General features: G+C 36.9%; 1 protein-coding gene across 1 annotated transcript; it reads left to right on the forward strand.

Annotated features, from left to right (window-relative positions):
• The first annotated feature begins 19605 nt into the window (after positions 1 to 19605).
• Positions 19606 to 96639, forward strand: LOC127680343 (selection and upkeep of intraepithelial T-cells protein 2-like). Its single transcript, XM_052175827.1, has 8 exons — positions 19606 to 19715; positions 20052 to 20233; positions 74222 to 74569; positions 75948 to 76229; positions 79274 to 79378; positions 79889 to 79942; positions 93594 to 93698; positions 96428 to 96639. Exons 1-8 carry the CDS (start codon positions 19606 to 19608, stop codon positions 96637 to 96639), a joined length of 1398 nt encoding a protein of 465 aa, XP_052031787.1.
• The last annotated feature ends 47540 nt before the right edge of the window (positions 96640 to 144179 follow it).

The following is a 144179-nucleotide window of genomic DNA, read 5'->3' on the forward strand; positions in this document are numbered from 1 at the left end:
TGAGAGTCCACTAACCTTCCAGTTTACAGCTGAACCACCCTCTCTTCACATAAGGCTGATAGTTATCTTGGCTGAACACCTGGAGTTGTCTAGGCAGAACCACCATTCCAGAAAAACAGCTAGATGCTTCGAGTCGCAGTCAGCATCTGCCCTAGATGAACTTTCCTCTTTCTGTGCCTTTAGCATTCCCCTTCAGCCCCTCCCTACTTCCTCTCATGGTGTGTTCAAAACCAGATATTGAGCTTTTCATTAAAGAGGCCTTGACAAGACCCCCTTTTGCTTGGCCTCACTCTACTTTCCTGCCCGTTTCTCTTTCAGGCCAGTCCTCCTCGACTACCCGAATAACTAGGTCCTGTGCGGTGGGATAAGTGGCACCCCAACGTGGTGCTCAAGGTACAGACCTTCGCCGGACAGAAACCACCCCAGGAGAAGGCTGCCGCGGCAAAGAAAGCCATTTGGAAGAAGTGCTTCCACTACTCATGAAAGAAAGTTTTCCTCGGTAAGTTTACATTCTCCATTCCAAAAAAAGTGGTCCATAATTTATCTAAGGAAATGGTCTTCATTAGAAACCTGAAAGCTTCTCTCAGGGAAAGGGGAATTCGAGTTAAAAAGATTTGATAAAAAAAAAATATTTTTATAGACCAGACATGCCCCTGGTTTATCATAGATGGACCAGAGATTCACTATAAAAAATGGCAAAAAAAAAAAAAAGTGAGTCGAGAACTAAATGAAAAATTGACCAGACAGTACCCCAATGCTGTCCCATCTCTCTCCACATGGTCATGGCCAGTTTCTACTTATCTACACTCTCTCTCTGCCTTTCTATGTCTCTACTACCCCATTAACTTTCATCCTCTGTTCTGAATAAAATTTATCCTTTACTATGTCTGTGTGTGTGTTTGCCTAGGCATCCCTCTTCCCCCTTGTTAAATATTAAATAAGAGCAAAAGCAGGTTTCAGAAAATCAGTTTTTCCATGTGTAGGATGTGGTATCAAAAAAGAAAAAAAGTGGTTAAAATCTATTTCAAAATTCTCCAGGGGAGGAGAGGAAAATGGGAGACATCCTGTTTCCTCTCTGAAACCTACTGGAGATCTCCTTAGTTCTGGTTAAGATATTTTGATCTCTTTGGGACATCAAGTTCCCTCTCTGTCTGTTGATTGTCTTTGGTACACCAAAACCTGTCCATAAGTGTGTCAATATATGTTGTCTATTGTTTTGATTGGCTGAATGATCATTGTTTTTATGTTTTATGTTAAGAAGAAAAAATGGTAAAAAAAAAAAAAAGCATTATCTGCTGGCAGTTCTGCCAGTCACAGTTTACACAGAAGGGGCTAATTTAAGGTGCCTCACATTCTTAAGTAGGAGTCAAACACAGCTGGAGAAAAAAGCCACTTTTAAAAGGCTACCAGCCTCAACGTTTGGAAAACTTTCGTTTAACTTATGAAATTCGTGTAATCGCTTTATTCTTGTTTTTAATTGGTCTTAATGGTATAAGGTTTTACATATCTTGACTATAGAGTTATAAATTTATTGGTTATGATTTAAAAGGTATAGTGTTATTAAGAAAAGGTTAGTTTAAACTGGTGATTTAGTGTCAGAGCCGTCTTAACTAGCTACATGTGGCCTAAAACAACTCATGCTTTGTTCTTGTTTATAACTGGTCTTAAAGGTATGAGTATATTTTGCATGTCTTGATTATATAGAGTATCAGTTTATAAGTCATTGGACATGATTTAAAAGCTATAATGTTATTAACAAAAAGTTAGGTTAAAACTGGTAGTTTAGGGTAGTAGCCATTTTAAACAACACATGGACTGATGCAACCCAGGAAATACAGACCTCTAAGATGCTTCTAAATTGGCACGGTGTTTTGTGTGAATCTTGGCCTGGCAATTGGACATATAAGAAATACGATTTAAAATATTGTCTCTTTAATAAGTTACACTGTCATACACTTGAACATAAGAAATGGCAGACAAACCTTGTGCTGTAAAAATTATGCGTTTGCCATTGATTTTAAAGAAAATAGATTGTTTAAAATTGGGATTTGCTTCCAAAGTTGTAGTTGTGCTCTAATATTGCAAGAAAAAATTGAGTTACAATAAAAACTGCCAGTGTGTCATTGGCTGCAATTTTCAGTTTGCAGTCTGGTTAAAGGCTCACAATTTTTAACATATTTTGTAATTAAGGTAATTTTAAGCTGTGGCCATTATAGGCCTATTGCTACGTTTCCACAAGTTTATTAGCTACAATGGTAGGAGCAAAATTTAACCCTCAAAGATTAAAAAGGAGATCTAAGTGGAAATTTAATTGATATCAAACAGGCTCCTTTGACTACTATGAAATGACGAGTAGAATTTTTCTGGAAACCCTGAAATTATAGGTTCCTTTTGTTATTCAATCCTCAAAATGTCCTTGCAGGACAGGTAGGTTTAGGTCTGGTCTTAGATAAAAGTCTCAGATTAGAAGGTGGTTACATTTGAGGAACCTCATACAATGTCCTTGCTAAGGACTCAAGGTGGGTCCTAGGGCTGATTAAAAACAAATTAACATTTGAGTTAATGCAAAGCTTAGAACTGCCTCAGGGGAAGCTAGTGAGGAAGCTTGTGAGAAACTGTTTTTGCCCTGCAGGCTCTTCCTAGAAAGTGTTTGGCTAAAAGAACATTCTTGACAGACTTATACAGGTGTAATTTAAAATGCAGTTCAAATCTATGAAAGGTCAATAAGGCTATGTAGAACTTATAAAGGTATTAAAATTTGGCCTGTCTACTCCATACAAAATTATTATAGATTTAAAGGGTTGTTTTTGCTTTACATTCTGATAATTATAAAAGCATTTGCTTCTAACTTTAAAGAAGCAATAAAGCAATTTCATTAGAAGTTTTTTTTTTTTTTTTCCTCAAGGAATGGCCAATAGCCTTACCTTACATGAGAAAAAATGTTTTGTCTCTGTTTCAATACAAGAAGCTAGGATCTTAAATTTTTCAGTGTATGGTGTTCATGGAATGTTCTTACAGGCCTTTGCTCCTAACAATAGACTTTTAGAATTTTTACATAAATGACTTTTAAAGGTTGTTAGGATATATTAATTGGCTTTATCTTATTTTTTTTCATGTTGGACACTCTCTTTTTATTTGCTTGCATTTAAATTAACCAAAAGGAGTTGCACCCTAATCTATTCACAGGGCCTGAAAAAACATCTGGGAAAATATTTCTCTGAGACACTTGGGTTTCCAGTGTCACAAATCAAAATATTATTAAGTATTACTGAATCTTTTTGTTTTATTCGAAATATTTTTTTATTTACATTTCAAATGATTTCCCCTTTTCTGCCCCCCCACTCCCCGAAAGTCACATAAGCCCCCTTCCCTCCCCCTGTTCTCCCATCCACCCCTTCGAAATTCCCTGTTCTGGTTTTGCCTTATACTGCTACACTGAGGCTTTCCAGAACCAGGGGCCACTCCTCCGTTCTTCTTGTACCTCATTGGATGTGTGGATTATGTTTTGGGTATTCTAGTTTTCCAGGCTAATATCCACTTATTAGTGAGTGCATACCATGATTGACCTTTTGAGACTGGGTTACTTCACTTAGTATGATGTTCTCCAGCTCCATCCATTTGCCTAAGAATTTCATGAATTCATTGTTTCTAATGGCTGAATAGTACTCCATTGTGTATATATACCATGGGTTTGCATCCATTCTTCTGTTAAATGATACCTGGGTTCTTTCCAGCTTCTGGATAATATAAATAGGGCTGCTATGAACACAGTGGAGCATATATCCTTATTACATGCTGGGGAATCCTCTGGCTATATGCCCAGGAGAGGTATAGCAGGATCTTTTGAAAGTGACATGCCCAGTTTTCTGAGGAACCACCAGACTGATTTCCAGAGTGGTTGTAGCAGTTTGCAACCCCACCAGCAGTGGAGGAGTGTTCCTCTTTCTCCACATCCTTGCCAACACCTGCTGTCTCCTGAGTTTTTAATCTTAGCCATTCTGACTGGTGTAAGGTGCATTTCCCCGATGACTAATGAAGTTGAGTATTTTTGAAGATGTTTCTCCACCATCTGAAGTTCTTCAGGTGAGAATTCTTTGTTTAACTCTGTAACCCATTTTTAATAGGGTTATTTGGTTTTCTGGTTTCTTTGAGTTCTTTGTATATATTAAATATTAGCCCTTTATCTGATGTAGGGTTGTTGAAGATCTTTTCCCAATTTGTTGGTTGTCAATGTGTCCTTTTGATGGTGTCCTTTGATTTACAGAACCTTTTTAATTATATGAGGTCCCATTTGTCAATTCTTGATCTTAGAGCATATGCTTTTGGTGTTCTGTTCAGGAACTTTCCCCCTGTATCGATGTCCTCAAGGGTCTTCCATAGTTTCTTTTCTATTAGCTTCAGAGTGTCTGGCTTTATGTGGAGGTCCTTGATCCATTTGGAGTTGAGCTTAGTACAAGGAGACAAGGATGGATCAACTTGCATTCTTCTGCATGCTGACCTCCAGTTGAACCAGCACTATTTATTGAAAAGGCTATCTTTTTTCCATTGGATGTTTTCAACCCCTTTGTCGAGGATCAAGTGGCCATAGGTGTATGGATTCATTTCTGGATCTTCAATCCTGTTCCATTGATCTGCCTGCCTGTCACTGTACGAATACCATGCAGTTTTTAACACTATTGCTCGGTAGTATTGCTTGAGGTCAGGGATACTGATTCCCCCAGAATTTCTTTTGTTGTTGAGATTAGTTTTAGCTATCCTGGGTATTTTGTTATTCCAGATGAATTTGAGAATTGCTCTTTCTAACTCTATGAAGAAAATTAAGAAGCCAATTCACCCAGGAGGAATAGAAGACAGGAAATCATCAAACTCAGAGCTGAAATCAGTCAAGTGGAAACAAAGAGAACCATACAAAGAATCAAAGAATCCAGGAGCTGGTTCTTTGAGACAATCAACCAGATAGATAAACCCTTAGCCAGACTGACCCAAGGGCACAGAGAAAGTATCCAAATTAACAAAATTAGAAATGAAAAGGGGGATATAACAACAGAAACTGAGGAAATCCAAAAAATCATCAGATCCTACTACAAAAGCCTATACTCAACACAACTGGAGAATCTGGAGGAAATGGACAATTTCCTAGACAGATACAAAATACCAAAATTAAATGAGGACCAAATAGATCATCTAAACAGTCCCATAACCCCTAAAGAAATAGAAGGTGTCATAGAAAGCCTTCCAGTGAAAAAAAAGCACAGGACCAGATGGCTTCAGTGCAGAATTCTACCAGACTTTCAAAGAAGACCTAACACCAATACTCTTCAAACTATTCCACAAAACAGAAACAGAAGGAACACTACCCAATTCCTTCTATGAACCCAAAATTGCGCTGATACCAAAACCACACAAAGATCCAACAAAGAAAGAGAACCTCTGACCAATTTCCCTTATGAACATCGATGCAAAAATACTCAATAAAATTCATACCAACTGAATCCAAGAACACATAAAAACGATCATCCACCATGATCAAGTAGGCTTTATTCCAGGGATGCAAGGTTGGTTCAATATACGGAAATTCATCAACACAATCCACTACATAAACAAACTCAAAGAAAAGAACCACATGGTCATTTCATTGGATGCTGAAAAAGCATTTGACAAAATTCAGCATCCTTTCATGCTTAAAGTCTTGGAAAGAACAGGAATTCAAGGCCCATACCTAAACATAGTAAAAGCAATATACAGCAAACCAGTATCCACCATCAGACTAAATGGAGAGAAACTTGAAGCAATCCCACTCAAATCAGGGACTAGACAGGGATGCCCCCTTTCTCCTTATTTTTTTCAATATTGTACTGGAGGTACTAGCTCGGGCAATTAGACAACATAAGGAGGTCAAAGCCATACAAATTGGAAAGGAAGAAGTCAAACTATCATTATTTGCAGATTATATGATAGTCTACCTACGTGATCCAAAAAACTCCACTAGAGAACTCCTATACCTGATAAACAACTTCAGCAAAGTGGCAGGTTATAAAATCACCTCAAACAAATCAGTAGCCTTCCTATACTCAAAGGATAAGCAGGCTGAGAAAGAAATTAGGGAAATGACACCCTTCACAATAGCCACAAACAGTATAAAGTACCTTGGAGTGACTCTTACCAAACATGTGAAAGATCTGTATAACAAGAACTTCAAAACTCTGAAGAAGGAAATGGAAGAAGACCTCAAAAATGGAAAAACCTCCCATGCTCATGGATCAGCAGGCTTAATATAGTTAAAATGGCCATTTTGCCAAAAGCAATATACAGACTCAATGCAATACCCATCAAAATCTTGGCTTTATCTTATATTAACCTCATGTTAAGCTTGCCCTGGGAGGACCTAAACCTCTGTTTTCAAGGTAGAAAACTTTTGTTCCTTATTTCAAACAGCAATCAAATTGGTTATTACAAAACATTGATGGTCGATTTATTACAAGGCAAGCCTTTTTAGGCAAAATTAATAATTTCTGTCTAAAACATAAATTGTTAAAAATTTGCCTCTATACATGTTTTTATATTGCTATAGATTTATACATGCATCCTATAAAATGCACCTACTATGGGATTAAATCTCATATAATTAGATCACATATTTATTCTTTTGAGTGTCCCCTTGATTCAACACAGATAATTGAATTGGGTGCTCATAGCTTCTCTTTTTAAAATGTTAAAAATCAAACTTTTGATTTATATATTAATTTTATATATATATATATATATATATATATATCATGGCTTACAATTGCTTGAATTGTTTCTTTTTTAATGCTACTAATTCTTAACTTTTACAATTATTTATACAAATAAAATTCAAAAACATTAATTAATATGTATATATGACTATTGACAGCTTTTCAAGCTTTCTAGTTATAACTATTTTTACATATATTATTTTTTTATACTGAATGTTCCAAATCAGATTAAGACAAATATTATAACTGATTATTATAGTCAGTCATTCGAGATGTTTTATTAACAATTTGATATTAATCATATTACTGAGATTCCACATAATTCGCAGAGACAAGATATTATGGAACAGGTTCATAGAACTTTACAACAATATTTTTATAATAAAAGAGGGGAGAATCGCATCTCTATATACCACAAAAAATTTTAAATTTTAATGCCAGGGAACTCTCTGAGTATAGAGAAGAGTGCATGTTTGTATTTTTTCTGCAGGATGCCGAAGAAACATGCTAGCTGCCAAGAGTATGCTAATGCTGAGACTTCTCCCTGGCTCTCCTCTTTGCTCCCCAGCCTTTTGGGGCCCCTCGTGGGTGTTTTGTTGCTTTTGTCATTTGGTCCCTGTGATTTTAACAGATTAACCAGTTTTATTAAAGCACAGATTGATTCTGACTTAAACAAACCAGTTGCAGTCCACTACCATCAGCTAGACATCCGAGGCTCAGCCGAAGACCTCTTTTCTGCTGATGCCAGTTCTCCACCCTTGCTGTAGGCACAGAGCCTTTCTGGTTCCTTAAGCTGTGGAGGCATCAATGACAGGAGGGTGACCTCCAGCTCCTAATAGTGGCTGAGGGCCATAAGCTGTGGAGTCGCAAATGATGGGAATATTGTGGTTCCACCAGCCAGATGCACTCTGCCTATTGGCTGAAGGGTGACTCCATGACAGGATTATTGTGAGTCCACTACCTGGGCATCCATCACGACCACCAAGAGCCTGATTAAGTCATTAGAGTGGGATGTGATGCTGCGAGTGGGTGTCACTCACATAGCCTAAGACTGAGGCCCTGCCCTACTAGGACCTTAAAAGGCCTAGCTACCGCAGTGCTGGACATGGGTGCAAGCCACATAGCCTAAAAAAGGCTCTCCGCTGGCCTTCTTTCCATAGCCACCTCCCTATTTTAATAAAGAAAAGGGGGGGAGGGATATGTGGAAGACCAAACTTGGAAACCAGACTTTCAACAGCTCTCACCTTGAGAGTCCACTGACCTCCGGTTTACAGCTGAACCACCCTCTCCTTCACACAAGGCTCATAGTTATCTTGACTGAACACCTGGAGTTGTCTAGGCAGAACCAGCATTCCAGAAAAACAGCTAGATGCTTCGAGTCACAGTCAGCATCTGCCCTAGATGACCTTTCCTCTTTCTGTGCCTTTAGCATTCCCCCTCAGCCCCTCCCTACTTCCTCTCACGGTGTGCTCAAAACCAGACCCTGAGCTTTTCATTAAAGAGGCCTTGACAAGACACCCCTTTTTTGCTTGGCCTCACTCTACTTTCCTGCCCGTTTCTCTTTCAATCCAGTCCTACTCTACTCCCGAATAACTAGATCCCGCGGAATGGGATAAGATCAAACATCCACATTTAAAATATGCTCTATTCCCTTGTCTCTGTGAAATTATCACTTGTACAGTGGTTCCTTGCAAAGCTGCAACCATGGCTTGACCTTGATTGTATGAAGGCCCAGTCCCTGCACAAATGAATATACCCAGCTAAGTCTGTCTGTCCTTTTGGAAGGTCTAATGGTGGCTTGACAAGCTGCATTAACATTCTCACAAGCCAATTATGTGGCAAACAGATTTCCTGCTTGAGAATCTCCAAATTTTCTTTTAGCTGATTACAGTAGCTTATCCACAAAATCCTGAAAAACTTCATCAGGAGCCTGTCTAATGCTAGTTAAATTTCCACTGAGATCCCCTTTAGTCTGTAATTGATTGCATGAGTGGAGGGTAGCCATTGCAAACTGCACATACATTCCAATAGGAAACCCAATCTGATTAGTACTGCCTTCATATTGAACTTCTCCTAGTAGCATGGTAGTATCCCAATCTGGATTACCTGCCTGAACATTCATCATGGCAGTTCTCTTACTAGCTTCATACCATTCAGAATTCCAAAATAAGAAATCTCCTCCTGACAAAGTAGCCTTACATAGAGTCTTCCAATCTAGTGAGGTTAATTTGACTCCATCACAGTATCCAACAAAGCTTTAATAAAAGGAACCATAAGGCCATACTGTGCCACAGTGGTTTTTAATTCTTTTATCATGTTATAACTCCAAGGTCTGATATTGTCTAACTCTATTGTTCTGCTGGTACATGATCTCAATGGCAAGGAAGGCCAGCACCTCAGCTAAACTGAATCTCAGAATCACTGCTCCTTCCTACACTTGATACCCTTTTTAGCTCCTGTAGTTCATTAGTCAAATTATGCAACTTAATTTCAAACTCCTATTTATTTAGTTGCATATCCATCTGGGTATCATCTCGTACAGTAGAGGCCATAGGCAGAACCAAAGATGTGCTTGGAGACCAACACTCGCCATAATATGTGGCAGTTCCTTCATCTGAATGAGCTTCCTCCTATGTTAACTCATCAGTAGTATCTCTATATCTTTCTGATTAAAGGTTGAGAGGACCCTTTTCTGAGAAAGTTCTCTCTGGCAGGCATCCTTCTTGAGATTCCTCAAGTTCTCCCTGGTTACTATATAATGCCTGTGAGGTCTCTTCATCAATAGCATCTTTTATAATCATCCAGAGGCATAGGGTAGTATTATGTGCCTCAGTGGTTTCTTAGCACTTTTCCAATTCTTTCCCATGTTCTCTTATCTAAAGTTCTTTTTTCTCAGAACCATGGGCAACAAGAATTTATCTGATCTTAAAGGTCTTCTAACCATTGTTCTTCAAACCCTACTGCTCTCGCCTGAAGTAGCTCTTGGAGGCTGTGGACAAATGTCTGTTTAGAAGTTTCCTGTCACATTTTCCACTGTCAATCCCTAATTGAGCTCAGAGTTGTTGCAAAGCTGTCCTACCTAGCCTGTATCCTTCTGCACCTATAACAACAGCTTCAAAAAGATGAAATTTAAAACTAGCACTACTATTTAGTTCTGTAGTTGCTCACCATGCAGGATACCATCTTTTTTCATTTTCTGTGAAGCTCCACCATGACAGGGTCCCTCAGTAGACCTTCTCATATCTAGCCCCATGTTGGGCATCAATCTGTAACTGCCAGTAGCTACATCAAATGGGTTACCCAGAAGAGAAGCTGGGGATGTATGGGAAGGCAGCAAGAGAAGAAAGAGACGAAGACAGCAGTTGCTTATCAAGGTCCCAAGGTTTAATAGAGAACTCAGAATTTAAAATTTCTGGTGAGACCCCTCCCCCAAATTCCAAAGTCTGTTCAGGATATCTGGTCTGACTATTCAGCAGGTATTGGCTCCACTGCTCTGGTGGTTGAGCAGGTCACCTGTTTAATTCAGGAATTTGTAGATCTGGAGGAACAATGAACTTCACCTTGGTCAAAGCACTCCACCCTAGGTGGGGAGAATATGACTGACACAGGTCCAGAATTCCCACTTAAGTGCTGGGAGGGGAAGGCAAAATATAAAATAGTTAGCAAATGAAATTAGTTTATCCAAAATTTGATCTCAATATGTTTTTCTCAATCACATGGATTGAAAATAAATTTTTCATATATACCCATTCAAATTTAGGTACTTGTGTCTCTGCGCTGTTTTTGTTCTTATACCCATTAACTTACTTAAAATATTTTGTTTCACTGTTTGTTAAATACACATGGTGATGGAATTTCTAAGTAAGGAAGTGTAGTAAAATAGTTAAAGGTACTAAGTAATATAAACTAGGAAGATTTCCTCATATCAGAATCATGCCGAGGGACAGTCTTTTTTCCCCAATACTGAGAAGATTTATTCTTAAAAGAACTTTAATGTTATCTTTAAATTATGAATTACCTTGTGTATCTAGTCAATTTACATATTATATCTTATTTTCTGTTATCTTGTTACATTGTCCTTTACATGTATGATGAAGCCTACAGACTCTTATTATTCTGGTTATCATATTGCTTCATTTCCCTTCAAATTATAACATTTTCTTAAGCAAAGAATACCTTTTCCTTACCTATTTCAATTATGAAAAGTATGTAAGATAGACTTTTAGTACTAGATTATTTTATTGAAGAATGTTAGCAGCATTGCTTCATTTGAATATTTACTAAAATAATCAAAGATGTATATTGCAGCAAAACTTCTTAGATTCAAAAATGTAGACAGATTACAGGGTGAACTGCTCTCCCCCAAGATAGAGATCCAGCTAGGAGCAGAAATCAACCAGATCAGGAATCTCCAACAAGAGAAGAAACATCTGAGAAGATAAGTGGTGAAGTAGGAAACTGTTATCTGGAAACTGCTGTGTTACTCAATCCTGAACATGGAATATTTTGAACCAGAAAAATTAAATATCAAAGACCACCAAGTGTAGGTACTGAGTGGTGTCTTTTGCTTTAAGCATTTCTACCATGTTCTCATAGTAATAAAAGAGTAATGGAGAAAGAAACTCTTCTAAAATATGTTCACCTTAACTACTTCTACCTTTGATATGAACTCTTTCCCCTAACTTAACCTGTTATGGCTCATGTTGAGACAACTGAACTAGGAGAAGAGTATCACTAAATTGAAGCCATCTCTTTCACTCCTATTCTCTTAGTAAGCAGAGACATTGGGAAACCCTCAAAAAGGTCATAACCCAAAGGCACAGGTTCACTAAAAGCCTGAATCCAAATCACAAAAGGGCAGAAAGCTTTTTCTTTTTCCACTAAACTTTTCCATGTCATTAAAACATACAAGTAGTGTATATTAACTTTATTATATTCGACTCCTAACAAAACTTCTTGACACACTAAAAAATCAGTACCAGAGTCCACAGTCCACAAGGATATAACAAGTAAAATCTCACAGGTACTCTTCATTTGTCAGACTAAAAATTTAGTACAACTGTAAATAATATTATAAATAATTTAATGGTAAAAATAAATGACATGTTAGAACAAATGGGGAATATAAGCACAGTTAGAAATTCTAAGAAAGTAACAAAAATAAATATTATAGAAAAAATACTATAGCAGAAGTAAAGAATGACTGTTTTTTGAGTAGACTGAATGGGCTAAGTTTGGGGAAGAACTCTGGATGATTATTAATCTTAAAAATACATAAACAGAAGAAATACAAAAACTTTTGTAGAAAAATATAAGAACTCTGAAACAATCTATGGAAGGTATGGCATTCAGACAATGGTAATTGAAGGAGAAAAAAGGCAAAAAGAAAGAGAAGTACATGCAAAAAAAACTATAGCTAAAACCCTCTATAGATTCAGGAATCTCAGTGAACACCAAATATGGCAAGACACAAAGCAAACATTAAAAATGCACCTCTACATATAGTATTTAAAGTATAATGGAAATTAAAGAAACATTTTAAAATATTAACAGTCATGGATGGAAAGAGGGGAATCTAAACATATCATTCAAAAAGAGATTAAATTGACTCTAATATAAACAGGAAACAGATGTATTAAAATACTTAAAGCATTTAGGGGAACCCACTAATTTTGGAACATGTATCATAATACATTATTTATCTTTCAATTGTAAAGGCTATATAGACCTCAAACAGAAGAAATTTTGCAATGTCTTTCCTGTTTTAAAAGATATATTCAGGTTATTTGGAGATATGGGAAATGTCAAAGATTTGTAATCAAAATTCCATATGCTTTAGGGGGGAAAGTGATTATAAATAAACCTAATTTTATTAACTGATTTAATAGAAGCCAGAATAATTAAAAACGGTAAAAGCAATGTATTCCTCAATTTTACATATATATATATATATATATATATATATATATATATATATATATATATATATATATATATATATTTCTGAAATTTTCATCTGTTAGTGGATCCTGAGTTTGCTTCCAAATTTCATGAAGTTTCTACATTAGCACCTTAAAACAACAATGGATTAATCCCCTTTTCTTTTTCTTATTCAACATATTCTTTATTTACATTTCAAATGATTTCCCCTTTCCAGAATTCCCCCTCCTCGAAAGTCCCATAAGCCCTCTTCCCTCTCCCTATTCCCCAATCAACCCCTTCCTGCTTCCCTATCCTGGTATTCCCCTACACTGTTGCACTGGTATTTATAATGTATTCTATAAAGAAAATTCATTCTGACTTTCAAACAAGCAAAGCTCTAGAAAGTAGCATATTTGCAAACTGGTGGACAGAGTTACCTACAGATTTGTAATTTGTAAAATCAGTTTCTGAACTTTCAGAATGTTGAAACTTTAGTACATTTCTTAATTATAAATAAATAATCATATTACATGAGTCAATTTGGAATATTAATATTTCAACTTTGAAAATACTAAAATAGAAAAAAATTAACAGAAACTACTAGACTATGTTTCATTGTTTCTCTAAAAACGGCAATGAAAGAGTGGTATGATGCTGAGGTAGCATTCAGTTCCTAAATTTCTTTTAAGTTTGTTTTCTAGGTTTTGAGTCTCTTTACTTATATTACTAGTCTCTTTACACATGCATTCTTGACCTTTTCTAGTGGTCCTTTAAACATTTGAGTATACTCAGATTGTTATTTGAAGACTCTTTCTAGTAGAGCAGACATGTAACTTTTTTCAGGCAGACTGATTCTTTTTTTCTTTTCATTAGCTTTGCTCAGTGCCTCTTGATATGTGTTGGAATAGTTGTTGCTGAAAACTATACATTTAAATCCAACATTATGATGAATCTATAAATTATGATTATTTTTCTTCTTGGGGATTTTCCTGTAAATTATTTTCATTCAGCACCTTTGAAGTTTGCTTCTTGTAGTCTATCTTTGTGACCAGTAATAAGATTAATGTCTCCTTCTTGACTGCAATCAGACACTAGTTCTTTCCCTATGCCTTTGTATTTATCTTTTTGTTCTCCCCACATACACAGATACATTTGAATATCCCAGTTTTGAACGTCCTCTTCAAAAATAAAATAAATTATAAACTTTAGAGCAACCTGTATAGCATTTGAGTTAAGAAAAGGTAAGTTTTTATCATTAGGAGTTGCTACACAAATAACTAACCATGTCTGTCTATATCCCATGGAATCAGATACAATTATAAATCATCAGAGAATATCTCTAATTGAAACATAGAGATGATTTTTCTGATCCTGATTCTTACAAGCTTGTCTGGAGAACATGAACAACTGCTCATCAATAAACTAAGGGTGGGGTGGTTAGGTGGAACTGTAACAAAAGTTGAAAATAACTGCAAATAACAATTACCCAAACCTTCAACTATCCAGGTAATTACAATGTGGTTTTGAATTTTCTCCTCAAATGATACACATGTGATAAAGTTTCATTAAAGTGATATTAAACCACTGAGAGATGACGAGGATTTGGTATCTCTGCCTTATCAATGCATCACTACCTTGATGAATTCATGATATAATGGCATTATTAGAGGGGGGTTGAAAGAGGAGGTAGTGTGCAGTTGGAGGATTAGACAAGAGGGAAAAGGTATTGGGAAGACCTTTTTCCTTTGTTTTCTGTCACTGTGCTTCCTGGGAATGATCAACTGTGCATCAGAGGTCAACTTTCACTCTCAGAGGGTCTGAAAACAGTATTCCTCCATGAATAAAATGGTGATCCTAAGTACGTGAGTCATATACAATTTGTAAAAGAAGCCATTGGGAAGGGGGAAATGACCCTTAGAATATGTAATGTCAGCATTACAAATTGTCCTCTGCCACCATGAATAAAAAAGTATATTTTTGTCTAGGAAATTGTCCATTTCCTCCAGATTCTCCAGTTGTGTTGAGTATAAGATTTTGTAGTAGGATCTGATGATTTTTTGGATTTCCTCAGTTTCTGTTGTAATATCTCCCTTTTCATTTCTAATTTTGTTAATTTGGATACTTTCTCTGTGCCCTTTGGTCAGTCTGGCTAAGAAGGGTTTATCTATCTTGTTGATTTTCTCAAAGAACCAGCTCCTGGACTCATTGATTCTTTGTATGGTTCTCTTTGTTTCCACTTGATTGATTTCAGCCCTGTTTGATGATTTCCTGTCTTCTACTCCTCCTGGGTGAAATAGCTTCTTTTTGTTCCAGGGCTTTCAGGTGTGTCATTAGGCTGCTAGTATATGCTCTCTCCATTTTCTTTTTGGAGGCACTCGGGGCTATGAGTTTTCCTCTTAGCACTGCTTTCATTGTGTCCCAAAGATTTGGGTATGTTGTGCCTTCATTTTCATTAAATTCTAAAAAGTCTCTGATTTCTTTCTTTATTTCTTCTTTGGCCAAGGTGTCATTGAGTAGAGTATTGTTCAGCCTCCATGTGTATGTGGGCTTTCGGTTGTTTTTGTTGCTATTGAAAACCACTCTTACACCATAGTGATCTGATAGGAGGCATGGGATTAGTTCAATTTTCTTGTATTTGTTGAGGTCTGTCTTATGACCAATTATATGGTCGATTTTGGAGAAGGTACCATGAGGTGCTGAGAAAAAGGTATATTCTATTGCTTTAGGGTGAAATGTTCTATAAATATCAGTCAGATCCAATTCGTCCAAAGCTTCAATGAGATTTACTGTGTCCCTGTTTAGTTTCTGTTTTCCTTATCAGTCCATTGAGGAGAGTGGAGTGTTGAAGTCCCCCACAATTATTGTGTTAGTTGCAATGTGTGCTTTGAGCTTTAGTAAAGTTTCTTTTATGAATGAGGGTGCCCTTGTATTTGGAGCATAGATGTTCAGAATTGAAAGTTCTTCTTGGTGGATTTTTCCTTTGACCAGCAAGAAGTGTCCCTCAGTGTCTCTTTTGATGACTTTAGGTTGAAAGTCAATTTTATCTGATATTAGAATGGCTACTCCGGCTCATTTCCCGAGACCATTGGCTTGTAAAATTGTCTTCCAGCCTTTTACGCTAAAGTAGTTTTTTGTCTTTGACATTTAGGTGTGTTTCCTGTATGCAGCAAAATGTAGGGTCCTGTTTCCTTATCCAGTCTGTTAGTCTATGTCTTTTTATTGGGGAATTGAGTCCATTAATGTTAAGAGATATTAAGGATTAAAAGGATTAGAGATTATTACTTCCTGTCATTTTTAATGTTATTTTTATATTTGAGTAATTATCTTCTTTTGGGTTTGATGAAGGAAGGTTACTATCTTACTTTTTCCAGGGTGTAGTTTCCCTCCTTGTATTGGAGTTTTCCTCCTATTATTCTTTGTAGAGCTGGGTTTGTGGAAAGATATTGTGTAAATTTGGTTTTGTCATGGAATTTCTTGGTTTCTTCATCTATTGTTATTGAGAGTTTTGCTGGGTATAGTAGTCTTGGCTGACATTTGTGTTCTCTTAGAGTCTGCATGAGATCTGCCCAGGATCTTCTAGCTTTCATGGTCTCTGGTGGGAAGTCTGGTGTGATTCTGATAGGTCTTCCTTTATATGTTACTTGGCCTTTTTCTCTTACTGCCTTTAATATTCTTTCTTTGTTTAGTGCATTTGGGGTTTTAATTATTATGTGGTAAGAGGTATTTCTGCTCAGATCCAGTCTGTTTGGAGTTCTGTAGGCTTCTTGTATATTCATAGGTAACTCCTCTCTTTAAGTTGGGAAAGTTTTCTTCCATAATTTTGTTAAAGATATTTGCTGGCCCTTTCAGTTGTAAATCTTCACTCTCATCTATACCTATAATCCTTAGGTTTGGTCTTCTCATTTGGTCTTTCTCATCCTGGATTTCCTGGATGTTCTGGGATACAAGCTTTTTGCATTTTGCATTTTCTTTGACTGTTGAGTCAATGGTTTCTATGGTATCTTCAGCATCTGAAATTCTTTCTTCCATCTCTTGTATTCTGTTGTTTATATTTACATCTATGGCCCCTGATTTCTTCTCAAGGTTTTCTATCTCCAAAGTTGTCTCCCTTTGTGATTTCTTAGTTGTTTCTACTTCTGTTTTTAGATCCAGGATGGTTTTGCTCAGTTCCATCATTTGTTTGTTTGTGTTTTCCTGTAATTCTTTAAGAGATTTTTGTGTTTCCTCTTTCATGACTTCTGCCTCTTGACTCAAGTTCTCCTACATTTCTTTAAGTTGTTTTTTTTTGTTTTTTTTTTTTTTTTTTTTGCATTTCTTCTTTATTGGCTTCTATCTCTTGGGCCTTATTCTCCTGCATTTCTTTAAGAGATTTTTGTGTTTCCATTATATGGGTTTCTAGTCTACCTAAGTGACCCAAAAAACTCCACTAGAGAACTCCTACAGCTGATAAACAACTTCAGCAAAGTGGCAGGTTATAAAATCAACTCAAGTAAATCAGTGGCCTTCCTATACTCAAAGGATAAGCTGGCTGAGAAAGAAATTAAGGAAATGACCCCCTTCCCAATAGCCACAAACAGTATAAAGTATCTTGGGGTGACCCTTACCAAACATGTGAACGATCTGTATGACAAGAGCTTCAAGACCGTGAAGAAGGAAATGGAAGAAGACCTCAAAAAATGGGAAAACCTCCCATGCTCATGGATCGGCAGGATCAATATAGTTAAATTGGCCATTTTGCCAAAAGCAATATACAGATTCAATGCAATACCCATCAAAACCCAACTCAATTCTTCACAGAGTTAGAAAGAGCAATTATCAAATTCATCTGGAATAACAAAAAACCCAGGATAGTTAAAACTATTCTTAGCAACAAAAGAAAATTTGGGGAATCAGTATCCCTGACCTCAAGCAATACTATAGAGCAATAGTGTTAAAAACTTCACGGTATTGGTACAGTGACAGGTAGGCAAATCAATGGAACAGGATTGAAGATCCAGAAATGAACCCACACACCTATGGCCACTTGATCCTCAACAAAGGGGCTGAAAGCATCCAATGGAAAAAAGATAGCCTTTTCAACAAATGGTGCTGGTTCAACTGGAGGTCAGCATGCAGAAGAATGCGAATTGATCCATCCTTGCCTCCTTGTACTAAGCTCAAATCCAAATGAATCAAGGACCTCCACATAAAGCCAGATACTTTGAAGCTAATAGAAAAGAAACTGGGGAAGACCCTTGAGGACATCGGTACAGGGAGAAAGTTTCTGAACAGAACACCAATAGCATATGCTCTAAGATCAAGAATTGTCAAATGGGACCTCATAAAATTACAAAGTTTCTGTAAGGCAAAGGACACCATCAAAAGGACAAATCGGCAACCAACAAATTGGGAAAGGATCTTCACCAATCCTACATCAGATAGAGGGCTAATATCCAATATATATAAAGAACTCAAGAAGTTAGACTCCAGAAAACCAAACAACCCTATTAAAAAATGGGGTACAGAGTTAAAGAATTCTCACCTGAAGAATTTTGGATGGCGGAGAAACATCTTAAAAAATGCTCAACTTCATTAGTCATTAGGGAAATGCAAATCAAAACAACCCTGAGATTTCACCTTACACTAGTCAGAATGGCTAAGATTAAAAATTCAGGAGACAGCAGGTGTTGGTGAGGATGTGAAGAAAGAGGAACACTCCTCCACTGCTGGTGGGGTTGCAAATTGTTACAACCACTCTGGAAATCAGTCTGGCATTTCCTCCAAAACCTGGGCACCTCACTTCCAGAAGATCCTGCTATACCACTCCTGGGCATATACCCAAAAGATTCCCCTGCATGTAATAAGGATACATGTTCCACTATGTTTATAGCAGCCCTATTTATAATTGCCAGAAGTTGGAAAGAACCCAGGTATCCCTCAACAGAAGAGTGGATGCAAAAAATGTGGTATATATACACAATGGAGTACTATTCAGCCATTAGAAACAATGAATTCATGAAATTCTTAGGCAAATGGATGGAGCTGGAGAACATCATACTAAGTGAGGTAACCCAGACTCAAAAGATGAATCATGGTATGTACTCACTAATAAGTGGATATTAACCTAGAAAACTGGAATACCCAAAACATAATCCACACATCAAATGAGGTACAAGAAGAAAGGAGGAGTGGCCCCTTGTTCTGGAAAGACTCAGTGAAGCAGTATAGAACAAAATCAGAACAGGGAAGTGGGAAGGGTTGGGTGGGAAAACAGGGTGAGGAGAGGGGACTGATGGGACTTTTGTGGAGTGGGTGTCCAGAAAAGGGGAAATCATTTGAAATATAAATAAATATATCAATAAATTTTAAAAAAAAGTATATTTTTCATTATAATTACTTATCTTATGTATTTTATCACAGAAACTGACAGCCTTTAATATATCCCAGAGTTCCAAAATAGTTATAGCAGACAGAATGTTCCATATAGTTCTTAAGTAGCAAGAGAGATTGTTGAGCTTTCTACTTCACTAGAAACTATTTTAAAGATAAAAATGAGCTAGCACTGGTTTTGCAAAAATTGGAAGATGAAAAGAAATAATCAGAGTTGAATGTTTATATTAGCTAGGCCTTGATGGTAGCATTTGTTATGGTCTTCTAAGCAGTATAATGCAGCAAAGTCTTGATAGTTTGAGATTTATTTTGATTATTAATTTTTTCTCCAGATAGAATGTGATGTTGACTACCCCGCTGGATACTTAGTGTCTAGAGTAGGAGGCCTTGCTGGCCTCAACTCTCAGGTGTCTCTATGAAAATCTGTGGAATATATCGAGGCATACTGGTTCAAGGGTGACAAATTCAAACTTATTTATTAATACAGAAGTGGCAATGGAGTGAATGGAAAAGGTGATCCTGAGTATGTAAGTCATATAAAGTTTGTAAAAAAAAAAAAGCCATTGGGAAGGGCAAAATGGCTCTTAGACTTTGTAATATCAGCACTTTGGATGATGGGCCATACCAATTTTCATTTCATCATAGTGGCTCCAGTGAATGTGGCCTTTATACAACTCAGTGTAGCTGGTAAGTTGCTTATGGAATATAATGTACCAGTATCCTTGTGCCCAATGAATGGAAATACATGAAATTGTCTTGGTTGTACATTATGAATTTTTTATATTTTATGTTTTATGATATATAAATAATGAGTAAAAGTCAATATCTACTTCAAAAACACACCACACATAAAATAAACATCACATAGCAATTAGTCTAATTTTGAGATAAAATATGGAAGTAGACTCATGCATGTTATTAGAATCAATATTGTCTACCTGACCTCAAACCAGTCACTGTGTTTTTATCTCCTTGTCATTTCCATTAGTATTTTGGAATGAAGATGCAAATCCATGTTCAAAGTCCTGATTATGGTGGATTCTATTGTGGGATGTTCTTCAGTAGAGTGGTTTCTGCAACCCCAAATGCAGTGGAGAGACAACCAAGGGAATGTAGTTCCATATTCTTCAATATCGCACTCCAGGATGAAGATAGTTATAACTACATGGAGATGTCTCTTCTCCTCAGAAATCAGTCACAGAAAGGTATCACATGCTGTGTTTAACCCTCTAACAGCTAAAAAGAAGCAAAACAATCACCTCATAGTAAGTGAATACTCAATACTGAAGGATTAATTATCAACTTGGAAGCACAAAGAATAAACCAATGAATGAGTTAGTGTTTAAGGACATTAAACTGCAGAAATCTTTTCACTGTCTCTTTTTCATTAATACTAGTTTTGTTAGACAAATGCTAGATGCAGGGTTTACAAGAGATTCTGAACAGTATAAATTTGTAATTAAGCATGTTTTGAAGAACATATATGGGCTAGCCCATGCCCCCTAGAACATATGTAGCATAGGACTGCATTGTTTGGCATCAGTGGGAGAGGAAGTGTCTATTGAAATTTGATGCCATAGAGAAGAGGAATGCAGTGGGAAATGGTGGGAGTTGGGCATAAGTAGGTGAGAGGTTGAGTGCATGGAGGAGCACCCTCTAAGAGGTAAAGGTGAAGGGCAATGTGTTTTTCTGTGTTCTGAACTGCTGCTGGGCAAGGCCACTGTGGAGGCAAAGTTCTGGGAGCTTTGACTGGATCTCTCTGCACTTCCATCACTGGTTGTTGGGCTTTAGAGAAGTGCCAAGACACTGCTCAGGGAATACAAAGATGCAATCTAAAATGTGGAAGCCGAAATTGGAGATCTCTGACCCACAGTATCCCAGTCACCACTGAGAAACTGCATAGAGAAGTTGGGAAGAAATGATTAAGGCTCCATGAACCCACAAATAGCCTGGGAATATTGAGGTCCCTCAGGCTGAAGATGGTGTCTAGCCCAGGGCCAGAAGGAAATTGGAGTTCTGACATAGCTGATTGGTGATTGTCCTTAGCTTGGCAGCAGTTGTCTGTAGGAGCAGATGGGCCTTCTATGGGAGACCTAAGTTATAGCTCTGTGGGTAAAGGCCTTTTTCATGCTCCCCACAATGGTTATCAATGAGACAGTACATTTTATCCATACCATTTATTCACTATTCATCATGGAAAATAGATGCATACAAAATTCAGTGTAGACCAGAAATTTAAAAAAAAAAAAAAAAAAAAAAAAAAAAAAAAAAAAAAAAACTTTTTCAGAGAGTAATATACAGGAAGGGATGCTTATTGCCTAAACACTCTAGGTACTTCATTAACATGAAGAAATTTGTTTGGGGCTAAGTGACCTATATGGAGATTGTGAAATGTGTTTCTGTCCAAGAATCTAGTAAGGAGAAGGAAGGTTCCTATGGTTTCTCGTGTTGGTACTTGGGTAGTGCGGTCTCAGACACAATCTACCTTAGGAAGTTTCCTGGCACAGTTCATCATTTCACAGTGATCAAGTGAAGACTTCTCTGAGTTTGGACAAGGAAGGGAGACAACATTTGGAATGTAAATAAATAAAACATTTTTTAAAAGAAATAAAGCTAGTAGGTACCTTGAGTAAAAATACTGTTGTTTGAATTTCAGTTGCCATATGTACTCGTGGCAGGTATGACAACATGTCTAAGACATGGCGAATCTCAAGGCACACAAACCCTAACAAAGAGAGTAGGAGACTCCCCTACCCAAGGAACTATTGGCAGTGTCTAGCTACTTGAAATAGACAGCTTTTTACAGGGTGTTGTTCTTGATAGGCCAAACTACTAGTTTAAGGCCACATGCCCTAGAACATATGCAGAACAAAATGAAATGGAAGGGTTTATTTTAAGTGTATGTGCTGGGTGGGGGAAGAAAGACAAAATTGCATTGGGTAGAAAGGGTTATTAATCTGGAAGAATCTGGAGGAGGGAGTTCTATCTCTAAGATGAACCTAATACTCAAACTTTCTCTGTGGAAGAGATTGAGATAGGAATAAAAGAAATAAGAGAGAAAAGAAAGAAAGAAAATAATGCAAAAGGAAGAGGGAGAGAGAGCATAATGAAGAATGGAATGGAAAAAGATAGAAAGATGAGGTGGAAGGAAGACATGGAGGGAGGGAGAGAGGCATAAGGATATGGAGTGCTGGAGAACCTAAAGAGCAACCTGCTCTCCTGGCAGCTCCTTTCTGGTCTGATGGAACTATTTGTCACATGCATTTTAAAGGCATTCTCTCATCTTTTAAGATGTTCTGCTTAATGAGAATTAAATGAAACATAAAGTTTTCTTTTTTCTTAGAGCATCAATTTTTTATATTTATTTTACATTTTAATTTTGTATTTCATGAAACCAGGTAAATAATCCAAGAGTGATAGATGTATTTAGGAACTGGTTTTTAACCTTATGCTGCATCATATGTAGAGCTAAGGTAAAACTAAAAGATATATATCAGTTCTATTCACTGCTTTCTTCTTATTTTATAGTTGTTGATTTTTATACCCTTCAAAGCTGAGATTCCCAAGGCAATTTTGGTTTTAGAGATGAAGTACACTGTGAGTATTTCCTGGACTTTTCAAATTCATGGTTAAATTCTATATCCCTTATTGAATTTAACCTGGAACACTGAAACACAGGAACACACTGGAACACTGAAAGAATCACAAATTGAAACACTTAAAATTACCAGGTATATTTCTTAAGAAATAATCATTTTTATTATAGTAGAGTCACTGTCACCTTAAACCACTGAATGATTGATCCATAACAGTGTTACTGTAGGACAGATAAAATGTGATCACTAATTTCAGAATACAATAGTGTGAGTGGAACATGTGTGTGTGTGTGTGTGTGTGTGTGTGTGTGTGTGTGTGTGTGTGTGTGGTATATGCACATCTCCATGCACAGCTGCCTGGACATATTTAGACTTGTCCTTTCATTCTCACAGAACAGAGATTTACTTTTGGTTTCATACTCTATCACTATGAAATTTATTCTTTTAAGATAACATGTCTCACTAAACCTAAGCTATGTTAGAAGAAAGAAAGCAGAAATGACACACTTTTTTCTACCACCGATAGTGTTGAAGTTATTGGTGCATATCTAGACACACTCAGCTTTAGTTGCTTTAATGTGTATGGAGGGATTTGAACTCAGTTCCTTCTGCCTGCACAGCAAATGCTTATGCAGTAAGCCATCTCTCTAGCCCCTCAACTATTTTATTATTGTAGTTTCTTAAGTCATAGTATTGAACACATTAATATAATAGAGAGGAATCTATATAAATCAATAATTTCTTTATGACCAAATTCTTTCTAATTTTATGCCTAAGCTAAATCTGTACATCATACTCTGTCATGATACAGGGAACAAGTGGCTAAAAAATAAAAAACAACAACAAAAATAATAGTTATTTGTAAGAACAACTATTGGGGCTATAGAAATTGCTAAATGGTTATGATCACTGATTAATTTTTCCAATGAACCTGAGTTCAATTCCCAGCACCTGTATGGTAGCTCATAACTGTCTGTAACTCCAGTTTCAGGAGATCCAATACTTTTTTCTAGCTACTATATGTATAGTGTATATAAGTGATTCAAAGACATGAATGTAGGCAAAAGACCTATACATATAAAATTAGAGAAAAAGAACAAGGCTTTTTTGTTTAATCTTAATGACCAAAAACAATTTACTTACTGTAAAACTGAGTGAAACAGCTATGTTGGAACACAAAAATTCAGTCTGGGTAAATAATAAAGCAGGTAATAGTGATTAGATTCTATACTAAGAAACCTGAGTTCAAAGTGATGGAAGAAGGGTAAATTTACCATGGACTCAATGATCATCAACCATCTTTCTCAAAGGAGAAGTTAAAATCAATTTATTCTATTAGCTTATATAATCCACAAACTCCTAGTGTATAAAATGTAATTAGAGAGTACTTTTCATATGCCAAATATTGTGATAATCATTTTATTGAATTTATATAAATTATTCCCAAAAGATAGTTTTATTTCTATTATCTTATTCAAGGTAAGCTGATGTGGAATTTGTCTAAAGTTGCTTTTATTATGTTAATTGGTTCCCAACATTGTATGAGAATTCACATATAAAAAGCTGAGGGTCCCTGAACTCAGTTAGTTTTGATTGGGAAATATAGTTGCTAGTGGCCAATGGATGGTCAGGGACACAGAGGTTGGACTTCTAGGATTTCTAGACAAGGCACCTAGGAGGAAAGATGGAGATATCCACCATGCTGGGAGGAAAGTGGAGGCCATTTTAGAGAGGTGGCAGAGAGAGAGCATAGCAGTCATGTACTTACTTGGGAACTTAGCCCAAGAGGTCTTCATGTCTGGTTCCAGGACAACAAAGATGAGATATAGGTTTGAGTAAGTGACAATTTAAGATAATCGGAAGGTACATCAGCCACATGTGAGGTTAAAAAGTAGCCCAGGCATTAAACTGTTTAATGCATATTAAAATGTAAAGGCTGTGTGTGTATCCTTCATTTGAGAACCAAGAACATTAGGACAGGCAGCAAGGAATGCCTGCAACTACTGGGGTTGGTCACAAAAGAACTATCAACTGATACAAGAAGATTGAAATAATTCCTTGCATCTCATCATATCACCATGGCTTAAGGCTCATCTTCAGTAACATCAAAACAACAGGTTGTCTGTCATTTTAAGAGATAATTTGGTTGGAAGTTGAGATAATTTTGAACAAGGAGGAAACTAAATATAGAGCTCAGTTTTGAGGATTTCTCTCGTTCCTTTCTCCTTATCTAACCCTTCTCCCTTAGGTAAGAGGAAGAATCTTGGAAAGAAAAAGAGGGATAGAATAATATTATAAGAAATTATATATATGGCATGGATACTATAGTTATCCAAAAACAAAATATTTTATAGCCATAATCTTACATCGGTAGAAATCTCTACATTTTAATGCAAAATTTAAGGTATATTTTCTTTCATTTGTATGAAATTTTTTATTGATACAGTTTTAAGGTTTTCATTGCTATACAACTTTTATATGGATACAAAATTTGAAATTAATATTAATACTCTTAGATAGGCATTGAACCTATGCAATTCATTTAATAATACAAGGCTTAGACCCAGTCATTTCTAATAGCTGTTATTACTAACTTTTTAGGATGATTAAGTAATGCTAGTAAGGTCCAGATAGTAAACTCATGGTCATATTGGATGCTTATTTAATTATAATACATTGTTTTTTCTATTATTCAAATAGAAATAGTTAGGAATACTCTACATTTGACAGTTCAGATATACTATATATAATTGGACTTCAAAAGCATCAGAAATCCACAGAATGGCATTTAAATTTCATTCAATATTAATAGATCTTTTGACTAGGAGACATGTCTGCTCCTGACAGTAGAGTTTTACAGTTGAGAGATGATATTGAACATCATAACCTCAATATAGAGTTGCTCCAATTGTGGCAAGGTAGCCACTCTACAAAAAATTAATATAATTCATCTGCAGACAAAAATACTGTCTAGGAAAGGACCATGATACAGGTTAGTCGATACCTTTGTTCTGCAATGCAGTGTAAGACAGTCCTTCATAGTTCCTGCTTCAAGGTCTACCAGATGGTCTGAGCAAGAAGGTTGAAGACAGATGTTCTAAAATTATGAGAAATTAGGGGACTGTTCAGGCAGCATGCTGACTCTACAAATTGTTTAAATTTTAGAAGTTGTATTTTCATGCTTTCTACATTTTCAGGTAATTTTTAATTCATTCTCAGATATCTGGTAGTGTTGAAGACTAATTATAATGTCATAATAAAACAAGTTTTTTAGCATTAAGGAAGATGATTTAAAAGGATGCTTTTTCAGATGGTAATATAAGTTAAAATCAAAACATAATTCAGTTATAGAATTGTAAACTCTTTAAGTTAGGATAGGTGCTGGAGTAATGTACTTAAATTGACAAGACTGATACACTGGGTGTTATTAGTGTTTTCATACCCTATAGTTTACACAACTATGTTCACTGTATATCTGAGAGCAAAGGTCTTTTCAATGGTCAACAAGTCTGTGCAGTGGAACTATTTTAATACTGCTTTTATTATGTTAACTTGGCCTCCAAAATTGCATGAGGATCTGCCCATAAGATACTGAGGGTCCCTGTAACCAGTAGTTTTTGATTGGTAAATAATGTTGCTACTAGTCAATGACTGGGCAGAGAAATGGTGACAGAACTTGTAGTATTCCATAGAAAGGTAGCTGTATCGCTTCTTGGTGTTTTGGCTGAGATCAAGTGAGAGGTAGCACACAGAGCAGTCAGGTAGATACTGGAGAACTCAGTCTGAGAGGTAGATGGGTCTGAGACCAGGACAGCAAAGATGGGATACAGGTTTTAGAAAGTGGTGAGTTGGAATTATGGGAAGGTATATCAGCTACATATAAAGTTAATAAGTGGCCTAGCCATTGAGATGTTTTAGGCATATTAAAATATAAAGGCTGTGTGTGTGTCCTTCATTTCTGAACCTAAAACATTGAGACAGGTAGGAAAGAGCATGCACCAAAACTGCCAGGTCAATTTGAGTAACAATAATTGGTTATTACTACAGTGAGGACTCACTGGATTATACATTATATAAATTACAAAGCCCAGATTTACCTACAGAAGTGTTTGGTTCTGAGTGCATGCCATTTCATCACGCTATAATGTTCCTTACTTGGCTTAAAGTTTCCTCTTGTAGTCTCCCAGCCAGTGAAGACCACTGGGTGATTTATTAACTATGTTAATATTTATTATGTTAATCCTACTCATCCATTAACATGGAAGATCTTTTCATCTTCTGATAGCTTTATCAATTTTTTTCTTCTAAGTCTAGAAATTTTTATTATATTGGTATTTCATTTACTTGGGTAGATTTACACCAAGATACCAAGATATTTTATATTATTTGTGGCTAATATGAAATTTGTTGTTTCCCTAATTTCTTTCTCAGGCAATTTATGATTTATACATGGGAAAGATATTCTGATCTTTTTTTAGTGAATTTTATATCTAGCCACTTTGCTGAAGGTGTTTATCAGCTGTTAGAGTTTTATTGTAAAATAATTCTGGTCACTTATTGTACAGAGCCATAATGGGGTGTTATGAATGGCACCTGAACATGGGGCTGGACATGAGAGGATCACCTGAGGTGACTCTGTCTTCGTGAAGTTTCTCAGAAAAATGCAAAAAGATGGTATCCTGCACGGTGAGCAAAACAGGTGCTAAAGGATATGGACTAAGTGAGGCCATGTTGACCCAATGCTGAACTTGCTTAGGGACAGACAGTGTAAAATGGGGCAGGAACTTGTCAGGCATTTTCCACAGCTTTTAAGAGATGATTCAGGCCTCTCCTCTTCCGGATCCAGATCAGCTTGGGTGGCAACACCACATCTCCAGGTCCTGCAAGAGGCAAGAGGGGCTTCCAGCTGGACAGCGAGAAGAAGTCAGTGTGCTCTGGTGAATCCAGCAGGCCCCTGCAGGAGCCTTCAGGTGTCTGCTTTGGGATCTGAACAGCCTGGGCCACAGCACTCAGTCTCCAGGAAGGGCAGGAGACCTGGTGTACACCCAGAGGCAGTCTGGGAGCGTACAACTTGCTCCGGTGGCACAGATCTTAGGTTCCAGTCCTGAGGACTCGGGAAGGAGCCCTCAGATCTCTCCACTTCCGGATCCAGACCAGCCTGAGTGGCAACACCACATATCCAGGTCCTGCAAGAGGCAAGAGGGGCTTCCGGAGGGTGGCTGGGAGGAGTCAGTGTGCTCTGGTGAATCCAGCAGGCCACAGCGGGAGCCTTCAGGTGTCTGCTTTGGGATCTGAACAGCCTGGGCAACAGCACCCTGTCTCCAGGCAGTGCAGGAGGTAAGCTGTGCACCAGAGGACACCTGGGAAGAAGCAGCTTGCACTGGTGAGTCCAGCATTGACAAGACCAACTAACACCAGTGAGAACTAGATAGCAAAAGGCAAAAGCAGGAACGTCACTAACAGAAATCAAGGCAATATGGCAACATTTGAACCCAATTCTCCTTTACCAGCATGTCCTGGATACCCCATCACACCAGTAAATCAAGATTTGGATTTAAAATCACTGGTCATGATGCTGGTACAGGAACACATGAAGGACATACTTAAAGAAATTCAGGAGAAAATGGATCAAAAGTTAGAAGCCCTTGCAAGGGAAACACAAAAATCATTGAAAGAAATCCAGGAGAATACAAAAGCCAATAATGAGGAAACGCAAAAAACACTTAAAGAAATACAGGAGAACTTTGGTCAACAGGCTGAGGTCATGAAAGAGGAAACACAAAAATCTCTTAAAGAATTACAGGAAAGCACAAACAAGCAAGTGAAGGAGCTAAGCAAAACCATCCAGGATCTAAAATCAGAAGTAGAAACAACTAAGAAAACTCAAAGGGAGACAACTTTGGAGATATAAATCCTTGGGAAGAAATCAGGGGACATAGATGCAAATATCAACAACAGAACACAAGAGAGAGAAGAACCTCAGACGCTGAAGATACCATGATACCATGAAGAAAACATGGACTCAACAGTTAAGAAAATGCAAAAAATCTTGTAACCCAATATATCCAGGAAATCCAGGACACAATGAGAATACCAAACCTAAGGATTATAGGCATAGATGAGAGTGAAAATTTACAACTTAAAGGCCAGCAAATATCTTCAATAAAATTATGGAAGAAAACTTCCCTAACCTAAAGAGAGAGATGCCCTGGAATATACAAGAAGCCTACAGAACTCCAAACAGACTGGACCAGAACAGAAATACTTCCTGTCACATAATAATCAAAACACCAAATGCACTAAACAAAGAAAGAATATTACAGGCAGTAAGAGAAAAAGGCCAAGTAACATATAAAGGAAGACTTATCAGAATTACAGCAGACTTTTCACCTGAGACTATGAAGGCTAGAAGATCCTGGGCAGATCTCATGCAGACTCTAAGAGAACACAAATGCCAGCCAAAACTACTATATACAGCAAAACTCTCAATCACCATAAATGAAGAAACTAAGATATTCTATGACAAAACCAAGTTCACCCAATATCTATCCACAAAACCAGCCCTACAAAGGAGGAAAACACCAATACAAGGAGGGAAACTTCACCCTGGAAAAAGCAAGATAGTAACCTTTCATCAAACCCAAAAGAAGTTAACCAATCAAATTTAAAAAATAACGTCAAAAATGACAGGAAGTAATAATCACTATTCCTTAATATCTCTTAACATCAATGGACTTAATGCCCCAATAAAAAGACACAGACTAACTGAGTGAATACGTAAACAGGACCCTACATTTTGCTGCTTACAGGAAACACACCTCAGGCTCAAAGACAAACACTACCTTAGAGTAAAAGGCTGGAAGACAATTTTACAAGCAAATGGTCTCAGGAAACAAGCTGGAGTAGCCATGTTAATATCAGATAAAATTGACTTTCAACCAAAAGTCATCAAAAGAGACTCTGAGGGACACTTCTTGCTGGTCAAAGGAAAAATACAACAAGAAGAACTCTCAATCCTGAACATCTATGCTCCAAATGCAAGGGCACCCTCTTTCATAAAAGAAACTTTATTAAAGCTCAAAGCACACATTGCACCTAACACAATAATTGTGGGTGACTTCAACACTGCACTTTCCTCAATGGACCGATCAGGAAAACAAAAACTGAACAGGGACACAATGAAACTAATTGAAGCTTTGGACAAATTAGGTTTAACAGATATATATATATATATATATATATAAAACATTCTATCCTAAAGCAAATATACCTTTTTCTCAGCACCTCATGGTACCTTCTCCAAAACGACCATATAATTGGTCACAATTGACAGACCTCAACAAATATAAGAAAACTGAACTAATCGCATGCCTCCTATTAGATCACTATGGAGTAAAAGTGGTCTTCAATAGCAACAAAAACAACAGAAAACCCACATACACGTGGAAACTGAACAATATTCTACTCAATGATACCTTGGTCAAGGAAGAAATAAAGAAAGAAATTAAAGACTTTTTAGAACTTAATGAAAATGAAGACACAACATACCCAAATCTATGGGACACAATGAAAGCAGTGCTAAGAGGAAAACTCATAGCCCTGAGTGCCTCCAAAAAGAAAGTGGAGAGAGCATACACTAACAGCTTAATGACACACCTGAAAGCCCTGGAACAAAAAGAAGCTATTTCACCCAGGAGGAGTAGAAGGCAGGAAATCATCAAACTCAGGGCCGAAATCAATCAAGAAGAAACAAAGAGAACCATACAAAAATCAACAAAACCAGGAGCTGGTTCTTTGTGAAAATCAACAAAATAGATAAACCCTTAGCCAGACTAACCAAAGGGCACAGAGACAGTATCCAGATTAACAAACTTAGAAATGAAAAGGGAGATATAACACTAGAAACTGAGGAAATTCAAAAAATCATTAGATCCTACTACAAAAGCCTATACTCAACACAATTGGAGAATCTGGAGGAAATGGACAGTTTCCTAGACAGAAATCCGACACCAAAACTAAATCAGGATCAAATAGATCAACTAAACAGTCCCATAACACCTGAAGAAATAAAAAGGGTCATAGAAAGTCTCCCAACCAAAATAAAGCATGGGACCAGATGGCTTCAGTGCAGAATTCTATCAGACCTTCATAGAAGACCTAACACCAATACTCTTCAAACAATTCCACAAAATATAAACAGAGGGAACTCTACCCAACTCATTCTATGAAGCCACAATTACGCTGATACCAAAATGACACAAGATCCAACAAAGAAAGAGAACTTCAGACCAATTTCTCTTATGAATATTGATGCAAAAATACTTCATAAAATTCTTGCCAATCCAATCCAAGAACACATCAAAACGATCATCCACCATGATCAAGTATGCTTCATCCCAGGGATGCAGGGATGGTTCAATATAAGAAAATCCATCAATGCTATACACTACATAAACAATCTCAAAGAAAAAACCATATGATCATCTCATTAGATGCAGAAAAATCATTTGACAAAATTCAGCATCCTTTCATGCTAAAAGTCTTGGAAACAACAGGAATTCAAGGCCCATACCTAAACATCATTAAAGCAATATACAGCAAACCTGTAGCTAACATCAATCTAAACGGAGAGAAACTTGAAGCAATCCCACTAAAATCAGGGACTAGATAAGGCTGTCCTCTCTCTCCATATCTTTTCAATATAGTACTTGAAGTTTTAGCTGGAGCAATTAGACAACATAAGGAGGTCAAGGGGATACAAATTGGAAAGGAAGAAGTCAAATTATCACTATTTGCAGATGACATGATAGTCTACTTAAGTGACCCGAAAACCTCCACCACAGAACTCCTACAGCTGATAAACAACTTCAGCAAAGTGGCTGGTTATAAAATCAACTCAAGCAAATCAGTTGCCTTCCTATACTCAAAGGATAAGCAGGTTGAGAAAGAAGTTAGGGAAATGACACCCTTCACAATAGCCACAAACAATATAAAGTATCATAGTGTGACTCTAACCAAACAAGTGAAAGATCTATACGACAAGAACTTCAGGTCACTGAAGAAGGAAATCGAAAAAGACCTCAGAAAATGGAAAAATCTTCCATGCTCGTGGATTGGCAGGATTAATATAGTTAAAATGGCCATCTTGCCAAAAGCGATCTACAGATTCAATGCAATCCCCATCAAAATCCCAACTCAGTTCTTCACAGAGTTAGAAAAAGCAATTCTCAAATTAATCTGGAATAAAAAAAAAACCCAGGATAGCTAAAACTATTCTCAACAACAAAAGAAATTCTGGGGGAATCAGTATCTCTGACTTCAAGCAATACTACAGAGCAAGCAGCACTACTACCAGCACTGCATGGTATTGGCACAGTGACAGACAAGTGGACCAATGGAATAGAATTGAAGATCCTGAAATGAATCCACATATCTATGGTTACTTTATCTTTGACAAAGGAGCCAAAAACATCCAGTCGAAAAAAGATAGCCTTTTCAACAAATGATGCTGGTTCAATTGGAAGTCAACATGCAGAAGAATATGAATTAATCCATTTTTATCTCCATGTACTAAACTTCACTCCAAATGGATCAAGGACCTCCATGTAAAACCAGACACACTGAAACTAATAGAAAAGAAACTGGGGAAGACCCCAGAGGACATGGGCACAGGGGAAAAGTTCCTGAACAGATCACCAATAGCTTTTGTTCTAAGATCAAGAATTGACAAATGGAACCTCATAAAATTACAAAGTTTCTGTAAGGAAAAGGACACTGTTAAAAGGACAAAATGGCAACCATCAAATTGGGAAAGGATATTCACCAACCCTACATCTGATAGAGGGCTAATATCCAATATATACAAAGAACTCAAGAAGTTAGACCCCAAGGAAACAAAAACCCTATTAAAAATGGGGTACAGATCTAAGCAAAGAATTTTCACCTGAAGAAATTCGGATGGCCGAGAGGCACCTTAAGAAGTGCTCAACATCATTAGTCATTAGGGAAATGCAAATCAAAACAACCCTGAGATTTCACCTTACACCAGTCAGAATGGCTAAGGTCAAAAACTCAGGAGACAGCAGGTGTTGGCGAGGATGTGGAGAAAGAGGAACACTCCTCCACTGCTGGTGGGGCTGTAAGATGGTACAACCACTTTGGAAATCAGTCTGGTGGTTCCTCAGAAAACTGGACATGACACTTCCAGAGGACCCTGCTATACCTCTCCTGGGCATATACCCAAAGGATTCCCCGGCATGCAACAAAGACACATGTTCCACTATGTTCATAGCAGCCTTATTTATAATAGCCAGAAGCTGGAAAGAATCCAGATGCCCCTCAAAGGAGGAATGGATACAGAAAATGTGGTATATTTACACAATGGAATACTACTCAGCAATTAGAAACAATGAATTCTCAAAATTTTTAGGCAAATGGTTTGATCTGGAAAATATCATCCTAAGTGAGGTAACCCAGTCACAAAAGAATACACATGGAATGCAATCTCTGATAAGTGGATATTAATTAGCCCAGAAGCCCCGAATACCCAAAGCAGAAATCGCATAACAAATAACTCCCATAAAGAAGTATGGAGAAGGTCCTGATCCTGGAAAGGATTGATCTAGCATTGGAGGGGAATATAAGGACAGAGAAAAAAAGGAGGGAGGTGATTGGAGAATGGATGGAGAGAAGAAAGTTTATGGGACATATGGGGAGGGGGGATCTGGGAAAGGGGAAATCATTTGGAATGTAAACAAAGAATATAGAAAATAAAAATATTTAAAAAAAAAACAAAGCTAAACAAAAAGCAGGAAAAGTCATCACCAGACCTTTGTATGTGCTAACTAGAGATTCTTTGGCCAAGTCAGAATAAAAACATAATTCTGAAGATATTTTATGGTAAAAAACAAAAAAAATATATAATTCTGCAAAAAAACATGTATGCTTATGCATGTTCAAACACTTGAAAATCTTACATGTAGTATCTCTTTGGGTGTACACAAAGGATGTACTTCTTCATAAATAAAAAGCACAATCATTAATAAGCAAAAAAATAAAAACCCTATATTTCCTTCAACTGAAGAATGGATACAGAAAATGTGGTTCATTACCATAATGTAATATTACTCAGCTATTAAAGCAAGGGCAACATGAATTTTGCAGCAAATGGATGGAACTAAAAAATGTCCTGAGTAAGGTAACCAATATCCAAATGGACATGCATTGTATGTGCTCACTAATACGTACATATTTTCTACAATCCATAGACCAAAAGAACTCAAATAACAGGAAAGGTCCAAGGGAGGATTGTTGAATCTTTCTCAGAAAAGAAAAGAAAATATTTATTGGAGGTTGATGGAAGGAGGGAACTGGGTTGGAAAGGAGATTGGGAGTGTAGAAGGGTGGCGATGGGATCAGATTTAAGAAAAGCAGGAGAGAGAAATGAAGGTTGGCAGTCGACTGGGTGAGGGCATTTCTACGATATGCCAGTGATCAGGGACATTGGGAGGCCCCAGGATTCCTATGGGGGCAACTCTAGCTAAGATTCCTAGCAGTAGGAGATATGGATCCAGATGTGGCCACGTCATATAGCCAGAAAAAATTTCTACTAAAGGTAAAAATGACAGTAATACACCTTTAAAACCTTCTACCCAGAATGTATCCTGCGTATAAGATGTACAGGGACAAGATAGAGCAGAGATGGAAGGTATGGCCAACTAATGACTAGCTCAAATTGACACACATACACACACACACACTCACACACACACACACACACACACACACACACACACACACACACATATATATATATATATATATATATATATATATATATATATTTCACATGTATATCCTAAAATTTTTAAACCTCCGTTAATTTTTCCTGGTGCTCACTTCTGGTTTTTCCTCCCCGTCTGTTCTCCCAGTCATGCTACTGGGGGGTTTATTGACTACTCTTATTTGTGTCTTCAAGATGTGCCAAGTATAGAGACTGGACCAAATGCCAGGCCCTTTGCAGACTTCTTATCCAGGTTTAGGTTGCTCTTTCAAACTGGGTAACCACTGTACTCCTTTGCCTAACTGGACTAACTGGTTCTTTTGATTTTGAAATTATTGTCATTTATATTTAACTGTATGAAACATCCTTGAATGGATCATATGAACTTACTTGTACTTCTACAACTCTCTCCCCTTTATATGCATAGGTCTAGCATTCAAAATGCATACCGCACTGCTTGTTATTCTGTACTCAATATAGGGTAAGTATTGATTAGGTTTTTGTTTTACTTCTTCTCTAGGTGAGACATGTCTTACTCATATCTGAGCAATACCAAATGCAAGTACTGAAATATTTTAGTTGTGGGTTGATATATGACCAACCCTGTCCTAAATTGCAGGCTTGCAGAATCATGTGCCCAGATTTTCAGGGTAGGAGTAGGGCGTTGGTATTTAGTTACCCTTATCTTCATCTGACTTTGGTATGCTTTGTGGCTTCAGAAAAGTGTTGAAGCAGAGGTGACACAGTTGATACTATAATAGTGACTGCAGACAGCTGCTTTAGGATCAATAGACTCAGGTAAGTAAGGGGATTTAGTAAGCTTTTAGGATATGGTTCTATCCTAGACAAATAATTTTTATTTTTTCTCCTTTTTCTTCTTCCTTGTGTCTCCTGGGAGAAGTACTTTCACTCTAGAAACAAATTTCCAAGTACTTATAAGTATATGATAATTAGTGGATTTGGGGATCAAAAAAAGAGACTTAGTACCTTTTTGTGTGAGGGTTCCAAGTTTAATGGGTCAGCTGAAATTTGACAATGACTGTAAAATTGAATACTAATGAATACTAAACTCAGATTCTCTACTGTGATTTGATCAGGGTAAAGAAAATATATACTTATGATTATTATTTCTCTGGTACATAAAACGAAATTCATGCCCATCCCATAAAATCCACAAGAATAACTTCTCTATTGTATTTAGTTGTAATGAACAAAATCAGAGACAGAGTATGTGAGATGATACTGTGGAGCTTTTCAAATGTGTCTTTAAAAATGTGTTTTCTAGAATAGGCCAACAAAAATAGAAATATATTTCATCTTTTTGGTCATGTGTGAAAGTTTTAAAAACTGATTTTGTAGAAATGGCTACACAAACAGGATGGGAACAATGGAATTAAAAGACATGTTAATGTGGAAAGGAAAATATTTCCAGGCGTTCCAACCCTAGACAAGGAACTACAGACAACTAATTATTCCTTGAAGAAGGGGAATTAGTCTCTCCAAGGGATAAACCTGCTATTGCTTGTCCAATGTAGAGTAGCCAGCTTTCAAACCATATTCACACAAACAAGAAACCAATAATTCAGCAGGGTGTATTTATATATACATGCAAACATGCATACATGAACACATATACACACACAATTATATTCAATTATAGAAATTTCTGCTTTACTATTGTTGCAACAATAATGTTATTTATGTTACAATATAATAATGTTGTTAAACATATATAGATCTATAAATTCATATTTATAAGTATATAGACTTATATGTATATAGAAAAGTATCTGTATATATGTAAATATATATATGTATGTGTGTGTGTATGTATGTGTGTGTGTTTACCAATAATAAAGAAAGAACAATGATGCTGTTATCTTGAGAGTGGGTGGTGTGCAAACTGATGGAGGAAGGAAGGGGAGTGAAAATATAATTCTATTTTAATTAAAATATTTTTAAAGCACTGATTTCATAGTAGAGAGCAAAATGTATCCTCACTAAGATATAGAAAATGGAAAGATATGGAGAACTGAGAGATATTTTTAAGAATACATGAAAATATAATTATCTAGGAGAAATAAATGCAGTTGGAAAACTTTAGTTTAAAAAAATTTACTGTACCTAGATTAATTAGTACATGCTTTTAATCCAAGAACTTCAGAAGGAAAAGCAGGAATGTCTCAGTGGGATGAAGACTAGTCAAGTTTCTGAAATACAGAGAATACTCTCTCTTGAAAAGAAGAAGAGACCAATCTTCTCTGTTTTTAAAAGAACTAGAAGTGATCATCAAAATTATTTAACTTGAAAACTTTACATATTGACATATCAAACTGTAGCACATAAAATGCACACGTATCACATTAGTAGAATGCCTAAAGAAATGAAAAGTAGACTTTTGAATAGAACATTAAATTTTCCTTGGAAATATTTTAACTCACAACTGTGATGACCTACTCAAGATCTGCACAGGATCAGTTTCCACAGTTTAACATTATGGAACTGTAAGAACCTCAGAAGATCTCATCCAACTCTGAGGCTTTATATAAATCTAATCATTGCCTGTAGGGGAAGAGACTATTTTCAGTGTTGTAGCCACTAATGAGCTATTTTCACATAAGCAAATCTTTACAATAGTCCAGCAATATATCATAAACAAATACCTTGAATTTATTAGGATTATTAAAAACAATAAAATAAAAGTACATGAAAGTATGAGGGAAACTTGTGGGAAAGAGAAAGTAGTAGGAATGGAAAGGCATAAGAGAGGGCAATGGAAGTAAATACAAAGTAAATACACAAATCAAAATGTCATGTAATCCATTATATATAACTGATATTTACTAATAAAATATAAAAGACAGAGGGATGGAGAAGCATAAAAGCACTTAAGAATACTTTTGTCCTTGTGCTAGATCCAGAACAAGTTCTGGCACCCATATGGAGGTTTACAAACATGTTTAACTCTAGTTCCATGTTAAGTATATTTTTATTTGACAGAAGACACAGGATTTGTTTTGGAACCCATATGGTAGTACACAACCATCTTTAACTTAGTTTTAAGGTAGTTCAAAGACCTTTTCTAATCTTTGTGTATACTATGAATACAAGTAGGTTACATATGTTTATGTGGGTAAAACACACTCACACATACATGGGCATATACACACAAACATATACATGCATAAATGAAATAACAAGAAGATTGTAAATCATAGTTGACATATAATTGAAAACACTTTATTTTGTTTATTCAAAATTCAAGAATATATCAAATATTTTGATATTTTTCAAAAATAAAGGACATATTAGATAAAGGTATACATTAGATTCATTTTAAAGTTCCATTCAATTTCTCATTTCTCTATAACCCTAGTATGTACCCTGGTATGTGTGTGATAGAAATAGAAAACTATCACATTTGTGTGGTTTATCAAAGGCAAAAATACTAAGTAACTGACATAGCCTTCACATTTGTGTATGATAATTTATTTTTCACCTTAACTTCTTACTAACAATTAAATACCAAAACCAGGATCTAATTGTGAGTTCTCCATAAGAAGAAAATTCAATAATGAGTACAAGAAAGTCATGACCTTCTAAAAGACCAATATAATTACCCTAAAAATTGTATGGGTTAATCTATATCACAATTTTTCTATAATTAAATATAGCTCAATGAGACAGTCACTTAGCCCACAAGACCTATGAGACTTGGATCTGTTTGGCAGTTCCATAAACTTGTCTGGAAAGACAGGCAACCTAATAAATTTTCCAAATCTAGAAGCCAACATCAAACATGGGAGAATGTGATTCTCTACTGAGGAGTAAGCATTTGGATTCATCTAGTGATTATATGAAACATTCCTAAAGCAAGCATCACTAGATTTAGCAAATAAAAATGTCAGGGTGATTTAGAAAATATGAGGTAAACGACTGTAGTGAAATTATTCATTGTCAGAAATTGAGCCCTAGTGATGGGTTTCATGGAAAACAGTTCTAGAAAAATGGACGTATTTGAATTTTATAAATTTGTGTTCTCACTGGTTATTAACTTGTGTCTCATTACAGGTATAATGGGAGCTACAGGACTACTTCTTACTACAAACTCTGTTGTCTTGTGCCTCCTCCAGATGGTAGCAATGAGTTCAGGTATGAATCTCTCACTTGCCTTTCTGAGTCTTATCAATGTCAAGTCCCCCAGGAAAATCAAAATCTGGTACAAAGGACAGGGTATTGAAATAATTGTTCCTAAAGAGTTAATGTAGCAATGAAATGAAAAGAGTCACAAGAATATCCAGCTTATAGAAACAAGTAATTGTATTTAATCAGCAAATATTATTTCCTTGTGTCCTTTTCACTTTCCAGGAAGAAAGTACATTGAAATAGATAAAATGCATGCTTTGAAGACTCAACATTTGTAACATATGCATACAACCTGAATATCTCCTTTACACCATTTGTTTCAGGCTCAGATACATATTAGAATCATTCTGAGATAAAAGTACAGTAGTGGCAGACCTCCGGGCGTGGGGCCTGTGTACTGCCTGGAGACCAGCAAAGGGAGAGAATCCCCGCAGCCATATTCGCTGCTGGCCGGGGCAGAAGAGCTTCACTAGGTACTGTATCACCCAGAGCTTTAGATCTCTGGGGGTGCAAACCGCCAGGGGTCTGCCTGCACTCAGGAACTGAGCACATGGGTGGTTCATCTGCCAGTCCTCTGGGCGTGGGGCCTGTGTCCTGCCTGGAGACCAGCAGAGGGAGAGAATCCCTGCGGCCATAATCGCTGCGTGCTGGAGCAGAAGAGTGTCACTAGGTACTGTATCACCCCGAGCTTTAGATCTCCAGGGGTGCAAACGGCCAGAGGTCTGCCTGCACCCAGGACCTGAGCACACAGGTGGTTCATCTCCCAGCTGGTAGGTCTGGGGGCCTGTATCCTTTGCAGAGAACAGCAGAGGGAGCTACTCCCGTGGCCATCTTTGTGGCCTGCCAGGGCAGAAAAACATCACTAGGTACTGTGTTATCCTGAGCTTAAGATCTCTGGGGGTGCAAATCTCCAGGGGTCTGCCTGAGCTCAGGACCTGAGAACATAGGCAGTTTATCTGCAAGCTGGTCTGTTGTGGGGCCTGTATCCTACCTGAGAATCAACAGAGGGAGTGACCCCCCACTCACCATCTTTGCTCCATAACTGAGCAGTCTGAGAATACCTGGTTCACCTTGACAACCCAAGTATAATATTTCTTGAGGCAAGACTGAGCAGGGCTCGAAAGGCACAAAAGAGGAAGGCAGCATATCAGTAATCTGTGACAGAGGAAACCCAGTCATCCAGTGTCTTGGAAATAGCCCTAAAGGTCCACAATAGTTTGTGGCACCAGCCAGTGACAATAAGACCAGTGAGAACCATCTAACACCAGTGAGAACTAGATGGCTAAAGGCAAGCATAGGAACATTACTAACAGAAACCAAGGCATTATGGCAACATCTGAACCCAATTCTCCAACAATAGCAAGTCCTGGATACCCCAACACACCAGAAAAACAAGAGTTGGATTTAAAAGCACTGGTAAGGAGGTTGTTAGAGGAACACATGAAGGACATAAATAAATCTCTTAAAGAAATTCAGGAGAAAAATGATAAAAAGCTAGAAGCCCTTACAAGGGAAACACAAAAATCACTTAAAGAAATTCAGGGCAATATGGGTCAGAAGTTTATAGCCAATAAGGAGGAAATGCAAAAATAACTTAAAAAAATACAGGAGAACTTTGATCAACAGGCAGAAGTCATGAAAGAGGAAACACAAAAATCTCTCAAAGTATTAGAGGAAAACACAAACAAGCAAATGACAGAACTGAGCAAAAACTTCCAGGATCTGAAAACGGAAGTAGAAACAACTAAGAAAGCACAAAGTGAGACAACTTTGGAGATAGAAAACCTTGGGAAGGAATCAGGGACCATAAATGCAAATATCAACAACAAAATACAAGAGATAGAAGAAAGAATCTCAGATGCCGAAGATACCATAGAAACCATGGAGTCAACAGTCAAAGAAAATGCAAAATGCAAAACGCTTGTAACCCAAAACATCCAGGAAATCCAGGACACAATGAGAAAGCCAAATCTAAGGATTATAGGCATTGATGAGAGTGAAGATTTACAACTTAAAGGGCCAGCAAATATCTTCAACAAAAATATGGAAGAAAACTTCCCTAAACTAAAAAGAGAGATGCCCATGAATATACAAGAAGCCTACAGAACTCCAAACAGAGTGGACCAGAACAGAAATACCTCCCGTCACATAATAATCAAAACCCCAAATGTACTAAACAAAGAAAGAATACTTAGGGCAGTAAGAAAAAAAGGGCAAGTAACATATAAATGAAGACCTATCAGAATTGCACCAGACTTCTCACCAGAGACCATGAAAGCTAGAAGATCCTGGGCAGAGCTCATGCAGACTCTAAGAGAACACAAATGCCAGTCAAGACTACAATACCCAGCAAAATTCTCAATCACTATAGATGGAGAAACCAAGATATTCCATGACAAAACCAAATTTACACAATATCTTTCCACAAACCCAGCCCTACAAAAGATAATAGGGGGAAAACACCATTACAATGAGGGAAACTGTACCCTGGAAAAAGCAGGATATTAAGCTTCTTTCATCAAACCCCAAAGAAGATAACCACACAAGTATAAAATTAACATCAAAAATGATGGGAAGCAATAACCACTACTCCTTAATATCTCTTAACATCAATGGACTTAATTCCCCCAATAAAAAGACATAGACTAAAAGACTGGTTATGTAAACAGGACCCTACATTTTGCTGCATACAGGAAACACACATCAGTGTCAAAGACAAAAACTACCTTAGAGTAAAAGGCTGGAAAACAATTCTACAAGTAAATGGTCTCAGGAAACAAGCTGGAGTTGCCATTCTAATATCAGATAAAACTGATATTCAACCTAATGTCATCAAAAGAGACATGGAAGGTCACTTCTTGCTGGTCAAAAGAAAAATCCAACAAGAAGAACTCTCAATACTGAACATCTATGCTCCAAATATAAGGGCTCCCTCATTCATAAAAGAAACTTTACTAAAGCTCAAAGCACACATTGCACCTAACACAATAATTGTGGGTGACTTCAACACTCCACTCTCATCAATAGACTGACAGGGAAAACAGAAACTAAACAGGGAGACAGTGAAACTAATTGAAGCTTTGGACAAATTGGATTTAACAAATATATATATGGAACTTTTCATCCCAAAACAAAAGAAAAACCTTTTTCTCAGCACCTCACGGTACCTTCTCCAAAATCAATCATATAGTTGGTCACAAGACAGAGCTCAACAAATATAAGAAGGTTGAAATAATCCCATGCCTCCTATCAGATCACTATGGAGTAAAAGTGGTATTTAATAACAATAAAAACAACAGAAAGCCCACATATACATGGAAACTGAACAATACTCTACTCAATGATACCTTGGTCAAGGAAAAAATATAGAAAGAAATCAAAGATTTTTTAGAATTTAACGAAATTGAAGGCACAATATACACAAATCTATAGGACACAATGAGAGCAGTGCTAAGAGGAAAATTCATAGCTTTGAGTGCCTCTGAAAAGAAATTCGCTAGAGCATACACTAGAAGATTAACAGAACAACTGAAAGCCCTGGAACGAAAAGAAGCTAATTCACCCAGGAGGAGGAGAAGACAGGAAATCATCAAGCTGAAATCAATCAAGTAGAAACCAAGAGAACCACACAAAGAATCAACAAAACCAGGAGCTGGTTCTTTGAAAAAAGAAACAAGATAGATAAACCCTTAGCCAGACTAACCAAGGGCACAGAGAAAGTTTCCAAATTAACAAAATTAGAAATGAAAAGGGAGATATTACAACAGAAACTGAGGAAATTCAAAAAAATCATCAGATCTTACTACAAAAGCCTGTACTCAACACAACTGGAGAATCTGGAGGAAATGGACAATTTCTTAGACAGATACCAAATACCAAAATTAATCCAGGATCAAATAGATCATCTAAACAGACCCATAACCACCAAAGAAATAGAAGGGGTCAGAGATAGCCTTCCAACCAATAAAAGCACAGGACCAGATGGTTTCAGTGCAGAATTCAATCAGACCTTTAAAGAAGACTTAACACCAATACTCTTCAAACTATTCCACCAAATAGAAACAGAAGGAACACTACCTAACTCCTTCTACAACACCACAATTACGCTGATACCAAAACCACACAAAGATCCAACTAAGAAAGAGAACTTCAGGCCAATTTCCCTTATGAATATCGATGCAAAATTACTCAATAAAATTCTTGCCCACCAAATCCAAGAACATATCAAAATGATCATCCACCAGGATCAGGTAGGGTTCATCCCAGGGATGCAGGGATGGTTCAATATAAGGAAATCCATCAATGCAATCCACTACATAAACAAACTCAAAGAAAAAAACCACATGACCATTTCATTAGATGCTGAAAAGGCATTTGACATAATTCAGCATCCTTTCATGCTAAAAGTCTTGGAAAGGACAGGAATTCAAGGCCCATATCTAAACATAGTAAAAGCAATATACAGCAAACCGGTAGCCAACATGAAACTAAATGGAGAGAAACTTGAAGCAATCCCACTAAAATCAGGGACTAGACAAGGCTGCCCCCTGTCTCCATGTCTTTTCTATATAGTTCTTGAATTCCTAGCTTGAGCAATTAGAAAGCATAAGGAGGTCAAAGGGATACTAATTGTAAAAGAAGAAGTCAAACTATCACTATTTGCAGAAGATATGATAGTATAGTTAAGTGACCCAAAAAACTCTACAAGAGAACTCCTACAGTTGATAAACAACTGCAGCAAAGTGGCTGGCTGCAAAATCAATTCAAGCAAAGCAGTAACCTTTATATACTCAAAGGATAAGCAGACTGCGAAAGAAATTAGGGAAATGACACACTTCACAATAGCCACAAACAGTATAAAGTATCTTGGGGTGACTGTAACCAAACAAGTGAAAGACCTATATGACAAGAACTTCAAATCTCTGAAGAAGGACATCGGAGAAGATCTCAGAAAATAGAAAAATCTTCCATGCTCATGGATTGGCAGGATTAATATAGTTAAAATGGCCATATTGCCAAAGGCAATCTAGAGATTCAATGCAATCCCCATCAAAATCCCGACCCAGTTCTTCATAGAGCTAGAAAAAGCAATACTCAAATTCATCTGGAATAACAAAAAATCCAGGATAGCTAAAACTATTCTCAACAGTAAAAGAACTTCAGGGGGATTCAGTATCCCAGACCTCAAACTTTACTACAGAAAAATAGTGATAAAAACTGCATGGTATTGGTACAATGTCAGGCAAGTGGATCAATGGAATAGGATTGAAGACCCAGAAATAAACCCACACACCTATGGTCACTTGATCTTCGACAAAGGAGCTGAAAGCATCCATTGGAAAAAAGAAAGTCTTTTCAACAAATGGTGCTGGTTCAATTGGAGGTCAACATGCAGAAGAATGCGAATCGATCCATTCTTATCTCCTTGTATTAAGCTCAACTCCAAATGGATCAAGGACCTCCACAGAAAACCTGACACACTGAAACTAATAGAAAAGAAACTGGGGAAGAACCTTGAGGACATGGGCACAGGGGAAAAGTTCCTGAATAGAACACCAATACCTTATGCTCTAAGATCTAGAATTGACAAATGGGACCTTATAAAACTACAAAGTTTCTGTAAGGCAAAGGACACTGTCAAAAGGACAAAACGTCAACTAAGAGATTGGGAAAGGATCTTCACCAACCCTAAATCTGACAGAGGGCAAACATCTAATATATACAAAGAACTCAAGAAAGTAGAACCCAGAGAACCAAATAACCCCATTAAACACTGGGGTACCGAGCTAAACAAAGATTTTTCACATGAAGAACTTTGGAGGGCTGAGAAACACATTAAGAAATGTTCAACATCATTAATCATTAGGGAAATTCAAATCAAAACAACCCTGAGATTTCACCTCACACCAGTCAGAATGTCTAAGGTCAAAAACTCAGGAGACAGCAGGTGCTGGCAAGGATGTGGAGAAAGAAGAACACTCCTCCACTGCTGTTGGGATTGTAAGATGGTGCAAGCACTTTGGAAATCAGTCTGGCGGGTCCTCAGAAAACTGGGCATGGCACTTTCAGAGGACCCTGCTATACCACTCCTGGGCATATACTCAGAGGATTCCCCAGCATCTAATAAGGACACATGCTCCACTATGTTCATAGCAGCCCTATTTGTAGTAGCCAGAAGCTGGAAACAACTCAGGTGTCCCTCAACAGAAGAATGGATACAAAAATGTGGTGTATTTACACAATGGAGTACTATTCAGCCATTAGAAACAATGAATTCATGAAATTCGTAGACAAATGGATGGAGCTGGAGAACATCATACTAAGTGAGGTAACCCAGTCTCTAAAGATCAGTCTTGGTATGCACTCACTGATAAGTGGATAATAACCTAGAAACTTGGAATACCCAAGAAATAATCCACATATTAAATGATGTCCAAAAAGAACAGAAGAGTGGCTCCTGGTTCTGGAAAGACTCAATGCAACAGTATAGGGGAATACCAGAACAGGGAAGTGGGAAGGAGTTGATGGAGGAACAGGGGGAGGGAAGAGGGCTTATGGGACTTGCAGGGAGTGGGGACCCAGAAAAGGGGAAATCATTTGATATGTAAATAAAGAATACATTGAATAAAAATTTAAAAAAGAGTTCAGTAGTGGAAAAATATGATGGAAGATGAATAAGACTAGGAGTATGAGTATTTGATGCCTCATACTTGTAGGAAAATCTTTTAAAGCACAAATAAATAGAGATTACTTGGAGACTTAAAAATTTAGACGCTAAATAATATAAAAGATATAAAATGTTGTATATAGCAAAACCTGATTGTCCAGTGATAAAATCTCACTGATTCACATTTACCTATGTTCTAGCCTGATACTGATACTCAGTCCTGATACTGGAAAGTTCATTTGGAGAGGAGAGTTGTTCAATTGCTTTTTGTCTCCCTAATAATTTTGAAATAATTGGTGACTTTATTTGGAGCGTGTGTGTGTGTGTGTGTGTGTGTGTGTGTGTGTGTGTGTGTGTAGATGTGTGCACACATGAGCACACGTGTGTGCATATTTTATCCTATCCTACTTTTAATAGGATTTTAGCAATATCCTACTTTATTAGGTTTCCATATGAATCCTGAATTGGGTCTTAGTTTTTTTTCTGTCACTCTATTTTCTCCCTTTGCCCCCTCCTCACTACCCTTCTCCTTTTGATCTCTCGAGTTTCTTTATATTTTATTTTTCCATCCTGGGAAGTTCCATCTCTATCCCTTAACCCTTACTCTACACATAACCTCTGTGGTTACATAGATTACACTTTTCTATTGAAGAGTTAAATGCTAACATCTATATATAAGTCAATACATACTATATTTTTTCTTTCTGAAAGTGGGTTACCTCACTCAGAATTACTTTTTGCTAATTCCATACATTTACCTGTGAGCTTCATGTCTTCATATTTTAGGTGGCTTCATAATAATACTTCAGTGTAAACATGTGCATTTTCTTTATCCATTCATCAACTTTAAAACATCTAGAGTGTCTAAAATTTTGAATGTTTTTACTACATACTTTAACATTATTGAACAAGTGTCTCTGCATTAGAATCCTTTGGGTCTATGCTCCAGAGTAGAATAGCTAGATCTTGAGTTAGAGATATTCTCAGCTTCCTGAGAAACCACAACACTGAATTATTTAGTGGCTGCACAAGTTTTCATTACCATGAGCAATGGGCATACATGTCTCTTACTTCACATACTTACCAGCATGATCTGTCATTTCCTTTTATTCAAAAGTGTAACTGATGAATGCAAGATGAAATTTCAATGAAATTTGTTTTGTTTCATTCATGGCTAAATATATTGAACATTTCTTGAAGTGTTTTATAGCTATTTGAGTTTTCTCTTTGAGAATTCTGTTTAGATCTGTAACCCCCTTTTAAATTACTTATTTTCCTGATTTCTAGCTTTTTAAACTTCTATACATCTTAGATATTAACTCTATTAAATGTGTAGTTGGTAAAAGTCTTTCAACAAATGATAGTGCTCTTCTGAACTTTTAGTTTGAGTTCCCATTTATTATTCATTATTCTTAGTGCTTGTGCTAATGGTGTCCATTTCAGAAAATCCTTTTCTGTGTGAGTGATTACAAGAGTATTTCTCATTTTATCTCCTATCAGACTCTGTGTATCTGGACTTTTGTTAAGGACCTTGATTCACGTTTAAGTTTTGTGCTAGCTGATGAGTTTTGATCTATTTGCTTTTTTCTCAGTGCAACCATGCACTTTGAATGGTTTCATTTGTTAAAGGAGCTGTCTTTTTTCCAGTGTGTACTTATGCATTTACTGAGAAACAGGTGTCAATAAGTGTTTTGATTAGCTTTGTTGGGTTCTTCAATTCAGTTCCAATGAAAACTATGTCTGGTTTTGTTTCAATACCATGATGGTTTTGTTATTATTGCTTTGTATTATAGTTTAAGGAGAGAAATGATGAATCTAACAGTTCTTTCTGTTTTCAAGAGAGTTAGAGAATACTGGATTTTTGTGTTTCCATTTGTAGCTGAAAATTACTTTCAACATTCATGCAGAAATGTTTGAAAATATTGTTGGGGATTCCATAAAATATGTAGATTCCACTTGGTAGAATGGACATTTTTGCTATTTCAACCCTACTAATTCATGAGCATGAGGTATTTTTCTACTTCCTGATATTTTCTTCAGTGTCCTTTTTCAATGTCTTAAAGATTTTATCATACAAGTTTTTCATTTACTTTGTTAAAGTTACTGCAGAATGTTTATATTATTTGAGGCTATTATGAAGTGTGTTGTTTACCTGACGTCTTTCCCAGTCAACTTATTTTACTGAAAGTATTTGCCACTGGTAGGGTTTTCCTTGTATTTTCAGAGTTACTTACATATACACCATCATATTATCTATAAAAAAGAACTTTGTTTCTTATTTGTATATTTATCTGTAAATTTTGTTCTTTTATAATTAAGGGCAGTGAGGAATTTTGTTTCTAGTTCAGTCTATTTTGTGTTCTGTATACTTCTTTTGCTTTGATAAACCTGTCATACTTTAAGTTAAAAAAATCTCTGATTTTATTCAAAATATTTTCTATGCTTTTAACCTGAATTTCTACTCCCCCTATTACTATGGTTTGTAGATTTGAGGTTGTTTTTATATAATGTAAAAACTTTCTTGGATTTTTTTCTGCCTGAATGCTATAACATTCAATTTTCTTTGACTACTTATCCATTTCTTCTATCTTGTCTTTAATACCTGAGATCCATTCTTTTATCTCTTCTGTTCTGCAGCTGAATCTTACCTCTGTACTTCTCATTTAATTTTCTAAATTTTTTACTTCTGGTGTTCCCTCAGTTTAGATGTTTATTGATTCTGTTTCACTTTGTATCTTCAACACTTTTCTTCAATGCATTCTACTGTTTGTGTTTTCACAAATTTCATTATTCGATTTTCATTTCTTCTTTAAAGTTCTTCAATATGCAAAATAGCTATTTTGAAGTGATTGTACAATGCTTAGCTAAACTGCATTTCTCAAGGCCTATGTAGTAGGATTGTTGGGGTTTAGTAGAGACAATAGTCTTCACAATTATTGATTACATGTTTATGTATACATTTAAGGATGAATGATATTCTAGATGCTGATGTATGGTTTAGTCAAAGTTGACCATGAACCTGGGGGAGTACAGCTATAGGTAAAGAAAGAGAGTAAAGATCTCCTACCTGATTTGCCTGAAAATAAGTTTCCAAGGAATGCCTAAGGGAAGTTGGTGCATGAAACAAAGTAAATTTTTCTTACCTTGCAGGATTCACATTTAACATTTATTTCATTTTACATTTATATTGATGTGTGAAGTTTGTAAAAGATTTTTTATTTCTTTTTTGCATCTTTATTAAACTTGTGCTCTGGCAATTTTTACATTTTTATAACTTATTCTGATTATCCAACCCCACATTCTCTTATCTCCTTTCTACCATTGTCAATTTTTCCTCTTTCCCACACTTTCCATTACTATGTTTATGATTCTGGTTTTTTTTGCTTATTTTTTGTTGGTTTGTTTTTCTTGGTTTTGGAAGTACTGGGTTTAAACAAATCTATCTATGCGGCCAGAAGTATGTAACTATCTACTGGAGCCTGGTGAGCTCAACAATGGGTACAAATCTAAAGATAATAATTCCTTTATCCCAAGAATTGTTCAATAGCCAACAGGTTTGCAGGGGTAAGGGTGAAGGGCTACTTGAACCTCTTGTATACCCATTATAAATTGTTGACAGGTCTAGTCCTGTATGGACCCAAATTATGTAAAGTCACCTACTGTTTATCCATGATTTACCCAAATAATAGCATGTATCCACTCTTATCTTCATATTCTAGTTCTTATAGTCTTACTATCCCTTCTTCTATAACATTCACCAATCTTAGACAATTATTTTATAAAGATGGATTAATGTATTTTGATAAGATGTAAACACAGATGTTTAGGTATCAGTTTGACACATCATCAATTTACATAAAAAGCAGTAGACAGTTATTGCACAGGACATGTGACCTCCCCAAATCATAAGTGTTTGACCAGATATACATATCGGGCTTGAAATTCTTCCTGCACAATAAGCCATGAATCTAATAGGAGAGTAGTCAGTTGCCCAATAACAATCATGCCATTATTACACCAATAGGTACATTTTTCCTAGTGTGTTCAGATTATAATTCACAGCTGTGTTAGACCACATGCATTTTCTCCTAACTTCAGGCATCTTTAAACCTTCTGGCATTGTGAGAGTTACCTAACAGGAAAGAAATTTCCAGTTCAGTTCTATTTGCTTTTCTTTACATGTTGCAACCAATATTTGTGATATCATTAGTGATAAGGTCTTATAAGTATGTCTGATGGGATTTTTAAATACTCATTGATATTAAAAATTATGTTTTTACCTTATAATATATTTTCTATAATTTTTACAATATTTGAAAATATTCACTAAATATATTTTGAAGGCATAGAATTATTTTATATTTACTTTCATTTTATTTTATAAATTAAAAGTTCTATTCTTATATTTATAATATAGCTTTCCTATTTTTCTACTAGAATTTTCAGTTACATTAGAATTTTAAAATTTATTCATGTATATATATATATATGTATATATATATATATATATAATGTATCTTAACCCTACCCTGCCTTACACAATTCAGCTTATACCATTATATCCCCCTTCATCATTAAATTATCTTCTTTTTTTCTGAGTCCGGTTAGTATCATCTTTATTCACATGGTTGTGAGGCATGCACATCCTCTGAAGCATAGACAGCTGCTTGCTGCCACAAGTTCAAAAAAATTTGCTACTCCTCCTCCAACATCCATCACATCATAATAAGTTTCACAGCCTATGTGGGGCCTTTTAAGTTGGATTATTGACCAACTTCTTTTTCTGCAATTCTTCTGCTGGTAGTAACAGCTGCTGAAATGTATAAGATTAGCAGCCATATAATGTCCAGAATATAGCATGTTATAGCACTCCTGCCTCATCTTGCAATTCTTATATCCATTATATGTGCTTCTCCCATTCCACTATATTCCCTAAGACCCAAGTACCTTATTTACATATATATGCCTTATTTGGTGTTGATCACTAAATATTCATTTATTCTCAGTACTTTGACCTGTTAAAACCTCTTTTTAATTTTATTTTCATTCTTTCCTCATACATTATATCCTAAATGCAATTTTCCCTTACTCTCCTCCTACCAGTATCTTCTTCCTATCTCCCCTTTATCCCAGATCCATCCATCGTCTGACTCCCCTCAGAAAAGCCCTCCTTTAAAAATCAACTAAACAGGGAATAATGATTTACAATAAGACCAGGCATGTGCCAACACATCAAGGGTTGATGAGTAGGGGGAAAGGCTACAAAGAATAGATAAGGAACAGAGAACCCTCTGCTACCACAGTTAGGAATCTCATAAGTAAATCATCCATGCAGATGACCTAGTTTTGGCTCCTACAAGCTCCCTGTTCTCTTTCAGCCCAATGAGTCTCACACAGTTGATTCTGTGGGTCATGTTTTTGGGGTGTCCCTCATCCCTCCAATTTCTACCTCACAGGACTACCCAAGCTCTGCTTAATTTTTGTCTGTGCGTCTCTACATCTGCTCCCATAAGTTGCTGGATGAAGTCTCCCTAATCTTGGAGATAACAATTAGGCGGGCTCCATTTCCAGAATATTCTGCAGGCATGACACACTGTACTTCAAGAGTCTTCTCGTTGTATTACTGTCCCAATCTGTACATTTGAGGCCTTGTCTAGTTACAAAATATGGCCAGTTCAGGGTCCATGTCCCCTATTTTTAGAAAATTTTTAAAAATTAATCATGTTAAGACTTTACATTTCAAATCATATCTCCCTTCCAGGTTACTTCTGCAGAACACTCCCCCCATTCCATCTTCCCTCTCTCCCCTTCTCTTTACCTTTAAGAGGGGACTCCTCCACTCACCTACTCCAGTCTCACCACACGAGCATCTCCCTATGCTGAGGCATCAATGTCTACAGGACCAAGGTTTCCTATCCCATTTTCCTATCCCATCATAAAAGGGCATTCTCTACTACATATGTTTCTGGAGCCATGAATACCTCCATATATACTCTTTGGTTGGCAATTTAGTCTCTGGAGCCCTAGGTGGTCCAGTTAGTTGGTATTGTTCTTTCTATGGTATTGTAGCCTTCTTCTCCTTTACTCCTTCCCCTAGTTTTTCCATTGGGTCACCAGGCTCAGTCCTATGGTTGGCTATTAGTATCTGCATCTGTATTGAACAGGTTCTGGTAGAACTTTTCAGGAAACTTCCTAACAGGCTCCTGTCTTCAAACTTCTTGGCATCAGCAATCAGTTTGAAAACTACAAATGGGATGGATTCCCAGTGAGTCAGTTTCTGAATGTCTTCTCTCTCTGTTCTGTTTTTTGTGCTTAACTTTCATTTGGACAGGAACATTTCTAGGTTAATTATTTGAGATGGGTGGTCCCTCAACTGGAGATATTTCCTACCTACTGGAGATTGTCTCTAGAGGTTCTATCCATCCTTTGTTGAGTGTTTTAACTAAAGTCATCCCAGTTGGGTCCTGGAAGCTGCTTGCTTTCCTGACATCTGGGACATTCTAGTGGCTACCTCCAGTTCCCATCCCCCAACTGCTACATATTTCTATTTGATTTCCTGACACTGTATTTTCTCTTGTCCTTCCAATAACTGATGCTGACCCCTTTTCCCTCTCCTTCCTCTCTCTCTCTCTCTCTCTCTCTCTCTCTCTCTCTCTCTCTCTCTCTCTCTCTCATGTCCCTCCCTCCATCTACCTCCTGTGATTATTCTGTTTCCCTGATGTGTAGAATTGAAACATCCACAAATATTTAGTACAGTTACTATTAAAAATTCCATGGAGAAAAAATAATTGCATTATTTTTCTATCTCATACCCAAAGTAAACCGAAATTCCAGTCTTTTCTCCCAGTATTTTATTTCTTTCCCTTCCACCTGTTAGTTCCTCTTCCCAAACCCCACAAAAAACTTTCCATCAGAAAAACATATTGTTTTCCCTTCCCAGAGATATCCTTACATTCTTCTTAAGTTGTTCCTGTTACTCAGCTCTCTATCCTTTACTCTAGAGTTAATATTCACTTATTAGTGTGTATATACCATGTTTGTCTTTCTGTGTTACTTCACCAATGTTTATTCTTTTCTAGTTTCATTCATTCCTGTAAATTTTTCAGTATTAGAGGGACTCCAAAGAGTGGAATGGAGCTAAATATTATGTTCAAGGGTATGAAATGAAATTAAGGGAATATGAACATTGAGCAAGATCACACCCATCTAAGATTTTGTTTACGCATTTCCAGTTGAACAAAGGATAGTTATATCATATTAGACACTATTATAACATGGTTATTGTTTTCATTTGAACATAAGGATATCTGATTGTGTGTCAAATTTACAAGGTATGGATGGTGATGACTACTATTCTTAGTTTTCAACTTGACTATATCTGACATGAACTGGTAACTAGAAATGGTGGGCACACCCGTGATCCATATCTTGAGTCATAGTGGCCACACTTATAAAGATGATATAAAAGAGAATTATTTTTAAAAGCATAAGTCCAGATGTTGTGTTGCATACCTTTAATCCTGGGAGTCAGAGAAAAGCAAATCACTAAGTTCAAGACCAGCCTTGTACAGAACAAGTTTCATATTAAAAGAAAAAGTTTAGGTACAAGAATGGAGGCACACCTTAATTCTAGCTCTCAGATGACAGGCATGCTGATCTTTGAGATCAAGTTCATTCTACAGAGAAAGTTCCAGGACAAGCAAGCTTAGATCATGGTGTAAACTATTAAAAACAGAATGCTGGTTATGTAATAAAAAGAGAGGCCTGCTGCCATTAAGAAATACCAGTTCTACTTGCAGTCTCAGAGTCCTGATACCACCAGGGACTACCAGGGCATCCAATACCAGAGACAACCAAATGGTATAAAGAATGCAAAGGAGCACAGTCAATGAAAGCCATGGCAATATGGCACCATTAGAACCCAGCCCTCCTACTACAACAAGCACTGGATATTGTAACACACCTGAAGAGCAAGACAATGACCTTGAATCTCATCTTACAAAGATGATAGAGGCCTTTATGGAGGAAATAAGTCAATTTCTTAAAGAAATACAGGAAAATACAATCTAAAAGAAATAGGTCTTTAAAGAGGAAATAAATGAATAAATATAAGGAAAGACAGAAAAATACAATCAAACAGATTAAAGAAATCATGAAACCATTCAAGTTTTGAAAATGGAAGTAGAATCAATAAAACAAATACAGAGGCAAACTTTGAAATAAAAAGCCTAGGAAAGAGAACCCTAGTTTTTCTTGATAATGTTCCTTCGAAGGGTTTTAGCCATGTGGATGGCTTTATTCCCTGGGTTTTTCTGTTGTAGTAGGTATTGGGATGGAGTCTAACTTCCATTTGTTGATCCTGGTATGGCAGGTCTCTGATAGATATCCTGGGACTGTATGGTTCTAGATCGACAGGTTTGCTGAAGGCGGGTGGAGAGCTGGCAAGATCAACCTTTGATTGTTAATTTTTGTTATTTTGTTGGTGGTGGTTACGGCAGTGGTGGCGGTGGTAGTGGTAGTGGTGGTAGTGTGTGTGTGTGTGTGTGTGTGTGTGTGTGTGTGTGTGTTTCCCTTATTTTGATATTGCTAGCATGAGACTATTTGTTGTCATTGTTTTCATGGGTGTAATTAACCTAATTGGGTTGGAGTTTTCCACTACTACCTTCTGTAGGTATATATTGGTGAATAGATATTGTTTAATATGACTTTTTCTTGTTTTCTCCACCTACGATAATTAACAGTTTTCCTGGGTATAGTATTCTGGCACCCATATTTTTTTCGTTTCTGCAAGATGTCTGTCCAGGCCATTCTGGCATTTAGACTCTCCATTTAGAAGTCCTGTGAAATTCTAATAGATTTGCCTTTATATGTTGGATGGCCTTTTTTCCCTTGAAGCTTTTAATTTTCTTTGTTCTGCATGTTTAGTGTCTTGATTTTTATGTTGTGTGGGGGCTTTCTTTTCTGGCCTACTCTATTAGGTGCTTCTTGTCATCTAGAAATGTTCCTTAAATTAGGAGATTTTCTTCTATGATTTTAAAAATATATTTTCTGACTTTTGAACCAAAATTCTTCATCTTCTATTTGTATTATCTTTAGATTATTTTTGATCTTTTCATAGTATCCTAGATTTCCTGAAGTTTTTAGATATAATATTTTCTTTGACTGATGAATCTATTTCTCTGATTGTTTCTTCAAACTCTGAGAACCTTTCTCACATCTTTTTATTCTTTTAGACACATTTATTTCTTTAGTTACTATTTGATTACCTAGATTTTCCATTTTCAGAGTTTTGTCAGTTTGTGTTTTCTTTATTGCTTCAATTTCCATTTTTGTATCTTAAACAATTTAGTTCACTTGTTATATTTTTTAGCATCATTGGCATTCTGTAAGTTTAAGATATTTATTAATTTCCTCCAATACTATTGTTTGTCTCTTTGGAAATACTATCTTTTGGTACATATTCAAATATAATGTGGAAGTGAGGGGTTAACTTGTAAACTTGTCATGTCACTTGTAAAACCTATCGGTATATATCTGTTGAAACATGCAGAGTCTATTGTTAGGTTAGTCCATGGATGATTTTTCTCACAGTGGCTTACATAGAAATTTCCATATCTCTGGAGGCTATCCACCCATGAGAAAATGTCCAGGACATTTTCTGGAAAGAGAAAGGTTACCTGTCTAATGTCCCTGTTCAGGCACCAGCTTTTACTGACCAAAGTCTGCCACGGGATAACCAGGATTCTTTGGTCCAGGAAGATACAGGTCCAGCAGGAATGACAAACTGACATGACCACAGAGGTGCTTTGAAATCTGAATGCATTTTTCGGGTATCTCCCAAAGTCCAGTCAAGTTAACATCTCAAATTATGCATCACATACATCTGTAAAAAGGCTAGCTAGGCTTTCTTGGGCAATATAGGGTGTTTACCCAAAGTCCAGGGTGCATGTGGCTAAACTGCTTCTTCATCTTGGTCTAGCTGTCATGCAGGTCAGGGAGCTGAAGAAGGATGGTTCCTGTGTCTAGCCTTCTGGTGAAAATGGCGGCATTGTAGAGCTTGGGAATCTGCCTAGCTCGTGCTGTCTTTCAAGAGAACTTCCACCTAGTCTGCCCATTGCATTCTTCTCTGTGTCATGCCTGGGGCCTCCATAGGCCCCCTGAGGCCCCTGGCGATCAGTTTCAGTAGCAGCCCCCTAGCCCCCAGCCTAATGAACTAACTCATTCCTCCTCCGAGTGTCTGAGTAAAAAGTATCTACTGCCTCTCTGAGTAAAACCTATCTACTGCCTCTCTGAGTAAAAAGTATCCACTGCCTCTCTGAGTAAAAAGTATCTACTGCCTCTCTGAGTAAAAAGTATCTACTGCCTCTTGAATCATACCTGGATGAGCTAAAAAGGTTATTTTGCTCAAGACCTCCCTGGGTTGGGCCTGTAACACAAAGTAGTTCCTAACAAACTTCCCTTGCTATTCAGGCGGGCTTGAGTCATACATACTGTCTGCATAGCAAGAAAAATCAAGAGTTAAAGGCAGAACTGGATTAACTGTGGGGGAAGGTAGCTATGAACTAGGTACCAACTCAAATGTAAACCAAGGTGTTTTATTTCTCTAAGTATTTAAATTTTAATAACCTTAGGGATGGAGAGTTGGTTCATCTGTTAAAGTAGTTGATGTTCTTCCAGAGGACATGGTTTTGATTCCCAGCTGACACAACTCATTTGTGACTCAAGTTCCTTCCAGGAGATCTGATGCCTTTATTTGGCCTCTAAAGGCACCAGGCACACACATGCTATATAGAAACATACTTAGATGTAAAATGCTCTGCATATAAAATAAAAAATACATATTTTCTAATATACTTTGCTTTCTGAGAACTTTCTAGTTGTGATAATTTATGTGCAAAATTCAAAGAATGAACAAGTAACTAAGCTTTTTTTCTTTTCTGTATGAAAGACTTTCCCATGTAGTTAACATCTTGACTTCATATGATAGATACATTTATCAGATGTGAACAACTACAGATATAACATTACTAATTAAAATTCAAATTTAGTTTAGGGTTTGCTCATGTTATACTACTAGGCCTTAACACTTTGTATTGACAAGAGAAAGATAGTTTTGTTTATTGACATTTTATTACTTGCCTCAAAATTGAGACTCATTAATGAAAAAGCTGATCAGGCTAAATTCATACTTTTGCATACCTAATTGCTTTCAGTGTTTATCATTCAGTTCCATCCTGCTTTGTATATTTTCTAGACTGCTCCTTACCTATGCTAGAAAAAGACAAGTTGAACTGTCATCATAAAAACAAACAAAACAAAAATACTAAAACTCCTGATGCTGCTCAGATTTCTCTGACTTCCTTCTTGTGGTATGGAAATGTGTCAAACACACACACACATGCACACACACACACAAACATACACAACCACATACACACACACAGATGAGAACACATCCCTTCTTTCTAACTTTAGCCTTGGTCCTTCTGAATGACAGTCTTCATTTCTCTGCTTCGAGAACTGTCTCCTAAGAAACTGCTGAAGTGCTTCACAGGTAGAAGAGTTTCATGGCCTACATTTACCATGTAGTTTTATCTTTTTTCCATGATCATTCCTTAAAATCCTGGTATTTATTGTACCATATCATATATCTACCATTACCAGACCATACAGAAAAAAACTCATCATCCTAAAACTTTCATAAATTATACCTGTTCATTCCCTTTCCCCTCTTCTAAGAGAAGAGAATAGAGCTATTTGTATAGAATCTATTAATCTGATTTGTCTAGAATGCAACATAGTACCATACAAAATGTGTCCATTTTAAACTGATTTCTTTCACTTACAAATGGATTTCTTTAGGCTTAATCCATGTTATTTTTTTATAAAAACTACTTTGAACATTACAGTTTTATAATCCTCTCTCTGACTCTCTGTCTCTCTCTCAACTTTCTCTCTCCTCCTCTTCCTCCTCACCTCATCCTCATCTTCCTCCTCTTCTCCTCCTCTTTCCCTCCACCTCTTTCTGGAACACTTGTTCTGGTTCTATTTTGTTATGTTTTTACCTGTTCCTTTCAGTCTCCAACCAAAAAAAACAAACAAAACAAAACAAAACAAAACAAAAAAACAAAAAAAAAACAAAAAAAAAACAAGAAAAAAAACAAAAACAAAAACAAAAAACAAAATAAAAGGAAATCAACAAGAAAAATACTAAATTGAAAATCAAAACAAACAAGGAAAGAAAAATAAGGCAAAAAATGCAATAACAAAGGAAACCAAAACAAAAACATACTCCAAACTATGATTTAGTAATACTCCTGAACTTGAAGCCTACCCTGGAGATTGGTTCAAATACTAAGTGAGATTCCATTAGGGAAACAGGATTTTCCCATTACCAGTTGGTATTAATTGCAGATAGTTTTTGTTAGGGGTGTAACCTAATTTCTACTTCCCCTCATAGTGTTGGGACCATATTTGGCTTAACCCTGAAATGGGTTTCTGTGTGTTTCATAGCTTCTGTCAGAACTTTTTTGAATCAGTCATGTTGCATCTGAAAAGCATTCTTTTTTTGTAGTAATCTATCACATCTGGCACTTACAATCTTTCTGACTCCACTTCTGTATAAATCCCTGAACATTAAGGGAGAGAAGTTTGGTGAACACATCTCATTTAACACTGATTGTTCCAAAGAGAAAAAGCTGTCATTTTTTTCTCCCAATCTCCAAGAAATAATGAGTCTGAAACTCAAAGTATATTTAAAAACCCCTTGGCCATAAGCTTTGACTTATTCTCCAACTTTCTCATAACTAAATATTCCAGTTCCTCTAATCTAAGTTCTGCCATGGTTACCTTAGCTCTTTTCCCACAGTTCTATCTTCCTTCCTGTTCCTAGGCAAATAGGTCCATGCCTTGCTCTATCTCAGAATCCTGTCTTCCTATTAGAACTCCTTTCTCCTATTTCCTGCCTTAGCTACTGGCCAAAACCCATACACTTGATCCAATAAAAGAAAATTCTATGAAAACAATATATACATACAATAATAATATGAATCAATTCAAAACTATTAATTAAGATATGCATTCACAATATCTAGTTCATAAGTATTTGGCAACTTTGGAGAATGTATTCTATTATCTACCCTATCTTACTGAGTTCAGAATTTTGAACCTAAATTATTTCTTATCATAACTTACATTACTAACCTGAAAATATCTCCTTATACCTAAAAACATTTTCTTAAGTTCTATGCAATTAAGCTTAATTGTGAGCGAATAACCATCTTATATTCAACCTTATCAGAAATTTGAGAATGGGTAAATATTGTCTGTGTATGGAGGAAGCAAAGGCAAGCATCTTCAGCCTTCTGACCAATATATTTGGCAGATTTTTCTATGAAGCAAGAAATATGAGGGCTAGACTTACATTGTTCTTGTGAAGCTTGACAGTCCATTTCTATGAGACCAGGTTTGTCCCTTTTTGCAGTTGAAGTAAGAGCAGATTTTTGCCCAATGGCTGCTTGCCACATTTGAAGTAAATTCAGTTCTATAAGAAGATTCTTCAATGCTCATCATTTTATTTGAAGTTGTATGGGAATTCCCAGGATCAGACATGTCTCCTTTTCAGAACAGCATACAAGTAATAATTTTGTTTAAGTTCTGTTGCTCTCTGAGGTTTGTGAATAGCATTTATCTTTCTATTACACATATCAATAGCTGAACGTTGCTTGTTTCTAGATATTTACTGTGTGTTCAAGCTAGGGAGAATATTTCTGTGATAAACTAGACTAGTATCTGACATGTATATGAGTTTGATAGATGAATTATAAACTTGTATTACTTAATTATCATAAACAATTAGCAATAGTATTTTTAAATGTATTGTAAATAAACCCTGCAATATTAAGTGACTTGCTTAAGTTCAATACCTTATAGAACAGTTGAAACATAATATACAGCATGTTGTAATAAAATAACCTTAATTTTGTATCAGTATACAGATACATAGCAATGTAAGGAAATATAACCTTAATTTTGTTTCACTATACAGATATAGACCAATGTAGGTTTGTTGGCTTATAAAAAGCTTATATTATTGTTATATCTTCGTATATTCCCCATTTTTCTTTCCAACCATTTTCCCTTAACAAAGATATAAAGGATAGAGTAACAAAAAATAAAGAGAAAAATCACTCAGTCTGTGCTGGAGAGATGGCTTAGCAGTTAAGAGCACTGACTGCTCTTCCAAAGGTCCTGAATTCAAATCCCAGCAACCACATGGTGGCTCACAACCATCCATAATGAGATCTGAATCCCTCTTCTGGAGTGTCTGAAGACAGCTACAGTGTAGTTATATATAATAATAAATAAATCTTTTTAAAAAAATCACTCAAACTTCTTATATCTAGTCTTTTTTAATGATTAAAACCATGAAGTAGGAGGGGGTTGATTGGAGAATGGTCAGAGGGAAAGGACTTATGGGACTTATGTGAAGGAGGGAACCAGAAAAGGTAAAATCATTTGAAATGTAAACAAAGAATATAGAAAATAAAAGCAAAAATAAAAAACCATTAACACCTTATAAACAATATCTTTTTAATAACAAGAATCCAGCAACCACAACCCACTCACTCTGCCTTACATGAATTGGCTATGTATCTCTTAAAATTCATTCTTGCTCACTTGGGCATATTGTTCCTTTTGGAAGTACTAAAGGAAATTGGGAAAATGGCCATGTCTTTAAAATGCAAGATGCAACATTTAGTGTCCAGTTTCTGCGTACAAGATTGGACTCCTCTAAATGTCCCTTATTTTGATTCCAAGATTCTTCCAATCTTTTTCTCTAGTCTGTAATCTAGTATCAACATTTTGAGTCTTTTCTTTCTCCAGATGTACCTTATATTGATCCTTTCTAAAGATGATATACAAAACTTTAAGTATTAATGAAAAAAATAAGTATTTGTATGATAATAGGCAAAACAGTACCGAATGGAATCCAGATGAAATTTGTCATTGTATTTCTCTCCATTTTAAAAATTAAAAAAAAAAAATCCTTCTAAATCTCAAACCCTCTTCCTAAGGACTTTACTTTCTTATATGCAAACTAAGCATTTCTCCCTATAATTTTTTTCTACATTCTTTGTTTACATTCCAAATGATTTCCCCTTTCCCAGTTCCCCCCTCCCCATAAGTCCCATAAGCCCTCTTCCCTCTGCCCATTCCCCAATCAGCACCATCCCACTTCTCCATCCTAGTAATCCCTTTCATTGCTGCATCAAGCCTTTCCAGGACTTCCTTCCCAAGCCCTCTCCTTCCTTCTTCTTGGGAATCATTTGATATGCTAATTGTGTCTTCAGTATTCAGAGCTTCTGGGCTAATTAATATCCACTTATCACTGATTTCATTCCATGTGTATTTTGTGATTGGGTTACCTTGCTTAGGATGATATTTTCCAGTTCCAACCATTTGCCTAAAAAAAGTCATGAATTCATTGTTTTTAATTGCTGAGTAGTATTCCATTGTGTAAATATACCACATTTTCTGTATCCATTCCTACACTGAGGGACATCTGGGTTCTTTCCAGCTTCTGGCTATTATAAATAAGGCTGCTATGAACATAGTGGAGCATGTGTCCTTATTGCATGCTGGGGAATCCTCTGGGTATATGCCCAGGAGAGGCATATACCCATTCCGTAGGGTCCTTCGGAAGTGTCATGTACAGTTTTCTGAGGAACCGCCAAACTGATTTCCAGCTTGTAATCACACCAGCAGTGGAGGAGTGTTCCTCTTTCTCCACATCCTTGCCAACACCTACTGTCTCCTGAATTTTTAATCTTAGCCATTCTAACTGATGTGAGGTGACATCTCAGGGTTGTTTTGATTTGCATTTCCCTAATGACTAATGATGTAGAACTTTTTTTTCCTGTGCCTTTATATATATATATATATATATATATATATATATATATATATATATATATATATACCCGTATATATATGTATATGTATGTATATATATTCTCTATATTCTCTGTTTACAATCCAAATGCTTTTCCCTTTCCCAGTTCCCCCCTCCCCATATGTCCCATAAGTCCTCTTCTCTCCATCCATTCTCCAATCATTCCCCCTTCCTTTTCTCTGTCCTGGTACTCCCCTACAATGCTGGATCAAGCCAATATATACAAAAAACTCAAGAAGTTAGACCCCAGGGAACCAAATAACCCCATTTAAAAATGGGATACAGATCTAAACAAAGAATTTTCACCTGAAGAACTTCGGATGGCCGAGAAGCACCTTAAGAAATGCTCAAAATCATTAGTCATTAGGGAAATGCAAATCAAAACAACCCTGAGATTTCACCTCACACCAGTCAGAATGGCTAAGGTTAAAAACTCAGGAGAAAGCAGGTGTTGGTGAGGATTTGGAGAAAGAGGAACACTCCTCCACTGCTTGTGGGATTTTGAGGTGGTACAACCACTATGGAAATCAGTCTGGTGGTTCCTCAGAAAACTGTACATGACACTTCCGAAGGACCCTACTATACCTCTCCTGGGCATATACCCAGAGGATTCCCCAGCATGCAATAAGGACACATGCTCCACTATATTCATAGCAGCCTTATTTATAATAGCTAGAAGCTGGAAAGAACCCAGATGTCCCTCAGTATAGGAATGGATACAGAAAATGTGGCATATTTACACAATGGAATACTACTCAGCAATTAAAAACAACGAATTCATTATTTTTTTTTAGGCAAATGGTTGGAACTGGAAAATATCATCCTAAGCAAGGTAACCCAATCACAAAAGAATACACATGGAATGAAATCATTGATAAGTGGATATTAATTAGCCCAGAAGCTCTGAATACTGAAGACACAATTAGCATATCAAATGATTCCCATGAAGGAAGAAGAGGGCCCTGATCCTGGAAAGACATGATGTAGAACATTTCTTAAGGTGCATTTCAGCCATTCAAAATTCTTCAGGTGAAAATTATTTGTTTAACTCTATGCCCCATTTTTAATAGGGTTATTTGGTTTTCTGGAGTCTAACTTCTTGGGTTCTTTGTATATATTGGATATTAGCCCTCTGTCAGATGTAGGGTTGGTAAAGATATTTTCCCAATTTGTTGGTTGCCATTTTGTCAGATTCACAGTATCTTTTGTCTTACAGAAACTTTGTAATTTTATGAGGTCCCATTTGTCGATTCTTGATCTTAGAGCATAAGCTATTGGTGTTCTGTTCAGGAACGTTTCCCCTGTGCCCACGTCCTCAAGGGTCTTCCCCAGTTTCTTTTCTATTAATTTTAGTGTGTCTGGTTTTATATGGAGGTCCTTGATTCACTTGGAGTTGTGCTTAGATCAATGAGATAAGAATGGATTGATTTGCATTCAATAGCAACAAAAACAACAGAAAGCTCACATACACATGGAGGCTAAACAATACTCCACTCAACACTCTACTCTCTGATACCTTGGTCAAGGAAGAAAAAGAAGGAAATTAAAGACTTTTTTAGAATTTAATGAGAATGAAGGCACAACATATCCAAATTTATGGGACACAATGAAACCAGTGCTAAGAGGAAAACTCATAGCCCTGAGTGCTTCCAAAAAGAAACTGGAGAGAGCATACACTAGCAGTTTAATGGTACACCTGAAAGCCCTGGAATAAAAAGAAGCTAATTCACCCAGGAGGAGAAGAGGACAGGAAATCATCAAACTCAGGGCTGAAATCACTCAAGTAGAAACAAAGAGAACCATACAAAGAATCAACATAACTAGGAGCTTTTCTTTGAGAAAATCAACAAGATAGATAAACCCTTAGCCAGACTAACCAAAGGGCACAGAGAGAGTATCCAAATTAACAAAATTAGAAATGAAAAGGGAGATATAACAACAGAAACTAAGGAAATTCAAAAAAATCATCAGGTCCTACCACCAAAACCTATGCTCCCTATGACTTTTTTTATACCCAGCATCCGTTCTCTTTTATTGTTTTCCAAACTCAATACCCTATCAGTTCAGACACTTAGAACTTCTCATTTTTTACATTGTACTACTATTATCCCCACCCTAGCTGTTCAGTTAGCTCATCTTCCAGACTGTTGGGCCCATCCCAATTATTTCACTCACAGGCATAGACAAAAGAAACGGTAATTAACAGGCTCCATCTACAACCTAAATATGGCTGGAGACAGTCTGATTTATCCTGCTACATGATTTTCCCACATGGACCTGATGTGGGCTGTGGCCTTTCCATGGGGTACCTAGCTCTCTCTAGCGTGCTTTAATCATGCTGTGCTTGTTAGAATATGCAGTTATTCTGCCATGAAATTCCAGTATGACAGGATATTCATTTTGATTTTAGCTTTTAATTATTTTATTTTTTTACATTCTCAATGTTGCCCCTCCCTCACAGCTCCCCCTCCCAGAGTTCTTATTCCAACCCCCCTCCCCTTTCACCCTGAGAGGGTGCCTGCCTGTCCCAGTAGGGACTTCTGAAAAGAGCCACCTTCTTCATTACAGGTCTGTAATTTTCTGCTCCTTTCCAACTCTTTAGTTAGAAAAATCTCATAACCAAACTCTTTTTACCAGGTTCATTTCCCACAGCTGTTCTGAGAGACATTTTGCCTTTGGGGCATGCCTAAAGCTCTAGTTTGCTTTCATTCTTTTTTAAAGAGACCAGGCCTCCTATCTGGCTATTTTGACATTTCCCCACCTTTCACCAGGGCCTTCTTGATCTGCAAATTTGGATAACATGCTTACCATATCTGATGCTATCTGAAAATGTGTCTTTTTCCTCCCTGCGACAAACTTCCAAAATAATGACTCTGAAATTGAAAGTATATTTACAAATACATTAGCCATAAACTTTGATTTGTTATTCAACTATCTCATAACCAAATATTTCTGTTCATCTAAGTTCTGCCATGCTGATTGCCTTAGCTCTTCTTCCATCTCCCATATTTCTGTCCTCCTTCATGTTCCAGGGCAAACCCTCCAGTACATGACTCTATCCTAAATTTTTCTTCCTACCAGATCTTTCTCGTATTTCCTGCCTCAGCTATAGGTCATTCAGATTTTCTGAAAGTGTAATTAGAGACATTATCTGATAAAGTTGAAGATTTACATGGAAAATATTTCTGATAAAATTGAAGAAATATATAGAAAAACATGTTAAAATTGAAGATTATCATGGAAAATGATACAGGTAGAATAATAGGCATAAAAATAAGTTGATTGAAAGTGGAATTATAAACATTTTCAGGAATTATAAACATTTCCATTTAGGTGGAAAATATTTCTGATAAAACTCAAGAAATATATAGAAAAACACATTAAGATTGACTATTTCATGGAAAATTATACAGATAAATGGTAGACAAAAAACCATTAGAAACATTTTGTGATAAAATCAGAGATTTTCATGGAAAACATTTCTTATAAAATACAAGAAATACATAGAAAAACGTGTTAAAATTGGATTATTATGAAAAATAATGTGCATAAAATAGGCATAAAATTACTAAATTGAAAAAGGAATTATAAATATTTTCTGATAAAACTGAAGATTTACACAGAAAATATTTCTGATAAAATTCAAGAAATATATAGAAAAACACATTAAAATTGACTATCTCATGGAAAAATTATACAGATAAAATGGTAGACTTCCTGCCACCATTTATACCCAGGAGCTGGGTGGCTCCACAGACTTCTGTGCATACCCCATCAGGAGAGAGTTATCCCCAGCATTGCTTTCACTTCTGAGCATGGAAGTGAGATCTCCACCTTCTCTCTGGAGGGGAACAGCTAGAAGCACATGATCAGTGGAACATCTGGGATGGAAATCTTCCTGCCACAATTTGCACCAGGGAGCCAGGCCACTCCACAGCCTTCTGTGCATAGACCCTGCCAGAAGAGAGTTGGTCTCCCAGGAATAAGGGCACAGGCTTACAGGCCCACAGGAGGAACAAGCTTTAGCCAGAGACAACAAGACCATCTAGCACCAGAGATAATCAGATGGCAAAAAGCAAGCACAAGAAAATAAGGATATTTGGCAACATCAGCAAGTCCTGGCTACTCCAACACACTGGAAAAGGAAGAGTTGGATTTAAAGTCATATCTCATGATGCTGATAGACGGCTTCAAGAAGGACTTAAATAACTCTCTTAAAGAAATACAGGAGAACATGGGTCAACAAGCAGAAGCCCTTAAAGAGGAAACACAAAAATACCTTAAAGAATTACAGGAAAACACAAACAATTAAGTGAAGGAACTGAACAAAACCATCCAAGATCTAAAAGTGGAAGTAGAAACAATAAAAAAGTCACAAAGTGAGACATCTCTGGAGATAGAAAATCAGTTTTTATTGACAGGTGACACATACAGTACAAAAGAGATTCGCTCCACATCAAAGTTTTTTACTCTATACATATGTTGTGAATCCATCTGTTAATTTATATCTACTGAAGGAAGAAAATTCTGTGAAAAGGGATGAGCTATGCACTGATCTATGGGTGTAGCAATACATTACAATAGCTATTTCATTACTATGATCCTTTAGCAGTTTCTTAATTCTAGGGTTTTTCCTCTAGGGTCTGTGACTTTTCTGATCTCTGTTTGTGGCCACTTTAGTACTGCTAGGTAAAGTTTTTCTCTCATAGAATAGTCCTTGATTTCCATCAAAACTGGTTGGTTACTGCCCTAATATTCGTGTCACTATTGTACCAGTTCTTTTATTAATTAACATTCCATTGTTTGAATGTATAAGAGGGTTTTTTTCACTTGACTATCAAAGGAAGCAATTTTACTGCTTCCAATTTTAAGCAACTATGATTAAAGATGTTATTAACACTTGTGTATAGATTTTAATATAGACATATACTTTGGTTCATTTTAACTACATCTAAAATTACGGCTATGGAAAAAATGTATTATAAACTCAATCTAGCACTGTTAGAAAGTGCCAAACTGTCTTCCATGATGACTGTATCATTCTCCTTTGCTACAAGCAATAAGTAACAGTTGTCTTGTATTTATCTTGTGCCACCATTTTGTGTTGTCAGTGACTTGGATTTCAGCCTCCCTAATAAAAGATTGATAAGTTATTGTTATTTTGATTTGAAATATTCTAATGGCACAATATTGATCTATATTGTATCTCTATTTACTGCTCTATTTTACAACACACAGAACAATAGCATGCAAGCTAAGTATTACCTCGAGTGACTCCATTTTACAGTACCACAGTTTGCTACATTTTGAGTGTACATGCTGATTTTGAATAACTGTATAGATTTGTGTAAGTAACCATCTTCATCAACATAGTATGAATCATTAGGGAAAAGTATATGTGATGTAATCATACATGTAAAAATTAACACTTATGAACTTATCATGGTAGATTAGGAATACCTGAACACATGGCCATATCACTAATATATTATAGGGCTCAAGCCAATTATTGAGTCCCTCAGACCAATGGAGGTGGCATCCCCATCATCTGTGGCACCTAAAAGGTGAGAATTTAACACAAAAGTGTAACAGGACCTACCACACTTATCTATAAGCATTGTACAATACTCATGGACTGTGAATTCTTTACAGTACCAGAAGCCACAATTTATCAAAATCTCTACTACATGACATGACCTACTTATACTGCCATTTTCCCTGCTACTATCTTTCACATAAACTTGATTTGCCTTGAATACAGCCTGTCTTGAAGTGGCTCATCACCTCCAGTAATTCCTGAAAAACTTCTTTAACCATTTGTAGTAACACTTTCTGCTTCTGTATCAGTTATGTAAATACATTCAGAATAAACAAAATTATCTTTTTTGTAATTTTTTTATTCGATTTAATTTATTTACATTTCAAATGATTTCCCCTTTTCTAGCCCCCCACTCCCCGAAAGTCCCGTAAGCCCCCTTCTCTTCCCCTGTCCTCCCACCCACCCCTTCCCACTTCCCCGTTCTGGTTTTGTCGAATACTGCTTCACTGAGTCTTTCCAGAACCAGGGGCCACTCCTCCTTTCTTCTTGTATCTCATTTGATGTGTGGATTATGTTTTGGGTACTCCAGTTTTCTAGGTTAATATCCACTTCTTAGTGAGTGCATACCATGATTCACCTTTTGAGTCTGGGTTACCTCACTTAGTATGATGTTCTCTAGCTCCATCCTTTTGCCTAAGAATTTCATGAATTCATTGTTTCTAATGGCTGAATAGTACTCCATTGTGTAGATATACCACATTTTTTGCATCCACTCTTCTGTTGAGGGATACCTGGGTTCTTTCCAGCATCTGGCAATTATAAATGGGGCTGCTATGAACATAGTAGAGCATGTATCCTTATTACATGGTGGGGAATCCTCTGGGTATATGCCCAGGAGTGGTATAGCAGGATCTTCTGGAAGTGAGGTGCCCAGTTTTCGGAGGAACCGCCAGATTGCTTTCCAGAGTGGTTGTACCAATTCGCAACCCCACCAGCAGTGGAGGAGTGTTCCTCTTTCTCCACAACCTCTCCAACACCTGCTGTCTCCTGAATTTTTAATCTTAGCCATTTTGACTGGTGTAAGATGAAATCTCAGGGTTGTTTTGATTTGCATTTCCCTAATGACTAATGAAGTTGAGCATTTTTTAAGATGCTTCTCCGCCATCCGAAGTTCTTCAGGTGAGAATTCTTTGTTTAACTCTGTAACCCATTTTTTAATAGGGTTGTTTGGTTTTCTGGAGTCTAACTTCTTGAGTTCTTTATACATATTGGATATTAGCCCTCTATCTGATGTAGGATTGGTGAAGATCTTTTCCCAATGTGTTGGTTGCCGATTTGTCCTCTTGATGGTGTCCTTTGCCTTACAGAAACTTTGTAATTTTATGAGGTCCCATTTGTCAATTCTTGCTCTTAGAGCATACGCTATAGGTGTTCTGTTCAGAAACTTTCTCCCTGTACCGATGTCCTCAAGGGTCTTCCCCAGTTTCTTTTCTATTAGCTTCAGAGTGTCTGGCTTTATGTGGAGGTCCTTGATCAATTTGGATTTGAGCTTAGTACAAGGAGACAAGAATGGATCAATTCGCATTCTTCTGCATGCTGCCCTCCAGTTGAACCAGCACCATTTGTTGAAAAGGCTATCTTTTTTCCATTAGATGTTTTTAGCCTCTTTGTCGAGAATCAAGTGGCCATAGGTGTGTGGGTTCATTTCTGGATCTTCAATCCTGTTCCATTGATCCTCCTGCCTGTCACTGTACCAATACCATGCAGTTTTTAACACTATTGCTCTATAGTATTGCTTGAGGTCAGGGATACTGATTCCCCCAGATTTTCTTTTGTTGCTGAGAATAGTTTTAGCTATCCTGGGTTTTTTGTTGTTCCAGATGAATTTGATAATTGCTCTTTCTAACTCTGTGAAGAATTGAGTTGGGATTTTGATGGGTATTGCATTGAATCTGTATATTGCTTTTGGCAAAATGGCCATTTTAACTATATTGATTCTACCGATCCATGAGCATGGGAGGTTTTCCCATCTTTTGAGGTCTTCTTCCATTTCCTTCTTCAGAGTCTTGAAGTTCTTGTCATACAGATCTTTCACATGTTTGGTAAGAGTCACCCCAAGATACTTTATACTGTTTGTGTCTATTGTGAAGGGGGTCATTTCCCTAATTTCTTTCTCAGCCTGCTTATCCTTTGAGTATAGGAAGGCCACTGATTTGCTTGTGTTGATTTTATAACCTGCCACTTTGCTGAAGTTGTTTATCAGCTGTAGGAGCTCTCTAGTGGAGTTTTTTGGGTCACTTAGGTAGACTATCATGTCGTCTGCAAATAATGATAGTTTGACTTCTTCCTTTCCAATTTGTATCCCTTTGACCTCCTTATGTTGTCGAATTGCCCGAGCTAGTACCTCAAGTACAATATTGAAAAGATAAGGAGAAAGGGGGCAGCCTTGTCTAGTCCGTGATTTCAGTGGGATTGCTTCAAGTTTCTCTCCATTTAGTTTGATGCTGGCTACCGGTTTGCTGTATATTGCTTTTACTATGTTTAGGTATGGGCCTTGAATTCCTGTTCTCTCCAAGACTTTAAGCATGAAAGGATGCTGAATTTTGTCAAATGCTTTTTCAGCATCCAATGAAATGACCATGTGGTTTTGTTCTTTGAGTTTGTTTATGTAGTGGATTGCATTGATGGATTTCCGTATATTGAACCAACCCTGCATTCCCGGGATAAAGCCTACTTGATCATGGTGGATGATCGTTTTGATGTGTTCTTGGATTCGGTTGGCAAGAATTTTATTGAGTATTTTTGCATCGATGTTCATAAGGGAAATTGGTCTGAAGTTCTCTTTCTTTGTTGGATCTTTGTGTGGCTTTGGTATCAGCGTAATTGTGGCTTCGTAGAAGAAATTGGGTAATGTTTCTTCTGTTTCTATTTTGTGGAATAGTTTGAAGAGTATTGGTGTTAACTCTTCTTTGAAGGTCTGATAGAATTCTGCACTGAAACCATCTGGTCCTGTGCTTTTTTTGGTTGGAAGACTTTCTATGACTCCTTCTATTTCTTTAGGCATTATGGGACTCTTTAGATGGTCTAGTTGGTCCTGATTTAATTTTGGTATTTGGTATCTGTCAAGGAAATTGTCCATTTCCTCCAGATTCTCCTGTTGTGTTGAATACAGTCCCTTGTAGTAGGATCTGATGATTTTTTGGATTTCCTCAGTTTCCGTTGTTATATCTCCCTTTTCATTTCTAAGTTTGTTAATTTGGATACTTTCTCTGTGCCCTTTGGTCAGTCTGGCTAAGGGTTTATCTATCTTGTTGATTTTCTCAAAGAACCAGCTCCTGGTTTTGTTGATTTTTTGTATGGTTCTCTTTGTTTCTACTTGATTGATTTCGGCCCTGAGCTTGATGATTTCCTGCCTTCTACTCCTCCTGGGTGAAATAGCTTCTTTTTGTTCAAGGGCTTTCAGGTGTGTCATTAAGCTGGTAATGTATGCTCTCTCCATTTTCTTTTTGGAGGCACTCGGGGCTATGAGTTTTCCTCTTAGCACTGCTTTCATTGTGTCCCATAGGTTTGGGTATGTTGTGTTTTCATTTTCATTGTGTTCTAAAAAGTCTTTAATTTCTTTCTTCATTTCTTCCTTGACCAAGGTATCATTGAGTAGAATATTGTTCAGTTTCCACGTATATGTGGGTTTTCTGTTGTTTTTGTTGCTATTGAAGATCACTTTTACTCCATAGTGATCTGATAGGAGGCATGGGATTAGTTCGATCTTCTTATATTTGTTGAGGTCTGCCTTGTGTCCAATTATATGGTCGATTTTGGAGAAGGTACCATGAGGTGCTGACAAAAAGGTATATTCTTTTGCTTTAGGGTGAAATGTTCTATAAATATCAGTCAAATCCAATTGGTCCAAAGCTTCAATTAGTTTTACTGTGTCCCTGTTTAGTTTCTGTTTTCCCGATCGGTCCATTGAGGAAAGTGGAGTGTTGAAGTCCCCCACAATTATTGTGTTAGGTGCAATGTGTGCTTTGAGCTTTAGTAAAGTTTCTTTTACGAATGAGGGTGCCCTTGCATTTGGCGCATAGATGTTCAGAATTGAAAGTTCTTCTTGGTGGATTTTTCCTTTGACCAGCAAGAAATGTCCTTCTGTGTCTCTTTTGATGACTTTAGGTTGAAAGTCAATTTTATCTGATATTAGAATGGCTACTCCTGCTCGTTTCCTGTGACCATTGGCTTGTAAGATTGTCTTCCAGCCTTTTACTCTAAGGTAGTTTTTATCTTTGACACTGAGGTGTGTCTCCTGTATACAGCAAATTGTAGGATCCTGTTTCCTTATCCAGTCTGTTAGTCTATGTCTTTTTATTGGGGAATTGAGACCATTGATGTTAAGAAATATTAGGGAATAGTGATTATTACTTCCTGTCATTTTTGATGTTCTTTTTATATTTGAGTGGTTATCTTCTTTTGGGTTTGATGAAGGAAGGTAACTATCTTGCTTTTTCCAGGGTGTAGTTTCCCTCCTTGTATTGGAGTTTTCCTCCTATTATTCTTTGCAGAGCTGGGTTTGTGGAAAGATATTGTGTAAATTTGGTTTTGTCATGGAATATCTTGGTTTCTCCATCTATGGTCAATGAGAGTTTTGCTGGGTATAGTAGTCTTGGCTGACATTTGTGTTCTCTTAGAGTCTGCATGAGATCTGCCCAGGATCTTCTAGCTTTCATGGTCTCTGGTGAGAAGTCTGGTGTGATTCTGATAGGTCTTCCTTTATATGTTACTTGGCCTTTCTCCCTTACTGCCTTTAATATTCTTTCTTTGTTTAGTGCATTTGGGGTTTTGATTATTATGTGACGAGAGGTATTTCTGCTCAGGTCCAGTCTGTTTGGAGTTCTGTAGGCTTCTTGTATATTCATAGGCATCTCTCTCTTTAAGTTAGGAAAGTTTTCTTCCATAATTTTGTTGAAGATATTTGCTGGCCCCTTCTGTTGTAAATCTTCACTCCCATCTATACCTATAATCCTTAGATTTGGTCTTCTCATTGTATCCTGGATTTCCTGGATGTTCTGGGATACAAGCTTTTTGCATTTTGCATTTTCTTTGACAGTTGAGTCAATGGTTTCTATGGTATCTTCGGCATCTGAAATTCTTTCTTCCATCTCTTGTATTCTGTTGTTTATATTTGCATCTATGGCCCCTGATTTCTTCTCAAGGTTTTCTATCTCCAAAGTTGTCTCCCTTTGTGATTTCTTAGTTGTTTCTACTTCTGTTTTTAGGTCCAGGATGGTTTTGCTCAGTTCCATCATTTGTTTGTCTGTGTTTTCCTGTATTTCTTTAAGAGATTTTTGTGTTTCCTCTTTCATGACTTCTGCCTGTTGACTCAAGTTCTCCTGCATTTCTTTAAGTTTTTTTTTTTTTTTTTTTTTTTTGCCTTTCTTCTTTATTGGCTTCTATCTCTTGGGCCTTATTCTCCTGCATTTCTTTAAGTGTTTTTTGTGTTTCCATTAAACGGGTTTCTAGCTTACTCATGTTCCCCTGTATTGCTTTAAGAGATTCATCCACGTCCTTTTTGTGTTCTTCTAGCAGCATCATGAACAGTGATTTTAAATCCAAATCTTGTTTCTCTGGTGTGTTGGCATAACCAGGACTTGCTGATGTTGGAGAGTTTGGTTCAGATGCTGCCATATTGCCTAGATTTCTGTTAGTAGCATTCCTGCGTTTGCCCTTTGCCATCTTGTTCTCTGGAGCTAATTGGTCTTGACTCCAGCTGGTGTTTCAGCCTCCTGAGAGGCTCTAGGGCTATTTCTGCAACACTGGAGGGCAGGGTTTCCCCTGTTGCTGATTGCTGATGTGCTTTCCTCCTCTTGGGTGCCCTTGCAGCCCTAGTGTTCTTTGCCCCAGATTGTGTCTGTGAGCCAGGAGGTGCCCGTTTGCTCCTTCAGGGAGTGCTGAGGCTGTATGCTGCAGGGACCTTTTCTGCGTGCTGATCTCTCTGCTGGGCAGCAGAACTCCCAACCGGGTTGGTGCACACAAGGCTAGCCTAGCTGCTCAGGCCCTGAGTCTAGGCAAAAGCCTGGCAGGCCAATGTCGGAGCAAAGTTCCCCTCAGCTGTGGGTGTTAATTGGGTGTGTCAGGTGGCTAGGATGGTGGCCTGCGAGAGTTCCCTGAGAGTGCTGGGAGAGTCTGCTGGGCTAACAACCTCCTGGCTGGGTCAGCACACAGATGGCCCAATGAGCAGCCCAGGGCCTGGGGGCAGTCCAGGGCCTGACCATCTGAGACCCCTGCTATGTCCGCCTCGGGCTATGCCTGTTAGCTGGTTTGGTTTTGCCTGCTAGGTCTCTCTGGCTTCCCGTAGGCAAAATGGCGGTGGTGCGCAAACAGGCCCAGATAAACAACCTCCTGGCCGGGTCGGGACACAGATGGCCCACTGAGCAGCCCAGGGCCTGGGGGCAGTCCAGGGCCTGACCGTCTGAGACCCCTGCTATGTCCACCTTGGGCTATGCCTGTTAGCTGGTTTGGTTTTGTCTGCTAGTCTCTCTGGCTTCCCGTAGGCAAAATGGCGGTGGTGCGCGCCGGCCCGGGCAAACAAGCTCCTGGCTGGGTCAGCACACAGATGGCCCACCGAGCAGCCCAGGACCTGGGGGCAGTCCAGGGCCTGACCGTCTGAGACCCCTGCTATGTCCGCCTAGGGCTATGCCTGTTAGCCGGTTTGGTTTTGCCTGCTAGGTCTCTCTGGCTTCCCGTAGGCAAAATGGCGGTGGTGCGCAAACGGCCCGGATAAACAACCTCCTGGCCTGGTCGGCACACAGATGGCCCACCGAGCAGCCCAGGGCCTGGGGGCAGTCCAGGGCCTGACCATCTGAGACCCCTGCTATGTCCGCCTCAGGCTATGCCTGTTAGCCGGTTTGGTTTTGCCTGCTAGGTCTCCCTGGCTTCCCTTAGGCAAAATGGCGGTGGTGCGCACGCCGGCCCGGGAGGAAAAAGAAACCTCCTGGCCGGGTTTGCACCCCGGTGGCCCCCCGATCAGCCCAGGGCCTGGGTGCAGGCCAACGCCCATCGGGCTTAGACGCCCGCGATGTTGGGATGTTGGTCTCGGGTTATATTTGCGTACCTCAGTCTGATTTCTCTGGCGACCGAGAACCAATATGGAGCCCTCGTAACTGACTGGCGGGAGGCAGAGTTCTGATGTGGCTTCTGTGTGGTGAAAGGCACCGTAAATCCGCCGCTGCTTGCAGCCTGGCAGGCCAGCGATGGCCAGTGGTCGTGGGCGCCGGGTCTGCCTGGACCCTGTCCACTTGGTTCTACTGCTGATGGCCCTTCCTCTGGACCAGCCGCTGCTGCTGCTGCTGCTGCTGCAGCTCCCCTAGACCAAACAAAATTATCTTAAGTAAAGTATATGTAAATGTTTGAGAGAGAATAGAAGAAAAGAAATCAATAGAGAGAATGATTTCAACAAGAGGTGTGAACACATTTACTAACTCACACTCTTGTCTGCTGATTATTGTAATCCTTCACAGAAACATTCACTGTGACTGGCTTACAGAGGCCAGTCCTGGCTCAATTGGGTAGAAACCTAGAACTCAGTTGTCAGTTGTCTCCACCACAACAAGCAAAGCACATGGAAATATGCTGGTTCCGGAATCGCTATACAGAACCTGTATACCTGTACAGAAATGGTAAAGACCTGCATGGAGAAACTATCTCCAAGTATGTAGAGCGGACTGAACTCCTGAAAGGTGACATTGGAAGAGGGAAAGTAATCCTTAAGATCTTTAGAGTGACTGCTGATGATGAAGAGTCCTACCACTGTTTCTTCAAAGATGACAAGTTCTATGAAGAACACATCACAGAAGTCAAGGTCACAGGTAAGGATGCATTCCTCTGTGACTCTTGTATCCCCATGACTCAAAGACTATCTTGTTCTGAGTAATTGGGAAATTCTCAGTGATCAACTCTTATTGCATGGATTGATTAACAACTGGGCTCTAAGCATTTAAGATTTTAACTTGATGTTATGGAAGATCAAAAATGAAAATTACTACAGTGCAGAAATTAATTCTATTAGGAAAAACTTCCTTGTTATTTCTAAATGCATTGTTGTATTTCTTCATATCATCAAGATTTTTTGGATTGAATTTTGTATCCTTTTAAATATTTTTGACAAAACTTTAGTATATTTCCAGATGAACTGAATTTTAAAAACATTCTCACTAAAAGTTTGGGTGTGTAGGGAGGTGGGAAAGATACGGGTAGAGGTGATGAGGTGGAAATTATTAGTATATATTGTATAAATATTTAATTAAGGTAAATACATTTTCCTCTTTTCTTCCATTTCTGTCCAAATCAATTCAGTGACTATTCATTGCCCAATTAATTTTCCTAAATCATAAAATTTTAACTGCAATTTTCACTATTCTCAGATAAAATGCTGTATATGAAATACAGACAACTCTATGTAATTTATATTCCTTTACTTGCTCTAAAATATTCTAAAGGACAAAGAAGTTGTGGGAAAGTAGAAGGTTTAAAGGAAACTGGACAAATCCATAAATGTGTGCACATATATGTAGAATTCTAGAACAAGATAATTAATCTTTATTGGAAGTCATGAAACATTCAACTCTGTATTCTAAAACCAAGTGACACAGTGCAGCCCATCTCCATTTTTAGTAGTCATTTGTAGCAAGGATCTACTATGTTTGCATAGAAATATTATTTTTTATACTAGAGACATTTTACTAAACAGATAAAATTGATACAGTGTTTTAAATCTGCATAAATTCTTTCTTTGTCATTATATTATAAAAAGTTTATGTTTCAGAATTTTTTTCTGAAAGTTTCAGACATATTAATTTTTTCATACTATTGATGTATTACCTGTTTTATATGAAACATATTTTTAAAACACAATTAAAATACACACAATTTCAACTAAAGTTAAACCATAGAGTTTAAAATTTATTTCTATTACTTAGTAAATATATTTTAAATAAATGAATAAATAAGTGAAATGTATTTTCTCATGTGACTTAATTTGGAGAGATGCTGATTGCATCTTATATCCTTTCCATCTAGCTAATGTGATTTTTATGAGCTTCTTGTGGCAATCAGAACCCTGTAGGCATCTATTACTTTCTGTTTTAAAACTGGGGTTAAAATTGAAAAAACAAACTTTTATTGTGCTACAATTTCCTTTTCAATTTATACTAAACAGTATTGTTTTCCTCCTTTGTTTTCAACCAGCCACAAGCTCAGACATACAGATATTTATTCATCCCTCTAATATCAAAGGTGTGATGTTGGAGTGTCATTCAAGTGGTTGGTTCCCAGAGCCTCATATGGAATGGAGAGACAGTAAAGGAAAGTGCATTACAGCTACTTCAGAATCCCATTCACAGGATGAAAATAAACTGTTCAACATGACAACGGTCCTTCTTATTGAATTTTACTCCCACAATAATGTTACTTGCTATCTTCAAAACTGGCTAACTAACCAAGAAGAAAGCATAAGTATTGTTCTGTCAGGTAAAATGTGTGTTTGTTCTTCAGTGACAGCCACTGTCACACATACTTTTTATTCCTTCTTCCTGGACTAGATTTCTATCCTATTTCTTACTATCTCATCACTTGGTGATGTCTCTTACTTTCTTTCTTATATTTATTTTCTCACTGTAGGTCCTTGAATATTATAGTTTGCATTTCTGTCACTATAATAAAACACCATGACCACAAATACATTGGGGAAGAATCTATTTGAATCACACTGCTACATCATAGTTTATCATCACCGGATCTAGAATGGGAGCTCAAAATAAGAACTTGGAGGCAGGAACTGAAGTAGAGGCAATGGACAAACATTGCTTACTGGCTTTCTGTCCCTGGCTTTCTGTCTCTGGCTTTCTGTCCCTGGTTTTCTCAGCTTGGTTTCTTAAACAAATCAGTAACATCTGCCCAAAGATGGCACCAGCCACCCTGAGTGGCATGAACCTACTACATTCATGATCAATCAAGAAATGACCATAGGACTATCTGATGGAGGTAAAAACTCAATTAGGGTTTCTTCTTCCAAGATAAGTATAATTAATCCCAATTCAACAAAACTAACTAGTGTATTGACATTGAAAGTATTGTGTTAAAGAAAGACACATTCTTTAACATCTTACTCTTTTCTGATTTCCTTTTTCACTGTGGTTTAATACCAAGAAAACTTTAAGAGTTCCTTAAGTTATATCTTCTCCCTCTTCTACTTTTCATCAAAAAACTTGAGTCATATAAAGTCTAATAAATATCATAAGCTTAGCATATTAAAACTAAATTTATGGTTAATCTCAAGCTTGATGAATTTTACTGATATGTAGTAGAATTTTATATTTTTGCTTTCTCATTATTAAATCCATGCTTTGACTTGAATTTTTATCACACTCATAGATACAAAATAATAATTCCACTTCTACCTTAAAATATATTCAAAGTTTTTATTCCAGAAGTCTCAGGAAGAATGTCTGAGAATTTGTTCATATTAATGATGCCACATATCCTCAAAAGAAGGATAGACATCAAACCATATGATAAAACTAGAAAAAAATAGTCAGAGAGATAAAATCATCAGAGTAGTACTTGGATCCTCCTAAATCATCACTTCTTTTAATTTTTAATTTCTATATGAACTATGGTTTTGAATTTGAAACAGCACCTTAGAACTCTCTTGGTTCTAGTCTAGCTTATAATAGTATATCTTGAACATAGAGATATGTTGACTTAGTTACAAGATCATCTATGTTTAGTGTGGTGAAATTGCTCTCTAGTTAGTTATTTGAAATTAAGTTATAGTTAAACATCTTACAATATTTAACTCATCTGTGACTTTGTATTAATTTTATTGCCTCATCTCCTAACATTCTTCATCTCCATCTCATCTACTCACATATCTAGATGATCTCTGCTTTAAGATTTTTTATACAGTTTTCCTCTTTTAGCATATAATAAACTCAACAAACTTTCCTTATCTACTTTAATTCCATGTTAAAATCTCACTTCCTAAAAATACTTTAACTTAGTAGACAACCAGAAAAATACATCCTGCTTGCTTTTATGCATCTATTTGCCCCTGTTTCTTTACCCCTTTAACTCATTTTCCTTTCTTATTAGTTTATTTTTATCTATTATGCAACTGTACTATTATATAATTTCCTTATATCTGTGTCCTTTCCAAAAAAAATGAATTCTTGGTGATTTAATACATTAATCCATCCAGCTGTTTTAAATATTAGATGACATGTTGCAATTAATGAAAAAATTCTTGATGCTTGGGTTAAATAAAACCAAAAATAAAAATGGGTTGTAAGCATGCATCAGCATTGAGTTCTATCCATGAAAATAGCTAGATATGTTCTGGAAAAGACTACTAAAATGGCTAAATTGATTGAGACTGTTTTAGAAGAAAGATGTATGTATGCATGTGTAGGTGAATATATTCATCTATGTATATAATCAATAGCATACATATATGTCTATATAAATAAGAAAAGGAACAATTATAGTATTTTTAACTTATTTATACCTTCATTGAGTGAAAAGAGGTATATTTTATAATGTACTAGTTTCTTTTCCTGAATTCCAAGCAACATATTTTAAAATAATTTTAATTAACCCAAACTTTGGAGATTATGTCAAAATTTTAGGACAAATGATTTAAATATATTACATTCACTGATCATAAAGAAGAAACAAAATAGATAATAAAGAAAAGGTTTTGGTTAAATTTAATTAAATAAGAATTTGCTCTTGACTTTTTGGTGAGCTGGCAAAATTCCATTTTAGTTCACTAGATTATATATAACGAGGGTTTATCTAGGAAATGAACTACTCCTTGTGAAATACATGTAAGAACATAACATCTAAATACAGGTTTATTTCACAACAAACAAAAATTCAAAATGATGTTGGAGATTTCTTAGTGGTCCCCAAAATCAGCATCCTCCTAGATATAATGACATGATTTAGGTAGTATAGATTTTTTTATCTAATAATAAATATATGAAAATCATATGGATAACAAAAAAGAAAACCTTCAATAAATTTATGTCTCTACATGTATGCAGAATGAGTAGCCCCACCACATCCAAAGAGTACATTAAGTTGAACAGTGTACATATTATGATTTTTCAGACACAAGTATCACAGGACTAAATTGATTTGATTTTATCATATCACTTGGAAGTCTACATCTGAGCATTGAGGAAGATTTTAGTCTTAATAAGCTATGAAAGAGGTGAAACTCCTCTTCCTTTTCATCTAGGAAGCTTATGAGGCAAGAGAGATTGGAAGAAATGAGGGAAATGACCTCTCTGTAACCTTATATGAGCCTCACTCTAAATACTACCTGGCTTATTTTTACTCTGGTCATGTCCTGCACTTTATCCAACTCACTATAACTACCTCCCCATACTTGCTAATATTAATATTCCAGATGGCCAACTCTTTACTTGTAACATGCTTCCGATGAACCATGCCTAGGTATGTCCAACCCAAGTTTTCACAGAGGTAAGATTTGTGACTCATTGTTTTAGGTGAACTGTTTTCATGGATTACTGTTTGGATAATGATCCTGAGAACATTTTTTGTGCTAATTGGCTTCCACACAACCTACTGTTTTAAGAAACATCTAAAATATGGTAAGTAGGGTTGAGTGGTGGGGAACTTGACCAGGAGGAAAATAAGTAGTTAAAGTTAGCCAATCTATGCTTCCAAAGTCAGATTTGACAGGAAGTCCAAAACTCCCTAGTCACATTATACATATCATTATACACTTTTAGTCCTATATTCTTTGCTTTTGCTAGTAAAGCTCCTGATAAGGTTATTTTAAAAATATGATGCTTCCTTTATGTTCATCAAGTTGAAACTACTTTTACCAATGGTGATTTCCATGCAAGTTTATCAGGGAAGTGTAAGGTGTAGTTTGTGTACCTATGCTAAAGCTAGACTTTCAGAAACCTAGCAATTTGTCTTTGAATTATTCACACTCAAGTAAGTAACCTCTTAAACATAATCATGTGAGAAATCCCAAATAAACTCTTTGGTTCACTAATATAAATTTATATGGAATCTTTAGTCTGTCATGGATGTCCTGGTGAAGTGAATAAATTTTCTTTTTTTTTTTTAATTCTACTTAAAAATATTTGCAGAGGACTCAGGGCTGCCAGTTCACAATGAGCAACATGAGGGTGATCAAGCTAAAGGTAAGGCATTTGGGCAGCCCAAACTCATGTAATATGGAATGAGGAAGGTTTTTTTTCCTGTAGTGACAGTTGCTTGTTCACTATGATGCAACTAAGGGTGAGAATTATTAGCCTAGAGACTCCTTATAGAAATATGATCTTAGTGTGGAAAACTTTCTCTACATGGTGTCAAGTAGAATGCCTCAGTTGTGAATGTGATCTGTTTCATAAGAGTATGGAAATGCATTTCAAATGCCTGGTTTACTATATATTGCAATATCTGAAAGTAGGTTTCTGTCAGTGGCCACATGACTTTTCTGTTGTTGATAATACATATAAACAAGGTGTGTCTGCCTTCCCAAAAAGAATTTTTCCACAGAAGTGAGGGCTGATTATGAAAAAAAGAGATGGGGATGTTGCTATCCTTCACACTAGTCTCAGATTTGAAAAAAATAAAAGAAAAAAGGAGGATAAGAAGAATGTATCAACTTGCAATTTCCCACATTTAGAAGGAGGGAACAAATAGATTTTTGTTGAGGAGCCCTGCCTTGCAATAAAAACTTAGAACTCTGTTGGAAAAGTAGTACAGAGTAAGGACAAGAGATAACCATAATAGAATAATATCAAGCATGCATTCCAATATAGGACGGGAAAAGCAGCACAATTATGATATTTAGGGAATACAATAAATCTGAACTGTGTTCAGAAAAATTCAAAATAAAAATACATATTTTTTAATCCCTGGATTGTGAACCTGTGGGACTTGGGAGCAGATTAGACAGTGTGGATATCAAAGAACTGGAGAAACAATAATGTAACTATCCTTTCTGCATGACCTGAGGGAATGAAAACATTAGTCTGGTTGAACTGAACCACTGGAAATGCTTAATTATATCCAGCCAAAATGTCCATAATTATCAGAGATTGGAAGACAATAAAAAAGGATAGGCATCCATAGGCACAAACTGTTTTTGCAACCTCCTTTTAAAAAGGGTTCTACCTTTTCTCTAGCCCACCACCCATCAGAGGCAGAGGAAGAGAAACTTTATTAGGTTATGGGGAAAGTGTTCATAAATAGTTCTTTGGGGAGCAAGCTCAATCGATTTTTGGCAGCAGTTCAGTCCCACTGCAAGCACAAAATATGACTCAGCAGCTTCAGTCCAGTCCTTTGGGCAGGCAAACACCAAACAGGAGCTGACAGCTATAGTCCAGTCCTTTTGACAGGAAGATACCAGCCACCAACCAGCAACTGTAGTTCAATCCTGAAGAAACTGCAAAGCTTGCATACCAACCTGGGGCAAGACTGTGAAAGAGGAAAGCTGCCTCAGGATCTTCACCAGAATGCCTTGGGTGAGTTTCTCAATGGCAATTGAGTTCAAAAATGCTATGTAAAAAAACTAATATATGCATGTTGGAACCAAAAAGGAATGAAGCGAACAAACCAAGTCAATGTTCAGTGCTTATCTCCTACTGTCTGTCGGGTCATATTTATACTGTTTCAGCATGGTTCCTTTCATGTGTTTGTCATAACAAAATGGGCTTTCAGGAAACATTTCTGCTTCAGGAAAACATTACTTCTTGTGTCTGACTTGGCAAAATATCCTTTTACCTCTTTGCCCCAGCAAAACATCATTTGACATAACTAACTTTTCAAAGAAACTAGAATCAGGCAACAACAAAGAATTTTGTTACAAAGGAGGTAGGTAGTGCTCAGGTTACAATTCTGCTTATACCCTATTTGTGTAAACTCAAGGAAAAAGGTAATTCTGATCCTGGTATGGAAATTTAGTAGCTTTGCTGAGCCCAATGGTAGGATGTGATCTCTGTGATGTAGAAAAGGCATTAACAGATATCAATGACTTACAGTGTTACTTTGGTTTTTTTTTAAAGCTAATGAATCAAGACAGAATAAACAGAGGATAATGCAGACAAAATTTATTTCCTAGGTTCAATCAAAGACAAATATTATAGCTGGAATGCTAGGCACATTTGACATAAAGATAAAATTCTATATACCAGTGAGGTTCTTGAAAGCTTTAAAACCTAAGAAACAGTTTGTAGAAAGCATAATTGAAACAACAACATAGGGAAATTAGGGATTGTCATAGTAAAGGGCTGCAATCATCTGCCACATATATGTAGGTTCCTTCCATGCAAATAAATACTCCATAAGTAAAGATTTTCCATCCATCTAACAATAACTAGATATAATTGATGAAGAAAAGAGGCTGTAGTGATGGATCTGAGATGGTTAAGACAGTGAAGTAGACCCAGCAAACTGTAAGTTACTCTACTGAACCAAATAGACTTAAGAGATATCTATAGCACCTTTCATCCTAAAACTAAAGAATATACCTTCTCAGAACCTCACCATATCTTTTCCAAAATTGACCATATAATCAGTCACAAAACAGGCCTTAACATGTATGAGAAGATTGAAATAACCCAATGCATCCTATTAGATCACCACAGATTAAGGCTGGTCTTCAACAACATCAAAAACAATAGAAAGCCTGCATACAGGTGGAAGCTGAACAACACTCTACTCAATGGTAACTTGGTCAAGGAAGAAATAAAGAAATTAAAGACTTTTTAGAATTTAATGAAAATGAAGTTACAACATACCCAAACTTATAGGATACAATGAAAGAAGTGCTAAAAGAAAAAAAAACCATAGCTCTGAGTGCCTCCAAAAAGAAACTGGAGATATCATACACTAGCAGCTTGACAGCACTTCTCAAAGCTCTAGAACAAAAAGAAGCAAATACACTAAGAGGACTAGACAGCAGGAAATGATCAACCTCATGTCTTAAATCAACCAAGTAGGAACAAAAATGAACTATATAAAGAATCAACCAAACCAGGTGTTGGTTCTTTGAGGAAATCAACAAGATAGATAAACCCTTAGCTTGACTAACCAGAAGGCACAGAGACAGTATCCAAATTAGCAAAATCAGAAATGAAAAGAGATTCATAAAAACAAAAACTGAAGAAATTCAAAAAATCATCAGATCCTCCTACAAAATCAAATACTAAGCAAAACTGAAAAATCTGGATGAAATGGACAATTTTCTAGACAGATACCAGTATCACCATTAAATCAGGGTCACTGATTTAAATCTAAACTACAATTAAACTCCCATAACTCCTAAAGAAATAGAAGCAATCATTACAAGTCTCCCAAGAAAAAAGGCCCAGGGCCAAATGATTTTATTGCAGAATTCTATCAAAACTTCAAAGAAGACCTAATACTAACTCTTCAAACTATTCAACAAAATTGAAACAGAAGGAACACTAGCTAATTTGCTTTATGAAGCAAATACTCATACTTAATTATGCTCATACTTAAGCCACACAAAGACCCAACAAAGAAAGAGAACTTCAGACCAATTTGCCCTATGAATATCAATGCAAAAATATTCAACAAAATTCTCACAAACAGAATCCAAGAACACACAAAAATGATCATTCATCATAATTAAGTAGGCTTCCTCTTAGGGATGCAGGGATGATTCAATATACGGAAATCCATCAATGTAGTACACTATATAAGCAAACATAAGAGGAAAAAAATATATGATCATTCCATTAGATACTAAGAAAGCATTTGACAAAATTCACACCCTTTCATGGAAAAAGGCATGGAAAAGTCATGGAAAGATCAGTTATTCAAGGCCCATACCTAATCAGTCCATGGTTTTAAGGCATTTATTGTCATGCTGGAATGTGAATGTGTAAAACAATACTCCACTTCTCAGTGTTGGCCTGAGATTAAATACCTTTTGCAGGGAGGAATGGCTAGGAAGGGAAGCTTATTGGCTAAGGTTACCAGGCCTTTAGATACCTTGTTAAAATGGAGATCTTTTTTGAGCCTATATGACCTCATGTTGAGTCCTTTCCTAACTGTGGGGAGCTTAGGGAGTTGCCCTTAAGTGGCTGATGGCTACAAATCTATGGAGTACTGCTACTAGTGACAGGGGCCTGGTACCTAAAAGGAGGAAAAGCTCCTACCATCCCTTCAATGTATCTGAGCCTTGTGGCCTTAACTCAACTGGGAGGCAGGCTACCTTTAAGGGTCCCACAAGTGACTTTGTTTAGACATAAAGACTTAATCATCAGCCCTAAAGAAAAAATAGACATCAACATAGCTCTCTTCAAAGTCCAAAAACTTTCATAAAAGTTAACTAAGAGTATATGAGCTGAATGAAGGTATGGAACATTGTGTAGTTCCTTGAAGAGAAACATTCCTTTCTAGAGAATACAGAAAAAAAAAATCATAACACTTAGCAAGCTAGGGAAAATTGAAAGGATCAGGAAGCTCACACGTCTTAGGAATCTCATGATTCTAATCTTCATTATTGTTTATAACATCAGTAAATGATTTTGGGGAAAAAGATCTTTCATGGATTTTGCCTCTAATGTGAAAACAATTTAGTAAGAACTTTGGTTTCTTTAAAAATACACAGAAATATCAGAATTTGATTTTGTTTTAATCCCAGGTATGGGAAGGCCGAGCTGTTTCACATTGTCCACAGCAGCTATGATTTGCTTCATGATCTTTTAGGAGAATAAATTTTCCAGCCGCAAATAGTATCTGCAAGTGTATGACCTTTGAAATTCTGTTTTTTTTTTTCAGAAAGCATATAAATTCTAGGGCTCTGAGTGGCAAGTGGTCTTAGTTGTAGGTTGCTGAGTCAATTGGATGTAGTTTGTTAGTATTCATGTTCAAAGAAAAAACAAGAATAAAAGAAATTAGAATCAGAGTTCTCATTTCTCTGTTCTGCCCTCAATATAGTGTTTCTCCTTTCTGGTATTATGGATCTGGATAAGTAAAAGGGGTAGAGGATGGTGGAAGAAAGGAGATTCCATAAAGGAACTAAGACTAGCTACGAGTAATGGGTTGAAGTGGGGAAAGGTAGAAGCGAGAAGAACCCACACAGGAACAAAGGCCAAATATAAGGGGCACCCAAATAAGAAAGTATACAAAATGTAAAATTTGATTTCAAATGCCATAAAGAAAACACCAGGGAATGAAATGATGCATAATTTTTATAGTACACCACAAAATATTATTGTGGCTGTTATTACTGGGATATTCTTTCCACGCTCCCACAAGGAGATTCTCTATATTTTTCTCTTTCTTCTTTATATACTCTGTTTAAAAAAAAGTTTGAGCTGGGTGGTGGTGGTGCACGCCTGTAATCCCAGCACTCTGGGAGGTAGAGGCAGGTAGATTTCTGAGTTTGAGGCCAACCTGGTCTACAGAGTGAGCTCCAGGAGAGCCAGAGATATACCCTGTCTCAAAAAAAAATCCAAAAACAAAAACAAAAACAAAACAAACAAACAAAACAAACAAGCAAACAAAGTTTGGCAGAATAGCTCAGCAGTTGGAAAAATTGTAGATATAAATGAAGTGGTCTGAGAACCAAAAGGTGGCTAAAATAGGGAAACAAATAGGGTCACTCTACTCTCTCATTTCTGACAGGTATGCAGATTTGATTATAAAGCTAGAGAGATTATTGGTGGAGGTGGAATCACTCAAGTAGTGAGAAATTCTGGGATAAAGAAGCAAAGTCTCAGTCTTGGTGCCTGAGTTAGAGAGCAGGAGTTTATGACAGAAGGAAAAAGGAAAAGAACCTGTGCTGGAGAGTTGTCTGCTTAGAGAAATCCTGAAAAAAAAAAAAAAAAAAAAACGAGGAGGACAATTTAATGAAAAAGCTTATTTTGAAAAAAAAAAAAAAAAGGTTACTCTCAGAACAACCATGCCATTAGTGGTAGAGTAGGATCAACCTGCATTTATAAGAACACCATCAACTTGCCCACAGTTGAATACCAACATATGCTAATGATGTAGAACAAGATTAGGATGAGAAAAAATGACACACTATAAATGTAAGATCTAAGGTATTTTTAAAAGGCTGTGATTTCATATGGGATGGACTTACCTTAACCTAAACAATTTATGCATAACATGTTAAGAATAGAATTATAATGGAAAGGATTGTTAACAGCAGTATAAGAATCTAGTCTGAAGTTGCAATGATTAACATGGGTGAGGACTAAGCCATGAATACCAACTGTCAAAAATGCAAGAGGGGAATGATTATTGTCAGAGTGAAGTTGATAGGTGACAAGCAGTACTAGCATAGACAAAAATAGATTCAATATGATGATGCTACTGTAGAAAAATAGTGTTTAGTGGATTTAAGACATTGAGACAAACTTGAGGAGCCAAGAAAAAAGTCCACTTCATTTACAAAGATTATACATGGCTCTGGAGAAACCTTCACTGATTTTTTTTTAAATATCAGCCCCACTGTGAATGAAGTCATATTAAACCCAGACACAAGGCAGGTATTGGTAGGGAACTTGGTGTTTGAAAAATATGAATACCCAATGTAGAACCAAACTAACTATGAACTAGGAAACAGGGATACAACTGAAAGTGCCTTTTTCTGCTTTTTTTTTTTTCAACACAGGGTTTCTCTGTGTAGCCCTGGCTATCCTGGAACTCACTCTGTAGACCAGGCTGGCCTCAAACTCAGTAATCCGCCTGCCTCTGCCTCCCAAGTGCTGGGATTAAAGGCGTGTGCCACCACTGCCCAGCCTGAAAGTGCTTATAATGAATATCATGCCAATATTATAGCTCAACTTATAGCTATAGGTCCCTAATATCAAAATTCCTAGTGATTCAGTTGTGGAAAATGTGGTCATTTACAAAGAGATTTTAACCATGTCATTGAAGATCTCAGTCTCAAAATGCCAAGGTTTTATTTGTGATAAATTTGGTCATTTGCAACAAAATGGTGAACCAGACATCTCTAAGGGCAATGGGTTTTCTAATTAGCAACCAGAAAGAATGACTATGCTTCTAGGGACATGCAGGTGATATGGTTACCATTGGAACAATAAGTGTAAGTCTAAGAGACATACCTAAGGCAATCTCATGCCATGGGGAAAAGAAATGGATGACCTAGCTCATGGGGGCACTCAGCAAGAATGTACACACAATTCACCCCTTATTATTCAGTAATGAATAAGCACTTAAAAAACTCAACTAAGTATTGTAAATATTCTACGTGTTATTACAGAGAGTGCCACTCTAGATTTGTCCATAGACAGTGGATAAGGGTTAGGGTTAGGGTTAGGGTTAGGGTTAGGGTTAGGGTTAGGGTTAGGGTTAGGGTTAGGGTTATTTTCAAAAGATGATGTTTCCATTACATTCATCAAGTTGAAACTACTTTTACCAATGGTGATTTCCATGTAAGTTTATCATGGAACTATAAGTTGTAGTTTGTGTGTATAAGTACCCATGCTAAAGCGAGGCATTCAGAAACCTAGCAATTTGTCTTTGAATTATCCACACTCAAGTAAGTAACCTCTTAAACATAGTCATGTGAGAAATCCCAAATAAACTCTTTGGTTCACTAATATAAATTTACATGGAATCTTTAGTCTGTCATGGATGTCCTGGTGAAGTGAATAAATTTTCTTTTTTATTAATATTTTTATTTTCTATATTCTTTGTTTACATTCCAAATTATCTTTCCCGGATAAATTTTCTTTTTTTTATCCTACTTAAAAATACTTGCAGAGGACTCAGGGCTGCCAGTTTACAATGAGCAACATGAGGCTGATCAAGCTAAAGGTAAGGCATTTAGGCAGCCCAAACTCATGTAATATGGAATGAAGAAGCTTTTTTTCCCATAGTGACAGTTGCTTGTTCACTATGATGCAACTAAGGGTGAGAATTCTGAGACTAGAGACTCCTTATAGAAAGATATTCTTAGTGTGGAAAACTTTCTCTACATGGTGTCGGGTGGAATGCCTCAGTTGTGGATGTGGTCTGTTTCATAGGAGTATGGAAATGCACTTCAAATGCCTGGTTTACTATATATTGCAATATCTGAAAGTAGGTTATATCACTGTCAGTGGCCACATGCTTTTCTATTGTTGATAATAAATATAAACAAGGTGTGTCTGCCTTCCCAAAAAGAATTTTTCCACAGAAGTGAGAGCTGATTATGAAAAAAAGAGATGGGGATGCTGCTATCCTTCACACTAGTCTCAGATTTGAAAAAATAGAAGAAAAAAGGAGGATAAGAAGAATATATCAACTTGCAATTTCCCACATTTAGAAGGAGGTAACAAATAGATTTTTATTGAGGAGCCCTGCCTTGCAATAAAACCTTAGAACTCTGTCCAAAAAGTGATACAGAGTAAGGACCAGAGATAACCATAATAGGATAATATCATCAAGCATGCATTTCAACATCGTGATGGGAAAGGCAAAACAATTATGATATTTAGGGAATACAATGAATCTGAACTGTGTTCAGAAAAATTCAAAATAAAAAAAATATTTTTAAACCCTGAATTGTGAACCCAGGGGACATGGGAACAGATAGGACAATGTGGCTATAAAGAACTAAAGAAACACTAAAAATTCTCCATGACCTGAGGGAATGCAAGAACATTATTCTGGATGGACTGAACCACTAGAAACACTTAACTATCTCCAGTCACAATTTCAGTAATCATCAGAGATTAGAAGACAATAAAAAAAGGATAGGCATCCATAGGAATAAAATTTTTTGCAACATCCTTCTAAAAAGGGTTCTACTTTTTCTCTAGCCCACCACCCAGCAGAGGCAGAGGAAAAGAAACTTTATTAGGATATGGGGAAAGTGTTCATAAATAGTTCTTTGGGGGGCAATCTTAATTGCTTTTGGAAGTTCAGTCCCATAACAAGCACAAAATATGACTCAGCAGCTTCAGTCCAGTCATCTAGGCAGGCAAATGCCAAACAGGAACTGACAGACATAGTCCAGTCCTTTTGGCAGTACCAGGCACAAATCACCAGCTGTAGTCCAATCATGAAGGAACTACAACGCTTGCTACGCTTGCAAACAAGAACAAGATTTCTATGCTTCTAGGTGTGTGCAAGTGATGTGACAATGGCCATTGGGAAATGAGTGTAGCTCCAAGAGAGATGCCTAAGGAAATTTCTTGCATTGGGAAAAGAAATGGGTGACCTAGCTCAAAGGAACCTAGCAAAAAGTTATAAACAATTCCCCCCCTTGCTCGCCAGTAAAGAACAAGAAACAGAAAACTCAACTAAGTCTTGTAATTATACTGCATGATATTGCAGAGAGTGCCACCCTAGATTTGGCCATCAACAAAGGTATTTCTTAATATATTTCCCAAACTCAATTCTATAAAATAACTAATGACATGGTCTTTTGCCAACAGAAAAATCAGAGATGGGCTCAGGAAGGAAGCCATCGAAATGTGGAACACATAAAAGCAATAGAAGAAATACCAAACGAATTTTTATTAAAAAAAACTCAGTATGTCTATAGAAGAGTCAAGATGCACAATAACAAAGGTAATAGGATTGCTTGGCTGGTACTCCTTTTTTCCCTACCTCAAGGCAATACTGTTTCAGTAGAAAGAACAGGCATGTTTGGAATTGGAAAATATGCAATTTGTCAAAAAGTTGTTAATGGCCAGATGCTAAAATTAAAACTGCAAATGAATAGCATTGAAATAGAAACTTAGTTAATACAGGAACGAATAAAACTCTGATTTCACAGAAATCTTGGAACTCAAAATGGCCACTTCATGAGATTTATACCCGGTTTATATGAATCAGAAAGTTATCTTATATAAAACAAAGTGTGCAATGATATAAATATGTGGAGTCAGAAGATCAAATATGAAAGTTAAGGCCTATGTAGATGACATGTCCCTAAACTAAGAGGAATAGGACCTTTTACAACAGTGAAATACACAGGTTCATATTGCTGTTATTCAAGGGACAGCAAAATTGGATGATAGAATTAGGGTGAAATAGTAGATTCATCTGTAGAAGGTATTGATATCATCAAACAATCCCAGGTTTTGCTAATTGTCCAAACACAGGACATAACAGGAACTGAGTTTCCAAATATAGAGGAGCCATTGCTGAAATTACAATTTTCCTATACTTAAAATAGCTAACTCAGAAGCCTGTGTTGATAGATGAATAGCCCTTTCCTAAGGAAATATAGGATCTTGAGCAGATGGTACAAGAGAAGTTGGGGGCACAACATACAGAAGTGTCTACCACCCATGAAATTTCCTTGTTTGTTATGATAAAGAAATAGGGATAATTGAGAATGTTAAACAGATTTAAGGGATGTGAATAGAGTAATGCAATTAATGTGCCTGTTACATCCTGGAATTCCTTTATCTTCTTTATTACCTAAGGTATGACCTATGATAGTGATTGAATTAAAGGACTCATTTTTTACTATCAACTTCCATGATCAGATTATGGAAAGGTTTTCTTTCCTTGTACCTACTTATAATAAAGCTTAACCTGTAAAAATATATCAGGAGAAAGTTTTTCAACAAGAATTCTTAAATAGTCTAACTCGACATCAATAGTTTTGTTCAATAACTCCAAGAATTAGTGTGTAGAAAATTTTATCAATCCATTATTTATCATTATATGGATGAAAATGTGTTGAATGATGCTGACACATATAATTTAGATAAAATATTTATGGAAGCACAATTCCATTCTACAATCCTAGAAGTTACAGATTGATATATTGTATCACTATTTAAAGTGGACATGCATAAGATAAGATAATGTTTGATATCTGTAGAAACAAAACTAGATAAAAATACATGAGAATATTATATGCATGCATGCATGGTAGAGTTTAATTCAGCTACAAATAAATAAAATTGTTATCCTTAGTGCATAAAGTTAATAAAACAGAAAATTAATATTTTAACTGATATAAGTCAGAATTACAGATTCATGAAACAAAGAGTTGAAGGATTTTTTCAAACAACCATAGGCAATTAAAATCCAGCAAAAGACACTGCTAGGAGTCAAAAATATTTTAGGTGAAATACTCCTTGCCATGTGGGAACTAACTTTCTAGAAAGCCTCAGAAGCCAATTAAGACCTAAATTTTTACAATTCACAAAGACTACTTTTACTACTGTGAGGTATATGGCAAAACTGGATGATAAGAGCCTTTGATAAAAATACTGCAACCTTTGGCTATATAATATTTAAAACAGCACAAAAGACAGAGTGTGAAGCTCCCTCCATGACTGCTGTCTCAAGCTACCAGAAAATGATATGACAAACAATTGTGGAATGTCTACAAAACAGCATTCAAAGTACTAGTCTGTCTAACCATAGAGTACCTTTGCTTTAGTTTAGAGGGAAATCTGTCATTTGCAGTCTCTATGGATACCTGCTAGTATAGATAAACCTAAAAATAAGTGACTGTTGTCAAAAAATAAAGAAATTCTCAGCCATAAAGATAAACATAGTAGACTTCAATACAACTATGTCCATAAAAATGAAACAAAAGTATACAACTTCTGAATGAAGGGGTTGAGAGATGTGTATTTCTTTCCTGTAGGTAGAAACATTGATTTCTGGAGTAAAGGAAGACTTATAACACTTAGAAAGCTAAAGAAACATAAAAGGGTCAGGAAGCTCACATGATTTAAAAATCTTATGACTCCCATCCTGATTTTTGTTTATATAATCAGTAGATAAGTTCTGAGTAAAACAGTACCCCCAGAGATCACAGGTACTAACAGACCTACCAAAAAGTACATATGGAGGGACACATGGCTCCAAATGCATATGCAAAAGAGGATGGACTTGTTGAACATCAAAGGGAGCAGAGTACCTTGATCCTGAGAAGGCTCGCTGCTGCAGTGTAAGGGAATACCAAGACAGAGAAGAGGAAGTGGGTTGATTAGTGAACAAGGAAGGGTTAGCAGATTTTCTGGAGGGAAACCAGGAAAGGGGACACCATTTGAAATGTAAATAAAGAATATATCTAATAAAAATTCTGGGTAAAACTTTTTTTTATGAAAATACAGGTAAGTTGAATGCAGAGCTCCATGGTAAATGAAATTTTCATTACTTATCATTCATGCTGGTGAGGATATTTTATTTTATTAATGCTTGAGTCACCCATGTTCCTCTAAGGCACCCCAGAAAACACACTGGTCCACCATACTGGATTTGATTAGAATGTTCTTTTTGTCCTGTTGTAGGTTTCATATCTGGGATTATTGTTTTCTCATGTCTCCTCATGACAAATTACAAAATAAGGTAAAAAAAATCACCTAAAACTGAAACTTTTATATGATCCAGTATTACCAGTATGGGGTATATACTCCCCAAGACTTCAAGTCACCATACAAATGAGATACTTATAGATTCCTATTTATTGTAGCATTATTGACCATAACCAAGTATGAGATCAGTTTTGAAGTCTGTGAACACAGGAATAGATAAAATATATGAGATTGTTGTATTCATACATGGTGGGGTTTAATATAAATAATGTAATTTTCATTTTCAGTACATAAAATGAATGTAACCAAAAATTAATATTTTAACTGATATAACTAATACCTAGAGATATAATGAGTTTTCTCATTTCTGGATTGTAGAATTTACATAGATACAAGAAACTTTTTTTCAATATTTGTTGCTACTATAAAAGCAAGATTGTGTGAAAAGTAAGGGAATCCTGAAAGAGAAGGAGACAGATTTCATCAGGGCAGGATGATATAGTCATTGGTTATAATACAACTAAATGAAAATATCCTTTTAAATTTTCAGTATATTATGAATAATGTACAAATGAAAATTAAAATCTTAAAGTTCATGTATATTTTTATCAGAGTTCTTTCTGTCAAGAGAATAGTCATGCCCTCTAGGGTTTACCTAAGGATTTGTGAATGAAAGTTTCTGCATTACTCTGTAATTTATTCTTTTACATTTCTAGCTGCCCTTCTGAATAATGCTGTATGTCTTAAACAACTGCTATCATCAACCTTTCTTTCTGTGACAAAAGGATGGCACACTTATTTGAAATCCACTGCCTATACCCTGTAGATATCAACTTTCTTAGAAGTCTTACTCTTCTTGACATCATTATCCAACAGTTTTACATATTTATTAATAAATGAGAGAGAGAGAGAGAGAGAGAGAGAGAGAGAGAGAGAGAGAGAAGACTGGAAACAGATGAAATCTTTTAAAACATCAATAAACTTCTCCTAGAAGAACACATCACTTAATCCTTCCTCAAATTTTCCAACAACTCTCATATATATATCAAACTTCAGAAAAAAAGATGGTAAGGAATATGACTCTGTCTTTTGTTCTGAATAATACCTATTCATGACAAATGAGATGGAGTAAGGAAAGGCTCACTAATTTCCTTTGGAACTACTTAGTCTCATGTACAACCGGTACTACCTCAAAAATAGTAATCTGCTTTACTCTTGTCCTCTTATGCATTAACTGTAATCCTTCTTTCCTTTATAAATAAAAATGAGATTGTTAAAAAAAAAATACCCCTTGTACTTGTGCCCTGTTATTCTATACTCTATTAATCCCCAAATTAGACCAGAAATAATGCCTTTAGAATAGAAAGTTGCAAATAATGTAACATATTAAAATGCCTCCATACAAATATCTTGTACCTGTCTTTCCTGTTTTTCTTTTTCTTTCTCTTTCGTTCTTTCTTCTTTCTTTCTTTCTTTCTTTCCTTCCTTCCTTCCTTCCTTTTCTTTCTCTCTCACTCCCTTTCTTTGTTTTTTTCTTTTCTTTCTTATTTTCTTTTTTTTCTTATAGGTACCTGCATTAAGAAAAATTCTTGGAAAAAGAGTGCAATGGTATTCACAGTTTCATTTTTGACAATTATAGGAGTCATGCTCTTTTTATATTTTTATGAAAGAGGTATGTAAGCAAGAGGGTGGTGCCCTCCTGTAAATGGCTTCTCCCAAATATGCACTAAGGCATTAGCAAAAGAAGAATGTTTGTTGTTTGAATGATAAGATCAATAGGCCATTACAATGCAGAACCTATGTCTTACTTTCAGATCCCTGAATGCATGTGAAGTTCTTCTCCAAGAGAATTTCTTTGAAATTCACAGTAGTATTTTTGTTGTTGTTTCTTTTGTTTTTATTCTGCTCCCCCCACTCCCCACATTTTATAAGAATTATAAAATCATTAGTACCTAATAAATTTTGAATGGTTAAAACTTTTAAGGTAAAGGAGATAATACTTATCTTAAACTTATAATTTTCATCTTTTAAAAGTTTATTTATGTATATGGCTATTTTGCTTTCATGTGTAGTACCTATGCTAGAACATGGTATGAGATTCACCAAGTTGTTATTATCCATCATGTGGGTTCTTGGAATTAAACCCAGGTCTTCTCAAAGAGCAATTAATGCACTTAACTGCTGGACCACCTCATGAGCTCCCATATCTTAAACTTTTACAGTCAATATCACATCTGTTAAAAATTCCAACATTATAAGGCCAGAAATTGCTGAGGCTCCAACGTTGTCTGAGAAATTATTAGGAATTTATGGATGCTAAAGGGAGGAACACTCAGGTTTGGTTTATTTGTTTTAATTTTTGCTTTTGTTTTGTTTTTTGGAAATGTGACCATTTATACATTGCCTATGTCTTAGTTTATGACCATACACCCTGCATATGGGCAACATCTAATAAACTTATTTGTTTCGCAACAAATTAAAAGAGTATTTGAAGGTGAAAGGGAAATATATTGGATGGGCCAGAAGATGTTGGAGTGATAAAGTGGTAGCCTATGTTCATGGTTCATTATATCAAATATGAAATTTTTAAAGGAAGAGAAAATAAAAGCTTGCTGTTGGGTGTATGGGGTGGCAAGCAGGAACTAAAAACAATTGTGGGAGGGAAAATTGTAATCAGAATATACTGTAACTTTTATTTTCGATTAAAAATAACCTTATCAAAGAAATTCAACATAAAATAAATTAGTCTAATAATTTTCAAAGTGAAATACTGTAATTAAGCAAAGATTTAGATAACATTAATTTAAAAAACATATGTGCTTTGTAATAAAATAATCTTGAATTCAAATAGTTCATTTAGAAATGATGCTAAACAAAAGGCATCCTTCTCAAAATTACCTCCCTTTCCAACATATTTTGTTTCACTTCAATAGTATTCATAGAAAACTGGAGTCATTCTTTCTTTTTATAATTGAGTGTAAAATCAAAATGAAAATCAAATAAAAGGGGGACCACATATTTGAAATGTGTTGTTCTCCCTTTTATCCTTAATATCTTGTGGAATTTATATACAGAAGAAACAGAACAGAAAGAGAAAGTGATCATATATATTATACTGTTTCTCAACATCTGAATCATGACCATTGCAAAACTCATACTTCCTATGGTAAAAGGACCTGAGATACTGTTAAGTAGCAAATAACTGGAGACCCCAAAAAAGCATTAATTGGAGATATTAACATTCTCCCTCTGCTAAGCTTTCTCCTCCTCACATTTTCTTCCAATAAAGTCCAAAAACTAGAATTCCTCTTTTCCAAATTGTATTAGGAACCTACTTCCTCTCTCCCCAAAACTGTAGAGCCTATTCTAACTTCCTGAACTTTGTTTAGAAGATCTGGACAGCAGAACTTCTCCTGCCTTTCTTTGGCAGTGGGCCATAAGAATTTCTGAGAAGAGATCTATTCTACATCACAAAGGAAAGGGGAACAGCCCAAAGCAACCCAAATTGGCAGGCTTTGTGTCCATTTTTGAGTCAAATTATATTTCCACATAGCTTCCCATTCTTCACCAAACAGAAACGTATAAATGGGTAAGGACCATGAGGCAGAAAAACATTGTTCAAAAGGATATTCTATCATAGATGAGCATATATCATGAGGAAATATATGCTATTATTTTCTCCTATGAATCTGTCTCTTTGAGGTGCATTTCAGACCTAGCAACAAACCAGCAGAGGGGTCAGAAAATAATTCCTAACCTGAAAATTATTTAGAATGATGCATCAAGTGAATCTCTGTTCCCTACATTGGAAGGCCCATCTGTGAATAGATTGAGACCTACCTAATCTTCCTATTTATTCTCAAGGATCTAGAGTGTCATTATGGGGGCATTGAGAAGACACCCTTGGTGAGAGAAAGAATGATACAGATGGAGATCATGGAAGAAATGTAGCAACTGGAATGTAAAAATATGGAGCAAGATGAGAATGCTTCCCAGGGATTATGAGGCTTGAAAATTGTAAGATCTCTTTCATTTTAGAGATCCTGATTATCTACCAATGCTATGTTTCATTATACTTTACAGGAGCCAGAATTCCTAAGGAGCCTCGGCACTAAATAAAACAGATAAATGCATGATATACCTATGTGAACTTCAGAAAGACTAGTAAGAGCAAGAGACATGCTTCTTGAGGAGAATGGTTACCTTCCTACTCATAGCCTCTTCCAAGCTTGACAAAAACATGCTCATTTCCAAAAACAATAAGGCACAATTACTTCCGTATTATTCTTATACATGTAGGAGACAAAGGACAATGGGAACTTGTAAAGCAAGCTTTCCTTTATTGTGTAAGCTAACCTGCCTCTGTGGACCATAACTGTCCTGATTTTCCTCTTTTCTCAGTGCAAGAATCAGATCAACATTTTGAATTGGACACATTGTGGTTGGAAGATATTATTGTGATCCTATGTGTGTTGATAGTGTTCAGCATCAATCTCATGTCATTGACTTCCTTCAGATTTTATGGTAAATATGTTGGGAATGGTATCTACTCAGAAGATCTAGTTCATGTGAATAATGATTGGAAGGTGAACTTTCTGGTCCTTTTGTCTTAGTAATTATAAGAACAATGAAATGTAGAACTGTGCATTGTATAAAGGCTAGTAAATTATAGCATCCTTTTGGGTTTACTGGAGCTTTTCTTTTCATCGATGAGAGTGTTTGTTAGAGACAGGCTAATGACTGTTCCAGCTCTTATTCTACACTTAATGATAACCATCCCAGGTACAGATAAGAAAGCAGTTGTTTCCTTAATATATCACTGAAATCTTCTGTATACTGAGATTTTTACAATAAATGTATGATTTTTAAATTTTTTCTGTTTCTCCAAGAGTTTGGACTAAAATATTAAAGGACACAAAAATTTATTTAATTTTAATTGTTTTATCTTTCAAAGCCATGTAAATGCCTTGAAGGACCAGAGAAGCAACATTGATAAACTTATGTTCATGAAGGCTATATCTTTGAAACATCCTCTAACTCATGCCTAGAGCTAAAAACCTCATCTTTACTGAGGAAATACATTTTCCATGTGGACAAGAATGAGAGTATAGAACTAATAATCTATGAAAAAAGTTTCATAATAGGCTCTTCTGATATGTCAATAATGTATAGTCATAAAATGTTCCATTAGAAATGTGCACCCCTGGTGCTGAAGGGATAGCTCACCGATAAGAACACTTGCTCTTTTAAATTATATGTTTTTGATAATTTTATATATAAGTCCTATATGTGTGGTGCTTCTGTAGGAGGAATGGAAGTACTTGTGCACACAGAGAAGAACTATGGAAACCAGAAATATTAAACACATAGTGTTGTTCTCCAAAGGAAGATATGTATTTCTGGTTTTTTGCCTAAAAGTTTGGAACCTGAGGTGATTATTAGCCTGATGAATTCTTTTATATCTGTGTGGATAGAACACACCAGTTCCTCCATTCCATTACTTGTTATCTCAGTCAATCTGTAACACTTTTCCCTTAGACTCTTATCATGACCTTAGTTTAACCTAGAACTGCTTCCTAAGTTTTTGTATAGAACCCAACTTTATTGTAGATGTCATTTGTATTCTAGAGAGTTTTGATACACTTATATATTAAGCTTTTTTGTGCACATAAGACTAATTATCTCCAGTAAATATTATTCTAAATTGTGTTGTCCTTAAACACATATAAAATAAGTTACCTGGTGTCAGACTCCTGAAGTTTGAGCCAACACTGACTATGGCATTGTGTTGAACTAAACAGCCTTCTTATTTCACACATATTGACATTGGCCAACATGCTAGTAGAGATCCCCCCACAAGTGAATTCCAAAGCCAGGGACTCCACTTTTGTAGGAGATAAAAAAAGTTTCCCTTAAATAGAAGCAGGAGGTTGTATTTAAGGAGGTTTCCCTTAAATAGAAGCTCTCATACAAGAGATTGCAACTACAAGTGAGGGAGTGAAGTTAACATAGTTTATTCTCAGCCCTTTCAGACAACATTTTTAAAATTATTCAAATGTTTGTTAATATCCAGAGGAAGAAAATAATGAGAGCAACAGTTCTACAGCATTGTTCAAGTGATTGTAAAATTAAATTCTTGGTTTTCTAAACAAGATACCATAGTTGTTGATAATTAAAAGAACAATGGAGCTATTGTGAAGAAAACCCATGAAAGATGAGATAAAACCCCTGTCAATTATTTTGTAAGCTGGAGTAAAGTAATGTATTGCTTGAATTCTCTTGGGAGATTGATCTATAGGTATGATTTATTTTATGATATTTTGCTATTATTTTCAGTATTTGGTTTAAAGTTTCTTGTTGTACATCTTCAAGATTGTGGAGACACTTTGTTGTTTAAATAATCTATTCCATGGTGGTTATATAAAATGTGTTCTCTTCTAGTATCATATAACTTTTATATGATATGTCCAATGGTGAGTCTGCAAAAACAGAAAACTAATTCTAATTCTGTCTTTCAGAGATTAAAAGTCAAAACTGTGCTATCTTGTCTAAATATATTTTAAATTATCTCAAAAATATTGTACTTTTGGGGAAATGATCTGAAGATTAACTATAATATATTTTCATAATCTGTTATGTATGGAGAGATAATTGTCTACTGTCTATTTAGCTTAGCTTAAGAAGTTTTTCTGTGAACAATGTTTTAGCAGATGAAAGTTGAGAGTGTTTCCTTCACAACTGAATAAGCCAGGCACTTTTGTTTTCAGAATCAGTTTTGAATCCAACTTGTTTCCTTACTTAAGCTAATATTCTCACAGCTACTGTTGCCCATGATTGAATCTAAGGAGGACTCCTGTGAGTTGAGCTGTCACCAGTCCCCAAGCCAATGACTTTATGCTACCCTATGTTGTTATTGTCAGAAAAGAAAATTTCTCTTTGGTCTATTAGTCTTAGAAGTCCAACTAAAATACTGCAGTCACAAAACAAGCATGATGCTATTCTATTTATGAGATGAGTCAGAGTGGGGTAATGATGCCCACCTTTTCAGGTATTTGTCCTTGAGATGTACTTTCATACTCCTAAGCTGCTTTTGTTAATTCTAAATCTCTCAGTTCTAGGACATGTATCTGGATATGACAATTCATGTGGATATAAATGTAAAATAATTATAGGAATCCTACCATCTTTGTGTTTCATAGTCTCTATAATAAGCCTTCCTGTGTATCTGCGATTACAGAACAAAGGTAAATAGGGTATTTTTCTTTGTTGTATTCATATCCTATATTTTTTATTTTTATTTTTATTTTTATTTTATTAGATATTTGCTTTATTTGTATTTCAAATGGTACCCCCTTTCCTCATTACCCCTCTGAAAACCCCCTATTCCATCCCTCCTCCTGCTTACCAACCCTCCCTCCTACTTTCTTTTTTTTTCTTTTTTATTTACATTTCAAATGATTTCCCCTTTTCTGGTGCCTGACTCCCCGAAAGTCACATAAAACCCCTTCCCTCCCCCTTGTTCTCCCACCCACCCTCTCTCACTTCCCTGTTCTGGTTTTGCTTTATACTGCTACACTGAGTCTTTCCAGAACCAGGGGCCACTCCTCTGTTCTTCTTGTACCTCATTTGATGTGTGGATTATGTTTTGGATATTCCAGTTTTCCAAGCTAATATCCACTTACTGGTGAGTGCATACCATGATTCACCTTTTGAGACTGGGTTACCTCACTTAGTATGATGTTCTCCAGCTCCATCCATTTGCTAAGAATTTCATGAATTCATTGTTTCTAATGGCTGAATAGTACTCCATTGTGTATATATACCACATTTTTTGCATCCATTCTTCTGTTGAGGGATACCTGGGTTCTTTCCAGGTTCTGGCTGTTATAAATAGTGCTGCTATGAACATAGTGGAGCATATATCCTTATTACATGCTGGGAAATCCTCTGGGTATATGCCCAGGAGTGGTATAGCAGAATCTTGTGGAAGTGACGTGCCCAGTTTTCTGAGGAACGGCCAGACTGATTTCCAGAGTAGTTGTACCAATTTGCAACCCCATCAGCAGTGGAGGAGTGTTCCTCTTTCTCCACATCCTTGCCAACACCTGCTGTCTCCTGAGTTTTTAATCTTAGCCATTCTGACTGGTGTAAGGTGTAATCTCAGGGTTGTTTTGATTTGCATTTCCCTTATGTCTAATGAAGTTGAGCATTTTTAAAGATGTTTCTCTGCCAACCGAAGGTCTTCAGGTGAAAATTCTTTGTTTAACTCTGTACCCCATTTTTAATAGGGTTATTTGGTTTTCTGGGGTCTAACTTCTTGAGTTCTTTGTATATATTGGATATTAGCCCTCTATCTGATGTAAGGTTGGTGAAGATCTTTTCCTAATTTGTTGGTTGCTGATTTGTCCTATTGATGGTTGGTGTCCTTTGCTTTACAGAAACTGTAATTTTATGAGGTCCCATTTGTTAATTCTTGATCTTACAGCATATGCTATTGGTGTTCTGTTCAGGAACTTTCCCCCTGTACCAATGTCCTCAAGGGTCTTCCCCAGTTTGTTTTCTATTAGCTTCAGAGTGTCTAGCTTTATGTGGAGGTCCTTGATCCATTTGGAGTTGAGCTTAGTACAAGGAGACAAGGATGGATCAATTTGCATTCTTCTGCATGCTGACCTCCAGTTGAACCAGCATCATTTATTGAAAAGGCTATCTTTTTTCCATTGAATGTTTTCAGCCCCTTTTTCGAGGATCAAGTGGCCGTAGGTGTGTGGGTTCATTTCTGGATCTTTAATCCTGTTCCATTGATCTGCCTGCCTGTCACTGTACCAATACCATGCAATTTTTAACACTATTGCTTGGTAGTGTTGCTTGAGGTCAGGGATACTGATTCCCCCAGAATTTCTTTTGTTATTGAGAATAGATTTAGCTATCCTGGGTTTTTTGTTATTCCAGATGAATTTGATAATTGCTCTTCTTAACTCTATGAAAAATTGAGTTGGGATTTTGATGGGTATTGCGTTGAATTTGTATATTGCATTTGGCAAAATGGCCCTTTTAACTATATTAATCCTGCCAATCCATGAGCATGGGAGGTTTATCCATTTTCTGAGGTCTTCTACCATTTCCTTCTTCATAGTCTTGAAGTTCTTGTCATACAGATCTTTCACATGTTTGGTAAGAGTCACCCCAAGGTACTTTATACTGTTTGTGGATATTGTGAAGTGTGTCATTTCCCTAATTTCTTTCTCAGCTTGCTTTTCCTTTGAGTATAGGAAAGCCACTGATTTGCTTGAGTTGATTTTATAACCAGCCACTTTGCTGAAGTTGTTTATCAGCTGTAGGAGTTCTCTAGTGGAGTTTTTTGGGTCACTTAGGTAGACTATCATATCATCTGCAAATAATGATAGTTTGACTTCTTCCTTTCCGATTTGTATCCCTTTGACCTCCTTATGTTGTCTAATTTCTCGAGCTAGTACCTCAAGTACAATATTAAAAAGATAAGGAGAAAGGGGGCAGCCCTGTCTTGTCCCTGATTTTAGTGGGATTGCTTCAAGCTTCTCTCCATTTAGTTTGATGCTGGCTACCGGTTTGCTGTATATTGCTTTTACTATGTTTAGGTATGGGCCTTTAATTCCTGTTTTTTACAAGACTTTAAGCATGAAAGGATGCTGAATTTTGTCAAATGCTTTTTCAGCATTCAATGAAATGACCATGTGTTTTTTTTCTTTGAGTTTGTTTATGTAGTGGATTGCATTGATGGATTTCCTTATATTGAACCAACCCTGCATTCCCGGGATAAAGCCTACTTGATCATGGTGGATGATCGTTTTTCTGTGTTCTTGGATTTGGTTGGCAAGAATTTTATTGAGTATTTTTGCATTGATGTTCATAAGAGAAATTGGTCTGAAGTTCTCTTTCTTTGTTGGATCTTTGTGTGGTTTTGGTATCAGCATAATTGTGGCTTCATAGAAGGAATTGGGTAGTATTCCTACTGTTTCTATTTTGTGGAATAGTTTGAAGAGAATTGGTATTAGGTCTTCTTTGAAGGTCTGATAGAATTCTGCACTGAAGCCATCTGTTCCTGTGCATTTTTTGGTTGGAAGGCTTTCTCCAACCTCTTCTATTTCTTTAGGGGTTATGGGACTGTTTAGATGATCTATTTGATCCTGATTTAATTTTGGTGTTTGGTATCTGTCTAGGAAATTGTCCATTTCCTCCAGATTCTCCAGTTGTGTTGAGTATAGGCTTTTGTAGTAGGATCTGATGATTTTTTTTTTAATTTCCTCAGTTTCTGTTGTTAATTTTGTTAATTTGGATACTTTTTCTGTGCCCTTTGGTCAGTCTGGCTAAGGGTTTATCTATCTTGTTGATTTTCTCAAAAAACCAGCTCCTGGATTCGTTGGTTCTTTGTATGGTTCTCTTTGTTTCCACTTGCCTGATTTCAGCCCTGAGTTTGATGATTTCCTGTCTTCTACTCCTCCTGGGTGAATTGGCTTCTTTTTGTTCCAGGACTTTCAGGTGTGCATTTAAGCTGCTAGTGAATGCTCTCTCCATTTTCTTTTTGGAGGCACTCAGGGCGATGACTTTTCCTCTTAGCACTGCTTTCATTGTGTCCCAAAGATTTGGGTATGTTGTGTCTTCATTTTCATTAAATTCTAAAAAGTCTCTGATTTCTTTCTTTATTTCTTCTTTGGCCAAGGTGTCATTGAATAGATTGTTGTTCAGCCTCCATGTGCTTTCTGTTGTTTTTATTGCCATTGTAGACCACTCTTACTCCATAGTGATCCAATAAGAGGCATGGGATAAGTTTTCAAGAAGGTACCATGAGGTGCTGAGAAAAGGTATATTCTTTTGTTTTAGGGTGAAATGTTCTATAAATATCAGTCAAATCGAATTGGTCCAAAGCTTCAATTAGTTTTATTGTGTCCCTGTTTAGTTTCTGTTTTCCTGACCGGTCCATTGAGGAGAATGGAGTGTTGAAGTCCCCCACAATTATGGTGTTAGGTGCAATGTGTGCTTTGAGCTTTAGTAAAGTTTCTTTTATGAATGAGGGTGCCCTTGCATTTGGCGCATAGATGTTCAGAATTGAAAGTTCTTCTTGGTGGATTTTTCCTTTGACAAGCAAGAAGTGTCCTTCTATATCTCTTTTGATGACTTTAGGTTGAAAGTCAATTTTATCTGATATTAGAGTTGCTACTCCGGCTCATTTCCTGAGACCATTGGCTTGTAAAATTGTCTTCCAGCCTTTTACTCTAAGGTCGTTTATGCCTTTGACATTGAGGTGTATTTCCTGTATGCAGCAAAATATAGGGTCCTGTTTCCTTATCCAGTCTGTTAGTCTATGTCTTTTTATTGGGGAGTTGAGTCCATTGACATTAAGAGATATTAAGGAATAGTGATTATTACTTCCTGTCATTTTCGATGTTATTTTTATATTTGAGTTGTTATCTTCTTTTGGGTTTGATGAAAGAAGGTAACTATCTTGCTTTTTCCAGGGTGTCGTTTCCCTCCTGATATTGGAGTTTTCCTCCTATTATTCTTTGTAGAGATGGGTTTGTAGAAAGATATTGTGTAAATTTGGTTTTGTCATGTAATATCTTGGTTTCTTCATCTATCATGATTAAGAGTTTTGCTGGGTATAGTAGTCTTGGCTGACATTTGTGTTCTCGTAGACTCTGCATGAGATCTGCCCAGGATCTTCTAGCTTCCATGGTCTCTCTTGAGAAGTCTGGTGTGATTCTGGTAGGTCTTCCTTTATATGTTACTTGGCCTTTTTCTCTTGCTGCCTTTAATATTCTTTCTTTGTTTAGTACATTTGGGGTTTTGATTATTATGTGACACAAGGTATTTCTGCTCAGGTCCAGTCTGCTTGGTGTTCTGTAGGCTTCTTGTATATTCATGGGCATCTCTCTCTTTAAGTTGGGAAAGTTTTCTTCCATAATTTTGTTGAAGATACTTTCTGGCCCTTTCAGCTGTAAATCTTCACTCTCGTCTATACCTATAATCCTTAGGTTTGGTCTTCTCATTGTGTCCTGGATTTCTTGGATGTTCTGGGATACAAGCTTTTTGCATTTTGCATTTTCTTTGACTGTTGAGTCCATGGTTTCTATGTTATCTTTGGCATCTGAGATTCTTTCTTCCATCTCTTGTATTCTGTTGTTGATATTTGCATCTATGGCCCCTGATTTCTTCTCAAGGTTTTCTATCTCCAAAGTTGTCTCCCTTTGTAATTTCTTAGTTGTTTATACATCTGATCTTAGATCCTGCATCGTTTTGCTTAGCTCCTTCACTTGCTTGTTTGTGTTTTCCTGTAATTCTTTAAGAGATTTTTGTGTTTCCTCTTTCATGACTTCTGCTGTTTGACTCACTTTCTCCTGCATTTCTTTAAGTTTTGTGTGTGTGTGTGTGTGTGTGTGTGTGTATGTGTGTGTGTTTCTTCTTTGTTGTCTTCTATCTCTTGAGCCTTATTCTCCTGAATTTCTTTAAGTGATTTTTGTGTTTCCATTATACGGGTTTCTTGCTTATTCATGTTCCCCTTTATTTCTTTAAGAGATTCATTTATGTCCTTTTTGTGTTCTTCTAGCAGCATCATGAACAGTGATTTTAAATCCAAATCTTGTTTTTCTGGTGTGTTTGTGTAACCAGGACTTGATGATGTTGGAGGTTTGGTTCAGACGCTGCCATATTGCCTAGATTTCTGTTAGTAGCATTCCTGCGTTTGCCCTTTGCCATCTTGTTATTTCTGGTGTTAGTTGGTCTTGTCTCTGGCTGGTATTTGTGCCTCCTGTGAGGCTATAGGGCTATTTCTGCAACACTGGGTGGCTGGGTTCCCCCTGTTACAGATTGATGTTGTGCTGTCCTCCTCTTGGGTGCCCTTGGAGCCCTACTGTGCCTTGCCCCAGGTTGTCTGTGTGAACCAGGCAGTGCCCGTTTGCTCCTACAGTAAATGCTGGTGGTCTATGCTGTGGGACCTTTTCCGAGTGCTGGTCACTCTGTTGGGCAGCTGATCTCCCAACCGTGTTGGTGCACACAAGGCTAGCCTAGCTGCTGAGGACCTGAGTCTAGGCAAAAGCCTGGCAGGCTAAGGCCAAAGCAAAGTTCCCCTCGGGCTATGACTGTTAATTGCTTCTGTCAGGTGGCCAGGATGGTGGCATGTGTGTGCTCCCTGAAAGTGCAGGGAGAGTCTGCTAGGCTAACAACCTCCTGGCCGGGTTGGCACACAGATGACCACTGAGCAGCCCAGGGCCTGGGGGCAGTCCAAGGCCTGTCTGGCTTAGAACCCTGCTATGTTAGCCTCAGGCTATGACTCTTAACTGACTTTACCTGCTAGAACTCTCTGGCATCAAAATGGCAGCACACATGCCAGGCCGAGCAAACAACCTCCTGGCAGGGTTTGCACACCGATGGCCCCCCAAACAGCCCTGGGCCTGGGTGCATGCCAATGCCTGTCAGGCTTAGACCCCGCGATGTTGGCCTTGGGTTATATTTGTGTACCTCAATATGTCTGATCTCTCTGGTTCCCGAGATCCAAGATGGCGGAGAGACTCTGGTAACTGACTGGCGGGAGGCAGAGTTCTGATGTCTAAATAGGGTTAATAATGATATCTTATTTATAGTTCTCTTGTTTTCCTAGATTTATACTTCTGTATGATGTGCAATTATGTGAAACGTTCATCATCTCTATGAGGATCTGTGGTTTGAGTATAATCTGAAAAAATAAATATTCTAACAGAGTGCTGTGAGAGGCAAAAATAACCTGCCAATATTTTCATCTGCGTTGGGGATCAGATTCCTCTGTTCTTGCCACAAGAAAAAAAAATAGCTTCTGAAAATATTATTGAATCAAGTCAGTTAAACTTTCAGAATTTTCTCATTTATTTGTAAATACATATTTATGACTAGAAGTCAAAATTTTTATTAGTTTTTATCTTAGAGTCTATACTAAAATATGCAAAATATAAATAATTTCAATTTAATTCCAATAATAATAGAATACTTACATGTAGCTTTATGAGCCTTCTTAAAATTTGAGAACCTCTCGTAGATCTATTAAATAGGATATATGATTTCTCTTTGGAAATGAAGTTTGCCATTAATCTAATATCACTCAAATATGATTTTGACATTTGACAATATTTTCTTTCTTAAAGGGTTATAGGATGAATGCTTACTTATACAGAATAGTTAGGGTTAATCAGTGAAGAGCAAGATTGTATATTGATGTACATATTTTTTCCAATCAAAAAAGAGAAGTTCCGAGTCACAGTGATCAGCATCAAGGCTCTCTTTGTTCTTGTTTTGTTGACCTTTTGCTACAAATTTGACTTAAGTCATAGCCCAAACAGAACTGAACTTCTGCCATTCCTATAAAAGTTCTTCCTTAGCATTTCTAACACCAGGAAGTCAACTTCCCTATGGTTTGTTACTAATGATTTGCATTCATATTCACAATCAAATACCCAGACAATAATGCACCTAAGCCCAAACTTTTCTGAACACCTTTGTTCCAGTAACTCATTATAAGTTCCAAGGATTCACAGGATAAAATGTGGACCAAAAGAGACAGGATACAGATCATATTATGCATTTCAAGACCTAACAGTGTTTAACTCCTCCATATTATAGGAGGTTTGTCAATTTTAATGACTACATAGTTGTACTCAACTATTTTGGAAGGATTAATGACAAGGTGGAACATATATTGTTGTACAAATACTTTGTAAACAACTAATTATGGTATCACTTTGCACTTAGCAGTGGAAAACTTACTCTCTGTGCATGCATATGTATGTGTGTATATCTGTGTGTGTGTGTGTGTGTGTGTGTGTGTGTGTGTGTGTTTATGTGTGTGTGTCTGTCTGTCTATGTGATATTATTTTATTAGGTCTATGGTTCATAAAATGATTCTCTTGAATTCTGAAAATCTTGGTATATTTACAGTCTGTTGGTCATTTTCATTGTTGTGTACAAACATTTTAGTTCCATGCAATTCTGCTTAATTTTTCATCTGTCTACTGTGCCTTTGAAATCCATATTTAATAAAAATATGCCAAGCTTTCTTCCTATGTGTTTTTTGAGGAATGCTCCAATCTCAGAACTTAGCTTTACATGTTTAGTGTATTGAGTTGAATTTTACATAGGTTAAAAATCAAGGCTATAATTCTATTTTGTGTGGATACACAGTTTTTTTCCAGAATTATTCATTGAATGGACTGGCCTGTTCCATTTGAGTTCTTGCTTCCTGTGAAAATATATATTCTTGCTCAGGTGAAAATATATACCAGCATTCATTCTGTTATCTCTATTTTGTTCCTGTAGGTCTGTTTTAATTACAGTTCCCTGTTATTTCCATTACTGTCACTTTGCATTTTAAGAATTGTGATGTCTTCAAACTAGATATTTGTTTACTGAACTCCTTTGGCATTTGAGGAGGTGATCTTAGAGATTGTTGAACCTTTAGGATTGTTTTCCTGTAGCTTAGAGGCTGCATTGCATTACTCAGTAAAATTAGGATCATAAGACAGCATGCCATTGAACAAGTGTATTGGGATATTTGTTAAATGTGAGACATCAGGATTCAGTAAGGCTTCTCGCCATCAAGAGCATATGGACTCTTACTAACAAATCATATAAAATAGTGCAGCTTTGTAAAGAAATATTGGATCTATGGATTGTAGAAGATTCAATGTAAATTCCTTCTTAGAAGCAAAGCTCCTGTAAAGAATCCAGGTTGCTTCATAATTGAAATCAAGGACTGTGGTGAATGCAGAGCACTTCCATTGTGAAGAAAGATAGTGCTTGTGATGGGATAAATTTCACTTTCCAACTTATTGTTCCATTGTTACAGGTATACCTCCTTTTGGGAAACCAGACTGTTCTCTGTTTCTGTCTTTGCTATTTTCAGTTTAACAGGGTTCATGCTTTCCCTTGCTTAGTTCACACATTCTCCTTTAGCTAAAATAGTACAAATATCCATTTCTTGTTTTATTTCTTAATTTTAGAGACACTAAGAACTAGTAATCTCTATTCAGTCTTCTTAGACTCTCTCATAACATTATTTGTTTGTCTTATTGTCTGCATTATGTGTGTGATTATACTGTCACTGTCTTCTTACCCACCAGAAGAGGTTATCAGATCCCATTACAGATGGCTGTGAGATAGCATGTGGTTGCTGGGAATTGAACTCAGGACCTTTGGAAGAATAGTCAGTGCTCTTAGCCACTGAGCCATCTCTCTAGCCTCCACAGCATCATCATAATCAACATCACCATCACCATCATCATCATCACCATCATTGTCTTTGTCATCATCTTTGTCACTGATGTCATTAGTGGTAGTGCTGGTGATAGTGGTTTTTTGAGACAGGCTTATCTGTGTAGTCCTGCCTATCCTCTAATTTACTTTCTTGACCTTTTAGGCCTGGAACTCAGCAATCCAAATATCTTTACATCCCAAACTGAGACTAAAGGCAGGTGCCAAAACACTGGACTAATATTATTACTTTAATACTGGCCATTCTATAATCACAGATATCCCTAAATATCATATTCTCACTTGTATATTTGAGTCTCTACGATTCTTTGTCAGTGAAATGTAGCCTCTCTCGATCAAACATTATGATAGAGATTCTTTTCTTTTTAATTTTTTTTTAATTTTGCTTTTTGTTTTTTTTTTTTTTTTTTTTGGTTTTTTGAGACAGGGTTTCTCTGTGTAGCTCCAGCTGTCCTAGAATTCACTCTGTAGACCAGGCTGACCTCGAACTCAGAAATCCACGTGCCTCTGCCTCTGCCTCTGAAGTGCTGGGATTAAAGGCATGCACCACCACTGTTTGGCTATGAGAGAGATTCATAAATCACAAAGTAATATTCTTTCCTTGGGGAATATTACCTAGATCCCTAAGACATGTTCAAGATTTATAGATTAAAATGTTAGGTACTCTTATTTTTGATAGTTCATGTATAAGATGTCCTAATAAAAACTTCCCTGGGTTGAACTGTATAGGATATTATTGAGCTTTGTATAACCTGGTACTCCTGTGTGGTTTTTTTTTTTTTTTTTTTTTGAGTTATGAAATCTTGATCTATTGTTTTTTAACTAATCTCTTTTTTCTTCATATAATTTTTACTATATAAAGCTTACTTGTCTGATCATGTCGTCCATGTCATATAGAATTCATTCATTCTTTTTATGTATTACTTTTACTCTTATCTGAACAATACCAAGCATTCTCTCTCTCTCGCTCTCTCTCTCTCTCTCTCTCTCTCTTTCTCTCTCTCCCTCTCCCTCCTTCCCTCCCTTCCTCCCTCCCTCCCTTTCTCCCTCCCTCCCTCCCTCTCTCTCTCTACCTCCCTTCCTCTCTCTCTCTCTCTCTTCCTCTCCCTCTCCCTCTCTCTCCCTCTCTCTCTTAGTTTAAGAATTGTTTACTTATTTTTATCAAGTTTCATCTGTTGCTGATGTTCACTATTGATTTTGTTTTCTGCATTATGCTTTGCTATCCAGGATTCCTTATTGTCCCTCTTTTATAACTTCTCCATTGTTAACTCCTTATTTTTTACTGATTATTTTATATATTTACATTTTAAATGTTATCACCTTTCTCCATTACACCTCTGCAACCCCATATCCCATCTCTCCTCCCACTGCTTTATGATGGTGCGCCCCCACCCATCCACCCACACCCACCTCACAACCCTAGCATTACCCTATCCTGGGGCATCAAGCCTCCACAGGACCAAGGGCCTTCTCTCCCATTGATGCCAGATTAGTCAGTCCTCTACTACATACTCTTTGGTTGATGGTTAAGTTTCTGGAAGCCCTGAGGAGTTCAAGAAGTTGATATTATTCTTCCATTTGAGAATAATGGAGATTCCTCTGTTGAGAGTTCTGTTTAAATCTGTAACCCCTTTTTTAATTGTGTTATTTGGTTTTTTGGAGGTAAACATCTAGTACTCATGAACTTAACCTCCATATTTATATCTCTTAAGCACCAAATTTATGCAATTCTAAGGCTATCTTAAAATCTTACTATATTGCAGCATCAAAACATAATTGACAATATCAGCTAGAAAACAAAATGATAAACAATACCTATTTTATATAGTTGTAAGATTTTTTTGATTCAGTCCATTATAAGTAGTAAAAGTCTCTATATGTTGAATGACCTTTTCATTCATTTTCTTTCTTTATTTATTTCTTTTTCTTTCTTCCCTTTCTTTTTTGATACAGAGTTTCAAAATATAACAGAGGTGTACTTAATCCTTCTGCCTCAGCTTCTTGAAAGCTTATTATCAGCATGCATCATCATATTCAGCATTGAAGAATTCAAAGAGATAGTTAAGTGGTATGAAATGATATCATTTAACATCTCTTTGTCTAGTACACAGCTTCTCTAGGTTTCTAATTTTTTAATTTTTGTAGTTTCAATGTCAGATCCCCTATTTTCCTTGTACAATACCTGGATGGATAATATGGCAATCATAATAGGAATTTTTGTGGCAATTGTCATACTTTCAATCATTGCAAATTTTTGGTCACACATACAAAGTAAGTAAATTGTAAGGGTCATTACATTAAGAGTAACAAAGATCTTTTTCTCTTGAAGGTATTGTTTATACATTATGATTGTTTAAATAATAAAATAAAAAATATTTGTCCTGAATCTGCATTTTATACATTCCCAGAATCAAAAAATTGTAGATCAAAAATATTTTTAAAATATTGTTATGGACTAAAACACCAATGTCACCACAAAACTTTTCACTTACAATCCATCCTGCCTACAAGATGTGCTGAGGTAATGGTGGCACAGAACTTGCAGGAGTGGCCCACCAATGACTACTTTAGTTAGAGAGGCCCATAACATAAGACAGAAATTGCCTGTATACCCAGGAAATGGATGCTTGATTGTCCAGAGTTCTTGCATAGACCTAATTTTGACTTGAAAATAATGAAGTGAAAAATGATTATTAATGATATTCAATGATTTTTATGATATTCTGCTGTACTTGTAGATTGTGTAAAGAACATGGGAAGTGATGCAGCAAAGGATTAGTGGTATATGATCTGAACCCTGTGGGAGTGTTCCGTGAGGCATGCTCCAGAAAGCTCTGAAGTGGCAACATGAAATTTTGGCTATTAAGAGAAAGTTCTGCTATCCATGCTCCAACTCCCTTCAGGTCTGCAATACTAGAAACAAAATTCCATCAAAAGGACAGTAAATACACACAAGAAAACATAATAAATTTAGTATTCCACAAGAAACCCTAAAGAAGAAAATCAAACACATACAATATCACCTCCAACAACAAAATACCAAGAAGTAACAGTCATTGGACATTACTATCTCTCAACACCAATGGACTCAATCCCCTCCCAAAAAAGACACCAGCTAACAGACTGGATACACAAACATCATTCTGCTGTGTACAAGAAACATACCTCAGATACTATATCAAAGTAGAGATGTTCCAAGCAAAGAACTGAAGAAAAAACAGCTGGAGTAGCCATTCTAATGTCTAACAGGATGGACTTTCAGGCAATGTAATCAAAAGAGATGGGTAAGGACAGTTCCTGATGATTAAGGGAAAATCCATCAAGATAAAAGTTTCAACTTTGAATATGAATGCATGAAATGCAAGATCATCCACATTTGTTTAAGAAATTTTATTAAAACTCAAAATATGCATTGAAACACATATAATAATATTAGGAAACTTCCACAACTCACTCTCACCAGTGAACATTTTTCAAAACAGAAAGTAAACAGAGACAAAATGAAACTAACATATTATTAACAAAATGGATTTAACAGATATCTACTAAAAATTTCACCCCAAAACTAAAGAATATACCCTTTTCTGAGCACATCATGGAACCTTCTCCAAAATGGACTATATGCTGAGTAACAAAACAAGACTCAGCTGAAACAAAGAAATTGATAATCCTTTGCATTCTATCAGATCACCACAAATTAAGGATGGACATAAAAATAGAAAACCCACATACTCATGGAAACTGAACAATTCTCTACTCAATTATCGTTTAGTAATTGAAGATATTAAAAACTTTCTAGAATTCAATGAAAATGAAGTAGGAACATACCAAACATGTAGAACACAATGAATCAGTGCTAAGAGGAAAATTCACAGCACTGAGTGATTTCATAAAATATTAAAGAGATCTCATACAAGCAACTGAACAGCACATCTGAAATCTCTAGAGCAAAAAGAAGCAAACACCTGAAAGGAGTAGACTGCAGGACTTTTGCAAACTCGGGGATGAAATCAAATAATTAGAAACAAAGAAAAGAATATGAAGAATCAAAAAATCCAACAGCTGGTTCTCTGGGAAAATCAACCAGATAGACAAACCTTTAGTTAAACTAACTAAATGTCACAGAGACATTAAACAAATTAACAAAATCAGAAATGAAAAGGGAGACACAACAACAGAAACTGAAGAAATTAAAAAAAATAATTAGGTCTTCAAAAACCTGTATTCCACAAAACTGGAAAATCTAAATGAAGTGGATGATTTCCAAGATAGATACCATGTACCAAAGATAAATCAGGATGAGGTAAACTATATAAATATTCCCATAACCCCTAAGGAAACATAGTAAAACAGCCCCAACCAAAGCAGAATTCTACCAGACTTTCATAGAAGAGCTGATGTGAATACTCCTAAAAAATTCCACAAAATAGAAACAGAAGGAACTCTGTGTAATGCATTCTATGTGGCCAAAATTAACCTGACACATAAACCACACAAAACTCAACAAAGAAAGAGAACTTCAGACAAATTTTGCTTATGAATATTGATGCAAAAATACTCAATAAAATACTTGCAAATTGAATCCAATATATATATATATATATATATATATATATATATATATATATATATATATATATATATATATATAAAACACCATTCACCACAATTAAGTAGGTTTCATTCTACCAATGCAGGGATAGTTAAGTATATGAAAATCCATCAACATAATCCACTATATAGAGAAATTCAAAAATATATACAGAAAATGGACACAGAAAATGTGGTACATTAACAGAATGAAGTGCTACTCAGCTATTAGAAACAATGACTTCATGAAGTTCTTAAGCAAATGGAAGGAACTAGAAAATATCATCCTGAGTGAGATAACCCAATCACAAAAGAACACACATGGTAAGTACTCCTTGATAACTGTGTATTAGGCCAAAAGCTTGGAATACCCAAGAAACAATTCACAGACCACATGAAATTCAACAAGAAGGAATACCAAAGTGTTGGTACTTCAGTCCTTCTTAGAACAAATCATGAGCAAAATACTTACAGGAGAAAATACAGAGACAAAGTGGAGAGCAGAGACTGAAGGAAAGGCCATCCAGAGACTGCCTCACCTGGGGATCCATCCCATATACAGTCACCAAACCCAGGCACGATTGTGGATGCCAAGAAGTGCTTGCTGAAAGGAACCTGATATATCTGTCCCCTAAGAGGCTCTACCAGTGCCTGACAAATACAGAGGTGGATTCTCGCAGACTCTATGAAAACAACTTCTTGGAAGCACAGGAGAAGGGAAGGGATAGGGACATTGCATGGGGCGGGGGGAGGAAACTGAGAAAGTGGATAACATTTGAAATGTAAATAAAGTATCCCATAGAAAAGAAGTAAAAAACAAACAAGCAAAAAACAAGTAAACAAAAAGAATATATTCACTTTAAAAAGGAAAGAGAAAAAGTAAAAGACCCACAGAAACCAAAGGAGTATCACTCAGACATAAAAAAAAATATTTACAATTGATAGCTGATGTGGGAGGGAAGGTCAGTTTTCTTGAAGAAGACAGCTGTCAATAAATTAGAATAAGTGGAAGCCCATACAACGAAGTACATTTCGTAAGCATAAATTTGACTTGAAAGAAAACCCAAAAGGTATAAAGTTGGATGGATAGGGATAAAGGGGTGAATCTGGGGAGAATAGGAAAGAGAATAAATAATGAAACATGTACAAAATTCTCAAAGAATTAATAAAAAATCTCTTTGAAAAGTTGGCAAACATCTCTAAATAATACCATAGAGCTTCAATGGAGAAGAGGATATGGCAGAGATATATTGTATGAGAGAAGAAATAAGAAATATAAGCATGGAACACCTATTTAGCATTTCCATTACATTAGGTATTATAAGAAATTTGTGATTATTTAAATTAGGAAGTATAAAGGAGAAATATTACTTGATAGAATCAAATTCTGTATCATTTTATATGAAGTAATTGAACATTGAGCAGACTGTTATATCCACTCTAGTTATTTTAAGTGAATAACTCCTAAGCCAACGATGGCTGTCTTAGGAAGTTTAGCTGTACCTCCTTGAAAAAGCATTTTCCTGGTCAAGCTTGGTTATTGGTTATGCAACTTTAAGGGTGCATGAAGATGGTGACAAGACCCTTACTTTTCGATCCAGAGGCTCCTAATTATGTGTTGTAGGGAATTTCTTAATTGTATGGGACTAGAGTATATAGGGCAAGGGAAATCTAAATAGAGATGCTTCATCTGTGTAGGTAAAGAGAATCCCTCATTCCTGGAGAGTATATGATTGTCAAGTGAAAAATCCAGCAAGATAGATAAACCCTTAGCCAAACTAACCAGAGGGCACAGAGACAGTATCCAAATCAGCAAAATCAGAAATGAAAAGGGAGAGATAACAATAAATACTGAAGAAATCCAAAAAAATCATCAGATCCTACTACAAAACCTATACTCAACAAAAGTGGAAAATCTAGAGGAAATGGACAATTTTCTAAGCAGATACCAGAAACCAAAGTTAAATCAGGATCAGATAAATGATCTAAACAATCTCATAACCCTAAAGAAATTGAAGCAGTCATTAATAGTCTCCCAACCAAAAAATGCCCAGGACCAGGTGGGCTTATTGCAGAGTTCTATCAGACCTTCAAAGAAGACCTAATACTAATACTCTTCAAACTCCTCCACCAAATAGAAACAGATTGAACACTATCCAACTCATTTTATGAAACCATAATTACTCTGATTCCTTAACCACATGAAGACACAACGAAGAAAGAGAACTTTAGACCAATTTCCCTTATGAATATCGATGCAAAAATACTCAATAAAATTCTTGCCAACTGAATCCAAGAACACATCAAAACTATTATCCACCATGATCAAGTAGGTTTCATCCCAGGGATGGAGGGTTGGTTCAATATATGTAAATCCATCAATGTAATATACTATTTAAAAAAACTCAAAGAAAAAACACATGAACATTTCATTAGATGCTGAGAAAGCATTTGACAAAACCCAACAACTCTTCATGATAAAATTCTTGAAAAGATCAGGAATTCAAGGCCCATACCTAAACATAGTAAAAGCAGTATATAGCAAACCAGTGGCCAAAATAAAACTAAATGGAGAGAAACTTGAAGAAGTCCCATTGAAATCCGGGACTAAACAAGGCTGTCCACTCCCTCCCTACCTGTTTAATATAGCTCTCAAAATCCTAGCCAGAGCTATTAGACAATAAAAGGAGATCAAAAGGATTCAAATTGGAAAGGAAGAAGTCAAAAAATCACTATTTGCAGATGATATGATAGTATATGTAAGTGACCCCAAAAATATCCACCAGAGATCCGATAAACAACTTCAGCAAAGTGGCTGGATATAAAATTAACTCAAAAAAAAAAATCAGTAGCCTTCATGTACCCAAAGGATAAAGAAGCTGAGAAAGAAAGTAGGGAAATGACATGCTTCACTATAGGCACAAATAATATAAAATATCTTGGTGTGACTAACCAAGAAAGTGAATGATCTGTATGACAAGAACTTCAAGTGGCTGAAGAAAGAAATCGAAGAAGACCTTAGAAAATGGAAAGATCTCCCATGCCCATGGATTGGCAGGGTTAATATAGTAAAAATGGCCATCTTGCCTAAAGCAATCTACAGATTCATTGCAATCCCCATCAAAATTCCAACTAAATTCTTCACAGAGTTAGAATGAGAAAATTCCAAATTTATCTGAAATAACAAAAACCCAGGCCAGCAAAAACTATTCTCAACAATAAAAGAGCTTCTGGTGGAATCACTATCCCCAACGTCAAGCTATACTACAGAGAAATAGTGATAAAACTGCATGGTATTGGTACAGTGACAGGCAGGTAGATCAATGGAATAGAATTGAAGAGCCAGAAATGAAACATCACACCTATGATCACTTGATCTTTTACAAAGGATCTAAAATCATCAAGTAGAAAAAAGACAGCATTTTCAACAAATGATGCTAGGTCAGCTGGCAGTCAACATGTAGAAGGATGCAAATTGATCTATTCTTATCTCCCTGTATAGAGCTCAAGTCTGAGTGGATAAAACCAGGTACACTGATCTAATAGAAAAGAAAGTGGGGAAGATGCATGGGCGCAGGGGAAAATTTTCCTGAATAGAACACCAGTAGTTTATGCTCTAAGATCAAAAATTGGCAAATAAAACCTCATAAAATTGCAAAACTTCTGTAAGGCAAAGGACACTGTCAATAGGACAAAACAACAATCAACAGATTACCAAAAGATCTTTATCAATTCTACATCCAACAGAGGGATAATATCAAATATATACAAAGAACTCAAGAAGTTAAACTCCAGAGAACCAAATAATACTACTAAAAATGGGGTACAGAGCTTAGAAAAGAATTCTCAACTGAGGAATAGCAGATGGCTGAGAAACTTTTAAAGAAATGTTCAACATCCTTAATCTTCAGGAAAAGGCAAATCTAAACAACCCTAAGATTCCATCTCACACCAGTCAGAATGGCTAAGATCAAAAACTTAGGGGACAGCAAATGCTGGAGAGGATGTGGAGAAAGAGGAACACTCTTCCATTGCTGATGGGATTGCAAGCTGATATAATCACTCTGGAAATCAGTTTGGTGGTTTCTTATAAAATTGTCCATAGCACTACCTGAGGACCCAGCTATATCACTTCTGGGCATATACCCAGAAGATCCTCCAACATGTAATGAGGACACAGGCTCCACTATGTTCATAGTAGCCTTATTTAGAATAGCTGGAAGCTGGAAAGAACCCAGGTGTCCCTTAACAGAGTAATGGATACAGAAAATATGGTACATTTACACAATGGAGTACTACTCAGCTATTAAAAACAATAAATTCATGAAATTCTTAGGCAAATGGATGGAGATAGAAAATATCATCCTGAGTGAGATAACTCAGTCAAAAAATAACACACATTATGCCCTCACAGATAAGTGGATATTAGACAAAATGCTCAGAATACCCAAGATACAACTTACAAACCACATGAAGCTCTAGATGAAGGAAGAACAAAGTGTGGATACTTTGATCCTTGGAAGTGGATCAAAATACTCATGGCTCATAGCCTACCAAAAGACTGAACATATGGTCCTCAATGGAGCAGCTAGAGAAGGGACCCAAGGAGCTGAAGATGTGTGCAGCCCTGCAGGAAGAGCAATAATATGTACCAACCAGTATGCCCAGAGCCCCCAGGAACTAAACCACCAACCAAAGAATACACATGGAGGGACCCATGGCTCCAACTACTTATGTAGCAGAAGATGACCATGTAAGATATCAATGAGAGGAAAGGCTATTAGTCCTATGAAGGTTCTATTCCCCAGAATGGGGAATACAAGTCCGGAAATTGGGGGCAGTGAGCAGGGGGAGGAGGTAGGGGATAGGGGATTTTGGAGGGGTAATGCAGAAAGGAAATACCATATGAAATCTAAATAAAGCAAATATGTAATAAAATTTAAAAAATAATATAAAAGAGATTTTCAAGTACATCTTGGTTCTATAAGAGGGATCAACCACCTCTTTGTAAGTAACCTCTCATGTATGTTCTATTAGGAAGCTCAAAACTGAACTCATTGGTTCTCCAGGATAAACTCTGGTAGAATCATGCTTGGCTAATTTTAAAACCTTAAGAGACTGAGTAGATGCTGTTTATGGCTATCCCTGTGAAAGAATTGTATCAATAGAGCCCTGGAACCAATATTACACAGGTAACTTTATATCATAATGTAATCAATGAATATCATTAGCTGGTATTATAAAAGCCAGGATTATGATTTTAATGGAGATAAGATAACATATTACCATTGTACAATTCTACCTATTAAAGTTTCTCATAATGAACTTGCATGATAATGATGTACCTTGTACTCTACCTTCTATTTATACCAAAGAGAAAACACACACTTACTAAACAAAAACAACAGAGATGCAGCCAACCAAGTTTAGACTCATAAACCAGATTTTTCAGAGTGTGTTCCTAGAAAATAAGGTGATAGAAGCGTCTACAGCTTAAGACAGATATAAAAGCATATTTACTGCTATTATATTGATTTTAAGTACCTTCCAAGTGCTCAAGGAGCAAAAGCATTGTCTCCAATAAGGTAAATATTGAAGGATAGTGAAAATTTTGAGAAATAGACTAGTGATTGATCATTGTGGACATGCCCTCAGGTAGATAAAGGGAACTTGGCCCCATCTTATTTCTTTACTTAGTTTTCTAACAACTGTGTGTAGTTTCACTCTGTTATTTACTTCTTCCATTATGTGCTGCCTCCTGAACAGAGGCCTAGAAATAATAAGCCCAACAATGAGAAACAAACTGAATTTATGAAAAGGAGATCTGTCAGGTTACCTTCCTGACATTGCTTCTTCCTGAACAAGTATGTCTATGACTGCTGCTGCTGCCATCCTCTTATAATGTACTCAAGCATCTTTGACCTTGTGAGGTAGATGGGATATCCATAACTTTCCACACTGAATTTCTACAACTTCTGTACAGAATTAGGACAGCAAGGCATCTAGATCCATGTATCAAGAAAATAGTGGATTCTCTGCCTTTCTAGATCATACTGAGTGAATCAAATTAATAAACTACATTTTATAATGTACATATTCTTATTTTGTCTCATAAGCCTCACAATTACCAGTAATATTTGGGGTCTGTTGAAATCCATTGGTCAACAACTTTTAAAAAAGAGTTACTTCTATTTAGTTCTGGGGTTTTTATTCACTATTATGAAATGTCTAACTGGGGACCTGCTACTCTTAAATAGTGTACCCTGATTTAAACTCTTTTCAATATATACATGTGCATATATTTCAGAAACTTTCAAAAGTATTAGGTTTCCATGTCTTTTTCTTTTACTTTTTTTAAATAATGATTTTATTTGTTTATATTTCAAATGATATCTGCCTTCCTGGTAACCCAGCCACAAACCTCCCCTCCTATCCCACTATCCCTCTCATTTGCTTTTGTGAGGGTGCTCTTCCACCCACTCATAAACTCCTGCGTCACCATTCTAGGATCATCCTAGGCTTGGTCATCCACAGGACCAAAGGCCTCCCTTCCCATTGATGTCAGACAAGGCCATCTTCTGCTACATATATATCTGGAGCCATGGATTCCTCCACGTATACACTTTGGTTGGTGGTTTAGTCCCTGGGAACTCTGGGGTGTCCAGTTATTTGATACTCCCTGGTGTCTTGGAATCTGTAGTGGCTACCCCTAGATCTCTATCCCCTATTGCCACATATATCTATTCAATTTTGTAACCCTCTGTACTTCTCTCCTGTCCCTTATAATTCCTGAACTTGCCCCCCTTCTTTTTCCCTCCCTCTCCTCGATTTCACCTCACACCAAACAGAATGGATAACATCAAAAATGCAGGTTACACCAGACACTGGTAAGAATGTAAAGAAAGAGGAACACTCCTCAATTGCTGGTGAAATTGCAAGGTTGTTCACCAACTCTGGAAATCAGTCTAGTGTTTCTTCAGAAAATTGGACATAGTACTATTTAAGGACCCAGCTATACCATTCCTGGGCATATACCCAGAAGATGCCCCACTATATAATAAGAATACATGTTCCATTATGTTCATAGAAGCCTTATTTATAATAGCCAGAAACTGGAAAAACCCAGATGTCTTTCAACAGAGGAATGGATTCAGAAAATGTGGCACATTTATACAATGAAGTACTATTCAGCTACTAAAAACAATGACTTCATGAATTTCTTAGGCAAATGGATGGAACCAGAAAATATCATGCTGAACGAGGTAACACAATCACAAAAGAACACCCATGGTATGCACTCACTGATAAGTGAATATTAGGAAAAAATCAATTGCTGCTGCTTAACTGGAGCTAAGAAGTTTGTCTTGATTAAGAAGAGACCAGGATCACTGAGATGAAATCTTCTAAGAAGTGTTTCCTGAGAGCACAAAGAAGCTGTGTTCCAGAGATAGCTAAGGTTGTACCTCCCTCATGCTGCAGCTGTCCTTGGTAAGATGTAAGATTCCTCCACATAGTACCAGTTGAGAAGGCATGAAGTTCTCATGAAGAGCAGCTGAGGCTTGGCACTATAAGAGGCCATGGAAGGCCATTAGTGAGGGTGCAGCCTCAGTTTCTTTTCAGTCGATGGCCCAGAACTGAAGGGGTCATGCAAAGGAGTTGAAGCTTGGCAACAAGAAGAGAGCCTATGAGAGGCTACCAGTGAAGCCCTAGTTGCAGTGCAAAATACCAGTGAATTGGACATGCCAGCACCATGGGATGATCTCCGAGAACAGCAGTGACAGTGGAGTGGATCAAGCTGAGCTTAAAGTGTTATACAGAAAAGTGCTGGAGAAGGGAGGCTACCCCTTTGCAGATGCCCAGGGGATCATGAGCCCAGACATTGGAAGAAGAAACTGTAACTTTGAGAGAGATATATCTGTCTCCTGAGAGGCTCTGTCAGTGCCTGACAAATACAGAGAAATACAGAAATGGATGCTCAAAGCCAACCAATGGACTGAGCACAGAGTCCCCAATGAAGGAGCTAGAGAAAGGGCCCAAGGAGCTGAAAGGTTTGCAACCCCATAAGAGGAACAACAATATAAACCAACCAGTATCCCCAGAGCTCAAATGGTGTAAACCACCAACCAAGGAGTACACATGGAAGGACCCTTGACTTCAGCTGCATATGTAGCAGAGGATGGTCTTTTCAGACATCAATGAAAGGAGAGGCCCTTGGTCCTGTGAAGGCTCACTGCCTCAGTGTAAGGGAATGCTAGGACACAGAAGGAGTGGGTAGCTTGCTGAGCAGGGGGAGAGGGTATGAGATAAAGGGGTTTTGGAGGGGAAACTAAGAAAGAGGATAACATTTGAAATTTAAATAAAATATCTAGTAAAATTGTTGATTTAAGGAAAATATTTATAATATAATTAAAACTTACATAGGCTTAGTTAGCAAATTTAGATTTGTAGGTTTTCCTTCAAGATTCATACTTTTGCTAGCCCTGGATAATTATCTATAACTCCAGTACCAGCCCTGATTCCTTCTTGTTTAGCAAGTTATAATGTTAGTTAACACTGACTGCATCCATACAAATAATTCACCTTTGGGATTCTCATGCCCTATGTACACACACACACACACACGCACGCACGCACGCACACGCACACGCACACACACACACACACACACACACACACACGAAAGTATGTCTATGTGTGTATGTAACAACTATTAAAATAGGCCATTAATTTGAAATGTATCAGTGTGAGGTGGGCAACATGGAAAATTTTAGAAGAAGAATAGAGAAGAGAGAAATGGTGAATTTGTACTGTCTAGAATGTTAAAAAAAATAGAAAATGTGTTCTCACATTTATAGAAAATCTCACATTAATTCAACTATTAAAGATTTAACAGTTTTCTCAAAGTCTTTGAGATACTTATAGTAGAAAAAAACATTTCTACATAGATTTTACTATAAAAATATCCTCCCTCCCATTATTCAACTGTTTCTCATTGGCACACCTAAAATACCAAAGATTTTTATTTTATTGATTTATTTTTATTGCATATTTTCTTTTATTTATTTACATTTCAAATGTTTTCCTCTTTCTCAGTTCCTCCCTCTCCTCCCAGAAACGACCTATCCTCCTGCTTCTAGGAGGGTGTTCCTCCACTCACCCTAATCCCACCTCCACACCCTCCATTCCCCTGCATTGGAGCATCTGTACATAGGACCAAGGACCTCTCCTTCCATTGATGCCTGACAAGGCAATCCTCTACTACATATGCAGCTGGAGCTATGGGTATTCCTTGGTTGATGACTTAGTCCCTAGGAGCCCTGGGGGTTTTGTTTGGTTGATGTTGTTATTCTTCCTATGAGGTTGCAAACCCCATTAGGTCCTTTAGTCCTCTAACTCCTCCATTGGGGACCCTGCACCCAGTCCAATAATTGGCTGCAAAGGTCAATCTCTGTATTTGTAAGGCTCTGGCAGGGCCTCTCAGGAGATAGCCATTATCAGGCTCCTTTCAGCAAGCATTCCTTGGCATCCATTGTAGTGTCAGGATTTGGTGATTTTATATGGGGATGAATCACCAGGTGGGACAGCCTCTGGATGGCCTTTCCTTCAGTCTCTGATCTACACTTTATCTCTATATTTGCTCCTGTGAGTATTTTACTACCCTTCTCAGAAGAACCAAAGCACCCACAGTTTGGTCTTCTTGAGCTTCATGTGGTTTGTGAATTGTATCTTGGGTATTCCAAGCTTTTGGACAAATATCCACAAATCATGGAGTGCATACTATGTATGTTCTTTTGTGATTTGGTTACCTCCCTCAGTATGATATACTCTATTTCCATCCATTTGCATAAGAATTTCATTAATTCATCATTTTTAATAGCTGAGTGGTGCTCCATTGTGTACATATACCACATTTTCTGTATCCATTCCTCTGATGAAGGACAACTGGGTTCTTTCGAGCTTCTTGCTTTTATAAATAAGGCTGCTATGAACATAGAGGAGGATGTGTCCTTATTACATGTTGTAGCATCTTCTGGGTATATAACCAGAAGTGGTATAGCTGGCTGCTCAGTACTATATCCAGTTTTCTGAGGAACTGCCAGACTGATTTCCAGAGTGTTTTTACCAACTTACAATCTCACCAGCAATGGAGGAGTATTCCTCTTTCTTTGCATCCTCTCCTGCATCTTCAGTCCCCTGAGTTTTTAATCTTAGCCATTCTGACTGGTGTGAGGACAAATGACTTTGATTTGCATTTCCCTAATGATTAAAGATGTTGAACATTTCTTTAGGTGCTTTCAGCCATTCAGTATTCCTCAGTTGAGAATTCTTTGTTTATCTCTGTACCACATTTTTTATGTTTTTTTTATTCGATATATTTTTTATTTACATTTCAAATGATTTCCCCTTTTCTAGACCCCCACTCCCGAAAGTCCCATCAGCCCCCTTCCCTCCCCCTGTTTCCCCATCCAACCCTTCGCACTTCCCTGTTCTGGTTTTGCCTTATACTGCTTCACTGAGTCTTTCCAGAACAAGGGGCCACTCCTCAGTTCTTCTTGCATTTTTAATAATGTTTTTTGTTTCTGTAGAGTTCCTATTGTGTTACAATCCTGACTTCCTTTGGTATGAACAGCAATGTGGAAAATTAAGCTGAATAAACTCTTTCCTCCCTAACTTGTTTCTTGGTCACGATGTTTGTACAGGAATAGGAATTCTAAGACATGAAGAAAAGAGAGTTTGCGGTTGGCTCAGAGCTGGTCAGGACCACAGACCTAGCTGTAGCAGTAGATACAGCAGGCTAAATATTAGCCTGCTCCTACTTGGGTCTGAGCCAGGATAAGCAGCACAGTTTGAAACAGTCTAAGGAACAAAGTAGCATCCCAGCTGTGGAAGCCAGATGGATTATGAAATGATTGATTTGTAGATGACTATATGAGTAATCTCTTATATTCATGCACTTATACCAATATAGATTTTTATAATCATATAATTGATGTAAAGAATGAGACCTTTTTATGCAGTATTCATTCTTTTTCATGTTTCTCTACTAATATTCTTTCACCCCTCCAAAACCAATTGACTCTTGTTTGAAGTGGATAATAGTGAGTCTTCACAGATCCTGTTTGACCCATGTAAAATATATGTTCAGCATCATTAGCCTTTAGGGAAATGCAAATCAAAACAACCCTGAGATTTTACCTCACACCAGTCAGAATGGCTAAGGTTAAAAACTCAGGAGACAGCAGGTGTTGGGGAGGATGTGGAGAAAGAAGAACACTCCTTCACTGCTGGTGGGATTATAAGATGGTACAACCACTATGCAAATCAGTCTGGCAGTTCCTAAGAAAACTGGACATGACACTTCTGGAGGACCCTGCTATACCTCTCCTAGGCATATACCCAGAGGATCCCCCAGCATGCAATAAGGACACATGCTCCACTATGTTCATAGCAGCCTTATTTATAATAGCCAGAAGCTAGAAAGAACTCAGATATCCCTCAATGGAGGAATGGATACAGAAAATATGGTATATATACACAATGGAGTACTATTCAGCAATTAAAAACAATTAATTCATGATTTTTTTAGGCAAATGGATGGAACTAGAAAATATCATCCCAAGTGAGGTAACGCAATCACAAAAGAATACACATGGAATGAAATCATTGATAAGTGGATAGTAATTAGCCCTGAAGCTCTGAATACTGAAGATACAGTTAGCATATCAAATGATTCCCATGAAGAAGGAAGAAGAGGGCTCTAATCCTGGAAAGGCTTGATCCAGCATTGTAGGGGAGTACCAGGACAGAGAAAAGGGAGGGGGAAAGATAGGAGAATGGATGGAGAGAAGAGGACTTATGGGACATATGGGGAGTGGGGAACTGGGAAAGAGGAAAGCTTTTGGATTGTAAACAAAGAATATAGAAAATAAAAATATATATTAAAAATATTGATCTCAGAAACTTGGATAGGTTTCACAGTAGTGGGAATAAATTATGTTATAAATCTCAAAAAAAGAAATTGTGGTACATTTACACAATGGAGTACTACTCAGCTATTAAAAACAATGAATTCATGAAATTCTTAGGCAAATGGATGGAAAATATCATCGTCAGTGAGGTAACCCAATCACAAAAGAACATACACGGTATGCACTTGCTGATAAGTGGATATTAGTCCAAAAGCTCAGAATACCAAAGATAAAATTCACAGACCACATGAAGCTCAAGAAGAATGAAGACCAAAGTGTGGATACTTTGGTCTTTCTTAGTAGGGGTATCAAAATAACCATGGCTCACAACCATCCAATGGACTGAGCACAGGGTGCCCAATGGAGGAGCTAGAGAAAGGACCCAAGGAGCTGAATAGATTTCCAGCCCCATAGGAGAAACAATAATATGTACCAAACAGTACCCCCAAAGCTCCCAGGGACTAAACTACCAACCAAAGAGTACACATGGAGGGACCCATGGCTTCAACTACATATGTAGCAGAGGATGGCCTTTTCAGACATCAATGAGAGGAGAGGCCATTGATATCCAATGCCTTCTTCTGGTGTGTCTGAGAACAGTTACAGTGTACTTACATATAATAAATAATTTTTAAAAAATAAATGTTTTTGTTCTGGCCTTTAGGAGTATTTATATAATTTCAAAATATAAAACTATGATAGTTTATCTCGAGCTTTCCCAGGTTCTTTTCTTGTGCTTATTTATCTCAGTCAATGCATACCACTATTTTCATCCAGACCATCCTTTCTTGGTTAGTGTATAGAACCTATCTTTATAGAAATTGTCTCTTGTACATAGCAAGAATTTTGATGTAGTTATGTCTTAGGCTTTGTTGTACACATGGGTCACATTATCTCTAGGAAACTGTCTTAATCAGGGTTTCTATTCCTGCACAAACATAATGACCATAAAGTTGTGGAGGAAAGGGTTTATTCAGCTTATACTTCCACATTGCTGTTGATCACCAAAGGAAGTCAGGACTGAAACTCAAGCATGTCAGGAAGCAGGCGTTGATGCAGAGGTCATGGAGTGATATTCCTTATTGACTTGCTTCCACTGGCTTGCTCAGCTTGCTCCCTTATAGAACTCAAGACTACCAGCCCAGGGATGGCACCACCCATAAGGAGCCCTCCCCACTTGATTGCTAATTGAGAAAATGCCCCACATCCAGATCTCATGGAGGCACTTCCCCAACTGAAGCTCCTCTCTCTGTGATAACCCCAGCCTGTATCAAGCTAACACACAAAACCAGCCAGTACAGAAACCTTTTTTTCCAAATTCAACTGTTCTTATACATGAATGAAATAAATAAGCTACCTGGTGTCAGACAAAGTTTGATGTAACATTGAGTACTCAGTCATGTTAAACCATCTTATCTCATACATATCAACAGTTTGCTGGCCTGGATGTTAGTAGATACTCCCCATATCTGGTAATCAGTTTGAGGGCCTAGACACTCAAAGAGGTAAGAAAATTCCATTGAATAGAAGCAGTGGATAGGAGTTAGTTCCTTTCACCCAAGTGATCACAACCATAAGTAAGAGAGTAGAATAAACATAGTTTCTCTTCATGTTTTTCAGACAAGCATTTTATACAGTTACGGAAATGTCTGTTAAGATTCAGAGGAGCAAAATTATTAGAGCAATAGTTCTGCAACTTTGTGCTAGTTACTGTTAAATTTAATCATTGGTTTTCTAAACAAGGAACCATAGTTGTTGATAATTAGAAGCAAAATAGAGGTAATGTGAAGAGAACCCATGAAAGGTGAGAAAAAATTCCTGCTAATTCATTTGCAGGCTGGAGTACAGTAATGTGTTGATTGAATCTTTTCAGAAGGATAATTTGTGTGTGTGTTTCTTTTTTTTCTTTTTTTAATTCGATAATTTTTTTATTTACATTTCAAATGATTTCCCCTTTTCTAGACCCCCACTCCCCGAAAGTCCCATCAGCTCCCTTCCCTCCCCCTGTTTTCCCACCCAACCCTTCCCACTTCCCTGTTCTGCTTTTGCCCTGTACTGCTTCACTGAGTCTTTCCAGAACAAGGGGCCACTCTTCCGTTCTTCTTGTACCTCATTTGATGTGTGGATTATGTTTTTGGTATTCCAGTTTTCTAGGTTAATATCCACTTATTAGTGAGTGCATACCATGATTCATCTTTTGAGTCTGGGTTACCTCACTTAGTATGATGTTCTCCAGCTCCATCCATTTGCCTAAGAATTTCATGAATTCATTGTTTCTAATGGCTGAATAGTACTCCATTGTGTAGATATACCACATTTTTTGCATCCACTCTTCTGTTGAGGGATAATTTTAAAAGACATATAGAAAGAAAATTGACTTACAGACATATCTTGGCAAGTCTTGGTAGCTTGGCCCTTTCTTCTAACTGTTCAGGTCTAGCCAGATCACTATCTATTGCAACACTTGAGTTCTAGGCAATAGTAGGTGGGGCTACATATCCTACACTTGAGTTTCAGGGCTCAGCTGACCCAGTGCTTAGCTTTGTGTTTTTCCAGCAGGAATATTGCAGAATAGATTGATCAAAGGCCCCTATATAAAAAAATGTTGAAAGATAGTTGACTTCAATTACAGGAATAATTGTAACTAAGACATATAGAATCTTCAGTTCTTGTAATGTCCCTATTTTGTAATTCATAAAAAGATAATAAGTTTTGTCTTGTTACCTAATTTCAGGAACATGAATGCTCCTATGAAGACACTGGGGAAAATCATCCAGGAACTCTGCTCCTGTTGTGTTCTTCAAGGACATTACATTGTTATACTTGAATTAAAGACTGCTTTTTCTCTATTTCTTTACATCCTGTTGGTAAGGAATATTTTTCATTCTCTGTTCCCGATTTAAGTGATCAACAGCCAATGATCTGATAATAGTGGGAAGTTTTACCATAGAAAAAGAAAAATAGCACAAATATCTGTTAATATTATATAAATAAAATATTTAAGCTAGTGTTGAATGAATTTCTTGAGGTATTGAATGGCATTTTCCTCTCCTGGTTGTTTAATCAATATTTAATCAGTGATTAGCTTTCTTGGTAAATAAACTAAAGGAGGAAATTTTAAATATAGCTCCAGATTAAATACAAAAGCTATCATCTTATAATTATTTAGATTTTATTTCTAATCAAAAACCAAATTCTTCATTATCCTCTGAGAGTAAAACTTCACAAACAATATACTGTCAATTATTTACAGAAATTTTGGTCAATGTCAATTGAGTACATTTTTATTTGCCTATCATTACTGAGGATTTGACTCAACTTTTTAAGTTGTTTTCTGGAGACCCTCACTTCAACTCCATTAAAATAACACTAAAGCAGAACAGATTTTTAGCTTATTCAATAATGAATTGGATAAGAAAATGGAAATCCTCTTGCTTTTTGCATAGATTCTTGTCTCTGTGTGGCCCACTTGTGGTCCACTCAAGGGGTCTCTCCAGTAAGTTAAGACACCCTTGAGTTTTTTTTATTATTATTATTGTTAGATATATTCTTTATTTATGTTTCAAATGTTGTCTCCTTTCCTGGCTCCCCAACACAGGAAAATCCCATAAGCCATCCCCTCTCTCTTTGTTCCCCAATCAACGCTCTCCCTGATTCCCTGTCCTGGTATTCCTCTACACTGCTGCATCAAGTCTTTCCAGGACCAAGAGCCTCTCACACCTTTTGTGTCTGTCTTAGTTAGGGTTTCACTGCTGTGAACAGACACCATGACCAATGCAAGTTTTATAAAAGACAACATTTAATTGGGGCTGGCTTACAGGCTCAGAGGTTCAGTCCATTGTCATCAATGCAGAAACATGGCAGCATCCAAGCACATATAGTGCAGGAGGAGCTGAGACTTCTACATCTTCATCTGAAGGCTACTAGTAGAAGACTGACTTCCAGGCAACTAGGGTGAGGGTCTTAAGCCCATACTCACAGTGACACACCTATTCCAACAAGGCCACACCTCCTAATAGAGTCACTCCCTAGGCCAATCATATATGAGCCATCACAGTGTCCAACAAGTCCGTATGCTGCCTATGTGTCTGGAGCCATGGGTAACTCAATGTGTACTCTCTTTTTTCCGTGGGAGCTCTAGAAGTACTGAGTGGCTCATATTGTTGTTCCTCCTATGTCACTGCAAACCCCTTCAACTCCCTGGATTCTTTCACTACCTCCTCCTTTGGGGACCCTGAACTCAGTTCAATGACTGGCTGAGAGTGTCCCCTTTGTATTTCCCATGCACAAGCAGAGCCTCCCAGGTGATAGCTATATCTGGCTCCCGTCAGCAAACACTTGTGGGCATCGATAATAGTGTCTGGGTTTTGTAACTGTACATGGGATGTATTCCAAAGTAGGGTAGTCTTTGGATGGTCTTTCCCTCAGACTGTTCCATCCTTTGTCTCTGTATCTCCTTCTGTGGGTATTTTGTTTCCCCTTCTATGAAGAACCAGAGTATCCATACTTTGTTCTTCCTTCTCCTTGGGTATTGTTTGATACATGAAATGTGTCTTGGGTATTCCAAGCTTCTGGGTTAATATCCAATTATCAGTGAGTGCATAGCATGTGTGTTCTTTTGTGATTGGGTTACCTCACTCAGGATGATATTTTCCAGTTCTATCCATTTGTCTAACAATTTCATAAATTCATTGTTTTTAATGGCTGAATAGTACTCCATTGTACATATTCTGTATCCATTTTTCCATTGATGGACATCTGGGTTCTTTTCAGCTTATGACTATTATAAATAGGACTTTGTGAACATAGTGGAGCTTGTGTCCTTATTAGATGCTGGAGAAACCTCTGGGTATAAGCCCAGGAGTGGTATAAGAGGGACCTCCAGTAGTATTATGCCCAGTTTTCTGAGGAACAACCAAACTGATTTCGAAAGTGTTTTCACCAGCTTGCAATCCCACCAGCAGTGGAGTAGTGTTCTTTCTACATATGCTTGTCAGCACCTGCTGTCTCCTAAGTTTTTTATCTTAACTATTCTGACCAGTGTTAAGTGAAATCTCAGGGTTGTTTTGATTTGCATTTCCCTGATGACTAAGGATGTTGAACATTTCTTTAGGTGCTTTTCAGCCATTTGATGAAATGAATGGTGAAAGTTCTTTGTTTAGCTCTGTACCCCATTTTTAATAAGGTTATTTGGTTCTCTGGAGTCTAACTTCTTGAGTTCCTTTGTAGAGTTGGTGAAGGTCTTTTCCCAATTTGTTGGTTGCCGCTTTGACCTACTGACAGTGTCCTTTGCCTTACAGAAACTTTGTAATTTTATGAAGTCCCATTTGTCAATTCTTGATCTTAGAGCATAGGTTATTGGTGTTCTTTTCAGAAAAATTTCCCCTGTGCCCAAGTCCTCAAGGGTCATGCCCAGTTTCTTTTCTATTAGTTTGGTGTCTGGTTTTATGTGAAGGTCCTTAATCCATTTTGACTTGAGCTTAGGACAAGTTGATAAGAATGAAATGATTTGGATTTTTCTGCATGCTAGCCACCAGTTGAGCCAGCACCATTTGTTGAAAAAGCTATCTTTTATCCACTGGATACTTTTAGCTCCTTTGTCAAATATCAAGTGACCATAGATGTGTGGATTCATTTTTGGGTCTTCAATTCTATTCCATTGTTCTACCTGCCTGTCATGGTACCAATATGATGCAGTTTTTAACACTATTGCTCTGTAGTACTGCTTGAGGTCTGAGACACTGATTCCCCCAGAACACCCTTTACTGTTGAGAATCGTTTTTGCTATCCTGGGTTTTTTGTTATTCCATATGAATTTGAGAATTGCTTTTTCTAACTCTATGAAGAATTGAGTTGAAATTTTGATAGGGATTGCATTGAATCTGTATATTGCTTTTGGCAAGATGGCCATTTTACTATATTAATTCTGCCAATCCACGAGCTCTTTTCAAATTTTGAGGCCTTCTTTGATTTCTTTCTTCAGAGACTTGAATTTCTTTTCATACAGATCATTCACTTTCTTGGTTAGAGTCACAACAATATACTTTATATTGTTTTTGAATATTGTGAAGGGTGTTGTTTCCCTAATTACTTCCTCAGCCTGGTGATCCTTTGAGTATAGGAAAGCTACTGATTTCTTTGAGTTAATTTTATATCGAGCCACTTTGCTGAAGTTGTTTATCATCTGTAAGAGTTCTCTGGTAGCTTTTTGGGTCACGTAAATATACTATAATATCATCTGAAAATAGTGATAATTTGACTTCTTTCTTTCCAAGTTGTATCCCTTTGACCTCCTTTTGTTGTCTAATTGATCTAGCTAGAACTGCAATTACTGTATTGAATAGATATGAAGAGAGGGCAGCTTTGTCTAGTTCCCGATTTTAGTGGAATTGTTTCAAATTTCTCTCCATTTAGTTTGATGTTGGATACTGATTTGCTGTATATTGCTTTTACTATGTTTAGGTATAGACCTTGAATTCCTGTTCTGTCCAAGACTTTTTAAATGAAAGGCTGCTGAAATTTGTCAAAAGCTTTTCCACCATCTAATGAAATGACCACATAATTGTTTTTTTTAGTATGTTTATATAGTAGATTACATTGATGGATTTCCATATATTGAACCATCCCTGCATTATTGGGATGAAGCCTACTTGATCCCAGTGAATGATCATTTTGATGTGTTCTTGGATTTGGTTGGCAAGAATTTTATTGAATTTTTTTGCATTAATATTCATAAGGGAAATTGGTCTGTAGTTCTCTTTCTTTGTTGGATCTTTGTGTGGTTTTGGTATCAGTGTAATTGTAGCTTCATAGTAAAAGTTTGGAAGTGTTCCTTCTATTTCTATTTTGTGGAATAGTTTGAAGAGTATTGGTGTTAGGTCTTCTTTAAAGGTCTGATAGTGTTCTGCACTAAAACCATCTGGTTCTGTGCTTTTTTTATGGAACTGTTTAGATGGCCTATTTGATCCTGATTTAACTTTAGTATTTGGTAACTGTTTAGGAAATTGTCCATTTAATCCAGATTTTTCAGTTGTGTTGAGTATAGGCTTTTGTAGTAGGATCTGATGATTTTTTTTTTAATTTCCTCAGTTTCCTTTGTCAGATCTCCCTTTTATTTCTGATTTTGTTAACTTGAATACTGTTTCTGTGCCCTCTGCTTAGTCTAACTAAGGGTTTATCTATCTTGTTGATTTTTTCAAAAAAGTAGCTCCTGGTTTTGTTGATTCTTTGTATGGTTCTTTTTGTTTCTACATGGTTTATTTCAGCCTTGAGTTTGATGATTTCCTGCCTCCTACTCCTCTTGGTTGTATTAGCTTCTTTCTGTTCTAGAGCTTTCAGGTGTGCTGTTAATCTGCTAGTGTATGCTGTTTCTGGTTTCTTTTTGGAGGCACTCAGGACTATGAGTTTTCCTCTTAGCACTGCTTTCATTGTGTCCCATAAATTTGGGTATGTTATGCCTTCATTTTCATTAAATTCTAAAAAGTCCTTAATTTTGTTCCTTATTTCTTCCTTGACCAAGATATCATTGAGAAGAGCATTGTTCAGCTTCCAAGTGTATGTTGGCTTTCTGTTTGATTTTGTTGTTGTTTTGGCTTTTTGATGCTATTGAAGACCACCCTTACTCCATAGTGATCTGATAGGAAGCATGGGATTAGTTTGATCTTCATATATCTATTGAGGTCTGATTTGTGGCAAATTATATCGTTGGATTTGGAGAAGGTACCATGAGGTGCTGAGAAGAAGGTATATATTTTTTTTTAATTTAGGATAAAATGTTCTATGCATATATATTAAATTCATTTGGTCCAAAACTTCTGCTAGTTTCACTGTGTCTCTGTTTAGTTTGCATTCCCCTGATCTGTCCATTGAGGAAAGTGGTGTATTGAAGTCACCCACATTATTGTGTGAGGTGCAATGTGTGATTTGAGCATCTGTGAAGTTTCTTTTATGAATGAGGGTGTCCTTGCTTTTGAAGCATAGATGTTCAGAATTGAGAGTTCTTGGTAGATTTTTCCTTTGATGAGCATGAAGTGACCTTTTTTGTCTTTTTTGATGAGTTTTTGTTGAAAATCAATTTTATCCGATATTAGAATGGCTACTCCAGCTGGTTTCCTGGGATCATTTGCTTGGAAAATGTTTTCCAGCCTTTTACTCTAGGTAGTGGTTGTCTTAGACACTGAGATGTATTTCCTGTATGCAGCAAAATTCTGGGTCCTATTTACTTATCCAGTCTGTTAGTCTATGTCTTTTTGTTGGGAATTCAGTCCATTGATGTTAAGAAATATTAAGGAATAGTGATTGTTGCTTCCTGTTATTTTTTACATTATTTTTATGTTTGAGTGGTTATCTTCTTTTGGGTTTGTTTAAAGAAGATTAATATCTTGCTTTTTTCTAGGGTGTAGTTTCCCTCCTTATATTGGCATTTTCCATCTATTATTCTTTGTAGGGCTGGGTTTGTGCAAAGATATTGTGTAAATTTGGTTTTATCACAGAATATCTTGGTTTCTCCATCTATGGTAATTCAGAGTTTTGCTGGGTATAGTAGTCTGGGCTGGCAGTTTTCTTTTCTTAGGGTCTGTATAAGATCTACCAAGGATCTTCTTGCTTTCATCGTCTCTGGCGAGAAGTATGTAAATCTGATTGGTCTTCCTTTATATGTTTCTTGGCCTTTTTCTCTTACTGCTTTTAATATTCTTTCTTTGTTTAGTACATTTAGTGTTTTGATTATTATGTGACAAAAGGTATTTCTGTTCTGATCTGGTCTGTTTGGAGTTCTGTAGGTTTCTTGTATGTTCATGGGCTTCTCTCTTTAGGTTAGGGAAGTTTTCTTCTATAATTTTGTTAAAGATATTTACTGTCCCTTTAATTTGGAAATCTTCTCTCTCTTCTATACCTATAATCCTTAGGTTTGGTCTTCTCATTGTGTCTTGGATTTCCTGTATGTTTTGAGTTACCAGCTTTTGCATTTTGAATTTTCTTCTATTGATTCTAAAAATTTAAACATACAGGGTTTAGACCCAATCCTTATTTGTGGTTTTATAACAGATCTGAGATTTTAAGCCTGTGAGTTTATGGCCAAATAACAAATAAAGGCTCTGAGTTTAATTGTTACAGTGTTTCCAAGATTTTAATCAAAACAGCTGAAAGTTTTCATGGCTTAACAGTTCAGAGATGATTTAGATAGATAAATAGTCTTCAAAGGCATCAGAAATCAACAGCACACGGTGTTCTATTTTATTCATTTCACTTGTTGAGACTAGTCTGCTCCTGACAGCTTCACTGTATTAGACTCAAAGAACAGATTGAGCATCAGTGAGTTACTCCAGCTGTGGCAAGACATCCACTAGGCAAAAATTCCCTCTCTTCATCTACAAATGCTGTTAAAAGAAAGGACACACATACAGGCTTAGGACAGCTTAAATCTGCTGAGAGAGTAGGTGGCGAGTACTTCATATTTCTATTTCTGTAATGTCTGTCAGAAGTTCATGGGCCAGAAGACTAAAGACTAATGCCCCAACATTTTGAAGTATAAACTGTCCAGGTGTTCAGTGGTCTCTATCATTTGACTATATTTTCAGTTAATATTGGTCTCTCTTGGATTTTTGATGGGGTTGAAGACTGTTAGTCTCATAGCCAGCCCAAAGTGTTTAACTCTGAGAAAACTGATACAGATTTAAATAGATGATCTTCAGATGACATAAAATTTATAGGCAAGACATGAGTAAGGTGTTCTTATAGTCTTCTAAGATAGTACAGATAACAAAGGTTCTGTTTGATTGACAGAGAAGATAGACTGGGTTTCAGGTCTTTCTTATACTTTATAATTTACAAACTGATTATAGTTATGCTCAATTTATACTTAGAAAGTTTTTTATTAATCAAAATGGGTGAAATGTTACAAGATTTCCTATCCATTCACATTGAGGCAGTGAGAGGCCAGGGATTCAAGGGAAGAGAGGAAAAGGAACTAGGGAGAGAGAGGTAGAGAGAACCACATGAGCAGAGCAGGAAGAGAACTGAGACCACCTCCCCTAATAACATGGTGGCTCTCTCACTAAGGGTATATTTCCCAAGAGACTGATTAATCTCTTTGAGACTGTTTTATTTATAGTACAGGAAGACAAAAAAATACCCCCTCGGACTTGGGGGTGCCATCGATTGACCAGGCTGTTGTGAACAGTGGGCTTTCCCTGACTAGACCTTGTGGGACTTTAAAATGACAAAAGATAAGAGGCACCTGAAGGTCCACCACCAGACTCCATGCGCAGGTCTCAGGGGAGCTACATGGCAACCCAAAAATTTGATCAAGGTATGTGAGGTTAAACAGGGACCACAGCTTCTCTAGAGCAGATTGTAGAGGCAACATACACCCTATGACCCCAGGGACAAGAACTATAAAACTACTCAGACAATGGCTTCTATAGACCAGGCTAGTAGAGCTGTCAGAGGCTAGAGAAAAAAGAATAAGCCATTGAGAGATTTAGTACAGTTTGCTGAGATATAGAGACAGAGGAGGAAAAGGAGCAGAGAAAGAGAAAAAAAAGTCTGTAGAGAGATTTAGTGCAGGTTGCTGAGAAAGACTGTAGAGAGATTTAGTGCAGGTCGCTGAGAAAGTCTGCCATTACAGGGAGACAGAGGAGGAGAGAGAACAGAGGAAAAAGAAAGAAAGAAATGACAGAGAAGGTAGTTACCAAGAGTCCTGGCTACAGTAGTTAGGAAAAGCAGAGAAGAGAGACAGAAAGGACAAGTGCACACACTACAAGGAGAGAGGCTACTGGGCCTGAAAGTGCCCTAATGGAAGCTGGGAGCAGGAATTCCCAGGCCTTGGGGAAAAAAGCTGCCAAGTGGTAAAGGGGTTAGCCCTGGGTGAAGACAGTGACTAGGGGAAATGGGGCTGTGACCACCTCTCCCAACCCAGGGTAACTCTGAGAGTGGAGGGGAAACCCATTCAGTTCTTGGTAGACACAGGGGCTCAACACTTGGTCCTCCAACCCAATGGTCCTGTTGCTAAGAAAAGATCTTGGGTCCAAGAAGCCACCAGCACCAAATTATATTCATGGACTACCCGAAGAACAAGACCTAGGGATGGGAAGGGAAACCCATTCATTTAGGGTCACCTCAGACTGTCCCTAGCCTCTGTTGGAGTGCTACATACTCTCAAAAATGGGGGCCCAGATACACTTCCTGCCCAATCAGCAAAATGTGCCAGGGAAGACGCAGTCATCCTGTGGTGTGGAAATAGCCTTACAGGCTCACAGGAGGTTGCATCACCAGCCAGTGACAACAAGACCAACTAACACTAGTGAGAACCAGATAGCAAAAGGCAAACCTAGGAACAGAATGTTACTAGCAGAAAGCAAGGCAATATGGCAGCATCTGAACCCAATTCTCCAAGAACAGCAAGTCCTGAATACCACAACACACCAGAAAAACAAGAGTTAGATTTAAAATTACTGGTCATGATGCTGTTAGAAGAACACATGAAGGACATAAATAAATCTCTTAAAGAAATTCAGGGGAAAACAGATCAAAAGTTAGAAGCCCTTACAAGGGAAACACAAAAATCATTTAAAGAAATTCAGGAGAATATGAGTCAAAAGATAGAAGCCAATAAGGAGGAAATGCAAATATCACTTAAAGAAATACAGGAGAACTTTGGTCAACAGGCAGAAGTCGTGAAAGAGGAAACTCAAAAATCTCTTAAAGAATTACAGGAAAACACAAACAAGCAAGTGAAAGTACTGAGCAAAACCATCCAGGATCTAAAAACAAAAGAAGAGATAACTAAGAAATTGCAACGGGAGACAACTTTGGAGATAGAAAACCTTGGGAAGAAATCAGGGGCCATAGATGCAAATATCAACAATAGAATACAAGAGATAGAAGAAAGAATCTCAGATGCCGAAGATACCATAGAAACCATGGACCCAACAGTCAAAGAAAATGCAAAATGCAAAAAGCTTGTAGCCCAAAACATCCAAGAAATCCAGGACACAATGAGAAGACCAAACCTAAGGATTAGAGGCATAGATGAGAGTGAAAATTTACAAATTAATGGGCCAGCAATCTTCAACAAAATTATGGAAGAAAACTTCCCTAACCTAAAGAGAGATATGCCCATGAATATATAAGAAGCACACAGAACTCCAAACAGACTACACCAGAACAGAAATACCTCCCATCACATAACAATCAACCTCAAATGTATTAAACAAAGAAAGACTACTAAAGGCAGCAAGAGAAAAAGGCCAAGTAACATATAAAGGAAGACGTATCAGAATTACACCAGACTTCTCACCAGAGACCATAAAAGCTAGAAGATCCTGGGCAGATCTCATGCAGACTTTAAGAGAACACAAATGCCAGCCAAGACTACTATACCCAGTAAAACTCTCAGTCACTGTAGATGGAGAAACCAAGATATTATATGATAAAACCAAATTTACACAATATCTTTCCACAAACCCAGCCCTACAAAGGATAATAGGGGGAGAGCACCAATACAAGGAGGGAAACTATACCCCAGAAAAAGCAAAATAGTAACCTTCTTTCATCAAACCCAAAAGAAGATAACCACTCAAAAATAAAATTAACATCAAAAATGACAGGAAGCAGGAGAGGCAGCAGTGGTGGCAGCAGCAGCTAGTCCAGCCGAAGGGCCATTAGCAGTGGAACCAATTCGACAGGGTCCTGGCAGGCCCTGCGCCCGCTACCACTGACCATCACTAGCCAGCTTGGCTGCAAGCTGCGGCAGATTTACAGTCTTCAGCAGCTAGGCTAGCCTTGTGTGCACCAACCCAATTGGGGGAGCGACTGCCCGACAGTGAACAGCACTCTGCTGGTTCCTGCAGAAAACGTCCCCACAGCATACACCATCAGCACTCCCTGAAGGAGCAAACGGGCACCACCTGGTTCACAGACACAATCTGGGACAAGGCACACTAGGGCTCCAAGGACACCCAAGAGGAGGGCAGCACATCAGCAATCTGTGACAGGGGAAACCCAGCCATCCAGTGTTGCAGAAATAGCCCTACAGCCTCACAGGAGGCTCAAACATCAGCCAGAGACAAGACCAAATAACTTCAGAAATAACAAGATGGCAAAGGGAAAACGTAGGAATGCTACTAACAGAAATCTAGGCAATATGGCAGCTTCTGAACCAAACTCTCCAACATCAGCAAGTCCTGGGTATGCCAACACTCCAGAAAAACAAGATTTGGATTTAAAATCACTGTACATGATGCTGCTAGAAGAACACAAAAAGGACATAAATGAATCTCTTAAAGAAATACAGGGAACATGAATAAGCTATAAACCCATATAATGGAAACATAAAAATCACTTAAAGAAATTCAGGAGAATAAGGCTCAAGAAATAGAAGCCAATTAAGAAGAAACACAAAAAAAGACTTAAAGAAATGCAGGAGAAAGTGAGTCAAATGGCAGAAGTCATGAAAGAGGAAACACAAAAATCTCTTAAAGAATTAAAGGAAAACACAAACAAACAAATGAAGGAACTTAGCAAAACCATCCTGGATCTAAAAACAGAAGTAGAAACAACTAAGAAATCACAAAGGGAGACAAACTTGGAGATAGAAAATCTTGGGAAGAAACCAGGGGCCATAGATGCAAATATCAACAACAGAATACAAGAGATGGAAGAAAGAATCTCAGATGCCGAAGATACCATAGAAACCATGGACTCAACAGTCAAAGAAAATGCAAAATGCAAAAAGCTTGAATCCCAGAACATCCAAGAAATCCAGGACACAATGAGAAGACCAAACCTAAGGATTATAGGTATAGATGAGAGTGAAGATCTAATTTTCACCTGAAGAACTTCGGATGGCGGAGAAGCATCTTAAAAAATGCTCAACTTCATTAGTCATTAGGGAAATGCAAATCAAAACAACCATGAGATTTCACCTTTCACCAGTCAGAATGGCTAAGATTAAAAATTCAGGAGACAGCAGATGTTGGCGAGGATGTGGAGAAAGAGGAACACTCCTCCACTGCTGATGGGGTTGCAAATTGGTACAACCACTCTGGAAATCAGTCTGGCGGTTCCTCAGAAAACTGGGCACTTCACTTCCAGAAGATCCTGCTATACCACTCCTGGGCATATACCCAAAAGATTCCCTGGCATGTAATAAGGATACATGTTCCACTATGTTCATAGCAGCCCTATTTATAATTGCCAGAAGCTGGAAAGAACCCAGGTATCCCTCAACAGAAGAGTGGATGCAAAAAATGTGGTATATCTACACAATGGAGTACTATTCAGCCATTAGAAACAATGAATTCATGAAATTCTTAGGCAAATGGATGGAGCTGGAGAACATCATACTAAGTGAGGTAACCCTGACTCAAAAGATGAATCATGGTATGCACTCAATAATAAGTGGATATTAACCTAGAAAACTGGAATACCAAAAACATAATCCACACATCAAATGAGGTACAAGAAGAACGGAGGAGTGTCCCCTTGTTCTGGAAAGACTCAGTGAAGCAATATTGAACAAAATCAGAACAGGGAAGTGGGAAGGGTTGGGTGGGAAAACAGGGGGAGGGAAGGGGGCTGATGGGACTTTTCGGGGAGTGGGGGTCTAGAAAAGAGGAAATCATTTGAAATGTAAATAAAAAATATATCGAATAAAAAAAAAAGAAAGGGCCAGCAAATATCTTCAAGCAAATTATGGAAGAAAACTTCCCTAACTTAAAGAGAGAGATACCCATGAATATACAAGAAGCCTACAGAACTTCAAACAGACTGGACCTGAGCAGAAATACCTCCCATCACATAATAATAAAATCCCCAAATGTACTAAGCAAAGAAAGAATATTAAAGGCAGTAAGAGAAAAAGGCCAAGTAACATATAAAGGAAGACCTATCAGAATCACACCAGACTTCTCACCTGAGACCAGGAAAGCTAGAAGATCCTGGGCAGATATCATGAAGACTTTAAGAGAACACAAATGTCAGCTAAGAATACTATACCCAGAAAAAGTTTCAATCACTATAGATGGAGAAAGCAAGATATTCCATGACAAAACCAAATATACACAATATCTTTCCACAAACCCAGCTCTACAAAGAATAATAGGAGGAAAACTATAATACAAAGAGGGAAACCACACCCTGGACAAAGCAAGATAGTAACATTCTTTCATCAAACCCAAAAGAAGATAACCACTCAAATATAAAAATAACATCAAAAATGACAGGAAGTAATAATCACTATTCCTTAATATCTCTTAACATCAATAGACTCGATTCCCCAAGGAAAGACATACACTAACAGACTGGTTACATAAACAGGACCCTACATTTTGCTGCATACAGGAAACATACCTCAGTGCCAAAGAGAAAAACTACCTTAGAGTAAAAGGCTGGAAGACAATTTTACAAGCCAATGGTCTCAGGAAATGAGCCGAAGTAGTCATTCTAATATCAGATAAAATTGATTTTCAACCTAAAGTCATCAAAAGAGACATGGAAGGACACTTCTTGCTGGTCAAAGGAAAAATCCACCAAGAACTTTCAATTCTGAACATCAATGTGCTGAATGCAAGGGCACCCTCATTTGTAAAAGAAACTTTACTAAAGTTCAAAGCACACATTGCACCTAACACAATAATTGTGGGTGATTTCAACACTCCACTATCCTCAATGGACCAATCAGGAAAACAGAAACTAAGCAGGGACACAGTAAAACTAATTGAAGCTTTGGACCAATTGGATTTGACTGATATTTATAGAACATTTCACCCTAAAGCAAAAGAATATACCTTTTTCTCAGCACCTCATGGTACCTTCTCTAAAATCAACCATATAACTGGTCACAAGACAGACCTCAACAAATATAAGAAGATCAAACTAATCCCATGCCTCCTTTCAGATCACTATGGAATAAGAGTGGTCTTCAATAGCAACAGAAACAGCAGAAAGCCCACATACACATGGAGGCTGAACAATACTCTACTGAATGACACCTTGGCCAAAGAAGAAATAAAGAAAGAAATCAGAAGCTTTTTAGAATTTAATGAAAATGAAAGCACAACATACCCAAATATTTGGGACACAATGAAAGCAGTGCTAAGAGGAAAACTAATAGCCATGAATGCCTCCAAAAAGAAACTGGAGAGAGCATACACTAGCAGCTTAATGGCACATGTGAAAGCTCTGGAACAAAAAGAAGATACTTCACCCAGGAGGAGAAGAAGACAAGAAATCATCAAACTCAGGGCTGAAATCAGTCAAGTGGAAACAAAGAGAACTATACAAAGAATCAATGAATCCAGAAGCTGGTTCTTTGAGAAAATCAACAAGATAGATAAACCCTTAACCAGACTGAGCAAAGGGAACAGAGAAGGTATTCAAATAACAAAATTAGAAATGAAAAGGGGGATATAACAGCAAAAATTGAGGAAATTCAAAGAATCATCAGATCCTACTACAAAAGCCTATACTCAACAAAACTGGAGAATCTGAAGGAAATGGACAATTTCCTAGACAGATACCAAATACCAAAATTAAATCAGGACCAAATAGATCATCTAAACAGTCCCATAACCCCTAAAGAAATAGAAGGGGTTATAGAAAGTCTTTCAACCAAATAAAAAAGCACACGACCAGATGGTTTCAGTGCAGAATTCTATCAGATCTTAAAGAAGACCTAACACCAATACTCTTTTCACCTGAGACTATGAAGGCTAGAAGATCCTGGGCAGATCTCAGGCAAACTATACGAGAACACAAATGCCAGCCAAAACTACTATATCCAGCAAAACTCTCAATCACCGTAAATGGAGAAACTAAGATATTCCATGACAAAACCAAGTTTACCCAATATCTATCCACAAACCCAGCCCTACAAAGGATAATATGAGGAAAACACCAATACAAGGAGGGAAACTTCACCCTGGAAAAAGCAAGATAGTAACCTTTCATCAAACCCAAAAGAAGTTAACCAATCAAATTTAAAAAATAACGTCAAAAATGACAGGAAGTAACAATCACTATTCCTTAATATCTCTTAACATCAATGGACTCAATGCCCCAATAAAAAGACATAGACTAACTGACTGGATACGTAAACAGGACCCTACATTTTGCTGCTTACAGGAAACACACCTAAGGGTCAAAGACAAACACTACCTTAGAGAAAAAGGCTGGAAGGCAATTTTACAGGCAAATGGTCTCAGGAAACAAGCTGGAGTAGCCATTTTAATATCAGATAAAATTGACTTTCAACCCAAAGTCATCAAGAGAGACTCTGAGGGACACTTCTTGCTGGTCAAAGGAAAAATACAACAAGAAGAACTCTCAATCCTGAACATCTATGCTCCAAATGCAAGGGCACCCTCTTTTGTAAAAGAAACTTTATTAAAGCTCAAAGCACACATTGCACCTAACACAATAATTGTGGGTGACTTCAACACTGCACTTTCCTCAATGGACCAATCAGGAAAACAGAAACTAAACAGGGACACAATGAAACTAATTGAAGCTTTGGACCAATTAGATTTAACAGATATACATAGAACATTCTATCCTAAAGCAAAAGAATATACCTTTTTCTCAGCACCTCATGGTACCTTCTCCAAAATCGACCATATAATTGGTCACAAGACAGACCTCAACAAATATAAGAAAATCGAACTAATCCCATGCCTCCTATCAGATCACTATGGAGTAAAAGTGGTCTTCAATAGCAACAAAAACAACAGAAAACCCACATATACGTGGAAACTGAACAATATTCTACTCAATGATACCTTGGTCAAGGAAGAAATAAAGAAAGAAATTAAAGACTTTTTAGAACACAATGAAAATGAAGACACAACATACCCAAATCTATGGGACACAACAAAAGCAGTGCTAAGAGGAAAACTCATAGCCCTGAGTGCCTCCAAAAAGAAAATGGTGAGAGCATACATTACCAGCTTAATGACACACCTGAAAGCCCTGGAACAAAAAGAAGCTATTTCACCCAGGAGGAGTAGAAGGCAGGAAATCATCAAACTCAGGGCCGAAATCAATCAAGTAGAAACAAAGAGAACCATACAAAGAATCAACAAAACCAGGAGCTGGTTCTTTGAGAAAATCAACATGATAGATAAACCCTTAGCCAGACTGACCAAAGGGCACAGAGAAAGTATCCAAATTAACAAACATAGAAATAAAAAGGGAGATATAACAACGGAAACTGAGGAAATCAAAAAATCATCAGATCCTACTATAAGAGCCCTATTTATAATAGCCAGAAGGTGGAAAGAATCCAGGTATCCCTCAACGGAGGAATGGATACAAAAAAATTGGTATATATACACAATGGAGTACTATTCAGCCATTAGAATCAATGAATTCATTAAATTCTTAGACAAATGGATGGAGTTGGAGAACATCATACTAAGTGAGGTAACCCAGTCTCAAAAGATCAATCATGGCATGCACTCACTACTAAGTGGATATTAGCCTAGAAAATGGAATGTCCAAAACATAATCCACACATCAAATGAGGAACAAGAATAAAGGAGGAGTGGCCCCTGGTTCTGGAAAGACTCAGAATAGCAGTTTAGAGCAAAACCAGAACAGGGGAGGGGGAAGGGGTGGATGGGAGAAGAGGGGGAGTGAAGGAGGCTTATGTAACTTTCAGGGAGTGGGGGGGCCTGAAAAGGGGAATCATTTGAAATGTAAATAAAAAATATATCAAATAAAAAATGACACGAAGCAATAATCACTATTCCTTAATATCTCTTAGCATCATTGGACTCAATTCCCCAATAAAAAGATATAGACTAACAGACAGGATATGTGAACAGGACCCTACATTTTGCTACATACAGGAAACACACCTCACTGTCAAAGATAAACACTACCTTAGAGTAAAAGGCTGGAAGACAATTTTACAAGAAAATGGTCTCAGGAAACAAGCCTGAGTAGCCATTCTAATGTCAGATAAAATTGGCTTTCAACCTAAAGGCATCAAAAGAGACACGGAGGGACACTTCTGGCTGGTCAAAGGAACAAATCCACCAAGAAGAACTCTCAATTCTGAACATCTATGCTCCAAATGCAAGGGCACCCTCATTCATAAAAGAAACTTTACTAAAGCTCACACACTGCATCTAACACAATAATTGTGGGTGACTTCAACACGCCACTCTCCTCAATGGGCCAATCAGGACAACAGAAAATAAACAGGGACACAGTGAAACTAATTGAAGCTTTGGACCAATTGAATTTAACATATATATATAAACATTTCATCCCACAGCAAAAGAATATACCTTTTTCTCAGCACCTCATGGTACCTCCTCCAA

This window comes from Apodemus sylvaticus, chromosome 3 (assembly GCF_947179515.1).
Source record: "Apodemus sylvaticus chromosome 3, mApoSyl1.1, whole genome shotgun sequence".
NCBI classification, from domain to species: Eukaryota; Metazoa; Chordata; class Mammalia; order Rodentia; family Muridae; genus Apodemus; species Apodemus sylvaticus.

Coding starts and splice junctions, on each gene's coding strand:
- LOC127680343 (XM_052175827.1), top strand. CDS start 19,606: ATGGCTCTTAGACTTTGTAATATCAGCACTTTGGATGATGGGCCATAC. Junction 20,234..74,221: donor CAGAAATCAGTCACAGAAAG/GTATCACATGCT, acceptor AATCCTTCACAG/AAACATTCACTGTGACTGGC. Junction 74,570..75,947: donor CACAGAAGTCAAGGTCACAG/GTAAGGATGCAT, acceptor GTTTTCAACCAG/CCACAAGCTCAGACATACAG.